This window comes from Phyllostomus discolor, chromosome 7 (assembly GCF_004126475.2).
Source record: "Phyllostomus discolor isolate MPI-MPIP mPhyDis1 chromosome 7, mPhyDis1.pri.v3, whole genome shotgun sequence".
Taxonomy (NCBI): domain Eukaryota; kingdom Metazoa; phylum Chordata; class Mammalia; order Chiroptera; family Phyllostomidae; genus Phyllostomus; species Phyllostomus discolor.
The window spans coordinates 46655627-46797625 of NC_040909.2; the positions used below are offsets into that span (position 1 = coordinate 46655627).

Consider the following 141999-nt stretch of genomic DNA (forward strand, 5'->3'; position numbering starts at 1 on the left):
TCTTTGCCTCCCACAGCTCAGGGTCACACTTTACTGCTGGTGTTAAAGACCTGTCCTGCAAAGCTGTGGCTTGTTTCCCCTTTAAAACAGTCCTTTGTGATATGCTATAGCACCAGAATAGACCCAAAAGTTTTGCTAAGTCATAAAAGACACAAGGAGAGGGAGTTTTAGGGCTACTTCCCCGTTCCGCCAACCCTCACTCCTGGTTTTGCTGGTTCATGTGAAAATGTAAGACTTCTGAAACACTGGAACCAAGAAAATCATTCTCCAGTGCATTTACCACCCACCACCTTCTATACCTTAACCCCTTAAGGCAGCCCTCAGAAACAAGGCTACCTATGTGATCTGGAACAAGGACAGAGGAAACCCCAAGTGAGCAGATTTGAAACCAGACCCATTTGGACTGGGCTTTGAGTTTCGAACTCTTCTGCAAAAATTATAAGGTGGCTTACTATTTGAATAAATTCAAATTCCAAAAAGTATGCATACTCTCACACAGTGGGCAGGAATCATCAAAATTCACTACCAAAATACTGCAAAGAAAATAAAGTCAAGGAAGAATTATAACTGCATGAATATAACTGATTTCTTTTTGGTTTTGCACGAGGCTCTGTCCTAGTTTCTGAGCCAACACAATGACCATGACCCGGGTCCAAAACATTCAAATTTTCAAAGGGGGTACCCAGTCCCTAGCAAGATTTATACTTCACTTGTTAGTGACATCTTTTCCTTCATCTTCATAAGGCCAACTATTCACACAGAACACTTTTAAACTTACACACACACACACACACACACACACACACAACATCCCCAATATACAGGACCAGAGTTCAAACCCAGTGTGCATTCCCATAGTTGAGGCACACTCCTAACAACTCTCTCAGAGCTTCTGTGGGCATCAATCAAACCAGCAAATGGTGTCTTCAATATAAAAGTCTTTGGTGATACATGCCAAGTAAATATAAATGCCTGTGACAGTGTTCCTAATGTCCCCATCTAGACAAACCTTACCTACTGTTAACAATTCCCTGATGTTCTCTATAGTCCCTAGAAATAATTTTTGGCTTGCGATAGGGAAACAGTTCTGAGTCCTACACTACCTAAGGCCTTCTAAAGCTTTCCATCTGTATTCAGGTACCACACTAGTGACTGAATTGGTATAAGAGAGTCAGTAAAATGTATTCAAGTCCTTGGGAAGCTTTGGTCTTTGCAAAACCCTGTCCCTCACAGTGAGAATAATTTTACTTTCAGGAGAAGAGGCATATAAAGGCCAAATTCTGAACAGTTTTCTGCTTGCCTCTATCATAATTCAATAAATATTTACCAAGAAGCCCATCTTTTCCAGAGGTTGGTAAGTATCCTTCTCTGACCTTATATATTTTATAATATAGATGCTGGAAGCCACCTACATTGCTAAAGAAAGCCAGACAGGATAAAAGCCCCCCCGTTAATGTATTCCCTGCATTACCCACTTCAACTCTGCTTCAACTGAGAAGGATAAAGGTAATTTACAAAGGAAAATAGCATAGTTCCCACAAGCCAATAAAATATAGTCAAAATGTCACAGAAAATCTTCATGTGCTGAGAAAGGTTTCCCTAACACATTCACATAGCAGTAACAAGCTAACACTGGTCAGCTGCCTTCAAGGCCCAGGAGAATGATACAGTTCATTCACCTGTCTCCAGCTTGTCAATTCAGGATCAAAAATGGATCATGAAATCTTGCTGACTTCAGGTAGGCCATAGGGCCAGCTAAAGGTGAAATTCAGACAAATGTAGTACACCTCACAATGCACCTCTCATAAATTTAAGAAGTTGGTACCTTTAAAAAACAAAGTCCATGACAGCAAACACACAATTATTAACAACCACACCTAAAACAAAAACAAACACAAACTAAGCAAACAACTACAACAGGAACAGAACCACAGAAATGGAGATCACATGGAGGGTTAGCAACAGGGGAGTGGGAGGAGGAGAGAGGGGGAAATGGTACAGAGAATAAATAGCACAGATGGTAGGTAGAAAATAGATGGGGGAGGGCAAGAATAGTATGGGAAATGTAGAAGCTGAAGAACTTATGACACATGGACATGAACTAAAGGGGGGGATGTGGGTGGGAGAGGGTGTGCAATGCAGAGGGGAATGAAGGGGGAAATGGGACAACTGTAATAGCATAATCAATAAAATTTTAAAAAGACTAAAAAAAACCCCCCCAAAGTTCAGCACCTATATGCAACATACAAACATTTCACTCCAACATGGTGAATTAGCATCGGGCTTAAAATGGTTCAGAGTCATAGGAATCAGACTGTCAGTGCTGTCCAGCCCAGCCCCAGCAGCTTTATGAGGCAAATGGAATCTAAACTTTATGCACTGGAGTGGGGTGGAGTGGGGGGTGTGGGAACCCCTGTGCCAACTTCCCAAATATCCTCTGTTCTATAGTATCTGGGAGTGGTGGCTGGGGGTATATAATTCTTCTGTAATGCAGTTGTGTGATAAACTACATCGCGGTATAAAAATGCAAGAAATATCAAGGAAAACCCTTACTGTTCCAATTTAGAGTCAGCCTCTCTCCAGGAGAAAGCTGGGTTTGAGTAATAATGGCATACACAGGCAAGCTGGTTGGGCCCCAACTCAATCCAGATCAGACTATTCAGGGCTATTTGCTTCGTCTCTCAGGAGCTTTTCACCCTTTACTTGTGAAGGGAGGTGTTCTAAAGTCTATGGTTTCTGGGGAAGTCAAAAGAGAAGCAGTATAACATCCAGAGTGGGGCAAAAGTCGATTTATAGTCTTAAGTACACAAAAGTTTATTTATATTATTATTTATTATTGTATTACTTTCTATATGAACAGTAAACCCACTTTTGCCCCACCCTGTCTGTATTCATTGTTACATGTGAAAATTCCCTCTCATAAAAAAAAAGATCTCATTTTCCTAAGTAAGACAACAACATTAATTAATTTCAGACATTGTTTTGTCCCACTGATCTTCAAGGGAACAAAAAAATGCCCTGGTGCCTTGACTGCTGAGCTCTCAGGAAACTTTATTATTCAAGCTACGTCTCCCCCTCCAAAGTCTATCTGCTTATAATGCTAATTGTTTCCAAGCATCTCTGCTCTTCTTCCATGGGCATAGAATTAATCAAAATTTTTAAAAACTGGGTCTCTGAATAAGTTCAAGCATATCAACTTTTACTTAAATAAAGCTTCTTTCCAGGTATATCTGGTAGCCTAAACAAAGAGCAGATGTTTTAATACATGTTTGGAAGGCTTGAATTAAGGTGGTTCATAAATTAGCCAATGAAGACAGGATTTAGACTATAGAATGTCAGCCAATTGTCCATAAAAGCAGGTGGGGAATAAGGGGACGAAAAGGAAAAACAAATCACAATCAGTTCATATTTGTAATAATGTTAGCCTATACTGGGTTGGCCAAAGTTTTTTGGTTTTCTTTTTCCTGTATGATGGCTCTAGTTGTCTTTAATGTCATTTGAAACAATTTTGTTAGATTGTATTGTGACAGCTGTCATAACAGTGTGCATTTTAAAAAATATATCAAAATTGGTGAATTTTTGTATAACTATTTTAATGTTGAAGATGGAAGAAAATAAGTGACATTTTTGGCATATTATGCTTTATGATTTCAAGAAAGATAAAAATGCAACTGAAACACCACCCTCCCACAAAAAAGATTTGTGCAGTGTATGGAGAAGGTGCTGTGACTGATCAAACGTGTCAAAAGTGGTTTGTGAAGTTTCATATTGGAGATTCTCACTGGACGATGCTCCATGGTTGGGTAGACCAGTTGAAGTTGATAGCAATCAAATTGAGACATTAATTGAGAATAATCAATGTTCTACCATACAGGAGATAGCCAACATATTCAAAATATTCAATTCAATAATGTTACTGGTGAAAATGAAAAAATGTGTCTTTTATTTTACGGAAAAAAATTAAACTTTATGGCCAACCCGATATTTGTATAGCTGTTTAGAATTACCCAGCATACAGTTTTTTTAAAAACACTTTCAAATCCTAAGGAGGAATAATTATATTATAAATTTGCAGATGACTAGCATAATTTAAAAATATATACTCAGCAGAGCAAACCATTCAAAGGAAGCAATCTACGTATACATCTTTCCTTTTTCTTCATGGCTGGAACAGTATAGCAAATGCTATTATTCTGTAATAGCTAGCAGTGCAGTCATTAAGTGAAAATCACCTATAGTTTCATGTCAGCTTGAGCAGGATCAAAAGAAACACCTAAAAGAAAACTCAGTTATTGAATGGGAATCCTCAGACTATAGACCACATTCAATTTAAAGATTTAACTGAAGAAAATTATAAACCTGACTAGGCAAAGAGGTTTACAGAATCCTTAACCACCTCTCAATCTTTACCTAGCCACCTGAGGAAACAGTTACAGAAATTCCATGCTCTGCATAACCCTCCAAAAATTGTTCTTTCTGTTGTGCTTCTACACTATCTGCCTGGAAACAGGGAGAAAGAAGGGAAAGTGGACTTAATCATGGGTCCAAGGAATACCTACTGACTTTGGACAAAGTAAGGACTTAGAGATGAAGCAGACCAACAATTTGAAAGAAAAGTAAACACCAAATAAAAGCCACTGAAGTCTGTCTGAAAACTAATGAAGAGACAGCAATTAAACTGAAATACCAACAATCTTTGTGATACTTCTTAAAACAGGTAGCCCAATCTGGGTCAAGATGGAAAACAATGACAGCAGAGTTCTTAGATCAGGTCAGTTAAAGAACTGGTATAAGTGCTCACACAATGTTTTTGAGAAAACAGTGTTTTTCCCCCTCCAACATCTGCCTTAGTTTTAGTGTTCATGTAACTTAAAAAATGACATCATACAAAAAACCTCACACATGACTGCAAATGCAATTATCAACAGAGGTAGTAAACAAAGGAACTCCTAAGAACAAATTTTAAACTGGATCCAAGTGTGACTGCAAATTCAAAATCCTAGAGCCACATAATCATCCCCAAAAGGAACTGTTTTAATTTTAAAAAGCTCAGAAACACAATGACAATGAAGCGCTGATTTGCCTTAGGCACGGTCCCAAATCAGTGCTGACTTAAAGCTATGTCCTCTCTTTCCAAGAAAGAGAAAGCAGAGAACAAATCTACAACGGGAAGGTACAGAACAAAAAGGAAACAACCAAAAGGGTACTTTCCAGCAGCCCAGATTATTCTTTGTTTAGGTCACACCACTGGAAATGCTTCTTCTTATGTGAGTCTTTTCTTCACAACCTTTGTTTTTTAAAAACTGCAATCTGCTGAATGAGAGACGCCTACATTTCCACTGGCAGAAGAGCCACCTCTGTGCAGTTTTTGCTTCCTCACCGTGGGTCCTCCTTCCCTGAAAGTGCAAAGAGAGCAAGTCCACACCTGCAGGGCCCAGAGCCCCAGCACTATTTCAGCTCCACTAACAGAGCAGGCGAAGGATTTGCTGCATTTGTGCTTCAAAGATACAGCTCACTTTGGTTGTCCTTCTTAGTTGGCAAACTGCTCATAAAAAGCAAACTTGATTCTCTCTATGTGATGGCAAAGTTTGATGGCAGGGCCTAATTTTAAGTCCATGCACTCTTGAACGGTGGGAAGGGTGAGGAGCAGCAGGGCCTGCCCATCAATTTCCTGTTAAAGCACAAAAATACAAATTATCTATGATGTGCATGTGAATGACAGCTCAATCATGATTCACTCTGGCTTTGTCAAAATCAGTGTCCCTGTGCTTTCCTTCATTACTTTTCCCTTTTGAATAAGTAGCACACATTTCCTTTTAGATGTCTCTCATAGTCCTCCATACTAATGAATCTTCAGAATTAATAACCAAGTTTTACCAAGGATAAGAATACATTCTACAGTTTCTGCTCAGTTGAAATTGAGTAAACTGACTAGCCTTGTAAGTGGCAATTAAATGTGCCAAAAAAAAAAAAAAAAAAAACCAAACCCAAAACCCAAAAACATGTGTTTAGAGGACTCTTTCTAAATCTGAAAGTATTAACTATAAACTTCAATGTCCTGATCTGTAGTATTCATAAAAAAGCCCAATTAAGTTCTTTGAAGACGTTCATTTTTTAACCTCCTCAATTATCAAAATAAATTCTATTTCAGTATTTATTTAAGGCCACAGATATCTGTGTTTCAGAAAACCTGCCTTAAAATTGATTGCAACTCCAGAGCCTAACACATTACAGATTTAATTTTTTTGAAATGGGAAAATTGGACCCTGGCTGGCGTAGCTCAGTGGATTGAGCTCGGGCTGCGAACCAAAGTGTCGCAGGTTTGATTCCCAGCCAGGGTACATGCCTGGGTTGCAGGCCATAAGCCCCAGCAACCGCAAATTGATGTTTCTATCTCTCTCTCCCTCCCTCTCTCCCTCTCCCTCCCTCTCTCCCCCCTCCTCCCTCCCTCCCTTCCCTCTCTAAAAATAAATACAATCTTTAAAAAAAAAGAAATAGGCAAATTGTTATTTTGGAAAAGAAGGGGATAATTAATCATGGTATACTTAATTTTAAGCCATTTATATATTTGACGGATAGAAAGAAATTCTTAGGAAAAATGGGAATGCAGTGACAATCTGCTTCAACTACGGCAGAAGTCAGATAACTTTTTCACATAGTAGTACTCCTAAAAACAGAACTAAAATAATTTTTTCTTTTGCATATTAATATTTTTCCTGAGACTTGTACATAAATTGCTATTACACCCACAATCCTTTGCTAAAGAAACATGTTACTAAGAATTAAAGGTCTTGGTGGTTACCTGGTCTAGGAATATTCTCGCTAAGGGAGCACAGTCGGTGGACCTGATGAACCGCACCACGTCTGCGACACTCCACTTCAAGGGGTTACTGTCCAGGTGCAGCCTTTCAGCAACTTCAATCCTTATTTCCTTCATTCCCCACAACAAAATCAAACCAAATGGTGTAAGAGCTATTATATTCTTAAAAAGTCTCTCTATTTAAATTCATATCCCCTCAAAGCAGGATTTAAAGTGCTTTGAGGATGTGATTTTTCCCAGCAAAGATGGCAAGGCTATATACACTAGGTATATGCAGGAAATGTTTGTTTTCTATAATTAGAAATATCAATGGGGAAAATTTTACCTTAAAGGTTCAGCAGAAATCATTTGGACAATATAACAGAAAAAAATAGTTCTTAAATCTCCCATTCGTGCCTTGGTCTATTTCAACTCTCTCTGGTAGGTGCTAAAGTGAATGGGATGATATTTCCAATGAAAGAAGGATTAGCTAAATTATCAGGAGTAATCATTTATTGGTTCTGTTCATAGACTATATTTAAAAAGCAACCCAGCCCTGGCTGGTATAGCTCAGTGGATTGAGCGCGGGCTGCAAACCAGGTATCACAGGTTTGATTCCCAGTCAGGGCACATGCCTAGGTTGCAGGCCATGGCCCCAGCAACTGCACATTGATGTTTCTCTCTCTCTCTCTCTCTTTCTTTCTCTCTCCCTCTCTCTCTCTCTCTTTTCCTCTCTCTCCCCTCTCTCTCAAAATAAATAAATAAAATCTAAAAAAAGGGTATCTAAAAAAAAGGCAACCCAGCTTTAAAACATTAACTCTTATTCTTTAATGTGTAATGTTATATAACATGCAGACAAGTATATGTTAAATATACTAAACAAGATGGCCTACCCAGAATCAAAAGGATACTTTATTTCTATATAAGCATTATATTTCCATAAAACCATACACATTATGAAAAATATTTAAAAGGGAGTTTTCTCTGAACTAAATGACAGGCTACAAAATAAACTAGCAATGAAACATTCTTTTACTTAGGAAAAGCAGCCATTCTGAGACCTTCCTCCTGATAAAGTTATTTCTAAATAATCCCTGAAACACAACTAAATCACTGAATGGAATCATTTAAAAGGAGACTCAAAGTTCAACTGAAGCCTGCATTGAAATAAGTAGAATGCCAACATCATTTATAAATTGTACTTTAGAGGGAAGTTCTAGAGAGAAAAAAAGTGTATTTTAAAAATAGGTACCTTTGGTGAAGGAGGCTTATTTTCATCATCGGAAAACGAAAAAGTGCGCAGCTCTCTTTTTCTCCTTTGTCTGTCTGGAGGCAGTGATGCAGATATCTCACTTTGGGTAGGAGAAGAGGAACATGACTTTTTTTCTGACATCTCTGACTCTTCCTGTAGCTCATCCTGCTGCTCAGAAGTACTGCCCTCACTTAGGGAATCATCATCTCCTTCATCTGGGTCATCCTCATCTTCACCCCCACTTCCCTAGAGGAAAAGGAGACAAGGTTCATTGAAATTCAGGACAAACCAGTTCTGGGGCCATGAAACCATCTTCTATTGGCCAGAGATCTGACTTACAAAGATCTGCATGCATTCTTCCTGTATCTGTATTGTAAAGCAGTGAAATCTGGCTTCTAGACTTTACAGGCACATCAGATCTCATACCTGGGGAGAGCCTGCAGGGGTATTATCAACAGATGCAGAGGGGCGTTTCTTCTTATGAACAAAAACATTTTTCCGCCTCTTTCTCCTCTTACTGGCTTTTTTCAGGGCGCACGCTAAATTACTATGCCCACCAGGTGGCCTCCCGATTCTTTTACTTTTCTTCTTTCCATAATAGTGTGCTAAATGTGAATGACAAAGAAAAATGAAGTAGCTTCATTATTTTTGTGCACTTTAATCCACAAGAGATTCTATTAGCATAGCAGAAAACAGGTATACTGTATTTGATTAAAGTTTAAATTTCATACAGTGGAATAATCTTAACTGTACAGATCTTAAATGTACAGTTTGATTAGTACAATGCATAAACCTGAATAATCCTTTCCCATCAAGACAGAACATCTCCATCAACCTAAAAAGTTGCCAGGTTCCTTTTCTAGTCCCTTTCTCTTTCACCAAAAGCAACCATTATTCTGATTTTCATCACTGTAGGTTAGCTTGACTCATCTCTGCAAACCTTCAGCAGGTACTTTTCAGTGCAAGGCTTCTTTCACTCAGCATGAGGTTTTTGAGTTTCATCTTTGCTGTTGTGTGTTCAAATAGTTCATCCCTTCATATTGATGAAAACCATCCCATTGTATGAATATACCAGTTTATCTATTCTCCTGTTGATGGGTACCTGGGCTGCTTCCAGGTTTTGCCACTAAGTTGTAATGAACATTCTTATTCTTGTACAAGGCTTTCAGTGGGCATATCTTCATTTTCCTCGGATAAATACCTAGAAATGGAATCACTGGATCATATGATAGATGTGTGCCAAACAGTTTTCTAAAAGGGTTGTCTAATTTTGAATATAAAGAATATTTTCTCTAAGACTATAGCCTGTCTTTTCATTTTTATAAATGGTGTTAAGAACAAAAGTTTTTAATTTTGATGTTTAACTTATTAATTTTTCCTTTACGCTGGTGTATTGTGTTCTCTATGAAATCCTTGCCTACCCCAAGCTCTTGAAGATAACCTCCTTGTTTTCTTCTAGAAGTTTTATAGTTTTAGCTTTTATATTGTCTATGAAATAGCTTAAATTCCTTTTCATATCTATGAGGTAGGAGCCAAGAAGTTTTTTTTTTTTTCATTTTTTTTCATGGATACCTAATTGTAACAGTACCATTTGTTGAAAGAACTTTCTTTTCCCATTAAATTTAACCCATGTAGGGGCTCTATTTCTGGGCCCTCTATGCGGTCCCATCACTCTACCTGACTTAGACTTTCATCAATGCCCAACCAACTCTTGATTACTACAGTTTTATGGTAAAACTTGAAGTCAGACAGACTAAGTCCTCCAACTTTATTCTTTTTTTTCAGGATTGTTTTGGTTAGTCTAGATCCTTTGCATTTTCACATAAATTTTAGAATACAGAGATAATTCTAAAATGGAAACATATTCTAAATTACACATTAAAGTATTGTCAACATATGATGTAATTTTTTCCAAAAAAAAAAAAAACAATAATTCTAAAGGATATACAGTGGTACCTCGGTACTCTTTGTTATTTCATTCCCAAACTCATGACGAGTGCTGAAACCAACATGCACTGAATGATGAAGCATTTTCTCTTGGTGGGGGGGGGGGGGTGGTATTGTCTTGACTCACAAGTTCTAGCAAGTGCAATGAGTCCTGAGCAAGCACTAAGTGCTGAAACATGTTTTTCTCATCAAAATGTGATGAGTACAGGGTTTGACAAGTTCTGAAGTCAATGAGTACCGAGGTATGACTATAATTCCATTTAATGTCACTCAAATTACTAATTGGGAAAAATTATAAAGACTCCTAATATCTAGGCTAATTTCAATTATATCATTAAGAAAAATAAATTCAGACAAAAAGTATAATAAAATCCATATATCTTCCAAAGGCTCAAAGTGGTATATTTACATATGCACTCACAAGAATAGCATATTTCACTTACCTAATAATTGCAATTTTTTGGCAAATTGCTAAAGTTAAGCGCTGAATCTGACACAATAGTAAACTAGGACAATTCCTGCCCTTTAGGAATTTACAATCCAATAAATATAAATAGAAACTAGATGGTTAGTTTTCTTTGATTTGTCATGCAAATATGACAAATTGATTAGATTAGAAACCTAAACTTCTAAACTGATTAGAAAGCTCATCATGCTAAATGTGGGGCTTGGATCAGCAGCATCAGTAGTATCTGGGAGTCCATTAGAAATGCAGGCACCTGGGCCCAGATAACCACAGACCTGATGAATCAGAACCTCCATTTAACAAGATCCTCAGGTAATTTGCACGCATGATAAAGTTTAAGAGGCACAGAATTCAAGATCCCTAAAAGCAATTTTCAAATTTAACAGGGTAAAATCCTCCTCTGTATTAATTCTCCCAAGTGACAGCAGGGCTTATATGATTTAAGGAAAGGTAGGAACTGAATTTTGTGTTTGGATAACAGTGCCTTAGAAAGTTCCAAGTTGGAAATTTCATCCTATGACTTGCTTTTTTATTGCAGTTCCACAAGAGAGAAGATAAACAATACGAAGGTACAGGTGTTGTTATGACAATTCAGAGCAAGGTACACAACTACCCCTCTCCTACTATTTACACCTCTCAAACACCTCGCTTCTTTGCTGCTCCTCACAGACACTAAGCACACTTCTGCCTCAGGCCTGTGCTCTTGTTCCCCACTACCTAGAACATTCTCACCTGAAAATCCGTGCAACTGGCTCTGTGGCTTCCTTCAGGGTACTTGTTACCTGTCAGGAAGATGCTGTCCTCACTCTCCTACTTTGCTTGCTCATCTTGCTTCATTTTTATCCACAGTACTTACCTCCTTATATTTGTTCACTTGTTTATTATCTGTCTCCCCCATTAAAATGTAAACTCAACAAGGACAGAAATTTGTTTTCTGTTCCTATATCCCAGTGCCAGAACAATGGTAGTACACAGCAGACACACAATAAATACTTGTAGATTGTATGAATGATTTGCATAACCTAATTCCTGCAATAACTAATTTATATACATGCTATACATAAAAGTTGACAAAATCTGGCACATGGCTGGTTTGGTATGGCTTTCAAGCTAAGAATGGTTTTTAGATTTTTAAATGTGATTTTTTTAAATGTGAAAATAAAACTAAACAAAAATATGCAACAGAGATTATATGACCCACAGCCTAAGGTGTTTATTATTTGGCCCTTCACAGAATAAATTTGTATACCTGTTATGTGATTCTGTGCAAAATAAAAACTTTCCAGAGTATAAGGTATGATGAGCTACTAAAGTTAACAAATTTGAAAAACACGACTCACTATATTTGGTCTTTGTAAGTACAGAGCAGTTCTCAGAACACTTATCCAGAACCATCCGTGGACCGAACAGATTGGGACAGCACTCCAGCTTTATACAGGTTTGCCGGCAGAATTCGGTCACCCGATCTGCTGTTTTCACTATTTCAACAGTAGCCCGGTAACTCTTTCCTTTGTATCTGTCATTAGAAGACATGAGAGACCAACTTTATTGGGCTAGTAATTATCCAGAGAAAAATCAAGTATATTAATATTTGCTTGTGAGAAGACTGTCATTTATGTCATTTGAGAACTCTGAAAATTATATGGAGTTAATGTATTTTGTACTTAAGTCAAATTTATAATCTAAATTTATAAACTATGACAACTAAAACCAGCGTTACTTAAATTAGCAAAATAAGGTTCCAGGTTTCTGTTCCTAAGTGTAAGGTTTTCTTTAATTTTTTTAAAGGTTTTATTTATTTATTTTTTTAGAAAGGGGAAGGGAGGGAGAAAGAGAGGAAAACATCAATGTGTGGTTGCCTCTCTCACACCCCCTACTTGGGGACCTACCCACAACCCAGGCATCTGCCCTAGACTGAGAATTGAACAGGTAATGCTTTGGTTCGAGGGCCAGCACTCAATCTACCGAGCCACACCAGCAAGGACTAAGGTTTTCAAATAATAACTTCTACACTAACTATTAAATGAAAAGTGACTTTCATTAAGTCTTTCTTTACCCCAGGGCAGTGATCCTCAAAGTGTGGTCTGCTGACCAATAACACCTGACAACTGTCACCTGTCCCTCACAAGATCAGGTCAGAAAACAAGAGTAAATGTTTTTGAATTCTCACAGTAATTGGAAAAAGCAATTCTATGTCTCATATCTAATAACAAAAAGAACTTCTCTTAAATTTTATACCTTTTAAATTTTACACTACTTGTAATTCATTTTTACCATATCTTCTAAAAGTATCTGTCCATGACAGAATGGAAACACACAAAAAAACAAACCTTCACCACAAATAATTGAAGAAGCACTGCACAAGGTAACCTAAGTTATGTAATATTATCCAAGGAAGAACTGATTCTGTGACCTGTTAAGGCTGAATATACACAAACGGCAGAGGAGCTTACTCACTTGGCTTTTAGGACTTCCCCACATCCATGCCACACAGAGTCTTTGTCCAGCTGCAGCTCCCGAAGGACACGACTGGGTTTATAAGCTGCATTGATAAGTAGTGTGAGGACCTGTGCTCCATTTTTAAAACAGAAATATGGGTTGGGAAGGAGAAAAACAGACCACTAAACCCTTGCTATCCCCTAGCATGTCATTTGTGATATTAATTCTAGTCAAATTAGTTAATAAATGTTAACAAAATAATAATACTGAAGACATGACAGCTGATTCAAGTTACAAATAAGAGACTAACAGACCCTCTTAAATATTCAAAACCATTATGGTCAGAAACAAATAGACGACATGAATTTAAAATTACTATGGCATATCCTACCAAATTCTTTCCCAGTCATGGTACACTCAGATAATTATATTTGTTTGGGACACTTTGTAGATAGCTGAGCTTTCATGATGTTGGAGTAGTCTGATCCAGAAGCTCCAGCCTCCCCAGACCCTGCCTTGCCACCCTAGGGGCTGAACAAATCAGTAGTCCCCACATCTGTTACCTTCAGTGCAGCACCCTTGCTGGGAAGCTCTGCAAGTCCAGCAGATGCATAGTTTTTGATGGCCCAGATTAATGCCACACAGCCTCTCAGTCATAGACTGAGTATTCTCATATTCCCACTACCTCAGGCAATCCCCCCACCACTGTTCATGTCCATGGGTCATATGTGTAAGTTCTTTGGCTACTCCATTCCCTACATGACCTTTACATCCTCATGGCTATTCTGTAACTACCTATTTCCACTTCTTAATCTCCTTACCTCTTCACCCATTCTCCCATACCACCCTCCCATTTGGCAACCAACAAAATGCTCTGCATATCCATGATTCTGTCTCTGTTCTTGTTTGCTTAGTTTGTTTATTAGATTCAATTGTTGATAGATATATATTTTTGACATTTTATTGTTCATAGTTTTTATCTTTTTTTCTTAAATAAGTCCCTTTAACATTTCTAATAATAATGAATTGGTGATGATGAACTCCTTTAGTTTTTTCTTGTCTGGGAAGCTCTTCATCTGCCCTTTGACTCTAAAAGATAGCTTTGTTGGGAGGAGCAATCTTTGCTGTAGGTCCCTGCTTTTCATGACTTGGAGTATTTCTTGCCAATCCCTTCTAGCCTGCAAAGTTGACAGTCTTATGGGAATTCCGCTGTAGGTAACTAACTGCTTTTCTCTTGATGCTTTTAAGATTCTCTATCTTTAACCTTTGGCATTTTAATTATGATGTGTCTTGGACTGGGCCTCTCTGAATCCATCTTTTTCAGATTCTGTGCTTCCTGGACTTGTATGTCTATTTCCTTCACCAAATTAGAGAAGATTTCTGTCACTATTTTTTCAAATAGGTTTCTGATCTCTTGTTTTCTCTTCTCTTCCTGGCACCCCATGAGGTGAAATGTTGGATCGCTTGAAGCTGTCCCAGAGGTTGCTACACTATCCTTGTTTTTTGGTAATCTTTTTTCTTCTTATTGTTCTGATTAGTTGTTTTTTTGCTTCCTTGCATTCCAAATCATATATTTGATTCTCGGCTTCATCCACTCTACTGCAGTTTCCCTGTAAATTGTTCTGTATTTCAATTAGTGTATCCTTCATTTCTGACTAGATCTGTTTTATGCTGTTGAGGTCCTCACTAAGTTCCCTGAGCATCCTTATAACCAGTGTTTTGAGCTCTGCCTCTTTGAAATTGCTTATCTCCATTTTGTTTAACTCTTTTTCTGGTGTTTTGATCTGTTCTTTCATTTGGGCCATGTTTCTTTGTCTCCTTGTTTTGGCAGCCTCCCAGTGTTTGTTTCTATGTATTAAGTAGAGCTGTTTGACTCCATGTCTTGGCAGTGTTGCCTAATGTAGCAGGTGTCCTGTAGGTTCCCTTAACCTCCCTTATCACCCAAGCCAGGTACTCGAGGTGTGCCCTTCTTGTGAGCTGAATGCCCCCTCCTCTTATAGATGAACCTTGGTTGCTGTTGGCAGAACAATGTGAGGGATTTACCCAGGCCAGTCAGCTGCAAGGATTGGCTGTGACCACTTACCACTAGCTTCCACCCTCCGTGGCGAGCTGGCTGTGCAGGGGCAGGGTGATGGTGCTCCAACATGGTCATAGCTGTCCCCTGCATGTGCAGTCCCTTGGATTTCCCAGGTGGTGAAGGCCAAGGTCAGCCCCACCTGTGTTTTGCCCAGGGCCACCCTTCCTGAGCTATAAAACCATCTGAGATGGCTGCTACTTGTGCTGGGCTTGAGTTTCCCAAGGGAAGCCAAGCTGTGAATTTAGGCTGGCTGCTGCCAGTGCTGGGCCTGGGGCTCACTGAGGCCAGCTCTTAACTTGTTTGAGAGGATTTAGAAAGTTGTGAAGGATGAGCCAAGACTAACCATTCACACGGAAAAGGAGCTTGGGTGGAGCAGAGTCTCTGGGAATCTCCAAGGTGAGTCAAAGAGTGTTAGCTATGTTGATGGAGTCTCAGATACGGCACCAGTTTACCAGCTCTGTGGTGGGAGGGTTTAGCAAATGGGCAATGGCCTCTGTTCACCTTGATGCCAAGCACTTCAGTTTCTCCCTATGTACCACTAGTGCCTTTCAAGCTGCTACCCCAGTGCTGGAGCTCAGAGGGAGTGAGTCTGAGTAAGTCTGTGTGTGGGTTCTTTAAGAGGAGCTCTTGGGCTCCAGAAGTTTCTTCCACCAATGCAATCCCTGCTGGTTTTCGCAGCCAGAAGTTGTGGGCACTAGAATGCTGGGCTGGGGGGCCAGTGTGGGTCTAGGACACCTAGCTCCTGAGATATCCCTCCCAAATTTTTATCCATCACACATGGATGTGGGACCAGCCTGTTCTGAGTTTGTGCCCTCCTAGCAGTCTGGATAAATGTGGTTTCTTTAATTTCATAGTTGTCAGACTTCTATTCAACTCAATGGATGATGGTTCCGAGCTAGTTGTTCTGTATTTTAGTCATAATTTTTTTCATTGCATTCTTATTTTATTGATTATGCTATTACAATTGTCCCATTTTTTCTCCCCTTTATCCCCCTCTGCCCTGCACCATCCCTGTCTCACCAGCATTCCTTCCCCTAGTTCATGTCCATGGGTCATACATATAAGTTCTTTGGCTTCCCCATTTCCTAAACTATTCTTAACCTCCCCCTGTCTATTTTTTGCCTACCAATTAAGCTTCTTATTCCCTATATTTTCCCCCCAATCTCCCCCTCTCCCTCCTTACAGATAACCCTCCATGTGATTTCCATTTCTGTGACTCTGTTCCTATTCTACTTGTTTGCTTAGTTTTTGTTTTTTTAGGTTCAGTTGTAAATAGTTGTGAGTTTGTTGACATTTTGCCGTTCATAGTTTTGATCTTCTTTTTCTTGGATAAGTCCCTTTAACATTTCATATGATAAGGGCTTGGTGATGACGAATTCCTTGAACCTGACCTTATCTGGGAAGCACTTTATCTGCCCTTCCATTCTAAATGATAGCTTTGCTGGATAGAGTCATCTTGTAAGGCAAGGATGTAGGTCCTTGCCTTTCATGACTTGGAATACTTCTTTCCAGGCCCTTCTTGCTTGTAAGGTTTCTTTTGAGAAATCAACCGATAGTCTTATGGGAACTCCTTTGTAGGTAACTATCTCCTTTCTCTTGCTGTTTTTAAGATTCTCTCCTTATGTTTAATCTTGGCTAATGTAATTATGATGTGCCTTGGTGTGTGTCTTCTTGGGTCCAACTTCTTTGCAACTCTGAGCATCCTGGACTTAAATGTCTAGTTGCGTTCACAAGATTAGGGAAGTTTTCCTTCATTATTTGTTCAAGTAAGTTTTCAATTTCTTGGTCTTCCTCTTCTCCTTCTGACCCACATAGCTCCATTGTGGCACTGTATGTGCGGAAGGGTCAAAAAGGGGAAAATGACACTTGCTAGGTTGCCCAGCTCTCGCCCCACTTTCTCTCACTTTCTATAGGCAGACTGAACCCTTTCAGGTGCTGATTCTGGGTGGTGGACTTGTGTACATTCTAGGATCCTATGGGCCTCTCCAACAGATTCTCCTGTGAGACTAGGAGATTCTCCTGCCACTGCAATCCCCACAGGTTTTTACAGCCTACAGTTTTGAGAATATATTACCCCATGCTGGAACCCTGGGTTGCGCAGTTTTTCTAGCTCCCTAGTTGTTCCTCCCAGCTTCTCTGCACACAAATGTGGAACTGCCCAGTCTGCTAGCAGCCTTGCCAGCCCAGATCCACCAGCTGCCACCTTGCTGTGCATCCTCTCCACCCTGGCTTCCCATCTCTGCCCCTCTTATCAGTCTGGATAAATGTTTCTTCTTTAACTACATGGTTGTCAGACTTCTGTACAATTTGATTTTCTGGCAGTTCTGGTGGTGTTTTGTTTTTAATTGGCTGTTATCCTTCTTTTGTTTTTGTGAGGAAGTGAAGCATATCTACCTACACCTGCATCTTGGCTGGAACTCCTCTCTAGTTGTAATTTTGATGTGGTTGTGCAAAGATTCGAGCCACGTCTGCCTATGCTGCCATCTTGACTAGAAGTCTCTCATACACTCTTGCAATTCTCATGTAGTCTCTGACAGAAGACCTTGCTATGCAGACAGAAGTGAGCCTTCTATGTAAAAAACTGCTTAGAAAAAAATGTTCCCTAGGGCCATAAATAATTGTGTCCAGTTTATTGTACATGAAAAAAGTTAATCACTAATAATAAAACCTAGAGTTGTCACATCCATGGCATATAGATAGATCCTTGTATGAATGAGTCTATAAGACTTCTGTAAAATTTCCAAGTTCTTTGCTCTAGGCCAGAACCTTACCTCTCTGAGGACTAGAACACAGTTCCCAGGTCCTACACATTGAGGCAGCTCAGCAATTCGTCCTTTGTTAAGGTATGGCCCTGAGAAGCAACGGTGGTTGAAGTATATCTTTGGACAGCAATATTTTCCATTAATCATAACTGGAAAATGAAGAGAAACAAATATTCAGAATAGAGTCATCTTCCGACCCATTTCCAAAGTTGGACTACTGGGGGGAAAAACAAGCATACTGACCATTATATAAAGTTAGAAATTACATATTTTGAAGCTTAATATGTCACCTGAGAGATCCCTTAAAATATTTACAACTCTATTATGGAGATAATCACTGTGCTGAAATAAGACAACATTCTGAATTACATGTAGGTTAACTCCTACAGGTTAATGTGACACTGTTCCAGAGCCATATACTTCTACTGATAAAGAAAATGGAAGATTTATTTCCAGAACCCATGATGACTCCTGACAAACAACTATTCAATAATCTACTCTGGACTATTTCTAGGGAGTGATGGGTAAATATTATCTAGAATCACAGTTTTTCCTCTTAAAACCACCAAAGTAGTATGATGGCAGTCTTCAGTGATGTGGGTGCCCTTCTATTTCTGGGATTTCTCAGAGGGCTGAAATTACGCATGATCATACCTCTAAGTTCTTCAATTACTGTGGGGTATAACTGGGCCTAGAGACCCCTCTTTTCAACTATTTTTCTATATGAACACTGTACTCCAATATAACGTTTTTAAAATCCCCTCATTGTGGTTAGCAATTCAGCTGCTGAATATAAAAAATTCAAAGACACTAAAACATCTTCATTTTCATATCAAGCAGAGAGAAGCTATTCTGATGGTTACTGTTAACCAATGTTAAGGAATGTTAAGGAAAGGAGATATGTATACACTGCCCACTGTTGACAGGACCCTGAAGTACATAATGTTCACCTAAAATGTAATCTTAGCATGGTGGTCAGCACGTCTACTTCTCCAATTGAACTCTACCACCCAGATCCTGCTTTTCAGGATTAAGGCATCTATGTTCCCTGCAGCTGGAAATGTTGGCAGTTTATAGCTCTCAGCTGTAAGTCTATCCTGGAATTACCCTCACTCAGCCTAGAACTGACCTCAGTAGGAGAGACCCACCCTGCTGAAGATTCCCACCCACCCTTTGTTAGGTGGAGAGGGAGCAGTAGCCTATTTCCAATAACAGCCTCAATCAGGGCAGATTCTGAGTGGTATATCAGTACCAACAATCCCTGTGAGGGTGGAAGAAACTTCTGTTAACAGTGAATTGTGGCTCGACTTCTTCCTTTGCCCACCCCTACTTCCTTCACCTCTCCCAGGAGTTGTTCTCAAAAGAACTCCCCAATAAAACTCCTACATGTAAATAAGAGTCTCAGACTCTTTTTCCAAGGTGACTGGACCTATCACAAAACCCAAACTTGGCTGCAGTCACGTAGAAGATATTAATGTCTTAATCCTATACTTTCAGTAGGCATTAGAATGACCAGTAATACATAAAAAATAAAGAGTTACGCAGCCCTGATTCTCTATGTATAAATGATAAAATGAAAAGGCAGTGGGTAGAAGAAAAAAATGCAGGTTTGGAACCTGAAAAAGATTTGAGTTCCATTTCTGACCCTCTACTCATAAGCTGCATGCTCTCTTCAAATTCTGGTTTCTTTTCTTCTCTAGGCACTTACTAAATACCATCCAAATGCCTAATCTGTGCTAGAATACATACAGCCAAGATGCTAAACATTATATGACCAGCACGGGGGGAGTCAAGAGTAGTTGTGGGGAGAGGCTGCTGGACAAAAGATTTGGGCCTCCAGAAAAAAAATCTTTGTCTCACTTATCAGGTATTAGGACAATCTGTTTTTCCAGTGCTTAATTTTTTTTTTAAATTGTGAAATATATATACAAACTGTGAGTACCATAAAAAGGGTTTAAAGAAGAATATACATCCATGTCTCAATCACCCTGCTTAAGAAACAGCACTGCCTGGAAATCCTCAGTTTCTTTATCTAAACTCAGGGATAATAATACTGACCTCTGGAGTCCTTATACCCAATAAGTGATCAGTAGAGAATAACTACAATTACTAAAAATAGACAGAGATGTCATCCTAAAGATCATTAGTAATAAGTACATCTTAGTCTATGGCCATACTACTCTGAACATGCCCGATCTTGTCTAATAAGTACATTTAGACAATTATAACTCTTTAAAATCACAGTTAAGAGACTCCTCTATGAAACTACATCCTATAAATCAAATGTATTGTTTTATTTTTAGATATTGCCCATTAAAAGAAACTGAAGGCCCTCTTTTCCCAAAAAAGGCATGCACTTATACCTGAGTCAGTGGAGTTTAGCTCCTGATTCTTCATGCCCTCATGGACAGTTCTTGAGGATGGTATCCTGAGTCAAAAACAAAAACAAAAACAAAAACAAAAGCCACACACACACACACACACACACACATGAAACAAAACAGTAAGAATCTGTAAAGTCAGTAAAGCATTAAGAGTTAGTTTCCTTCAAATCTAAGAAGAAAGCAAAAGTAGCAAACTGCAAATTCTGTAACAGAAGGTGCTTTCTTGATTATACTTTTTTTTAAAATAGCAACTGTTTCTTAAAACTATGTACACAGTCTAAGGAGCCAACAGTCCAAAGACATGTGATACTACCTGTTCAAATAAACTTTCATTCATGCAATGAACTGTTATATAATTCCTTCTGGGATTCTTAAAACACAAGTAGACTATTTGTTAATTGTCAAAGAATGGAAACATTTTTAATATAGGGTCTTGTTTTCTTCCATCAGTTTCAAAACTAAAAATAAATTATATTATTAAAAAAGAGAATTACCATATTTGCAGTAGTCAATGAAAAAAGGGTAATTTATCTTTTCAGAATACTTCCAGACTAAAACTTTGGACAACTAAGCCAAGGAAAAACCCAAGGCCAGATTTTTCCCCTACTATCTCATGTCACTACCTCAAATAGAATTCTGTGGCCCTTCTCTCTACCTCTATTGTCAATTTTATTACTCACATAACCACAAAAGCAGCTATAAATTATATAGCATTTTCTATAACCTGAATTGTGTCCCCTCAAAATCCACGTTGAAGTCCTAATCCCCAATGTGACCATATTTGGAGATAGAGCCTTTAAGAGATAAGTGAGGGTTAGGCTCTAATCCAATAGGATTGGTGACCTCATAAGAAGAAGAGAGAAAGGTCTCCTTTTCTCTCCGTCCTTATCCTGTGAGGACACAGTAAGAAGATAGTCTGTAAGTTGGGAGGACAGCCCTGACCAGCAACGAAATCAGGCTGGTACCTTGATCTCAGACTTCCCAGACTACAGAGCTATGAGAAAACAAATCTGTTGTTTAAGCCATCCAGTGTGTGGTGTTTTGTTATGACAGCCTGAGCTAATCATACAAAATTGAAAATCCAATGTTTAAAAACACATGCATACACACAGAAACTCTTGTATTTTTAAGGCAACACTGACCAATTACTTCTTGAAAGCTGTGCAGGAAGACATGCTATGAAGGGTCTCTAGATGGGATACAAGGGCACATCTTTCATGTGCCTTTTTAGTCTTGTCTTCTAGATCATGCTTTTTTCCACTGTAACAAACAATATCCTAATCTACACTTTTAGCTCTACCTTAACAAATTCCAGCATTGAGACTCTGTTTCCTCTTATTCAAATGACTCCTACCTCTAAAAGCAAAAGAAAACTCGAATTGGGGAACATCTTGAGAATGGATTTTATCCTTCTGTATATAATGACATTTTAGGAAATCTATATATTATAAAAAGAGGTATGTAAACTATCAAAATCTCAATTAAAGGATTATGATTCTATCTGAGACAATAACATATGAGGAGATATACTCTTAGTTATTTATTTTTCTAGACATTCTAACTTCCAAATGTCAAATATACTATTACATTACTTACTGTTTTTCAGGCTGAACCACTGCAATTTTCCTCTGTTTGTGTACTGTAAGAAGAAAACAAAAATGTGTATGTCAAGAAAAATTAAAAGACAGAGAAAGAATTATATATGTATTAAAATCACAACATATTTTAAACCTGGTTATATATTTCTAACTGGCAGGTACTATAAACAAGTGCTGATATGTCTGAATATCTAGAATAAAGCACATTTTCTAGGTCTTTACAAAAACCAAAACTAATTAAGGCTCCCTGGGTCAATCAACTCCTATGAATATTTTCTAAGCAGGAATAAATATTCAAAAGAAAAACTGATTTTGACAAGGGTAGTAACACATTCGATAGGAGAAGTAGTCTTTTTTCAACAAATCGGGTTGTGAAAAACGAATATCGACATCAATGAAGTTGGACCTTTATCTTATACCACATACAAAAAGTAACTCAAAGTAGATCAAAGACCTGAACAGAGGCAAAGCTATAAAACTCTCAGAAGAAAACATAGGGGAAAATATTTATGACATTAGATTTGGAAATGATTTCTTGGGTATGATACTAGAAGCACAGGCAACAGAAGAAAAAATAAATTGCAATATGTCAAAATTTAAAACTTTTGTGTATCAAAGGACACTATCCAAAGAGGTAAAAGTAACCCACAGAATAAGAGAAAATATTTGAAAATCATATATCTGATAAGGGATATCTAGAATATGTAACAAAATCTTACAACTCAACAACAAAAATAGCCAATTAAAAAATGGGCAAATGACTTGAACAGACATTTCTCCAAAGAAGATATATATATTAATGGCCAATAAGCACATGAGAAGATGCTCCACATAATTAGTTATTAGGGAAATGCAAATCAAGACTACTGTTAAGATACCACCCCAAACATACCAGGATGACTATTATAAAAAAACAAACAAAAATCCCCAGAAAATAAGTGGTAGGGAAAATGTGAAGAATGTGGAACCCTCATACATTCCTAGTGGGGATGCAAAATGGTGCAGTTGCTTCATAAAACTTCCTGGCAGTGTTAAACACCGAGTTATATACTCAAGTGAAATGAAAACCTAAGTCCACATAAAAACCTTTACAGAAATGTTCATTAGCAGCATTATCCGTAATAGCTAAAGAACAGAAACCATCCAACTGTCTATCTACTAATGTAATGATAAACAAAATGTGGTATAACAATGAAATATTATTCATAAATATAAAAGAGTGAAGCATCGCCCTGGTTGTGTGGCTCAGTGGATTGAGTGCAGGCCTGCAAACCAAAGGGTCGCTGGTTTGATTCCCAGTCAGAGCACATGCCTGGGTTGCAAGCCAAATCCCAGTAGGGGGCACATGAGAGACAACCACACATTCATGTTTCTCTCCCTTTCTCCCTCCCCGCCCCCCACCTCTCTAAAAATAAGTAATCTTTAAAAAAAATTAAAGAAAAAAAATGAAGCATTGATATATACTACAACATGAATAAACTCTGAAAACACTAAGTAAAACAAGCCATTCACAAAAGATCACACAATGTATGATTCCATTTATAGGAACTGTCCAGAACAAGCAAACCTATGCATATGTAAATTAGATTAGTAATAGCCTAGGGCTCCAGAGCAGGAGGTAAAGAGGTATTGCTAAGGAGTATGGGTTTCTTTTAAGACAATGAAATGTTCTCAAATTGACTGTGGTAAGAGTGGCATAACTCTATGAATGTACTAGAAACAACTGAATTGTATACAAGAAGCCCTCATTTAACATCTTCAATAGGTTCTGCAATTTCAAGCAAAATGGCATATTACAAAACCAATTTTACTATAGGCTAATTGATATAAACCAGAGTTAAGTCCCTACGGCATCTCATCAATGTTATAACAAAATGTCACTGAACAAAATGACGTTGTTCAAGGACCTACTGTACTTTAAAAGACCATAATTTTTTATGTTATGTAAATCAGGGATCCCCAACCTCTAGGCTGCAGACTGTTGTTACTGGTCAGGGTATGTTAGGAACCAGGCCGCACAGTAGGAGGTGAGCTTGAATGTAATGCTCTTGAATCATCCTGAAACCATACCCCCACCCCGGTCTGTGGAAAAATTGTCTTCCATGAAACTGGTGCCAAAGAGGTTGGGGAACACTGATGTAAATGATATCTCAATAAAGTTATTTAAAGAGGGAAGGGGAGGTGGAATGTTTAACATCAGGTTACAGAAATACTCTGGCTTCCATCTTGCTCCACCTCTCTTACTCTCTTCCTTGTTGGCTGATGAAAACCAACTGCCATGCTGTCAGCTCCCCCATAAAGAGCCCCGCTTGGCAAGGAACTGAGTGAAGCCTTCAACCAACAGTCAGCAAGGAACTAAGGCCCTCAGTACCATGAGAAAATGTATTCTTGCCAACAATCCTCTACATAAACTTGGGAGATCTTCCCTAGCAGGGCCCTGTGATGACTAGAGCCCTGGCTGACACCTTGATCGCAGCCTTGAGAGAGACGGATCCAGAGGACCCAGCTAAGTTGTACCCAGATTTCTGATCCACAGAAACTGTAAGATAATAAACGTTTGCTGCAATAAATAATTTCCTATGCGGGAAGAGACAACCAGGACCTTGTGTTGTTTCTCTCTGAAATGTCCAGAAGTGGACAGGTACCTCGTGCTCGACGAGGAGTGCTGAGGGGATGGCCGTTGGTTTCGCACCAGCCCAAAGGAAATATGTCCATGGATTCCACACTCACAATACATTCAGGTATGGGCTTCTTAGAACCTGTTTAGATTGAAAAAAAAACTTTTAGACCGTTGAATACCCCTCTTCATAAACTATTCCTTTGACAATCAGTGTTCTGCTATTGCAATAAAAAAGACAAAAAGTCTCTTGAACAAGTTCCTTTCACACAAAACTCATTCTTTTTCATGTGTGACAAACATTTAAAAAAAAAAGTTAACTGTCTTTCACACATAGCTGTATAAAGACCAAGATGGGTAGTGAATATACAGGGTGACCCTTAGTTAGGGAATAGCAAGTAAGCAACTGGAACTACCAGAAGTATCATTCAGATGGTTGACAAGTATCAGTCAACTCCATGAAATAATTGGAAAACAAGGGGAGAAGTGACAGTTCTCCTTAACAAGAACATTAGTTGTGGTACTTGGAGACAAAGCCAGAAAGTAGATCAGTGAATTCAAATCAGTAAGTGACACTGGCAAGTTGCACAGCAAAGGTTAAAAAAATACTGAAAAGTATATATTCAATACTGTACTTGATATATATACCAAATGCCAATTCTACAAGCTGGAAACATAGGTACTGGGTCTATTTGACAGCTGAATAAAAACGAAACCCCAGGCCACATACAGTAATCGAAGCGCTAAATACTCAGCCAATGCTGCCATCCACAAACCTGTCCAAGTGTTGACGATTACTTTCAATATCTTTTATTTTATATACTTTTGGTTCTAATGAATGGGGGTCAACCAAAATATTACCCTTGCAGAAGCTGATTGTTAATGTGCATGCTCATGTATTTCGATCATATCAAAATATACGCTATTTGACTTATACTTTCCCCTTAAAAAAAAGTAAGAGAGTCTGTAATGAAGACTTTTTATTCATATTCGTTTCCTAACATTTGAAAGTCAAGGACAAGAAAAGAAAGTTTTAGCTTGGAATCTTGCATTACAAATTAGAAGTCTTTGAACAAGCCCCCCGCTTTTGGCTGATCGATTAAGTCTAACAAACCACATTATAGGGGTGAACAGAAAAGGCAAAGAGCAGCCATGAGAAGTCTTTCCAGGGATAATGGCACTTACCCTCCAGCTGGAGCCACAGGTAGGAGCCTCGCACTGCAGTAATGGTGGCAACACACACTTCCTCAGGAAGAAGAGGGTTCACCGCCTCAAGCTTCATGTTCTCCTTAAACTCATGCTCAGAAATTGACTAGAAAATAAATTAATCAAATCTAAAACATACCAAGTATTTACTCATTTACTAATCTAGCTACTTTACTACTAATCTAGTAAAGTTACTCTAATCCTAGAGTAACTTTAAGGCTGTGAATTTACTTTTTTCTGTTTCTTAATGAAGCAAAGAAAAAATGTCTGTTCTCTCGGTATTATATGCAGTCTCTGAAGTCAGAATATACCTGCATTACTGCTACCTGTGTGACACTGCTCAAGCTATGCAAGCTCTTCCTGCCTCAGATTCCTCGTATGTCAGATGACGTTGAGAATACCTGTCCCACTGAGTCATTATGAGGTTTCAATAAAATAAGGGACCTAAGGCTCTGGCCCTGAACCAAATGGCTTTTCACCACTGTTAGTTCACTTTCCCTTCCATGAAGGGCCCTATCATATAATAAACCACCTGGTTCCTACTGCTATGTGTATCATAAAAGGCAGTCAGGATAAGTAATGCTTATGAATAAGGAAAAAGGGTCATTTAAAGTATGTTTTAAAAATTTGCAGGTTCTAGATCAATAAAGAACGGAATCTCTGTATTTGTTCTCTCTTCCTTCTGACAATTCACAAAAATTAAAGTGTTTTTTTAAGACATAAACCTACTAGAATAAAGAGAAGAGGAGGCAACAACAACATTTCATAAGCTAAAATTTAGAATAGTGTCTAGACCTAACTTAGCAGATTAAAGAAAGGTAAATCTAAAATGACAGTGAAGAGAGCTAAGAACTGGAAGCACCAGTTACAAGGCAACTACAGGTAGAAGTGAAATAGTTAAAACAAAAAGATTTGTAGAAATTTAGGTCATGCCATCAGCTCCTCCACTCTATACCCCAGGGCAACTGTTCCTTCCCCTATCCTACAGAAGATGAGATTTATTCCCCAGAGTAACACACAAAATCCCCAGGCAGGAAGACAAAGGAACTGCTGAGGGCAGGCATGCAGTGCCCAAAACAGGGGTTTGCATAGGAAATGTGAGAGATCCAGCCCTTGCCTCTACTGTTTAGGCAAGGGACTAAAAGAGATTTCTTGTGGTATCATGATAAATCCAAGAGAAACACACAAAAATATGGATTATGTGACCCCAACAAATGAGCAGTCAGATCCCACCCTACAGGGAAGTTCAAGATTGACAAGCCCCACCAACATACTCAACTTAAGAGCTTTCAATCAGCTTTTTCTTTTAGTCCTCCACTCTTTTTTTTTTAAGATTTTATTTATTCATTTTCAGAGAGAGGGGAAGAGAAGGAGAAAGAAAGGGAGAAAAATATCAATGTGTGGTTGCCTCTCACACACCCCCCTCCTGGGGGCCTGGCCTGCAACCCAGGCATGTGCCTTGACTGGGAATCGAACTGGCAACCTTTTGGTTCGCAGCCTGCGCTCAATCCACTGAGCTACACCAGCCAGGCCTAGTCCTCCATTCTTAAATATAAGCAAACAACCTAGAATTGCCTGACATCTAAATATATGAAAGCTAGGGATCAAAACAGACAAAGCAAGCAATTTGGAAAAAAAAAGATTATGCAAGAAGACAACTTCCCAAAAGGCAGGAATAATTAACATCCTCTAAGTGATTAAAAAAAAACAAACCATACCACATCCTTAAAACAAGAATAATATGCTATTTAAACCAAATATTCAGAACAAAAATAGTTCTGGATATCAAAAATGTGATATTAAAAATTAAAACCTCAAAAGAAGGGCTGAAAGATAAAATTTAGGAAATCATCCAGCAAGCAAAGCAAAAGGACTAAGAAACAGAAAACAGGAGAAGAGAAGTAGAGGCTTCATCCAGAAGCCCAACATAGAAATTTTTTAAAAATTGTAGAAAAAGAGGAGAGAAATGGAAGGATATCAAGGAAGAAATTCAAGAGAACCTGTCAGCACAGAAAGACACAAACTATCCAGAAAGAACATGCTCACTGGAACCCAGCATATGGATGAAGACAGGCCACACTACGGCTCATCACTGTGAAACATGGTGACAGAGATTCTATGACCTTCCAGGAAAGAAGCAAGAGGCAGGTTGTCTACAAAAGATCAAAAATAAGAATGGCTTTCAACTTCTCTGGAAAGTAGAAACAGTAACACTAGAAGGTAGAGAAGTACTGAGTAATGTTTTCAACTCTCAAGTAAAATAACTTCTGACCTAAAATTCCACATTGAGCCAAATAATCATTCAAGTTAGTAGAATGAAGACATTTTTAAACATGCAGAGCCTACAAAAATTCACCTCCCTTGCATTCCATTTCAGGATGCTACTGAGAGATGGGCTCCATCAAAACAAGGCAGTAAACCAAGAAAGAAGGAGGAGGCCATAAAATACACAAAACAGAAAGGGGAGAGTCAATTCCTTGGGTTGCACTGGAAGGCAGTTTTAATTCCCAGAATTAAAACTACACTGCAAGCCTAGAATGCAGAGAAAATGGAGGTTGCTAAGAGGAATCTCTAAGAAAATATTAGAAATGACAGATTTCCAACATCAGAGTGGCCATGGATGTGAGAAAAAGAAAACATGCCTAGAGGACATACGGTACTTTAACCCTTGTACCCTAAAACAACAACAAAACCTTTTGACTAGAAAGAAAATACACAGGTCTAGCTAAACCAAAGACTTCTGGGAAATGCTAAAGGGCAGCTGCATGAGTATTTGGCTGCAAACATGGGACTATGACCCAGGCACAGGGGCAAAGGTTCTTGTGTTCTGCACAATCATCTCACTCAGGGCCCATATCCCAGGTGGATGGAGACAAAGCAACATGTGCTAATGGAGGAACTTTAGACACCTGCAGAAATGTTTGGTTGCTTAAAAATTTTGTGTTCATATTGTTTCAAAGTATCAAAGTTGTCATTCTATTGAAGAATCACAGGGTTTATATGTTAGGTGCAGTTTATATAAGAAAAAGCTCTAGTTGATAATTTATACTCTAAGGAAAAGCCTTACCCAAAAGATTAACAAATAAATGCATATTTATATATCGTAAATTAAAATAGACTCTTTCATCAGAAAGATGATTCCCTGATTCATCTGACTTTCAATTAACCCACTAATTATCTGTCTGATAGAGTCAGATAAGGGAACTTCTGCATATATTATCCATGTCTCTCCCATCTCTCAAATATACTGTTTCATAAAGGAGGGGAATTACAGATTTCCTAATGTGACTACCTTTGTGGAAATAGTTTTGAAGGCTACAAGACGGTGTGGTAAACTAGCAATAAAACAAAGAAAATCAAGCTATGAAAAACAAGGACAAATTTAAAAAGGAAACAATCATAAAATACTGTAGTGCTCAGCTGTGAATAATATCTCTGAATGCACATGATAATGTAAATACTCAATTCAGATTTAACTGAAAATTATAACTCTGATAGAAAGATGAGCTGGTGGTAGGGGTAAGACAGAGGAGAAAGGTAATGTAAAATAGCTAAATGCTTATTTACCATAATGTAGAACCAATAGACATGTTTAAAATTAATGATTCGAAAGACTGCAGCATATTATTTTGAAAATGAGAAATATATCAGAGTAATAGTATGAACAGGTAGTGAGTACTCGTGGGAAGGGAGACTGTGGAAAAGGACAGAACAGAGAACTGCTTTGTTTTATGTTCTAAGCTTTTTACTGCTGTTCGGCTTTGTAAACCATGTGTATGGTTTTATTTTGATAAATTGTTATTATTATATTAATATCAATAATAATATCATTCTTAAATAAGTTTAACAATTTTTCTCCACTTAATATTTTTCATAATACTGAATCATCAAAAATAATTATGAACTAAAATTTTAAATTTACACTTTAGCTAATAAAAAATAAAACTGATGAACTTTAAACACTAATTAAATAAACAAATTAACTTCTGTAGTGAATGGATTTTTCCTTGCACCACTGTATTACAATCAACAAGATGATTATTTGGGTTGAGTGAGAAGACTGACGTCAGAGTAATAATCATAAAAAGCACAGGAAGCAGTCCCACAGCAGTGGCCATGAGGAGTTGGGCTTCTCACCTGAGGGAAGCACCTCTGGGGAGCAGCTTCAGCACCACACTGTTTGAGGTAGTCGGCCCAATCAAAGTCCTGGCCTGAATAGCCTAGGTAGAGACAAAAGAACAATGACTTGGACCACACAAGGCTTCCTGGCTTTACACTCTGCCCAGTGTTCACTCATAGCTTTTAATCTTGCTAATTTGGGACTGATCATTTTAGAGAGGGGGAAAACACAAATCTAAAGCATTGTTAATTTTATAAAATAGAGCACTGTGGTCAAACTACACGACAATACACTTCTTTGGATAAATTTTAAACCTTTTATATTTCAAACTAGGCATTTATTTTGAACAATATTTTATGATTAGTTACTGGCAATTTACAAAAAAATTTAAGACCATTATTACTGGATTTGATTTGTACCAACAAATCTAAACTTATTATCAATTCTATTATGACTTAGGCTCTAAAGGAAAAGAGATACCAATACTATTTAATCAGTAAAGACTTTTTTCTTTCATAAAGCTATTTCCTTAAACATATCTTAGCTCCTACAGATTCAGTATTTTTGACACTGGTTTTCAGATTCATGCCTCACAGAATTTCAATGGTCTTATAACCTGAATCATGAATTCACTTCAGAAAAAAAGTTGAGCTTAACTCTCCACTTAAGTTTACTAAGGTTTCCGGAAGAAGTCTGTGCATCTGTGTGCCAGGAGCTGGACTGGGCCTGCTGTCTCTAAGCTGTTCTCTGCTCTCCAGAGCTTATCATCTCACAAGCACAAGGCAGGCTACTCAAGGCTATGCCATCCTCCAACCAAACCAACCCCTGCTATCACTTATTTTGCCTAACTGAGATTGGTATCCTGTTCCCCCCTGCATTCATCTCAATTCCTCACAGCAAATTACCTGCTATTTTCAATTACATATTCCACTACTTTCTTTCTATTTACAAAGACAGTTGAGTTGCCTTTAACAATACTGAAAGTTCCAATAGCTTTAATAACTGGGTTTTCTTTTCATATAAAGGTAGCAGGCAGGATAAAGAACTTGGGATGTCCCGAGCCTTCCTGCAAAATAGAACTTCTTGTAGATGTGTCCCTCACCCCATCACCACCAGGCAAGGCATTTCCACTCTGTTCACTGATGAAAGAGAACCTAGGAGGCTCTGTTACTGTTTTCCCTCATTTGCTCCTTGAAGGAAATGTGTTATACTCACTTCTGTCTCCCCAGTGACAAGCCCAATGCCTGGTTCATAGCAAACATCCCATAAATGAATGTAGGATGAATCAAAGCTGAATGGAAGGCAAAGGTTCTGGGTTTGTGACTCCTGTTAACACACAGAGCACTTCAGCCACATGTCCTAGCAGTCAACATTGAGAGAGTAAAGCTGTGCTTTATCAAAAGCCTACTTAAAAAGGATAAACAGACTGCCAAAAAATCTGGTTTGTTGACATAAAAATCAGATAAACATCTGACACTTCCAGATACTCCAAGTTATAAAATACTAAAAATTTCATTCAAGCCCTGGCCAGGTGGTTCGGTTGGTTGGAGCGTTGTCCCATACACCAAAAGGTTGTGGGTTTGACCCTGGTCAGGGCACATACCTAGGTTGTAGTTTCAATCCCTTGTCAGGGTGCATATAGGAGGCAACCCATCTCTCTCTTCCCCTTCCTCTCTCTCTCTCTCTAAAATCAATACACATACCTTTGAGTGAGAATTTTAAAAAATTTCATTCAAGGTCAACTAAGTCATATTTATGAGCCTTGATTAAAAGGTCAAAGACTCTATTTTGCAAATTGCAAACACCAGAAAATGAGCTGACACTTTCCTATCTACAGTCTCTCCACATCCTACACTTGACTATACACCTTTTTCTTGAATCTCAAGAGTTTCCCTGTAAGACGAGGCCCAGAAACCCAAAAGTCACCAATAATCTACCTCCAAGCTCTGGCTCTAATGTCTCTACCCCTCTCCTCTGTGACCTCCCAAGAGAATCACGACAGAAGGAGGTATCATGGGATCCCAAGTTGTCATGAACATGCATTTGTCAAGGCAGAGGATGGAACATACTTCGTTAAATGGTTCAACTTAATTTATAACTTTCAAATATGTAAATATGTAAAATCTAGGCCTTCATTTATACTTGTCTTAGGCTCCCAAAATGTTAAGGATAGGCTGGGACATGAAGACAGAGAGGGACAAAAGACAAAGGTAATTCCATCTGACAAATCTCATTTCCAGGGAAAGTTCCTGATAAATAATTAAAAAAAGAATGAATGCATACCAGGAGGGGGGCTAATGTGTAAACCATTCTTCAGACTCCACTGCACAGGGAAAATACCAGGGCTATCGACATGACACACAAAAGATCGCCTTGTATGATTCTCCGGTCGCAAATCATCCATTTCCACCAGAAAGTACTTCTCATCAAAACCTGTACATACAATGTAATTGATAAAATAGATTAATGGTTTTATGTACATGTGTGTACACATACGTCATTTCCTTGGCACAGCTGAACATGTTACAAAAAAAGTTCATAGCTACACTGAGTATTAATACTACTACTACATACTCAATAAATGTTATCTGTGTCAGGCACTGTTTTAATTTAATGCTTTTCATGTATTAATTCAATTTTAATCTTCCTAACATCTAACAAGGCAGGCACCATTATCAACCTGATTATGCAGATAAAGAGACTAAGTTTAAAAAGAGGTTAAATAACTTGCCCCATGTTACACAACCAGAAACAAGCAGGACCTAGATTCAAATCCAAGTATTATGGCCCGAAACAAAATTTAGTTTAGGATTAGTGAGGAGTCAAGTACACACGTATATTAGATTTTCAGATCCTAGCCTAAATTCAAGTGCCAAAGAGGTTTCATGAACCTCTTGCTCCCTCCAATCCCACAGCCCTCCAGTTAGGGCCTTCTGACCCCACTGAAGTTTCAGAATCCCTCCCCTGTTCTAAGAATAATCTTCCAAGGCAAGGGAACTTTAAATCTCAAGAGACTGGATGACTCGGCATCAAAGCAACTATTCTTCTAGTCGTACTTAACTGTTGGTTCTACTTTTAGTAAATGAGTTTTTAACTGAAATCCTCTCCTTTATGCTTCAGTTCTAGTAAATGAGTAACTGCGCCTTGACAACCTGCCCAGTTCTTGTGTTTACTCCTAATAAGAGCCTTACTTCTGTCAGTCTTTCAAAAGAAAAAGTCTGAACCTGAACCCATGGCTGGAGCAATCAAACTGGCAGATCTTGTGACACTAGTCACCTGCTCCCCAAACATCGCCTCAGCTCAAGGAGCCCTGCACCAAGTTGGACACTGATGACCCTGCCCACCTCTATACTTTTCAGGTACCATTGCCTTCCTGCCAGTTAAACCTCCTCTACTACAGCCAGGCCTGCCCCTCGAAAAACATGCCCCTCTACTCTGGTGCTCAGGCTTTGATTGGCTGGGGCAACCAAGTTCAGAAGAAGGAATGGGCCACAAAGAACTAGACAGTACAAATATAAAATGTGTACAGAAGTAATTCTAGTTTCACAACTTAGAAAAAACAACGGTTGAATTAGGAAAGCCTGAAATCAAAATACTGCCAACTTCCTAAAGCAGTCACCCTGGCAGGAATTCTTCCAAAAAAGTTGCCCCCATTTTACCTTAACAACTGTAGCAGGGGAGATCCCAAAAGGAGACCAGGGATCCACAGCTTCCAATTTCATATTTACAGAGAATGAATGCATACCAATCACTTGTTTGTCCTGAAATGCAAACACCAGGAGGGAATAAAAATAGAGTATTCTCACATTAATCTTATACTTATATATAGCTGAATACTACTCCTAATTAAAATAGTAAAACTATCTAGCTTCCGCAAAATCATCTAATCCTATCATTTTCTTCCCTAAAAAAAAATTATTCAGGAATAAAACCACAGGAGGCACTCATACTCTCCACATTTGGAACATAAAGGCTACCTGAAGGAAAAATAAGTTTATTTAATAACAAGTCAAGGCTATGCAGTTAATAGTAGAAAAGAAGTAGTAGGAAGTACAAATTGCCAGTTATAAAACAGTCACAAGTATGTGAAGTAAAGCATAAGGGAATATAGTCAATAATACTGTAATAACTATGTATGGTGCCAGGTGGGTACTAGACTTATCAGGGTGATCACTTTGTAAGTTACATAAATGTCTAACCGCTATGCTGTACACCTGAAATTAAAATAATAGTGTGTCAGCTATAATCTAAATGTTTTTTTAAATTTTTAAATAGCAGAGAAGTCTCATAATGATTTAAGAGAACTTCCACAGATAACCTAGACTACTTTTAGAAGAAAAGGATGACCATTACTCCAGCCTTTAAATCTCTTCCCTCCTTCTTATGCCACGGCGCTCTCACTGGCTCCAGGGGTTATTTGATGCTTTGCACCTCCTTCAAATTGCTTTACTCTACATGTTTTTGCATTTACCTTAAATAAGTAAGATGGTAATGGCTCTTCCTCCTCCTCTTTCACTTTAGCCAAAATCATTTGCCACTCAGCTTCATTTTTCAGATGTCTGATGGCTTCAGTAAAGCAAGACAGGTTATTTTAAATAATGACAGAACTTACACACTTAATAACTATTCTAAAAGCATTCACATAAATAAAAAAGTCAATTTCCATTGAGGAAAAAAAGGGTTCAAGCCCACTTATACAATCTTTACTCAAAGAACTTGCACTTTCACTTCAGTGCCTTGCCTCCGCTGTTCAGAGCCCACATAGTTAAGTATGGTGAAATGCCTATAGTGACAGCAATAAGGACTACTGTAGCCCACAAATAATATAATACAGCATCCAAACTGGGGTACGTAATACCAAATGCAAGTTGATTTAAACAATAACTTCAGTTACATTTCTTAATCCATAATGTGCTTTGAACCCAAGATCTGCCCCACTCCTATACCTATATGAATGCTACCTAAAGAATTTTTCTTTAATATTGGGTAAGAGGTCAGTCTAAGGTGGGGCAGAAGTCTGAGGTATGTGTATTAGTATCTGTGGAAAATTACAAAAGCAATAAAACTACAAGAAAAAGAGGTGGTTAATTTAGTAACTCCATATACTATTTTTTTGTAATATTCCTATCATGGAAGGTAACGAAGGCTTTTGTAATATGCAGAATGATGAATAAATATTAATAAAAGTATAATAATGTAATAGTTTAAATAATGTTATATTACTCTGTACCTAATGGTGGCTGAAGTTCATATCCCTGTTGAGCTGCCCAACCAACATGATGAAGAAATGGATCCAAGTAATACAACCAATGTTCAAAATTGTCAGAACTTTCAAGGCCTTCATAATGTAGCTTCAGCCTTCCCCCAATGTTTTCTACTACAGTAACAATCCAAGCGCTTAAAGAGTCCTGGAATGCTTGACATTCTAGCCTGGAACCTGGAGCAATGAGATCTAAAGGATTCCTCCCATTACGAAGCTGTAAGCAAAAAAGGTGAAATGATTAAATAAGAGAAGCTAACATAAAATTTTTAAAAATCAAGTTTTAAATAACCTCAAACTAGACTTTATATTTTTAGCCATTTAAGGCCAGCGATATTGAATTGTCTAATACCATATAAGATCCTATAGTGTTATTTGTAGGTGATATAAAAATGTTCATCTTTAAAATGCAACAAAACTTTTTTAACAGATCTCTACTTCTAGAACTATGTTATATAGTTTCGTCTAGTAAGGATTTTAAAAATACCATCATTAGTCTCTAATTATAAAAGCAAATATGATCATCAAAGAAAAAAAATCAAAAAACAAAAGTCAAAATCCCCCACAACCCCATTTTCAAGAAAAAACCTCAATACTTTGGCACAAATTCTTTGAGACTGGGTTTTCTGCACACAAGTCTGTGTCTCTCACTCTCACTTTTATTTCCTTTTTAACACTTATTTTTTAAAAGGGAGCACCTTATACTGTTTTTCAATTTGTGCTTGTTAACTTAATACATCATAATCACATAACCATTTCTTAATATTCAAACTTACATTTTTTTATAATAACTGCTCTGTGACACTTACATACTCCTTTTTTTTTTTGGACACATTCTTATGAGCAAACTATATGCCCATACATATACGAACAAATGGAAAAACCCATTGACAGCTAAAGATCAGAATGGCAAAATCAAGGTCAATGTAGTGTAGGATTTTATTAACTCATTTGGTTCATGATTTCACTCATTCATTCAAATTTTGCTGAATGTTTCGTATATGCCAAGCCCTTGCTTAAACATGATGAAATGAATCAGAGTATACAATATAAAGATTAGCTTGAAACATAATGCTCACCAAGTTTTACAGGGGAATGTAAGTCAATCATAGAAGTAAACATACGAGCTAAAACTATTTTTTTTAAAACCTTACAAGAAAACATGAGAGGTAAATCTTCATGACCTTGGGTCAAGCAAATCCTTCTTAGATATGACATCAAAGCATAAGAAGAAAAGAAAAGAAAAGAAAAGAAAAGAAAAGAAAAGAAAAGGAAAGGAAAGGAAAGGAAAGGAAAGGAAAGGAAAGGAAAGGAAAGAAAAACAGATAAACTGGACTATATCAAAATTCAAAAAACTTTTATGCTGCAAATGATATCAAGAAAGTGAAAAGATAATCCAAATAATTGGAGATAATTTCTGGAAATCATCTATCTGATAGGACTTGCAACGAAAATTTATAAGGAATTCTTAAAATGACTAAAGCCAGTTTAAAAAAATACACAAATCACAATTAAGTACATAAGAAAAACCTTCAACATCATTAGTCATTAAGGAAAAGTGATTTCCCTAAATCAAAATAAGATATTACATCACACTCACTAGCATAGCTTTACCAAAAAGAGAATAACAAATGTTGTCAAGGATGTAGAGAAATTGGAACCTTTATATATGCCTCAAAGAATAATACTAGTCTGACAGAAAGTAACAAAATATAGAAATGTTGTAACTAACAAACTGATTTCACAAAAACAAGAACTCTATAATCACTGATGATTTCAAAATCTACATAACTTAAAAGGACTACTGAAAGTAGGGAGGTGATAGGAGTACTATGGACATACTGTCTCCTGAGTGGTGGAATAACGGGAGTCACACATCACCCACTGTGGGAGTTACAGATGCCCATCCTCGAAGTAGACTCAACCCCTACTCAGTTACAGAGTGGAAGCCCTAAAATGCCACATTTTCCAGATGTATAAACTAATCTGGAAAACTAGATTTTTATGTGTTAGCAACTAATTCAGAATACTGACTAGGGGTGTGTAACAATGCATGCAGTCCAGGATGGTTGTGAATGTGGACCAACATAAATTGTAAATTTACTTAAAACAGGCTTTTTTCTGATTATATGTCACAATGTATTTGAAGTGTGGCCCAAAACAACTCTTCTTCTTCCAGTGTGGCACACAGACACCAAAAGGTTGGATACCTCTGCAGTTTAAGCACCGAGCAAGCTAACAGTTTGTAACCTTTCAGGGTTAAGTTCAAACCTCCCAATACCCTTGCCTATGTCTGTAGTAATGCTTATTTGCCTTGGGGTAGTAAACAAGCAACCAATTTTAAGATTCCTCAGACAGAGAATAAATACCACTAAAGATCAGGAGGGTTTTCCACAGATTCTGCAAGCAATAATACTCACGCCCTCTAGCAGCGGAATAGGAGGACTACATGCTCCCGTCAGAGTCTGCCGCAGGAACTCATCCCAGTCAGAAACCTTATCTCTGATGCCTAGATAAGGAATAAAATGAGCGCTTTACTCATAACATCAGCCACAGAACACAGAGAAACTAAACAGAATACAGACAAATTAAACCAGTGAAAATGGTTTACAGGTGTGTAGATCATTTTAATATCTAAGAGTCTGGCAACGGTTTCTTTGAAAGCTTGAGACAAAAGTCCTCCTAGATAGAACTACTTTCTGGTTAGTTTAATAAGAGTTGTATGCAAAACAAGGGGAATAGTTCCAAGTCCCTGTTAATATAATTTATCCAAAAGTTACCTAGTTTATTTTTTATTATGGAGATTTTAAATACAGATAAAAAAAAGAGAAAACACTATAATGAATCCTCTTATACAGAGATTCAACCACTATCACTTCATAGCCAATCTTTTCATTTTTAAAGATTTTATTTATTTTTTTAAGAGAGAGGGAAAGGAAGAGAGAAAGAGAAAGAGAGAAACATGATCAGCTGCCTCTCACATGCTGGGGACCTGGCCCACAACCCAGGCATGTGCTCTGATCTGTAATCAAACCAGTGACCTTTCTGTTCACAGGCCAGTGCTCAACCCACTGACCCACACCAGCCAGAGGAATCTTTCCAACTAGATCTGGAGTAGTTAGCAAATGACAACATGTTCATATACACTTTCATATATGTTCTCCTCCTCCTTTATTCTGTACACATTTTTCTTTTTTCATAAAGTAAGATCTACCAGAAAACACTCTTTGGCTGTATATAGATAGTCCATGTCTCCTTTTACCACTAACTGCAGCTTACCACTATAAAGTATCCTTCTTTGTCTCTTGTTATGTCTTCTGATCTGAAGTCCACCTACATCAGACATCAGACTGAAACTCCTACTTTCTTTTCTATTTGCATTTGTCTATGTATCTTCGTCTATACTTATATGCTTTCAGAATCTGTCCATTTAGGTTTGTTTCCTGTATATGACACAGAATTAAGTTTTGTTTTGTGAGCCAACTTAAATTGTTTTTTACTTTTAATATAAGAGTAAGCCCATTAACATTTATTGATATTATTAATATACGTGGCCTCGATTCTGTCTTATTGTTAAATATTATATAAATTGTTGTGTATTACAGTCCTTCGCAATGTGATCTACTTTGTTTGAACATATACTTTTTCTTTTTTAAAAATCTACCTTCAGTATTTAGAGAAGTTTGTGTTTTATTCTTCTGGCTACCTTTATATAATACTTTAGTTGTCTCTATTTTTGGACTACTTTTTCTTTCTTTGTTCTATAAACAATACTCAAGTTAGCTATAACCTCTTTTTTCTCCTCTTTAGCATCTCACTTCAAGTAATAGGCTTTTACTCCCAGTTAACACTTAAAAGGCAATTAGTTAAACTATTCAGCTGTAAAGCTAATTTTTTAAAAAGGCAATGAGTGAGCTCATACCATGCCTAAGACATGCTCTCCCAACTGTTGTTCCATATTTCTTATAGTTATATTCTATTTATATTGTCAGAACATGTAGCCATTACAAACTATACCATCTCCCTTATGACCATCATTTAGTTCTAAGTTCTAGAGCTAAAATATATTTAATGTTTCATAATAGTTCTTATGCTAATGTTTCTTCAGTCATTTGGTTTTCTGAAGCTCATTCTTTAGTGGATTTCTTAGGAAGGGTTCATGGGAACAATATTCCTTGAATCTTTACATCATAACAGTTTGCATATGGCTTTTATGCCTGAAGTTCAGTTAAGCTAGATGTAAAATCCTTGCTTCATATTTTCTTCCAATGAATTAAAATATATTACCCTACTGTCTTTTGGTATAAAGCATTGTTATCAATTAATCTAAATAACCAAGGGATTACTTTTTGCTTTAAAGTTCAATTTCATTAGAACACCTCTTGATGTCGCCGTTCTTGTCTGATTCTCCCATGTGCACATTGAGCCCTTTCTATAAGTATTTCAAGTCCTATTTTATTTTAGTGAAGTTTTCTTAAATTATAGTTTAAAATATTTTACTGTTTCATTGCTTTGGTTTTCTTCTTCGGGGACTTCTATTTTTTGCCTATCTATATTATTCCCAAGTTCTTTATATTCCTTTCTTCATTTCTTTTTTAATTTTTTCTCTTTCTCATTTTATTTCTCTTCAGATACTATCCATGATTGATTCATTCCTCTGTTCATTTTACCTTAGTCTTCATTTCTAATATTTTTAATTTCTAGTTCTGTGCTAACTTCCACTTTTTCTATTTTAAATCTTCCTTTTCTCCAATCATCTCATTTCTGAATTTTAATAAATTTTACTCATGCTTTTTCCCACTGCTTCTATTGTTACTTTTTTAAAAAACTGCTTATTTTTCATTAACTGTTTATTTTTCATCAACCTTATTTCCATTTTGTTTAAGAACTTACGGAAAAATAGCCTAAGACCACAAAGTGGTTGCCCCTACCCATTAAGCGGCCTGCGCAGTGGGGGCTGCAGACCAATCTTCAGTGTCAGCTGAGCACTCCAGTCTTCAGAAGGAAATTGCTGGACAGGCACAGAGGGCACTTGTGTGCCTTCAGACTAGTCTGCAACCTCAGGTTGCGCAGCAGTGAACTCAGGAGCTGGAGCAGTCCATGCACCCTGAAACGCCTCCTTGGTGAAAGCGTCTTCAACTGCAGCCTGCTCTTCCTTTTCAGTCTCTTCAGAATCTCTGTAGATTTAGAGATCAAGCATGATTCCCAGGGGTGTTCATGGGAGATGGTGCCACACATGCACAGAACTTCCCGGGCCAGCACCCAGTACATCAGACCCACTGAGTGAGCCCCCTCGTTGTTACAAAGGATGGCAATGTTCACACAGCAAGAGGAGAGTCTGTGTTACACAGAGCAGTGCTAGGCAGGTTAATGTAAGGCACCTCTATGAGGAGCTAGTGGTCAGCCCTGGGAATAGTAACTACCAGAAGTCTCAGCTCCAAGAAGGTAGCCTGGATCTGGTTAGTGAGGGTTCCAGAAGTGAAGTGACAGCAACAGCACTGGCTTCAGTGGCAGCAGCAAACTTCAGCACAGCTCACTGGCCAGTATTCTTAGACAATATGACACTGACAACAGTAGTGTTTTCAATGGCAACAGTGGCATGATCTGTGAGCAAAGCTTCTCCCAGGTTCTCTTCAGATCTATGGTATAGATACCATCACTCTTCCTTGTGTAGTACTATTCCTTTTGGAATCAAGATTGGTGCCACCTAAGTGGGTTCCTGCTGCAAGGAATTTGAGGAAAACCTCCTTCATTTGCAGGACATCAAGAACTCTGGACATTGTGAAAGTGTCCCTTTAAGATATGTAGGGACCTACCCTGGCTGGTGTGGCTCAGTGGATTGAGTGCCATCCTGAGAATCAAAGGGTCACTGGTTCGATTCCCAGTCAGGGCATCTGCCTGGGTTGTGGGCCAGGTCCCAGGTGAGAGGCACATGAGAGGCAACCCACAATGATGTTTCTCTCCCTTTCTCCCCCCCCTTCCCTTCTGTCTAAAGATAAATAAATAAATCATCTTTTTAAAAAGATCTTTAAAAAAAGATGTAGGAACTGAAAACAATGCTGCATGGGACTCTCTCTGGGTAGCACGAAAAGGGCTATTACTTTCTTTCAGCTTGTTTTAAATTTTTTTTCTTTAACGATTTTATTTATTTTTTAGAGAGAGGAGAATAGAGAGAGAAACAGAGGAAGAGAAACATTCATTGGTTGCCTCTCAAAGGCCCCCAACCCAGGACCGGCCCACAACCCAGGCAGGTGCCCTGAAGGGGAACCAAATCAGCGAACTTCTGGTTTACAGGACAGCACCCAAACCACTGAGCCTCACCAGTCAGGGTTGATTTTTTTTTTTATCCGACACAGTGTTCATCTCTTTTGTAGTTGCTTCTCTGGAAGAATTTTATTCTACCCTTTTCTTAATAACCTTTTATGAGATTCAGCTGAAATCACTGTCTCTTGTTCAAATTAAAATGAGATGAATTTTCCTATAGTACTCTTAAAATGAGATGCTGGGCCAGATAGTTTCATGCCTCAATCTTCCTTACACTGTATTTTCACAAAATGTTAAAAATATGGTCGAACAGAAGCTCACTGACATCCCAGAATACTAACACCCAGATCCTCATTTCTAAATACCATTCTTCACCAAAAGGAACCAAGATTTCTTGGGGAAAAAATGGATAATTTCAGGGATAAAACTACTTGAAAAATATAGGAACATAAAGGACACATTAGCCAGTTTGAAGAAGTACGCACTGGCCAAATCTAGGACAATCTGAGTATCAAAATAAATAAAATAGCAAAGGATTATAACCCATTAAATAAAATAATCATGAGTCCACACTGACATATGAGATCTGTCCAGAAGGTATCCAGACATGTAGTGTGAACAATAGAGACATTTACTATACAAGATACAAGATACAAGAAACCTTGTACATAGGACAATGACATCTCAGCCCCCTTCAACCTTGGGACCTCACATAGTTCTCCCAATCACCATTAGCTACCCTGTCATATTCTCTTGAATCTCATCAACAGTCTGAAATCTCTTCCTGTTCAAAGGTCATTTTAGTTTTGGGAAAAGCCAGAAGTCACAAGGTGCACCAAATCTGGACTGTGGACGGCTGAGTCACAAGTCACCTGTATGATTTGCTCTTTCACCAGAAAACTCTGCACAAGACATGAACCATGAGCAGGCACATTGTGGTGATGAAGCTGCCAATCACCAGTTGCCCATAGCTGAGGCCTTCTGAATCATCTGAATAGTTTCCACAGAGGAATGTTCAAGCTTCACACAAAATTTGATGGAGATTTGTTGCTCTACTTGCTCAGTCATTTTGAATGCAATGGCCACACAGTACACATGCTCACTCAACAGTATCTACCACCCCCACTGACTAGTACAGTGAAGTGGTTGTCATTGTTCACGCATGCACATTCCAGTCCATTCTCCTTGGCTGCCAGGTTACATTGATGTGGGGCAAACCATTCTTGTTATACAAACAATAACTAGACTTTTTCCAGACAGACCTCATATATATGTAAATACACACATACAGTGTAAATGTATTTACACAGTATGTGTGTAAATGGAAGAAAAGGGAAAGCTCTTTCTATAGTATAAAGCCAATTATAAAATATAGAAAAATTAGGAAAAAACCACTTGGTAATCATTGGAGTAGTAATTGTTTCAGATAAAAATTATCAATGGATGCTAAAATAGTGGGTGAAAAGTTTGAAGAGAAATGAGATATTTATATACTCTCAAAGTATCTTCCCACAAGATACTTATTAGTTTAAAAGGGTACAAGCAATTTTATGGTAGAAAAACCTGCTGTATATCAACTTAATCAAACAATGAAAGTTAGCACCACCAGTTATAGGACGAACCAACAGCATGTATCTCCTGATAAGATATTCTAGAAGGACACAGCATCACTTCTGCATTCTTCCTATGAAAAGTGCATGATCTGAATCTAAGGAAACATCAGACAAACCCAAACTGTGGAACAGTCTAAAAAAAGAACTGACCTATATTCTTCAAAAATCAACACCAAGTAAAACAAAGAAAGGTTAAGTAAACAAAAAGACATGACAACCAAATGCAATGTATAACCCTGGACTGAATCCTGGACCAGGAACAGAAATGGGGCATAATGAGTACTATTGGCTCTATGCATAATGAACATTACTGGGAATATAGGCCTGTACCTTTCAAAAATGTCAGTCATGAAAGACAAAGAAAGCTTGAAGAGCTGCTCCAGATGAAAGAAATCTCATGAGACATGACAACTGAATGCAACACATGATCTAGAATAAAAACATTACTGGTAAAAACTAAATATGGTATATAGATTAAATCATAGTACATATCAAAGTTGATTTCCTGGTTTTGTTATTTTACTATGTTCATGAATGTCCTTGTTTTTAGGAGAACATTTAAGTACTTAGGAGTAAAAGGTATGATATCTACAATGGACTCTAATGGTTCTTTTAAAAAGCATGCACACGCATACAGTTATGTTTGTGGTTTGGAAGAGAAAAGAAAAGAGAGGGAGGGAGGAAGGTACAAAGGGAGAAGGGTAAGGTAAATTTGATAAAATGTCATCATTTAGGAAACAGAGCAAAGTCTCCAAGAATTTTCTATACTATTTTCACAACTTTTCTATAAATCCAACATTACATCAAAATAAGAAGTTGAAAGAAAAACATGTAAGATCTGGTATTTTCTTAAATCTGCACTCTCTGTCCTTTCTCCACCTTTATATGAATGACCCTTCTCTTTCTTTTGTCCTATTGTCTCTGCTTGCTGGATTTGGATTCTACTCCCAGTAGGGCTCTTTTCTGGAAGAAAGCCTCAGTTGATTCATTTTAAAGATCTTAAATCCCAGATCACTTGTAGGAGAAAGAACAATAAAGTAAAAAAAAATATCGATCTGGTCCAATGTACCTAAAGATAACCAGTCCTACAATTCTCAAACTCAGAGTGCCTCCCAGTCTTATAGAATAAGTAAATGATGCTCTAGGGAGTGTCACAAAAACCTGAGGCTTTATGGAACACAGAAAATAATTTTAAAACATAAGAAAATATGCATTATTCCTTGTATTTTCCTTCAAAATGCTAATGCAAAAAAGTGGGAAAAACCTATTTGCTTGGAACCTCAAGATTATGGACAAGATTTCCTATAGCAGCATCATATTACATCATGACAGAAAGTATTTTTTTACCTTCTGGGGCTTCGAGGGTCTTCTTATTCTGTTGACACCACCCAATGGGGTACAGGCCAGCCTTCCTGATGTCACACCAGAAGTCTGCTCTCCGGTCCTCCCCATAGCCATCATAGCGGAGGAGGAGCAACTGCTCACAGGTGGTAATGATGGTGGCAACCCAGTAAGTTTCGGGATCTGTTTTCACAATCACCTCCAGTTTCATCCCAGGAGCAAATCCATTTTGCAAGCGTGTGTCCACCTGAACAGGGAAATGTTATTAACCACCAGACAAGTATCTCAAATAAATATTTCTTTGGCCAATATTCTTTTTTAAGTCTTACAATTCTGAAGTACTACATGCAATAAAATCTTCTCAAGGGAAACCTGAGAAATCCCAATTCTAACTCACAGAAGTGATCCAAACAAAACAGGGAATAGCAATGCTGTTCGGTTCCACCTTAAAAGAACTCAGTATTTTTACCACAGCAGTCTATTATGATCACAGAGAATGTTTTCTATTAAGTATATAAATCACTGTGTTTACCATTTTAACAGCTTTTGACACAGTAAGTTTTCAAGAATGATTTCTAGATCACTCAAAAGAAAATTTATGACTCTAGAAAAGAGAAGGAGCAAAAATAAGCTATAATAATAAAAAATTAGTATAATATATATAGGGAACCCAACCTCCCCGTTTCCCCGACACAGTGTATGTTTACACCTATTGTCTTGAAAAACAATTAGTAATGCCCCTTTCCTCTCTCAAAAATGTCTTAATTTAGATGATAAATTGTGTGGTCACAAAGGTATAAGTTAGCAATTCTGGGACTACTGTGTGTGTGTGTGTGTGTGTATAATAAGAATAAATAAATCAATATACTGTGGATGAAGCGAGACACGTTTCTCACTGTAGGAGAAAGAAGTAAAACTAAGGAAGGGGGAAGAAGAGAATGAACCTGTGGTGCTGAATTGGAATCAAGGTATCAGAATGAGGTGATGACTGCAGATGCAGAGAGACGAATAAATAGAAAGAGGTTTTTTAAATAAGTAATGTGTGTGTACGTACGTATATGTTAACATACAAATATTTCCTACCTCTGTGAATTGACAGAAACTAGAAGTAATAATACTCAGCTGTATCAAGTTTAGTTTCCAAATATTGATTTCTAAACACCGTCCTCCAATAAAAAAGAATAAGGGCTCCATGAAGAAATAACGGACTCATTTCTGGGATGGAGAAAATAGAATAGGAGCCTAGAATATCTGGTGATAACAGAAAGTAGGGAAATGCTCCAAAAATGATGGGGACATTTGGAAAGGACATGGGAACACACTAGAAATATCTCCCAATGGTTCCATGTAGGACAATTTGAGCAATAAAATAAATAATGAGAGTAATGGACTATAACCCATAGATTTACATAGATATCCATATGTTCATACTGTTAAAAATTATTAACAGAGAAGAGGGGACAGATATTCCCTAGAGCAGAAAACCAAATAATAAAAATAGAGAAAAATAATGGAAATAGAAAATCACCTTTAGACAAACACCACAGAAGCACTGCAGGCAAGAATCATGGATCAATGCTAAAATAATTAGGATGACTATGATATTTATATAATCTCAAAGGTTCTCCCTGCAAGATTCATATTAATAGCAAAGGGAAAACAGTAACATTACAATGAAGAAATCTGGCAGAAACCACCCTAAGTAACTGATCAACATTAACACCACCACTCTGAACACATCAATGTCATATGCCTTTGATATCATAACAAGGAAAGCACAAAACCACTTTTAATACATTTTTGTCAAATCTGCATAAACTTGAGTTAACCAGGAAAAAAACCAAACCTAAGTTGAGGTATACTCTATAAAATAACTAAGTACTATGCTCTTCAAAAGTATCAGAACCATGAAAGACAAAGAAAGAATGAGGAACTGCCATACACTGGGGGAGGCGATGGAGACCTGAGCACTAGATGCAATGTGGTCATAACAACCACTGGAAAGTAAGGAGATGCTGGAAAGGGAAGAGCCAGAGTGGAAAAGTCCCACATGCTGTGTAAAAATTCCTCTCCCTTCTAATCACAACCCTATTGTGTTCCTGAAAGGTAATCACTATCCTGAATTATGACACTACAGTTTAATAGTGCAGTATGAATGTTTTTCTGTGTGGGGTTTCTCTTTCCCAACATTGCTTATAAAACTCATAAATACTGCTGCATCACAGTAGTTTATTTTCATTGCTCTAAACTATTCCATTTTTACAAATGTGCCACATTTATCCTTTCTTTTTTAAAAAGATTTGACTTATTTATTTTTAGAGAGGGGGAGGGAGAAAGAGAGGGAGAGAAACATCAATGTATGATTGCCTCTGATACGCCCCGCCTACTAGGGACCTGGCCAGCAACCCAGGCACATGCCCTGACTGGGAATCAGACCAGCAACCCTTTGGTTCACAGGCAACACTCAATCCACTGAGCCACACCAGCCAGGGAACAATTTATCCTTTTGAATGCTACTAAGAGTAGACATTTTGGGTGATTCCCAGTTTTGGAAGACTATAAAGAATACTGCCATGATTATATGAATATTTTTGTATGTCTGTTGGTACACACATAGAGGCAACCGATCTGCCTGGCAATGGCAAATGTAGCCCAGCCCTACTGGAAAGCCCATAGGTACGTGGCAGCACACAGGATGCCAAACCCACGAATCGGTTCTCCTGGGCAAGACCAGGTCTGCATTATACTGAGGCTGCTTTGAGACTTGCTCTTGCTAAAACTCCCCCACCCGGAGTTGAAGCAGCAAAAGCTTACCGCGTATCTTTAAAGTAACTTCCTGAAGTCTGTACTAATTCTCCCAAGGACTGAAGTGTAACTAGACCAATTACTCTTATTGTTCCCTTGCATTTGCAACATTTTTTCCTTGTTAATCTGTAAGAAGTAATCAGTAACATTCTTTCCTTTGCTATCTGTAAAAAATAATTACCTAAAGCAAACCTAAGCATAATGAATGAGAACCTTCTTTGATGAATGCTATTAGAAAGCCAATAAAAGCTTTTCAAGGCAAGGGTCAAGGTCCTCTCCCCCTAAGAAAATGACTGAGATGCTCTCCCCTCGAGAGAGTGGCCGTGCCATCCCTTTTCATCCACAGGACTTCAGTAGTTCGTGTGAATTTGTCTCATCTCATCCACAACGCCACAGACACTGCTGGTCAGAGTATGCATCACATACACACATAGATTTCTATAAGAGAGGGTCAAACTGTTTTTTACAAAGTGGTTGTACCAATTTACTTTCCCAGTAGCAAAAATCCTTTTGCTCCAACATTCTAACCAACATTTTTGTGTTTTCTGTCTCTTTCATTTTAACCATTTTGGAAAGTGTGTAGTATATCTCATTATTAAAATAATTTTCATTTTTCTAATAATAAAGTTGAGAACTTTTATATTTACTAGCTATTTATAGTTCTTCTTTTGGGAAATGCCTAAGTTTCTTGTCAATTTTTTACTGATCTATATTTTGCATTTCAGTTTTTTGTCAGTTACTTGTGTTACAAACATTTTCTCACTTTCTTGGCATTTTTGTTTGAGGGACAGAAGTTCATAATTTTAATTCAGTTTGATTTATCAGTGTTTCTCCTTTAAAAAGCTAGTGCTCTTTCTATATTTTGAAACAAAAGTTTTCCCTATTTCTAGAGGTCATGAAGACATACTATATTATTTCCTAGAAGCCTTTCATATTTAGGACTAATATCCACCTCGAATTAATCTCTGTATATGATATTTGGTAGGGACCAGGCTTCATTCATTTGAAAATGCATATATAATTGACCTACCACGTTTCCTTAACATTATAAATTGCCACCTTTGTTATAAATCAAGTGTCCCTACAAAAGTAGATGTTTCTGATTTGTTTTTCCTTAGAGCAGAACAATACTGCCTTAATTAACTTTGACTTTGATATCTAGTACAGCAAGTCTTCTCATCTTATTCTTTAGCTGTGTCTGGCTATCCTTGCTCCTTATATTCTAAACTTTAGAATCAGCTTGTCAATTTCTACCTAGCTTTTTTTGGAGGGGCAGGAAGTATTTGACTTTGGTTGCAGTAAATCTACAGATCTATTTCAAGAGAACTGACATCTTTACATTAGTGATTCTTCCATTACATAAACGAGGTATATTCATTCCTTCATTTTAACTTATATCAATAATGGCTTGGAGCATCTTTGCAAATTTTTGTTATACTTATTTCTAGCCACTTGACTTTTTAAGTGTTATTATACAATAAATCACATAGTTTTCACTTTTGTTTATTTCTGGTATACAGAAACATAATAGATTTTTTAATGCTACATTGGATCTAATAATCTTGCTGAAATTAACATATCTCCAAATTATTTTATTTATCTGCAAGTAATGACATTTTTTCCTTCCCTTCTAATCCTTATACACTTATTATTTTTCTTACTTAACTATATTGGCTAGAACATCTAGAACAATATTAAACAGAAGTCATGTTAACTAGTATCTTTGCCTTGCTCCTTATTAAAAGGAAAGCATGCATCTTTACTACCATTAATAAAATTTCCTGTACCATTTTTGTAGATATGCTTTATCGAGTTAACTAAATTACCATCTATAGTTTGCTAAAAGTTTTATCATGGTGGGTATGAAATTTTATCAATAATTTTCCTTTATATATTGAGATGATAATGTGTTTTTTCTCCTTTAATCTACTATTGTTATTATGCTGGTTGATTTTCAAATGTTAAACCATCTTGCATTCCTAGAAAAATCAACTTGTCATTAATGTATTATCCTTTCTAAATTCAGCTACATTTGGTTTGCTATTATTCTGTATGCAGGTATCTATGCACCAGTCTTCATCAGTGACACTACTCTGTAATTTTCCTTTCCTAAAATATTCATGTTCAGTTTGATATCAAGGTTATGCTGACCTACGAACAAATTGGTATCCTACAATCAACGATGGATAGAACAACCAGACAGAAAGGAGACAGAGGACTTTTAAACAAGACGGTTAACCAGTGAGAACAGATATTAACAGAACACGCCACTCAACAACAGCAGACTACATAGTCCTCTCAAGTGCACATGGAACATTCTCTAGGACAGACCATAATGTTAGGCCACAAAACAAGTTTCAAATTTGAAAAGACTGAAATTATTCAAAGTATCTTTTCTGATCACAATGGAATAAACTGGAATGCAATAACAGAAGAAAAACTAGGAAATTCACAATTATGTGGAGATTAAACACATTCTTAAACAATACAGCAGCCACTGCCCTTATCCATGAGGGATACGCCCCAAGACCCACAGTGGATGCCTGACCCATGGAGAATACCAAACCCTATATATACACAATGTTTTCTTATATATACATACCTATGTTTAATTTATAAATTAGATGTAGGAAGAGATTAAAAACAGTAACAAAATAAAACAACTATAACAATATACTATAGTAAAAGTTACATGAATGGTGGCACTATTCAGTAAAATAAGGCTTACTTGAACATAAGCACTGCAACACTGTGCCTATCGATCTGCTGGCCAAGACGGCTGCCAGTAACTAACAGGCAGGGATAACACGCAGCTGATAAAAAGATGATTCACGTTCAAGGTGGGACGGAGTGGAATGGCACAGGATGACAAAAAATTTTGTCGAGCTTTGCAAAGCGGCATGGGAGTTAAAACTTAGGAAAAAATAATAATAAAATAAAAATAAATAAAACATGAACTGCTTGTTGCTGGAATTTTTATTTTTATTCTGGACTATAGTTGACTGCAGGTAACTAAAACTGTGGCAAGTGAAACTGCAGATAAGGAAGAACTACTGATGATTCAAGAAGAAATCACAAGGGAAATCAGAAAATAAAGACTAATAACAAAAAATACAACATATCAAAATTTATCAGAGGCAGTGAAAGTGCTAAGAGGGAAATTACAGCTAAATGAACACATTAAAAAAGCAAATCTCAAATGGAAGGAGGACAACATGCAAGAACAGATGGGTAATGTAAACAGAAAGGCAGAAACTCTAAGAAAGAATCAAAAGGAAATGCTAAAAACCAGAGACAGTGTAACAGAACTTAAGACTACCTTTTCTGGGTTCATTAAGAGAATGGGCTCAGCCAAGGAAAGAATCAGTGAGCTAGAAAAAAATGTCTGAAAAGGATAAAACCACATCAAAGAACTGTGAAACAATTACAAGTGTAACATATGTAATGAGAATACTAGGAGACAAGAGAAAGGAATATTAGAAATATTTGAAGTGATAATCACCGAGATTTTCCAAAATCAATGACAGATACCAAACCACAGATCCAAGAAGCCCAAAGTACAAGGAGGAGAAAAACCAAAAATACCTATAACCTACACATATCATATTCAAACTGCAGAAAAATAAAGACAAAAAGAAATATTAAAAGGCAGAGGGAGAAAACACTACCTATAGGAAAGCAAGGATAAAAATCATATCAGACTTCTCTTCGGAAACCATGGTACCAAGAAGAGAGTGGAGTAAAATATTTAAATTACTGAAAGAAAAAAGCCACCAACCAAAAATTTTGCATCTAGCAAAATCAATAAAGACTTTATCAGAGAGATTTTGTTGCCAGGCCTGCCTTGCATAAAATTCTAAAATAAATTATTCAGAAATTATAGGTCAGAAACTCAGATATAATAAAGGGTATTACAAAAGGAATAAATGAAAATAAAATAAAATCTAAGTTTTCTTATTCTTAATCCAATAGACAACAGTTTGTTCAAAATAATAATAGCAATAAAGTATTTGGTGATTACAGCTTATATGTAAGAGAAATGAACAACAGCAATGTTATAAGGAACAGGAGGGGTGACTGGGAATACTCTAAGAGACTGCCACAACCCATGAAGTAGTACAGTGTTATTTGAAAGAGGACTTAGATTAGTTGTAAATGTATATTGCAAACTCAAGGGCAAGCACTAAAAAAGAATAACTGACTCCTGAAAACACAGGTTTGAACTGCAGGGCGTCCACTTATACATAAATTTTTTTTCAATTATAACGAAATACTGTAAATGTATTTTCCTAATGATTTTCTTAATAGCATTTTCTTTTCTCTAGATTACTTTATTACAAGAATACAATATACAATACATACAATGCACAAAATGCATTAAATATATATGTTATCTGTAAAGCTTCTATTCAACAGTAGGCTGTTAGTAGTTAAGTTTTTAGGGAGTCAAAAGTTGTGTGTGGATTTTCAACTGCACAGGGGGTCAGTGCTTCTAATCCCTGCATTGTTCAAAGATCAATGGTATAATGATATGCCAAACATAAAAGGGACAAGTATTGTATGATTCCACTTAGGTTACAGAGGTTACCATATTCTGCCACGTATAATGCACACATTTTTGTCCATATTTTTGAGGGAAAAATATGGGTGCACATTATACATGGGTAGTACCTGAAATACCTTGAATCTGTTCTTGTGTTTTGTAATTATGTCGCATAAAATTTCTTGTACTGTATGTTCAAAAATAAATGGTAGAATTCCCCTATAATACAAAAACAAGTATCTAAATATAGGTAAATAAAAAATTGAATTAAAAAATTAAAAGGAGAGATTTTTTTCCTGAAAGTCTGGGCAAAAAACATGGATGCGCATTATACATGGCAAAATACGGCCATTCATAAAGACAGAGTATAATAGAGGTTACTGGGGGCTAAGGAAAGGAGAAAATGGGGAGTTCCTGTTTAAAGGATACAGGGTTTCTGTTTGAGATGATGCAAAAGTTCTGGCAATGGATAGTGGCAGTGGTTCCATAACACTGAAGAAGTACTTAATGCCACTGAATTGTTAAATGGTAAGTTTTCTGTATATTTTAACACAATAATTATATTTTTAATTTAGTGGTTACTTAAGTGTTTTCAATACACATCTTTAATTAACTGAGGTCTACTTACAAATAATATTATACAACTTCATGTGTTGTATAAACATCTTACAACCATATACTTGAAAATCCTCCCTCCCATCCTTTGCACTATTGTAGTTATATATCAGGGGTGTCAAACTCATTTTCACCAGGAGCCGCATCGGCCTCACAGTTGCCTTCAAAGCGCTGAATGTAATTTTAGGACTGTATAAATATAACTACTCTTTAACAGTTAAGTGAGTACTTGGTGTTGCCACCAGGTAGAAACAAAAGCCAGGCTGGATAAAACAAGGTGGAGGGCCAGATTAGGCCATGGGCCTTGTGTTTGCCACCTGTATTATATATGCTATAGACACATAATATAGTGCTACCATTTTTGTTTTAAACAGTTATCTTTTAGACATGTTAAGAATAAGAAATAATACTTATATCTAACTTACATTTATGCCATTTCTACTGTCCTTTCTTTGTGTAGATCAAAGTGTCTGCCTTATATCAAATTCCTTCTGCCTTAAAAACTTTCTTCAGTATTTTTTTACAAGTAATGAATTCTCTTAATTTTTGTTTTCCTGAAAAAGTCATTATTTCTCCTTTACTTTTAGAATAAGTTTCTGCTGGGTACAGAACTCTGGATTGACAGGTTTATTTCTTTAACACTTTGAAGATCTTACTCCATTGCCCTGGCTGGTGTGGCTCAGTGGATTGAGTGCCTATGAACCAAAGGATCACTGATTCAATTCCCAGTCAGGGCACATGCCTGGGTAGTGGGCCAGGTCCCCAGTAGGGGTGCATGAGAGGCAACCATACACTAATGTTTCTCTCCTTCTCTTTCTCCTTCCCTTTCCCTTTCTCTAAAAATAAATAAATAAAATCTTTAAAAAAGTAAAAATAAAGATCTTACTCCATTGCCTTCTGGTTTGAACAGTTTCTCGAAAAAAATTTCTATAATTTTTACATTCGTTCCTCTTTATGTAATGTATCTTTTTTCTCTGGTTACTCTCAAGATGTTTTTTTCTCTCTGGTTTTTAACAGTTTGAAAATGATGTGCCTGGATGGGTTTTGTTTGTTGTCTATTATTTATCCTGTTTTGTATTCCCTGAGCTTCTTTAGTCTGTGATGTGAAATCTGTCTTTCCTTTGGAAAATTGTCTGTCATTATCTCTTCAAATACCCCTTCCTCACTTTCTCCTTCAGAAATTCCAATTATACATACATTAGACCTTTTTATATTGTCCACAGATGTTTGGTGTTCTGGTCTTGTTTTTCCCCACTCCCTAATCTTCTTTCTCTTTGTTTTCACTCTGGGCATTTCTATAGATTTATCTTCAAGTATGCTGATTCTTTCCACATCTGTGTCAAGTCTACTGATAGTCCTATCAAAGACATTCATCATTTCCTTTACCCTGTTTTTCATTTCTATGATTTCCATTACATTCTTTCTAATAGTTTCCATCACTGTGATAATCCCTTTTTGTTCATGCATGTTGTCCACCTATTCTGCTAGATCCTTTAACATACTGATCACAGTTATTTAAAATTCTCTGATAGTTCTAACATATGGATCATATAAGTCTGGTTTTGTTGATTACTTTGTCTCTTGACAGTGTGCCGTTTTTCCCTCGCTTCTTTATGTGTCCAATAATTTCCGGCTGAAAGCCAGACATTCTGTGTAAAGCAGTCAAGATTGAGGCAATAAGTATTTATACCTGGGAATGGGCATGCTTCTTCTCATGCCTGAAGTCTGAGGGAGAAGGTTAAGTCAATCTAGTTAGGAGTGGAGCTGGGTTTGGGTTTTGTTGTTGCTCTGATTATTCACAGCGCACCACCTGCTTCCAATTCCACCAGCATTTTCTATTATTTAAGGTGGAGGCTTATTTGCCAGAGGGTTTTTCCCCCTCGATATTTGCTGTTCCACCTCAGATTTAAGTCTTCTCTATGTGACTTTATCTCACAGACTGTTTCTCTCCCTACTCTTTCCTTTCCTCTCCCCCACAAATAAATCTTTGCTGACCAGCATTTTCTAACTAGTAGTTAGGGACAGGCACAAGAGGGGACTTTGAGATTAAGCTTCAACCTTAGTCAGGTTTTGTGTCTCTGGGTCCTGGGGGTGTGAACTTCTCAGACATTCTGTCCTTTTCATTCCTCCTGTTCTAGCTCCAGGCTACAAAGGATCTTCACCTATAACCTGGGGTTAATAGGATTTGCATCCCTTCCCCCAGCAGCCTGAAGCTTTTGGTCTAGAAGACCCAGGTAAATCTTAGTGTTTTGCACATATCAGGTGCTATTCTGTTCACCGGACAAGTACCTTGAGGAAAGCTTTTTACCTAACACCCTTCCTCCTTGCAAACGTGGTTAACCTCTAATTCCTTCTTAAACCCTGTTTTCGTTCCCAAACTGGGTCCTATAAAACTCTCTTTCACATCCACCTCCATTATTCTGGACGTCAGAGCTGTGTCTGCTTTGTCTGTGATCTGTTAGCCAAAGGCATCCCTTCTCAGCATCTACCTACGTCCATGCTTGATTTTCAGTATATTTGGCAGCCCTTCACCAAATACTGATTCAGGTTTACATGTATTTCCTAAATTTGACAGTGAGAAAGTATGTATGCATTTATTTTTCTTTTTGCTTTGTCATTCAAAGAGGAGAAGGTAGAATCTGTCTTTTAAAGTGACTTTTTTTAGACAAGAATTTTGATCAGGGAATTTACCCTTCATTTGCATTTTAGTATAAATAAATAAGTTGATGCAAATACATATAAGATTAGTAACATTAAAAACAAGAATTCAAAGATATTATAAAATCATTAATAAACTTTCTATGTTAAAACAATATTAAAAATAATTACAGATTAGCCAATGTGATACAAAATAAAATCCTTACCTAAAATATATAATTCTCACTTAAACTTAAGAGAGACAAAATGAACTAATAATCAAAAGGACAATTACTATAACTGAGTTTTTTCTTTTTTAATATATTTTATTGATTATGCTATTACAGTTGTCCCATTTCCCCCCGTTCACTCCCCTCCACACTGCAAACTGTCTCCCACCCACATTTTCCCACTTTAGTTCATGTCCATAGGTCATACATATAAGTTCTTTTGCTTCTACATTTCCTATAATATTCTTACCCTCCCCGTTTATTTTCTACCTAACTTTTTAAAAATATATTTTATTGATTATGTTATTACAGTTGTCCCATTTCCCCCTTCACTCCCCCTCCACCCTGTACACCCTCTCCCACCCACATCCCCCACTTTAGCCATGTCCATGTATCATACTTATAAGTTCTTTAGCTTCTCCATTTCCCATACTATTCTTAACCTCCCCCTGTCTATTTTCTGCCTACCATCTATGCTACTTACTCTCTGTACCTTCCCCCCTCTCTCCTCCTCCCACTCCCCTGTTGCTAACCCTCCATGTGATCTCCCTTCCTGTGGTTCTGTTCCTGTTCTAGTTGTTTGCTTAATTTCTTTTGGTTTTGTTTTAGGTGTGGTTGTTAATAATTGTGAGTTTGCTGTCCTTTTTCTATACATGTTTTTTTTTATCTTCTTTTCTTAGATAAGTCCCTTTAACATTTCATACAATAAGAGCTTGGTGATGATGAACTCCTTTAACTTGACCTTATCTGAGAAGCACTTTATCTGTCCTTCCATTCTAAATGAAAGCTTTGCTGGATAGAGTAGTCTGGGATATAGGTCCTTGTCTTTCATGACTTGGAATACTTCTTTCCAGCCCCTTCTTGCCTGTAAGGTCTCTTTTGAGAAATCAGCTGACAGCCTGATGGGAACTCCTTTGTAGGTTACTGTCCCATTACCTCTTGCTGCTTCTAGGATTCTCTCCTTCATTTTTACCTTGGGTAATGTAATAATGATGTGCCTTGGTGTGTTTCTTCTTGGGTCCAACTTCTTTGGGACTCTCTGAGCTTCCTGGATTTCCTGGAAGTCTATTTCCTTTGCCAGAATGGGGAAGTTCTCCTTTATTATTTGTTCAAGTATGTGTTCAATCTGTTGCTTTTCCTCTTCCCCTTCTGGTACCCCTATAATTCGGATGGTGGAACATTTAAAGATGTCCTGGAGGTTCCTAAGCTTCTCCTCCCTTTTTTGAATTCTTATTTCTCCATTCTTTCCTGTTTGGTTGTTTTTTTTTTCTTTCTTCTGGTCCACTCTACTGTTTTGAGTCCGAGTTTCCTTCCCTTCACTATTGGTTCTCCGTGCATTTTCCTTCATTTCTTTTATGGTAACCTGCATTTTTTCATGTAATTTGCACCCAAAATCAACCAATTCTGTGAGCTTCCTGATCACCAGTGTTTTGAACTATGCATCTGATAGGTTGGCTATCTCTCGATCGCTTAAAATGATGAGTCCTGGGGCACTGATCTGTTCTTCTGTTTGAGACATGCCTCTCTCTTTTTTTTGGTCTGGTCGTTCCTGTTATGGTGAGGGGCGGAGCCTTAGGTGTTCACCAGAGCTGGGCACCCCAGTTGCTAGATTGTGACGTTGTCTGTGGGGGTGGGTGTGGGGGCGGAGGTGGGAGGGAACAATGGCGGTAGCTCCATTCTCCGTGGGACCTCAGTCCGTTCTCTGGGATCCTGGGTTATGCGCTGTGCCCTGGTCCACAATCGCTGCCTCACTGGGTCCGCCAGCTGCCACTTGCGTACTCAGGGTCCACCTGCTGCTATCTTGCATGCGCCAGATGCCCTATGCGCTCCCAGTTGCCTTATGAGCCCAACTCTCTCTGCTCTCCTCGCCTCAACCCGAACCCAGCAGCTCCTCTTCGCCCTTCCTACCGGTCTGGATGAAGGGGTCTGCTTCAACTTCTTGGCTGTCCAACTTCCATTCAGATAAATTCTCTGTCAGTTCTGGGTGTTATTCTGCCTCTAAATTGTTGTTGTTCTAATCTTGGTTGTGCGTGGAGGTATGGTGTGTCCACCTATGCCTCCATCTTGCCGGAAGTCCGAGTATAACTGAGTTTTTATATGAGAACAAACTGAAAAGTGCAACACTTTTTAGTTTATAAAGACACCTACAAGAATACAGTCCAGCATCACAAAACAGACAATTCTGAGTATCTTTGCAAATCCTAGGACAGAGAAACTACAGGCTGTTGAATATTGCTATAGACTGAATTGCTTTCCCCCCAAATTTGTATGTTCAAATCCTTGCTCCCAATGTATCTATATTTAGAGATAGAACCTTTATGAAGGTAGTAAAGATTAAATGAGGCCTTAAGAATGGAGCTGTGATCCAATGGGATTCGTGCTGTTATAAGAAGAGACACCATTGAGAGCTTGCTCTCTCACTTCCCACCATGTGAGGACACAATGGAAAGGTGCTCTCTGTGACCCAGGAAGAGTCCTCACCAGAAACAGACCATGCTGGCACCCTAATCTCAGACTTGCAATCTGCAGAACTATAAGAAAATAAACTTCTGTTGTTTAACCCACCCAATCTGTTATTTTGTTATGGCCTCCTGAACAGACTAAGACAAACGAAATAAGAGTTTTAGAATGAATAGTTTTATGTCTTTTAAGAAAGAGTGAAGGATGAACAGGTTTAAAAAACTAGGTCTAAATATAAATTATTAATAAGATTTGGAATATTTTCTTACATTGTAAAGGCATTACATAAGCAAATATGTTGTCCATTGGCAAAGAAAGCATTAAACTGGGCTGTTAAGGCATGAAACCATGCTGCACAGGCCACAAATGTGACTCACTGTACGCCACTATTTACACTTCTGCTCAATATGACAGGAAGCAAACAATGTTACTGGGATTACTTTCAATGAGCAAACCAATAGTCATAAAGTAATATGCAAGAAAATAAACCATTTTCTCCAATTTATAAGAAGGTTTTCTGACAAAAATAAAGGAATATTCATGACCAGTCCAAAAGACAATCCTGCATTAAGGGGGAGAAAACACACAAAACCAAAAATAATTTTAAGAGTATGTCAAGCTTTCTTAATGAGGGTAGCAGGGGAAGGAAAAGGAAAAGGCACTCAAGTTCAAGTGCCCCAACTTAAAATAACTCCAAACTCTCTAATGATGGCACAGTAAGTCAAAGGAAACAGATACAAACAGTAAAGCAATACAGTTACTGCTCACATGTTTAAAAGATCCATAGGGCACTGCTGTGGACCCTGTCTCTTCCAGATAATCTTCCCAGCTTAATTCCACTTCTTCCACACCAGATCCAGCATCTGGAATTAAAAACAAAATAAAATGAAACAAGACATGTGAACCCCAGTAAGAGAAAACTCAAAGTGCAAATACATAAACTTAGTAATAAACCTAAGTTACAATTTACTTCATAACAAGTTAATTGGTTTTATGGTAGGTTCCCTTAGAGCAATGATTGTCAATGAACCTCAACAGCATAGAAGTGTGACAGGCTATCTCTCCTGCTGGGATCCATCTGGGATTCACCCAAATGGATCACATAAACCTAGCGAGTGTGAGAGTGTAACTATTACAACCACTTTGGATTGTATTTGGATTGCCAAATATTTGAGATACTGAATAGGCAGGCATTTCAAACTTGAATTTTCAATCTGATTTCTTCCTTAGTATTCTCCAGCTAAGTAAAACATACCACTAGTCAATATCTTGGCTCAATTTAAAAGAACATGAGTGTATCCTTATTTTAATCCCTTTCTTTCACATCTTACATCCAAACCACCAGAAAACTCTGTGGGTACCACCTTTGAAATATATTCCAAATCTAATCACTTCCCACCATTCCTATTACTCTTTCTAGTCCAAGGCCTAACCATGACATCATTCACCTTTTAAGTCATATTTATGATAAAATCTAAAATCTCTGAGCAACTGCAAAGGCCCTCTTGCTACCTAGCCTGCCACATCATTCCTAACCAGCCTCTTGTTTGCTCACTGCACTCAAGTGACACCGAGTTTATTCTCATTTTTCTCTAATCATGTTCTTTCCTCAAAGCCGCCACATTTGCTATTTCCTCAGCTCAAAGACTGATTTTTCCATGTCATTCACATCTTCATTACATTTAAGGCTCTACTCAACTGTCACCTCTTCAAAAAGGCCTTCCTTCCATCAGTACCCACAGCAAAACCCCCCAGGCTCTGCTTTCTTGTCTTCAAGGTATTCATTCCTATGTGACAGTATACCATGTCTTTTTATCTTCCCATTAGATAATAAACTCTATATAGACAGAATCTTTGTTTTGGTCATTCCTACATCTCTGACGCAGCAGAGACTCAATAAATTTTTGTTGCGTAAGCCAAGATTCAAACATTCCATAATCCAATAATCGCAATTCACATAAGCTCCTTCAGAGCAGAGTTGTTCACTGATGCATCCCCTATTGCCCAAAACAATGCCTGGCACTAGCAAGCTTGCAACAAACATTTGCTGAATGAATACATTCTAGGAGAGCCTGTGCTTCACACAAACACAAGAAGGCAAATACAAGAAGCTCACCACAGCACAGTTGGTAACAGCAGCAGACAGAAGCAATCAGCAGGAGAAGAGATAAACTATGGCAATCCTACAATGGAGTACTACTTTATAGCAGTTAAAATGAATGAATTAATACTGACATAGATAAATCTCAAAAAATAAAAAACCACATCAAGTAAAAATGGCAGAATGAAAGGCACAAGATACAATTTAGGCTTCAAAACAGAACTTGGCAGTATAATGTTTATAAATACATGCATATTAGAGTATAAAAACACGAAGGATGAGAAGAAGATACATCAATTAAAACAGTGCTACCTTTGGGTATATAGAAGAGAAAACAGGATTAGAAGAGAAGTACAAAAGAGGCATAAACTGTGTTGTGTTTTACTTCTTTTTAAAAATGGAAACACACATGAAAACATGTTTGAAATCATTAGGGAAATGCAAATCGAAACCACAATGAGACACTACCTCACACACACAGGATGACTATAATCAAAAAAGTAGAAAATAAATGTTAGCAAGGATCTGAGAAACTGGAATGTTTGGGCACTGCTGGTCGGGGAATGTAAAATGGTATAGCCACAGGGGAACACTATATGGTAGTTTCTCAAACAATTAAAAATATAATTACCATATGACCCACCAATTCCACTTTTGGATATACACCCAAAAGAACTGAAAGCAGAGGCTCAAACAGATTGTCTGTACATGGATGCTCATAGCCGCAATATTCACAACAGCCAAAAGCTGGAAGCAATCCAGGTGTCCACTGACAGGTGAATAAATTAAACAAAATATGATACATCCAACCAATGGAGTATTATCAGACTTAAAAAAAAGGAAGGAAATTCTGGCACATAATACATGAATGAACCTGGAAAACATAATGATAAGTGAAATAAGCCACCTGCAAAAAGACAAATGATTCCACTTATATGAGGTAGTTAGAGTAGTCAAATTCATAGAGACAGAAAGAAGAATGGTGGTTTCCAAGAGCTATGGGGAGAGAAGAATGGGGAGGTAGTACTATCTTACAGGTTTAGATCTTCAGTTTGAGAAAATGAAAAATGTTCTAGGGATGGACTATGGTAATGCTTGCACAATAATATGAATACACTTAACACCACTGAATAGTACACTTTTTAAGAAAACGGTTAAAATGATAAACTGTGTATAATGGATATTGGGATTTTACCATAATAAAGAATGGAAACAAATAGTAGACAACATTAACACTTATTAATTCTTCATGGTAGCTATGTGGGTGTTCTTATATTGTTTCCCATTCACTTTTATATACTTGAAATTCTTCATAAGAAATATAACAAGCCAACAAAGATGACATTGGGAACATCCTGGAAGTATGGGCCAGTAGGAAGTCAATTCCCTGAATATAACAGGGCTGGACATTCACGGTCCTTAGCAAGGACCCTAGTCCCTGAAACAGCATGCTAATTTAAAAAATAGACAATAATAAAAATAATGAACTAAGGAACTAAACTCTCTCATATATTAAAAACTACTAAAAATCTGAGAACAAGATTAATAATCTGATAGAAAAATGAGCAAAATACAGGAAAAGAGAATTTGTCAAAAAGAAACAAAAAGGTCCTTATACATATGGAAAGATATGCAAATTTACTCATTTTAAGAGAAATGAAAATTAAAACTACACTGAAATATCACATTGGAAAAAGTTCCAAAGTCTGACAACAATATCTATGATGAGGCCTTAGTTAAGCAGGTAAAGTATAATGACATGACCCTAGTGAAAGAAAACTTGGCAACATCTAGCAAAATGATATATGTATTTACCTTTTGATCCAGCAATCCCACTTCTAGGAATCTATTCCAAAGATATGCTGGCAAAAATACAAAAAGACATATGTACAATGCTATTCATTGCAGCACTACTAATACCAAGACTGGAAACAACCCAATGTCCATTAACAAGGAACTGACTAAATAATCCATGGCTTATACATCTAGTACTACACAGTTGTAAAAAGGAATGAGAACAATTTCTATATACTGATGTGGGATAATCTCCAGTATATAAATAAGTGAAACTGCAAACTACAAAGCAGTTTTTATTGTATCTCTACTTTTGTATAAAGTGAGAGAGGTATGAAAATAAATATATACATATACTCATATATTTGTTTATATTTTTAAATGAACAGGAGAAAAAAGAATAAAACTAGTATATGGAGAAGTATAAAAAGCATGAATATTATCAGGTTGAAAGTGGGAATGTTGTTACAAAATTTTCACTTAATAACTATTTAGATACTTTGTACAATTTAGAAACATTTAAATAAAAAAATTTCTAATAACTGAAAATGATCTGGAACAAATATGCCTAACTGTTGGTGGGAAAGAAAAAGAGAAAGAGGAAGAGGAAGAGGAAGAGAAAGGAAAGGAAAGGAAAGGAAAGGGGATTCCTGTTAAGTCATATTAAAATACAATATTGTGACTACAAACCCCAGTAGAATATATTTAAAGACAAAAGCTATTAAAAATGTTAAACTACACTGTTAACTTATTGATCTTTGGAATGTTGTTATTTTGAAAAAACTATAGAAATGGTATAAGGTAAAAACAAATAAGTAGTGATTTTAAAATTATTATGAAACAACACATTTCCAAAAGAAGAGACACAAACATAAAATCAAATGATAAAAACCCTGTAATTTTAAAGTAAAATTGTAAATATCAGATGAAGCCATCTGATTTTCCTCTCTTCAAAAGATGTATATTTTCTAGCTACCTAAGGGATAAGGCCTAGAAGAAATGACAACCTAGTATCAATGAACAACCTAGCACTAGACTGTGGTCTCTCCATATCATATTCACTTTTTAAAAAAGAAGAAAAAGAAGCTCTTTAGAAAAATGGCATATTGTAAATTTAGGTACCTGGGAATCTTACTATGCCATAAAACTAGGACTAGAACTATCAAAGATATATCACATCACATCAAAAGAACACAGGAACCAATGTGATAGAAATATATATATATTTCATCAATTAATAACATCTATAACAAGAAAAATAAACTTGCTAAATGGCAGAGTGAGTACTTCAGGGAAACCATCTCCCAGAAGAGCAGCAAAAACACTGACTAAACAATGAAAATCAACCATTTCAAAGTCCTGAAATTAACTGAAGTCACAGAACAAGCTGAAAAGCATCTCTCCAAGATAAGCTACTAATCTAGAGTTAGAACAGTGAAGTTGTAGCATTTTAGGTTAGGGGTATTCCCATCCTTCATCTGTCCTCACCTCAAAATGTACATTTCTGAACCAAAAATGTTAACAATCAAAGGAAACAACCATGAACAAGCCCCACAGCAGAATAGGGAAGACAGAAGAAAAAAAAGTCCACTGAAACTAAAGACAGAGCAAAAAAAAATACCCAATATAAACAGAAACAAAAAATTGAAAAAAAAAATGAAAAGAGCCTTGCGAAGCTGTGGGACAACAAAAGACCTAACATTAGTGTTATCAGAATTCCAGAAGAAGAGAAAAAGGAGAGAGCTGAAAAAGTATTTGAAGAAATAATGGTTGAAAATTTTCCAAATCTGGCAAGAAGCTAAGAAAATCCCAAACAAGATAAACCAAAAGGAAACTGTGCAAATATACACTGCAGTCAAACTTCTGACTAAAGACAACAAAACTAAAGACAACAAAAATATCTTGAAAGCATGAAGAGAAACAATACTTATCTTAAGTGAGGGAGGGGAGAGGGGATTCCAATGAAAGCAGATTTCTCATCAGAAACCATGGAGCCCACACAGTACAATATTTTTCAAGACACGAAAGAAAAGAACTTTTTCTATATCCATCAAAAATATCCTTTAATAATAAATGGGGAAATCAAGACACTGTTGAGATAAAGGGAAACTAAGAAATCTTATCACCAGTAGACCTGCTCTTAAAAAAAAAAAAAAAAAAAAAAAAACAGCTAAAGAAAATTCTATAAACAGAAATGAAATGTCAAAAGAAGGGAATCTTGAATCTTGGAAAATCAGGAAGGTATAAAGGACAATGAAAAGAGTAAAAATATTTTAAAATATATTTTCCTTTTCTTCCTGAGTTTTCTAAATTATGTTTAAAAGTTGAAATGAAAATTTTAATATCTGATATGGTTCTCTAAATATTTCCAATAGGGGAAATATTTATGACCATTTTATCATAAATAAGAGATGGTAAAGACATAAAAGTAGGTAAAGTTTCCACACCAATAAAAGGATGATACCAGCAGACTGTGATAACTTATATACATATAATGTTAATACCTAGAGCAACCACTTAAAAGCTATACAAAGAGACACACAAAAACACTACAGACAAATCTAAAACAGATTCTAAAAAAATGTTCAAGTAGCCCAGAGGATGTTGTGGGGTGGAGAACAAGAAACAGAGAAAACAAATGGACAAAAATAGCAGATAAAAAACATGTATAGTAAAATGACAGCAAACTCACAGTTATTAACAGCCACACCTAAAACAAAAACAAAATCAAAACAAACTAAGCAATCAACTAGAACAGGAACAGAACCACAGAAATGGAGATCATATGGAAGGTTAGCAACAGGGGAGTGGGAGGAGGAGAGAGGGGGGAAGGTACAGAGAGTAAGTAGCATAGATGGTAGGTAGAAAATAGAAAGGGTGAGGGTAAGAATATATGGGAAATGTAGAAGCTAAAGAACTTATGACACACGGACATGAACTAAAGGGGGGAAATGTGGGAGGGAAAGGGTGTGCAGGGTGGAGGGGAGTGAAGGGGGGAAATGGGACAACTGTAATAACATAATCAATAAAATATATTTAAAAAAATAGCAGACTTGAGCCCTAACGTTATAATTACATTAACTGTAAAAGGTGTAAGTACACCAATTATAAGACTGAAATTTTTAAAAAATGGCTATATGCTATTATAAGAAACTTACTTCATGTATGATATAGGCAGGTTGAAAGTACAGAAATGAAAAAGATATACCCTGTAAACATTAATCAAAAGAAAACAGGAATAGGCAAATCTACAGAGACAGAAAGTAGATTAATGGTGATTGGATAAGGCTGAATGGAGCAAGAAATAACTGCTAATGGTTTCTTTTGGGGGTAATGAAATGTTTTAGAAATAGTAGTGATGGTCACACAACTGTATGAATATGCTGAAAACCACTGAGTTGTACATTCTATAAGGATGAATTTTATGGTATATGAATTATATCTTTTTAAAAAGAGAAATATCTCAATAAAGTTTTTAAAAATCTCAAGTTTAAAAAAAGCATTATTAATTAAAAAGCAGACAAACAATAAAATAAACAACCCAAAGACATGAAGACACTATACTGAAGAGGATACAGGATGGCAAATAAAGACATGTTCAACACCACTAGCCAATAGGAAAATGCAAACTAAAACCAGGATAAGCTATCATTATTACATGCCTATCATAATGACTTAAATAAAAAAGTTACAATACCAAATGGCAGTGAGGATGCGAAGAAACCAGATCTCTCACATATTGCTGTTGAGAATGTAAAATGGTACAACCACTCTGAAAAGTAGTGTGGCAGTTTTTTTACTAAACATATGATCCAACAATTGTGCTCATAGATATTTAACTCAGGAAAATGAAATTTTATATATACTATTGCTCACAGAAACTATATTTGTAATAGCCAAAAACTATTACAACCAAAATGTACAATAGATGAATAGTTAACCAAACTGTAGTATTATCTATGGAATACTACTCAGCAATAAAAGGGAACAAAGTATTGATATATGCAAGATTTTGGATGGATACCAAGGGCATTATTTTAAATGAAAAAAGTCAACCTCAAAAGGCACATGCTATGTGGTTCCATGAATGTACCATTCCCAAAATGCCAAAATCATAAATACAAAGAACAGATTAATGGTTGCCTGGGGTTAGGGAAGGCTAAAGGAAAAAGGAGAGGTGTGAGTATGAATGGATAGAACAGAGGAGCTCTTTGTGGTGATAGAATAGTTCTGTATCTTGACTGAAGTGGTGTCACAAGAATCTACACACGTGATAAAATGATTCAGAACTACATACACTTTATACATATGATTTGCCTGGCTTTTGCACTATACTTAAATGAGCGGTAACTAATGGCAGAAATTGGTGAAGGGTACATGGAACCTACCTTTGCAACTTTACATGAGTATACACTTATTTCAAAATAATTCAAAAGTAACTAACAAAATTAAAATTTTGTTCTTAAAAAAGAAATCTGGCCCTGGCTGGTGTGGCTCAGTGGATTGAACACCAGCCTGCGAACCAAAGGGTCACCAGTTTGATTCCCAGTCAGGGGACATGCCTGGGTTGCAGGCCAGGTCCCTAGTAGGAGGCACGCAAGAGGCAAGCACACATTGATGTTTCCCTCCCTCTGTTTCTCCTTCCCTTCCCCTCTCTCTAAAAATAAATAAAATCTTTTAAAAAATAAGTCTGTTCATAAAATTATTTACTCTTGCAGCAAACATTATGAGCACCCCCTATTTCCAGGTTCTCTGCCAGGTACAGGGAAATACAATTTATATCTTCAATGAGCTTTTCTGTTCAGTGTTAGGAAGATAGGCAGACAATGTAACACAGAAAAGTAATGTAATTCTGCACTCTGAAGAATTAAGTTCTGTTCACCAAAACCAATACCTGCATCAAGCTGCTGCTCCCCGTTCATTTCCACAGCACACAGACTATCTCCTCCCAAAAGAACAGGCCTTACAATTCTGCTATGATCTGAAGATTACTTGCAGGTCTCAAGCAACCATCAATGGGCATCCAAGGATCCAAATGAAAGTGCTAAAAAATAAAAAAATAAAAAGAACACATGAATAGCCTGAAGCCCAAGTGTGTTTACTCATTCATAAGACAGGGCACTCCAGTGGATGGAGAAGATAGATAAAACAAAAATGCATTGGGAGAATAGATGAGATTAGAGAAAAACTTGACTCCTCTTCTAATATTTAAGGCTCTGTGTGTGTGGAGAGAGAGCTCTATCAAGATCTTGATACCTAAAAATCACAAGAAATTAATGTATAAATGAATCATTACCCTTTAAACTTAAATTATAATATGGGTTGGACAAAAAGTCCATTTAGTTTTTTCTGTAAAATAAAAGACACATTTTTCATTTTCCCAATAATTTTATTAATTTGGATATTTTCAGTATGTCAGCTATCTCCTGCTATTGGCTCCTAGTGTGCTGCTAAACATCTTTGTTTACATGACAATTTCATGTAAACAATTCTCATTTACATGAGAATTACATCAACAAGTAATCAGTTCTCATGAAAAGGCTTGAAACACTAAGAAAAATTTTAATATACCTGTTGAAAAGGTATAAGGTACCTGAAGTACAACAGCTTCAGGTGAATAAGAGGGATACCCAGGTTCTAGTTCAAGCTCTATTAATCACTATCAATCTTATACAGACCATATTATGTCAATTTTTAATCTGTGAAATGGGCATAAGATCTTTTCCAAATTCAAAATTACATTTCATAATGAACATACAGAACATCTTAATTATTAAAGTAATGAATATCCCATTTGAGACAACTGCTAGTTAACTCACAATCATATCATATGACATAAGCCCTGAAACCCACACTTTCAGACACTGGCAGTAAGATTTAAAGCCTCTAAATATGCTCTCTTCTGTTTACTTTTCTACCTGAACTCATATCATTTAAACTTTACCACTCCACCTATTAATTCATATATTTAGCAAACACCAGCTCATGACCACTCACTGTTCTACAGGATAATAAGGATAAAGTGATACATGGTTCCTGCTTTCATAAAGCTTGTTTTCAACAGGGGGTAAACAGATTAAACCAACTATTTAAAATAATTATTTGAAGTACTATGAAGAAAAAGCAGTGGGTGCTGAGATAAAACATAATGGCCTACTTGACATAAACTAAGAGGCCACTGACAGCGTCCCTAAACAAAATGGTGTTGAAGCTGAAATTAAATGGGAAATAGCAGTTAGGCAAAAGGGGGAAAAGGGACAGAACACTCCAGGCATAGGGAACAGGACATACTACGTTGGCCAAGAAGTCCAGATTTTTTTCCCATAAAACAAGACACACGTTTTCCATTTTTACCAATAACTTTATTGATCTGAATATTTTGAGTATGTCAGCTATCTCCCCCTATTGGCTTCTATGGGTAGAGGCCAGGGGTGCTGCTAAACTTCTTCCAATGCATGAGAGAGCCCCACAACAAAGAATTATTCGGCCAAAATGTCAATAGTACCAAGAAACTTCACAAACCACTTTTGACACATTCACTCTATCACAGCACCTCCTTTATACACTGCACAAATCTTTTCTTGCGTTTCAGTTGCCTTTTTTACCTTTCTTGAAATAATAAAGTACAATATGCCAAAAATGTTGCATATTCTCTTCCATCTTCAATATTAAAATGGCTGCATAAAAATTCACCAATTTTGAAGTTTTTTTAAATGCTCGCTGATATGACACCTGTCACAATACAATTTAACAAAATGTTTATGAATGAAGTTAAAGACAACTAATAAGCACTACTATAGCCATCATACAGAAAAAACATAACGGACTTTTTAGCCAACCCAATGGAAAGGCTCCAGGGTAGGAAGGCACTAAGAGGAGGCCTCTGTCGCTGGAGCATAGGAACCAAAGGGTAAGTGACACAATAAAACTAAACAGTAAAAGACGGAACAACAGCAGCTAACATTCACTCAGGATATACTATATATGCTCAGCACTGTCCTAGACATTTAAACATACTAACCCATTTAATACTCCCAACAACTCCATGGTGAGCATTGTCATGAGGCAACAGACACAGGCCCGGTCCTTGACCTACTCAGGGTCCCAAAGGTAGCAAGTAACAGCAGTGGGTTTCAAACACAACAGAATGTCTATATTCCATGTCCTCAAACACTACAGAATACTGCCTCCTAACAGAAGTTACTGAGAGTTTTTTAAGCAGGGAAAGTAAGTAAATGATCAAATGTTTGTTTGTTTTTTAAGAAATCATAACAGAGTGACAGCAAAGACAATATAAAACTATAAAATTTCAACATGGCAACAGACACCACAAATAAAATTCAAAGATAAGAGAGCAGACTTTGCAAGTTTTCTAAAAGAAAACTTTTTTGTAACTATGTATGGTGACAGGTGTCAACTAGACTTATTGAAGTGATTGTTGGCAAATATCAAATCATTATGTTGTACCTGAAACTAATGTGTTACATGGCAATTAAACTTTAATAAAAATGAATAAAAAAGAGATTACTGAAAATATTAGCAAAATATAAAATAATGGGTTGATTTCCACACAAACAAGCTCATGTAATTCAACAAGGAAAGAAAAATGGGCAAAATATATAATTAACCCACATTTAAAAAATCAGAGATAATATTTATAAAAATGTGTTCAATCTTACTGGTATTAAGGAAAATAAGAATTTTTAATTACATATTATTTTTTCAACTTTCAAGTTGGTAAAAATTTTAAACAAAAAGTATCTGGGTTTGGCAAAAACAGTAAATGGGAGAACTTGGGAAATAGATTGGTAACACCTCTTTGGAAAGGAATTTAATGATTAATAACCTATAAGATTTAAAAGACAAACTCTTAGAGCAATAATTCTACTATTAAGAATCTGTCATACAAAACACATGTGTGGAAGGCTTCATAACCAATGATATTTGCCACAGAATTATCTATAACAGTGGAGAAGTAGAGACAACTTACACGTCCACCAAGTGAGAATGAAATGGCTGCACACATTATGATATACTACACTAGGAAACATCCTACAATCATGAGAAGAACTTAGGTAGATCCATAAAAACACATGGGAATGTTGTCTATATTGCTGAGTGAAAAAAATGCAAGTGAAGAACAACATTATTTACATTAACTTTAAAAGTCCTGTATTCAGCCCTGGACAGTGTGGCTCCATTAATTGGAGCATTGTTCAGTAAACCACAAGGTTGCAGGTTCAACTCCTGGTCAGGGCACATTACCTAGGTTGTCGGTTTGGTCGCTGGTAGGGGCACGTACGAGATGTAACCAATCAATGCTTCTCTCTCACATCAATGTTTCTTTGCCTCTCTCACTCTCTTCCCCTCTCTTTAGAATAAATTAGCATGTCTCAGGGGAGGATTAAAAAAATAAAAGTCCTGTGTTCATTCTCAGACTTTCGATCCACTTGGTGGCATAGGTAAACATGGTATTTCCATTCTTCCACAACCACATCAAAATGACAACTAACTACAGAACAACCATCACTCAGAACCACTTGAAATCTGGCTGAATGGAAGTCCTACCAACTAGGGGATTAAAGAAGAAACTACATCATGACTGGTAGGAGGGGCAGAGATGAATAACTGCCTAGTCCTACACCTACAAGGGCTGGATTAAATCAAGAAGGATACCTTCGCTGTAGAGGTCCGCCCAAGGAGTGAAGGTTCTCAGACCCACATCAGGCCTCCAAGCTCAGGGTTCCAGCACCAGGAACAGAAGTCCCCATAACTTCTGAATGTAAAAACAAGTGGGAATTGAGGCTGAGTGACACAATAGACTTATGGAGTCCAAGCCAGTTCCTCTTAAAGGCCCAATATAGACTTACTCGGACTCACTTCTTCTGAGGTCTAGCACTGGAGAAGCACCTTGAAAAAAACAGGCAGAAAGGGAGGAACTGAATTGTTGCCTGGCATCAGGGCAAGAGCTAGGAGAGCAGCCTTCTCCCAGACAAAGGTGCTGGCAAAGGCCAGTGTTCCTTTGATGAGCCTTTCCCCAACAGAGCCAGAAGATGGGTGCCATATCTTAGTCTTCATCAACCTGGCTCACACTGTTTGCCTCACCCTGCTGATTCCCTGAGTCCCTATACCACCCAACTTGGTGAAGGAATAGACATACAAGTTCAGGAAGCACAGAGAGTCCCAAACAAGATGGACCCAAAAGGCCCACACCAAGACACGTCATAAGTAAAATGCCAAAGTTAATGTTAACAAGTGAAATGTTAAAGGGTTTTCTTTAAGAAGAAAAAAGATTTAAAATATGAATAAAATGATGATAAATACATATCTATCAACAACTGAATATAAAAAACAAAACAAACTAGCAAGCAGAACAGAAAGACTTACAGATACAGAGAGCATTTTGATGATTGCCAAATGGGAGAAGTGCTGGGGATAGGTGATAAAGGTGAAGGGATTAATAATTACAAATTGGCTGTTACAGAATAGCCACGGGGATATAAAGTACGGACTGGGGAGCAGGGTCAATAATATTCTAATAACTATGTATGGTGTCAGATGGGTATGAGATTTACTGGGGTGATCACTTAGAAAGTTATATAATGTCTAATCACTGGGGTATCCACCTGAAATTAATGTACTATTGTATCAATGTTGACTGTAATTGAAAAATTTAAAATGATTAAAAATGTAAGTTCTGTGTTCATTGTTTACTTGGCTATGTGTCTTTCAACAAAGACTTATTTGTTCCAATGGCATCATTTGTAAAAGGGGGATAATGGTACTATACCTACCTTACAAGACTGAAGAGCATTTAGCATAGAGCTGGCTACACAGTAAACACCGAGTTAAGTTAACATTAACTATTCAAGTTCCTATGGCACTAACTTAATTATCATCTCTACATATACTCTTGACACTTCATCATGGGTTTGATTTAACAAAGTCAGTGCTAAATAAGTATCTGTAGGTTCACTATGTTTTGAAGATGTTATCCAAAACGTATAATCTCTTCATATATGCCAGCATATTTTGTGCAGAAAACCATATAATACAAAATAAAAATAACTTAAAAATAATAATAAAGTAAGCTTCAAAGATAAAAAGACATGAGTTGGGAGAAATGCAAGTCTTATGTAGCTGAAAAGCTAACATTGTGATTTTTTAAAAAATATTTTATTGATTATGCTATTACAGTTGTCCCATTTTTTTCCTCTCCTTTATTCCCCTCTGCCCTGCACCCCTTCTCCCACCTGCATTCCCCCACCTTAGTTCATGTCCATGGGCCATATGTATAAAGTTTCTTTGGCTTCTCCATTTCCTATACTATTATTAACCTCCCCCTGTCTATTTTGTACCTACCATTTATGCTTCTTATTCCCTGTACCTTTTGCCCATTCTCCCCCTCCCCCTCCTTGATGATAACCCTCTATGTGATCTCCATTCTGTGATTCTGTTCCTGTCCTACTTGTTTGCTTAGTTTGTTTTTGGTTTGGTTTTGTTTTTTTAGTTTCAGTTGTTGATAGTTATGAGTTTGTTGTCACTGTACTATTCATATTTTTGAACACCTTCTTTTTCTTAGATAGGTCCTTTTAGCATTTCATATAATAAGGGCTTGGTGACCTTATCTGGGAAGCACTTATCTACCTTCCATTCTACATTATAGCTTTGCTGGATAGAGTAATCTTGAATATAGGTCCTTGCCTTTCATGATTTGGAATACTTCTTTTTAGCCCCTTCTTGCCTGTAAGATTTCCTTTGAGAAATGAGCTGATAGTCTCATGGAACTCCTTTGTAGGTAACTGTCCCCTTTTCTTTTGTTGCTTTTAAGATTCTCTCCTTATTTTTAATCTTGGCTAATGTAATTATGATGTGTCTTGGTGTGTGCTTCCTTGGGTCCAACTTCTTTGGGACTCTCTGAGCTTCCTGGGTTTCCTGGAAGTCTATTTCCTTTGCCAGATTGGGGAAGTTCTCCTTCATAATGTTTTCAAATAAGTTTTCCATTTCTTGCTCTTCGTCTTCTTCTGACACCCCTATGATTTGGATGTTGGAACATTTCAAGTTGTCCCAGAGGTTCCTAAGCCTCTGATTTTCTGAAGTCTTGTTTCTTCACTCTGTTCTGGTTGAACATTTATTTCTTCCTTCTGTTCTAAATCATTGGTTTCAGTCCCAGTATCCTTCCCTTCAATGTTGGTTCCCTGTGTATTTTTCTTTATTTCACTTTGCATAGCCTTCATTTTTTCTTCTATTTTGAGACCATATTCAACCATTTCTGTGAGCATCCTGATTATCAATGTTTTGAACTCTCCATCTAATAGGTTGGCTATCTCTTCATCACTTAGTTCGATTTTTGGACCTTTGATCTGATTTGGGCCATAGTTTTTTGTCTCTGAATACCTGTTACATAGTAAGGGGCAGAGACTTGGTTATTCACCAGGGTAGGGCAACCCACATCACTCCATTGTGGAACTGTATGTGGGGGAGGGGTCCAAGAAGGAACAATGGCCCTTGCTTGGCTGTGAGCCAGCTCTCAGTCACTCCCCCCTCTACCCACAAGCAAATTGGGCCTTTCTGGTGCTGATTCCCGAATGGGTGGGTTTGTGTGCATTCTAGGACCTTGTGGATCTCTCCAACAAACTCTCCTATGAGGCTGGGAGCTTCTCCTACCACCTCAACTCCCACAGGTTTTTACAGTCAGAGGTTTTGAGGCTTTATTTCCCTGCGCTGGAAACCCTGGGTTGTACAATCTGTCTGGTTCCTCATTTATTCCCATGCAAATGTGGGACTGCCTGGTTCACCCACCACCACCTTGTCCTCTGGGTCTTCCAGCTGCTACCTTGCCCCATGTCCTCTTCATGCTCGCTGCCCATCACTACCCCTCCTATCAGTCTGAATGAATGTTTCTCCTTTAACTGCTTGGTTGTCGGACTTCCATACAGTTTGATTTTCTGGCAGTTCTGGTTATTTTTGTTTTTAAATTTCTTGTTGTCTTTCTTTTGGTTTACAAAGAGGCAAAGTATATCTATCTATGCCTCCATCTTGGCCAAAAGTCCCGATTATTCTTTTTCAATCTTACATCATTTAGATTTTAACCAATGAACAATCTGCTCCCATGATAATAGGATCATGGAAAATAAAGTCATGAAGCCTTCTGCTGTAGAACATCTGTTAGATCTATCTTTATTGCTAGTCTGCTGTCTTCTTATTTAGTCACACTCCACCCAAAAAACCCTGTAAGATAGATAGCCAGCTGAGAATATGGAAATTTTATTCACCTTCATTTATTTCCTCTTTCTTACTTCCTATTCATATTGAATTGTTTTACTATCTTTATCATTGATTTTGGTATTATAATTCCTCTTGTGGTGATCAGAATACATTGAGTTATTTTAAATAAGTGTTCATGAATCGATTTAGACCTTGCCTGTGTTATTTAGAATATCTCAGTAAATTAAACAGGTGCCTAGACATTTACAGGGATTTCAAATAAGACATGAGGCCAGAATAAGCCATACTAAAATTTAAAACCCTTCTAAGAAATATAAATAAAAATTTAAAAAGCTAAGCACACAAAACAAACTTTGCTATCACACACACACACACAGAAAAATAAAACTCAGGCAGAATAAAATCTAACTGAATTCATTCTTCATTTTTAGTGATACATCTAAAAAAACCACCATGGAATAATTAGCTTTTAACAAATCTTTTAAAAGATCTAAAAGTCATCTGAACAACAAATAGCTACATGATGCTTTTCTCTTCCACCTTGTTTTTAGTCTACACATGCAATCCACACTCTAAACCTATACTACTTGGCTTCATGTTAATGAACTCTGCTTCCAAGGCTAAAATGAGACAAGTAAAAATATTATGCAAAAAGCTACAATATTGCAAGAGAGACTTCTGTAGGATGTATTCCTCAGTCAGAAGATTTGACACATCCAATATAAATAACTTTTAAAGCACTTAGGAAGGACAGGAACTCAGGGTGGCTCTAAAGTATATGAAGGTCTGTCCAGAAAAAGTCCAATCATTGTTAATATAATGAAAATGGTTTGCACAACATCAGTGGAACCTGGCAGCCAAAGAGAGCGGACCAGAATATGCATGTGTGAACAATGATGACCTCACTATCTAGTCAGTGGGGGCCATAGATGCCATTGAGTGAGCATGTGTACTGTGTGGCCATCGCCTTCAAAATGACTGAGTACAGCAACAAATCTGCATCAAATTTGCATTAAGCTTGAATATTCCCCCATGAAAACTATACAGATGATTCAGAAGGCAGCAGCTATGGGCTACTGGGACTGGCAGCTTCATCATGACAATGCACCTGCTCATGCATCACATCTCACGCGAAGTTTTTTTTGGCAAAACATCAAATCACCCAGGCAAACCAGCCCCCTTACAGCCCAGATTTGGTACCTTGTGACTTCTGACATTTCCCGAAACTAAAATCACCTTTGAAAGGGAAGAAATTTCAGACCATTGATGAGATTCAGGAAAATACAACAGGGGAGCTGATGGCAATTGGGAGAACTGTGTGAGGTCTCAATCCTACTTTGAAGGGGATTGAGGTGTCATTGTCCTATGTGCAATGTTTCTTGTATCTTTTTCAATAAATGCCTCTATTTTTCATACTGCATGGATGGTTACTTTCTGGACAGACCTCATATATATCCAGTATGTTGGTGGTTGCAACAAAATTCTTTAATTCAATAAACATTTACCTTATAGTTAAAAGAAAAATTCCCACTGAAATCTTAGAATTTGCATTCCTACCCCTCTATTCAACAGATGAAAGTCCAATAATTTCAAGTGTGCTGTTAAATTTGGTAAATGCAAATATTCAGCAAATCAGATGGTCTATTTTTGGCAAATTTGCAAAGTTAACCCTGCCCTGACAGGAGATGCCAATGGTAGAGCTACTATATTTCCTGTTCCCAATAGGTGTAGATTTCTGGTGGCTTTTCACTCTCCACAAGTCAATCATCACTCCTTGATCTTGTACATGCTCTATTTGACAGACAATCAAAATTAAATATTGTGTTTCATCTGTAAAATGCCAAATAACTATTAGCAGTAGAAATCTGTTGTTTCATTAGTTATTTGTTGCTGTTGTTTTCAACCTACTGCTACATATTTAACTAGGGAGATGAAGAATAAATCTCATTAGGCCAATCAATCTTAGGCACCGATTGACAAATCTTAGCCATTCATATCATCTAAATCAGCAATTTTCAACCTTTTTCATCTCGTGGCACACATAAACTAATTACTAAAAACTGAGGCACACCAAAAAATACATTTTTTGCCCATCTGATAAAAAAATGATATAATTTTGATTTATTCACACCAGACAATTATTTTGCTGTCTTCCTTCCTTCCTTCCTTCCTTCCTTTCTTTTGACAATTATAAGGGAAAATAGGTCAGCGGCCTGACTAAATAGTCAGGTATTATGTGTTTTAAAAATTCTTATGGCACACTGGTTGAAAACTGCTGATCTAAATTAATTCTGACCCTTGACCCTAACTTAATTAACTTTTTCATGGTTGTATAATCCAACACAGGGCATATCTAACTCAGTTCAACAAATCAGCACTAATGAATTTATAAAGCCAATAAAGCTTAAATGAAACCCAAAACTCAAGAATACCCTAATTTTTTAAAGGCATTCAACATCATTAATTATCAGAGAAATGTAAATCAAAACCACAATGAGGTATCAGCTTACGTGTTAGAATGGCTATTATCAAAAAAGACAGAAATAACAAATGTTATCAAGGATGTGGAAAAAACGGATTGTTGTACACTATTGGTGGGAATGTAAATTGGTGCAGCCACTAGGAAATTCAGTACAGAGGGTCCTCAAAAATTAAAAATAAAACTACTATATAAGCATTCCATTTCTCGGTGTTTGTCCAAAGGAAATGAAAACACTAATTCAAAAAGATATCTACACCCTCATGTTCACTGTAGCATTATTTACAATACCTAAGACATGAAAGCAACTTAAGTGTCCATCGATGGATAAATGGATAAAGAAAATGTGGTGTACACACACACAATGGAATATTAATCTCACTCATAAAAGGAAATCCTGTTATTTTTGACAACATGGATGGATCTTGAAGCTATTATGCTAAGTGAATGAAATAAGTCAGAGTAAGACAAAGGCCACATGATCTCACTTATATGTGTAATCTAAAAAAAAAGGAAAAGAAAAACAAAACAAAACAAAACAAAAAACCCAAACTCATAGATACAGAGGACAGATCAGTGGTTGCCAGAGGCAGGGATGAGGGATGGTGAAATGGGTGTAGGGGTCAGAACGTACATGTCCTGAGATGTAATGTACAGCATGGTTAACCATAATTAACAATACTGTACTGTACATTTAAAAGTTACTAAGAGAATAAATCTTAGAAGTTGTCATCATAAGAAAAGAATTTATAACTATGTGTGGTGACAGGTGTTAAATAAACTTACTGTGGTAACCGTTTTGCAATATGAACATTTGTCAAATCATTATGTTGTACAACTTGAACTAATACAATGTTAGATAACAATTACATCTCAATTTTAAAAAGCCAAACTATGAGGAAATATTTTAAAAGTGTTATTTTGTATTAAAAATGAGAAATTTCTAAGTAAAACATGGCACAAGCATACAATATAAATATTACATGGACATTAAAACTTGAGAAATGTTTTTCTTCACAATCAAAATCCCACAAAGTATTTTATTCATTTTGATGAGCTCATGTTAAAATGCATCTAAAAGAGAAAATGTACAATCCAGCTACATTTTGTACAAGATGGTATGAACCTAGTTCCTTCTATCAAAATATGAAAATAGTAGGTATTAATACAGGAAAAGACAAATATATTGATAAAGTAGAACAAGGCTGAGAAACATCCATTTATATGAGAATATAGTTTGTAATAAAATGGCATCACATATCAGTTGCGAAAGGATGAATACACAAGATAGTGTGTAAGAACTAGCTATCCATTCTGGGAGGAAAAAATTAGATTCTTGCTGCCACATTTAAAAAACAGTCCAAGTGATTTAAAAGAGAAAAACATGAAAAACAAGACCGCAAACAAAAGAAAACATAACAGAAATAGTAGTTATAAGCATACCCTTGGGATAGCATAGACTTCCTTAAGCAAGGAAGTCATAAAATAGATACATTTTGACTACATAAACATTTAAAACTTCTGATTGGCAAACAACTTAAAAAACCAAGCTACAGACTAAAAGAAAATATTTCCAGGATATCTAACAAACAAAGGACCAATAACCATCATCACAGAAAGCACCTATAAATCTATAAAGAAACAAATACCTAACGTAATAGGGAAAAAAGGGTATGGACAGGAATTTTACAGAAGAAAGGTAAATGATCAATAATTATATGATAATATGTTCAATGTAAATAACTACAAAGAGTTATTTTTCAATCAGATTGGGGAAAATAAAAAATCAGTAACATCCAATTTGGGAGAAGATATGGAGAAATGGATGCTGTCATTACCTGTTGAAGAGCACAAATGGATACAGCCCTTTTAGAGAGAAATTTTATTCCATCACAAGATTTTACATGCATTGTCTACAACCCAGTAGTTCCATTCCCACTATCTGTTTCAGAAAATTAGCCAAAGAAAATAAAGAAATAAGTAACATAACAAAATTGTTCTCACTTTCAGGGCATACACAGAGAAAAAAACCAGTGTATATGAAGTCCAAGAGCCTAAATGTATGCTTGAACAGTGTCTGTACTAGGGAAAAATTGAAAACCTCTATATCAAGCAATAAATTAGGGCACATTTATAAGAGAGTTAAAAAGAATAAAATAGTTTAACAAATGAGTACAGAGTTTATATTGGACATGATGAATAGGTTTGTGTACAAATAGTTTGTGTGTGTGTATATGCATAAAATATACTCAAACATATGCAAAACTACATATTTCAAATACACATATATTTGTGCAGATACATTTAAAACAGTCTGGGTGAATAGGTCCAATCACTACCAGTGGTTAGTCTAGGAAAGGGAGACTCAGGGAAAAAGAAAGTTTTGCTTTATCTGCATTGGAAAAACATTCTATGATGACAATGTATATATATGTACTTCTATGATTTAAATTTTCATTTTAAGAAAAATAAAAGGCATTCATTGACACGAAAAGTTATTTATGTTTTCTCAACAAATATTTAGCAGAAACCTACTATGTGTCAGGCCCCACCAAAATATCAGAGATATGTATCAGTGAACAAAACTGGCCAAAATCTCCACCCTCATGAAGCTTACATTTTAGTGGGAAGGAGAAAAAGCATAGTACTTCTTCTAAATGTGGTCATGATAGACCTGGGCAAGGGTGATGGCATGGGTTGAAACTTAAACAAGATGGGGCAGGGAGGCTTCACTGAGCAGGTAACATTTTAACAAAGACTTGAAAGAGATGTGCAATGAAAAAGCATGCCAGGCAGAGGGAAAAGCTAGCACAAAGGCCTTAAAGTGAGAGCATGTGAGCTGCGTTCTAAGAATAACAAGGAGGCCAGGGTAGGAAAGGCTATGTAAGCAAGTAAAGGATTTAGAGTAGTAGTAGATGAAGCAAGAAGAAATACCATCCTCACACTGTGTGCCATGTTCTGACTCCCTTTTGTGAGCGTCCCACACCACAGCCCTTAATGAGCTGTGATACAGGAGCAGGCAACCCTATTCCTTTAGGGGTGATAAAACATAAAGGCAATGTGGGTAGGAATGTAAAATGGTGCAATTATTTTGGAAAACAATCTGGCAGTTCCTCAAAATGTTTAACATAGAGTTACCATATGACCTGCAATTCCACTCTTTGTTATGTACCAAAGAGAAATGAAAACATATGTCCACACGAAAACCAGTATATGAATGCTCATAGCAGCATTAGTCTTAATAGCCAAAAGGTAGAAATAACCCCAATACCCATCAATCGATTAATGGGTAAATAAAACGTGATGTATCTAAGACAATGGAGTATTATTCAGCCATAAAAAGAAATGAAGTACTGATACACACTGCAACTTACATAACCTTAAAAATATTGTGCTAAGTGAAAGAAGTCAAATACAAAAGGTCACATATTGTATGTTTCTTAGTATGTGAATGTGTAGAACAGGCAAATCTATAGAGAGACACAGGTAGATTAGAGTAACTGCCAATAGCGAGTGGAGGGGGTGACTACCAATGTATTAATAGGGTTTCTTTTGGGAGTGTTTAAACACTCTAAAATTAGACTGTCATGCTAAATGTAGGACGCTGAATAAGAACCACTGAATTTTGTGATATATGAAATATATCTTGATAAAGCTGCAATAAAATAAAGGTACTCTTAAAAGGTACTTCATTAAAAGCATGGATGGAACTGGAGAGCATTATGCTAAGTGAAATAAGCCAGGCGGTGAAAGACAAATACCATATGATCTCACCTGTAAGTGGAACCTAAGCAACAAAACGAGCAAGCAAGCAAAATATAACCAGAGACATGGAAATAAAGAACAAACTGACAGTAACCACAGGGGAGGTGGGAGGGGATAATGGGGGGCGGGGGAAGAAGAAGGGTTTTCAGGAACATCTATAAAGGACACATGGACAAAACCAAACAGGGGTAGGATCAAGGGTGGGAAGTGGGGATGGCTAGGAAAATGGAGACAACTGTACTTGAACAAGAATTTTAAAAACTTAAAAAAAAAAAGCAGACTGCTCTTGAAGAGAATGAAAAATCAACTGAAGCTGAATAATGAGTTGAAATTTGTAAACAGTAGAGGTCCCCAGAAGAGAACTCAGCTCTTCTATTTTGTGCCTTTGTCTTCATCAGTTGGCCAAATGTTTCTCCAAAGAGTGAAAAACAACACTCACATGCTGGGGAATAGGAAAAATGAGATCATGGACTAAACTAACCATAAAAGTAAGAACTGGTTTAAATTCCCTAGTCTACCACATACTAGCTGAGTTTCCTCATCTATTAAATAGAAAATTTACATATACTGAAGAATTTTTGTGAAGATTAAATGATAATTTACATAAAATACAGCACCATACAAAACAACAGATACCTAATCAATCACATACATTAGAATATTAAAGCCCTGGCCAGTGCAGCTCAGTGGATTGAGTGTCGGCCTACAAACCAAAGGGTCTCCGGTTCAATTCCCAGTCAGGGCACATGCCTGGGTTGCAGGCCAGGTCCCCAGGAGGGTGTGCATGAGAAACAACCACACACTGATGTTTCTCTCCCTCTCTTCCTCCCTTCCCCTCTCTAAAAATAAATAAAATCTTTTAAAAAAAGAATATTAGAAATATGTCTCAAGTCTCATGTTTCCACATAACCATGTCTTCTCAGCTAAGGAAGTTAGTTTAGAGGTCATGAATTTTAGAGGCTACTGAACCTACATTACAACTCTCAAAAATACAGGAAGTTTAAAAAAATTTTAAGGGGTTAACTTAGTCCCCTAAAGGGGATAAAATCAAGGTGTATGAATCCTCAACACCATATCAAAAGTAACTGGGCAATCCTGGTAAGAAAGCATGTGGCTTCAGGAGCCAGAATCCTAGGTTTGAGCCCCAGGGGCATGACCTGCTTCCTGTGCAGCTTTGGACAAGTCATATAACCAGCATGACTCAGTGTCCTCATCTGTAAAATGGAGATTGTTAACAACTGTACCTATCTCATAAAGTTACTCTGATTGTTCAATCAACTAATGCATGTAAAAGTTTACAGCACAGTAAACCCTCAAAGAATAGTCTTAATTATTCTAATGAGCCTCTTACTAGAATAAGGATTATTATTGCAAAGATGATTCCTAAGCCCATAAGCAGTTGAAATACTCTTGATTTGTCTTACCAAATATCCTTTTAACCCTTCCTAGAATGTCATACAATACACATTTTTAAAGATTAAAGTACATTTCTTAATTCTTTGATGGAATGGAATGACATGAGTTCACATAACAATCAAAAGGCTACAAAGAATCAGTGTGATAAACAACTATCATCAAAAACAAAAAAAAATCTGAGCATCTGAGGAAAGCATTTAAACAAAGCCTTTGCATCAAAGGAGAAGTTTCTGACTCACCCCAGGGGTGGAGAGAAGAGAGTGGAGGGCAAGCCATAGTGATTAATGTGTCCAGACCCCTGGGATGCTGCCTCTTGTCCACTCATTCACAAACTTTAACTCTCTCTCTTCCTTCTCTAAGCCTTCAGCAAAGGGAGTTATTTTCAGGGAGGATGCTGTGGGGTTTTGCTGCTTTGTTGTATTACATTAAGTACACAGATAATTTTAAAAGCTTTATGTCAGACTTTAAAAACTCCTGAGTGGTTATAATCATATATGCTATACAATAATTCACTGGCATTTTTAAAAGAATTTAAGACCCTAAAGTAAGCAGATTATTAGTTGGAAATGCAGAAGACCTCTGGATAGGCTACTACCCCTCAAAAATCACTACATGCACCTATTCGGCATGCTCAGATAAAAACCAGTCCCTCAGGAATGCCTCCCAACTCCAGTGCAGTGCTGCTGCCCCTGGGCCATTGCTGAGGAGACAGCGTGACGGCGACAGTCTACTGCAAACACCAGACCATCGGGTCACGTCCACAACCTAAGAAATATGCTGAACGTCTAAAAACAATGATGTGAGGAACAAGTATAAGCTATTTAGAAAAAACAACTCTTCACTAGGTTTTAAATAAGAGCTTCCAGAAAAGAAGTAAACCTCTGGTTATTACTAGAGACATGCTGCAACACATGTTAAATCTGTAAATAATTCAGAGCAAAAGTTAAATAGATATAAGAAAAAAAGCCTAAATTATGCTAATTAGGAATCTAATTAAACTCATATGCAAGCTGTAAAACCAAAACCATAATTGGCAGAAGACAAAGTACTTAACCTGTTAGTCTACAGCTCAGCAGGGTGCCTGGCAGCCTTTTGTTTGATCAATATTAGAACTTAGTTGCAGCTTGTTTTTGTAGATGTCAGTACCCACATTTACTAATCTACAAAGTAAACATCCTCTGAAAACCAAAAGTGCCTATCTTAAATGTACATAAATTTTTGGTTAAATCTCTACACTTTTTAAACAAAAAAACTCAATACCTCCTCCCCTTTTCTAATCTTTCCATAGAAACTGTTTTTTTCTTACCATTAATTATTTAAGTAAATTTAAATACAATACTACAAAGGTTATCAGCTTTCTAAGATCAGCACTTGCCAATCCCACTTTCTAGCATGTAATACAAAGTCATCTACATAGTTTTCAATCCTTAATAATACTGACTATGCTACACTAATTTTCATGTTTTATTTTAAAAGTCATTTTTACAAAATATAAATCATCCTTCAGTCTTGGACAAAACTGTAATTGAAATAGAGACCTGTGCTTGAAGTCATCAAAACAAGTTGACAAGAATTCAAAGCTTTGTTATTTGCAAATGAACCAAAAAAAGGCTTGAGGCAAGTAGTTGATTATTAATGTCTCAGAGGGAAAAAATGTCCAGCACCATCTATGAAAATTGTTCTGCCTTCTGTCCCAAAGGCTAGTTGTTTTTTAGGATACACGTGGGGGGCTTAGAGAAAACAAGGTTATTTTAACTGTATTTAAGCCGTTCAAAAAAATAAATAAATGAGCCAGTTGGTCAAAACACAGCCACTCACTCAGGAAAAACCTCATCATAAAGATAACTCAAAGCACAAACTCTACATCAATATGTTTTTCCTCAGTATCTTCTCAAAGGATGTGAGACTATACTGTATTATCCCCTAGTAAAGTATGAAAGAGAACTTGGTTCAGTTGTTTAAATTCACATTAAATTCCTCCAAAATGACAATGTGAAGATTATCACAAGCCTCACCACACAAAGTTTGGAACCCCAGGGCCTACAGTCAGAGGGACAGCATACCTACATGGTCCTTGCTGACCTATAAACCCAAACCCAACGCCTGAAGAGGCTTAATGTCAAACCCAGCTATGAAAAAGTCATAAGCTTACTTCAGATTCCTCTCAAAGGAACCCTTTTAAGAAAAAAATCAATAAGCTATTTAAACACCCAGTACTACTCTTAACTGAATCTTTAACAAAATGTCAGACAAATTCAGACTGCCAGTTAAGACTTCAAAGAGCCACCTTAATGAAAAAGTCTTCTCCAGAAAAAAGGGGAGGAAAGTGTTCCCAGCTTTAACAAATACTGTGATGAGATCTTTTACATCATATAATTCTGGCCTTGGGAATTCAGACATTAGTACACTTTGTAAAGCAAGTAAATAAACCCAATAAATAAACATTACTATTGTGGGTTGTCCGGCCAACTTTGCAATTTTGGGGTGATATTGATGGAGTAGGATAAGTATGAAGAGAATTAAAATAATTTTTCCACTTTACTCAAATGATGAGTGATGAAGTTCAAAATATAAACATTTTTCTTTTTGCTTATTTTCCTCCTAAATACTTAAATAACTTATACTCACATCACTGTCTCATTTTCAAACATGTGTTTAGTGCCATCAAGAACTATAACTAGCCCTGAAGTTTTACATACCTGAAGTCAACTGCCTGGATGGTGTTTAAAAAACCTGTCTTTGTTTCACTGAATAACCGAGATCGATGAATCCAAAAGTTAGAAGGAACTTTAACACTTCACATCTAGTCCAATGATCCTCATAGTTTTTTGGTTATACACCATCCTCATGCCCCAACATTTCCACAAGTAACATCGCTCCATTAACCTATGGTGCTTCTCTAACAAGTTCTTCCCCACCATTCCTGTGGAGGAAGCTATCCATTTTGCATTCAAACACCATCAACGATACAGTGACAGAAAACTCCCATGAATACCTTCCTGGACAATCTATCCTACTTCTAAGCAGCTCTACCTCAAAGTCTGTCCTTAAACCTCCCCAAGTCAGGATGGCTTCTGTGCATCCAGCTGCCCACTCAGAACAGTCTGTGCCTTCACTCACCCAAGAGCCTTTTATACAGCTGAGACAGGTCCTGAGTTTCCTTGCCATGCTAGTCTTCCTCAGAAATGCATTTAAATGTACCCGTATTTCAGCAGAACACAGAAAAATACATTAAAACCTTTTGATTTAACTTCACACTGTCTACTACTTATGGGACCAGGCAAACTTATTTCAAAGCTAACTTTGCTCAGTTAATTAGACTTTGACTCTAAGATCTTGGTAATCAGACTTGATGGAACAAAGAACTGTTCCTTTTCCAATATGTATCTTTAAATTTTACCAATCACAAACCTAAACAGATATTTTTTCCAAAGAAAACATACAAAGAGCCAACTGATGCTCAACATGAAAAGGTGCTTAACATTACTAATCATCGGGGAAATGCAAATCAATACCACAATGAGATATACCTTACAAATGTTAGGATGATTAATTTCAAAAATACGAGACATAACAAGTGCTGGTGAAGATGTGGAGAAAGGGAACCATTTAGCACTGTTGGTGGGAATGCAGACTGGTGCAGCCACTGTGGAAAATAGTATGGAGGAGTCTCAAAAAAATAAAAAGAGAACTATCACATGATCCAGCAATTCCACTTCTGAACCACTTTTTTAAAAAAAATCACTACCTTGAAAGGTATCTATAACACCTCCAAGTTAATTACAGCATTATTCACAATAGCCAAGACATAAAAACAACCTCAGTACACATCAAGGGATGAAAAAATAAAGAAAACATTGTGTGTGTATGTCTGTGTGTGTATGTATTATGTGAGCCATTTTCATAGCCATTTAATTGATCATAGTTTTGATCATCTTTTTCTTAGATAAGTCCCTTTAACATTTCATATACTAAGGGCTTGGTGATGATGAACTCCTTTAACTTGAACTTATCTGAGAAGCACTTTATCTGCCCTTCCATTCTAAATGAAAGCTTTGCTGGATAGAGCAATCTTGGCTGTAGGTCCCTGCTTTTCATGAGGAAGAAAGATACCACATATATGTTTAAAAGGTTTTTCTGTATGCTATACACTTGCACAGTTGCCAAAACGTTATCAATGTAAAATGGAAATCATTTAACCCCCAAATATTTGTCCACTGGAGTCCTCAGCAATTTATAATGATCTTATCCACTCTATCCCAAAGCTGTTTACTAAAAACCAGCACCAGTGCTAAATAAGACAAATTCCTCAAAATGCCTTCTGACCATAAGCAGTTCCTGCTGTTTAAAACAAGGTTCTTGACCTGGAGTCTCAGGGTTCCTGAAGAGAACTCTGAGATCTGTGAATTTGATGAAAGTTTTTACATTTGTTTTTGCTAACCTCAAATTGAAATGTAAGACTTCCTTCAAATGTGAGTGTAGGCAATAAATCACAACAACATAAGCAATAACTCTGTCACCAAAGAACACATATTTTCATATCACATTACAGATGATACCACATATATGTAATTGATTCCTTTTTTAACCTTATATATTGTATTTATTTAAAACTATTATTAATCTGAAAAGAGGTCCACCAGCTTCACTAGTTTACCAAAAGGGTACCTATAGACCAAAAAGCTTAAGAACTCCTGGTTTTGAACAATAAAGTTGATAATCTGCTGAGAATTTGAGAGACTACAGGGAAAAAAAGTTTGGCTTTCAAATACATGAGCGACTTACACATTCAACAAATATTTACTTGGTTCCTATACTGTGCTTTCCTATGTAGCAGCTACAAAGATAAAACATTACTCTTTTCTCAAACTAGTAGGAAAGGAGACAAAAGCAAGTAACAAGATATTAGATTGCCTTAAGTATAAGAGGAGAGGGACAAAAGAAACCTTTGAACTCAAACAATGAATAAGTCTCTCTTTCTCACCAAACAAGGCACATATAGGTAAAGGGAGAATAGGAAAACTAGTCTAGCTTAGTTGCTCCTACACCCTGGCATGCAGAGTACAGCCAGCCCATACTGGCCTAGCCCAGAGGGGCACAAAGGGAGACAGATACCAAGAATGAGCAGCTGGGCAGTGACTGGACACTGCTGCCCAGCCAGGGAAAAGTACTAGTTCCTGGGTCCTGATTTAACCCTTTGTTGAGGTGGGAAGCCCTTTCCACTCCAGAGATGCTTTGGGAAAAGAAATTACACAGGAAATTTTCTTCACATAATGTAGATGGGAAAATGCACAAGAGGACAAGTAGAGCCATGTTCCAAAGTAAGATGACATTCACTAAATTAGTACAACCAAAAATATGGTGTGTCTGTGTAATGACATTTTATTTATAGCATAGTATTTTACAGTAGCAATCTGAGAAAGTGACAAATGAGCCTATCTATATCTAGAACCTAACTTATAAAACAAGATGTTTAAGTAAGGTAATTTGCTCAGAGCTTTCCCAAGCAACACCAGGTAAAAGATAAAACCACCCCAGGGAAAGACCACAAACCTTATAAACATCTATTTTATATCTTTAGAACTATCTTGCAATATTTACCAACACAACTGGAAACCCACAAGTTCACAATGTTTTCTTGACCATTCTTCCAATTTACCTCCAGCCACTAGTGAGCACATCCTTTGTTTCTGGCACTACCCTAGGGATGGCTGAGTGTGATGCAGAGCTCAGTCTCACCCTAAAGGGTTTTGGAACAGAGACAATGCGGGAATTTTGAAAAGCAAGGCAGAGAAGGGAACATTAACTGTGGGTCAAGATAGCTGCCAAGAGCTTCACCAAAAACAAACCATAAACTTCATCCTGAAGGATGGACAGAACTCTGACAAGGTAGAGGAAAGAGTGAAAGACATTCCATGAAGGGCAAGCAGCAAGCAAAAGGCAACCAGGCTGGCATCAGCTGTGTGTGTGTATGCGCTGGGAATGCTTGCATGTAAGGTGACAGGACAGACCAGTCTGCTCATGTACAAGGTAACAAGGCCACATGGAAAACTATGTATAACATGCAAAAGTTACATACTCCACAAAAAAAACAACAAACAAGAAGGATTTGAGAACATTTTAAAATTTGTCAGCTGACATACACAGTTATAGGATAATCAGAACTACAGGCAAACCAGCAAGAAGGTGCTGGACTAGCCCAGGGACGAAAGGCTGAAGGCTCAGTTGAAAGGCAGAGAAGCAGCCATCAGAATGGTGAGGAAAGACGGAACCTAAGAGACAGTGCAAAGCAGGAAGTAACAGAAAAATCAGAAAATGACTCCAAATTCTATCAAAGTGCAGAAGAACTGAGTTTTGGGATTGGAGGATGTGTGGAAGACAGGTGCATTCTACTGTGACTTACATAGATTCTGGGGTTAAGAGTGGGCTGCGCAGATGAAGAGTCCCAGAAGCATCTGAAAACCAAGGTGCTGTCAGACAGCATGTAAGACAGACTGAGCTGGAGCTTCAGAAGCTAACCGGCACAGTGCAGGCAGCTAACATACCAGAAAAACCCAAGGAGAAATGAACAAAGAGTGAAGAAAAGGAGGTAAGAAAAAAGGGAGGAGGGAACTAACACTTTCTGCCAGTCAGTACAAGAGTCGCTTTTTACACATTAAATAGAGAGGAAATCTAGAGGTAGGAAGCCAAGAGCAGTTTTTTCAGGTCTTTAATCTATATTAGTTTATTTTCAATAAAAGGACAGAAAATAAAATGTTGAATCTATGATGATCTCCCTCTGCCTTTTATCAGAAACATTCTTACAAATTACTGTTGCAAAAAAGTACATTTTGTTTTAGAATACAATGAGGACTCCTAAAAAATCATCTGAAGAATTTTTTATTACTTATACCTTGAAGTAACAGAAGAATCTAGAATTAACAAATGACAAGTTACTCATATAAATTAAAAATTATTTAAAACTGCATCAATTTCATCACATTCTAGGAAATGATTATAACTAAGTATATTACTATGTTTACTTTTTTCTTTTACCAAAATGCTCTCATAATAATCAGTTAATTAGTAGCTTTAACTACCTCTAGGAGGAACATGGCTAATTTATGAAGATTTTTTTTTCAGGTCTTGAGGTCAGGTAGGAAGAGAAGTGACACTTGGAAGCTCTTTATGTCAGGCACTCTGACAATGAATAACCATCCATCCCACCACATTTTAAAGATTTTATTTATTTGTATTTTTAGAGAGAGGAGAAGGGAAGGAGAAAGAGGGAGAGAAACACCAATGTGCGAGAGAAACATCAATGGGTATCAACTGGTGCCTCTCACATGCCCCAAACTGGTGACCTGGCCCACAACCCAGGTATGTACCCTGAAGGGGAATCGAACTGGCAACCTTTTGGTTCGTAGGCCCATGCTCAATCCACTGAGCCACACCAGCCAGGGCTGAAATATTCCCATTTTAAAGGTCAGGAAACAAGGGTTGAAGGAGTTACTTAACTTGCTCAAGGTTACACAACTAGTAAGTGACAAGCCAAATCCAAACTATAAGTTCTTCCTGCATCATATCAAGGCCGCAATTCAGAAACAAAATCTTTACATGTAAAGCTTTTCCAAAAATGTATTTCTTCATCTTCTATTATTTTCTCTTAGACATTTTACTGTACATTCTAAAGCCCCAATTCAGGAAATAAAACAAGGCAGACCACTTGGTAGAAAGTTTTTAAAACCACCGGCTAACTGGCTAACAATAACTAAGGAATACGTCTGAGAGCTGTCACTGGTAACAGAAATTCCTTTGCAAAAAGCTCTGGGGAACAACAGCACATCTAGTCTACCTTATAATTTTATAGCTATTTTTATAACGCTCTTTATCCCCACATTGCAGAATCAGATGTCTTAATCTCTAAGACACAAGAGTGTCCTAGGCTCTCTCAGGATGGGACTTTTGAGAAGAGACAGACCCCTAATGAGAGTTGATGGAGTAAGTGAATGAGGACACAGCTAGCACAAATTTCAATACAGTGGAGAAAAATCAGGAAGCTGGAGGACCCCTAAAATGAAAGCATAAAGCAACTTCACCTCAACAACTCATTTAAAAAGCCAAAATTACCTCTGAATCATATAAAAATAACAGACCTCCACATACTTACTTCCTATAAATATTTGCATATGTGATGAATTTGTAATGGAATCTCACTGTGTTTTAATTTCTATTTCCTCAATTAATGCCACAAGAATGGCTATAACAAGAGACAGAATAACAAGTTTTGGCAAAATGTGGACAAATTGACCTGAAACTAATAAAATGATACTGAATGTCAACTATAATTGAAAAATTAAAAAAAAAAGAAACTGTGGACAAACTAAAAGCCTCATATATCACTGGTGGGAAAGTAAAAGGGTACAACCACTTTAGAAAACAGTTGGGCAGTTTTTTCAGAGTTAAATATAAAGTTACCATATGACCCCGCAATTATACTCCTAGGTATGTGCAGGCAAGAGAAATGAAAATATTACACACAAACATGTGTACATGACCATAACAGCATCAGGGAGACTAGGGGGTGGAAGGATTGAACAAAGAATAAAGGATGCATGGACAGCAGTGCAGTGATAAGGGGACTAAAAGGTAATGTAAAAAAATACAATAAAAACATAACAGAATTATTTATAACAGCTAAAACATGGAAACAACCCAAATGTCCAGCAAATAATGAATGAATAAAATATGATATATCCATACAGTAGAATATTATCTAGCAATAAAAAGAAACACTGATACATGCTACAACATGGATAAACCTAAGAAACTTTATACTAAGTTAAAGAAGCAAATCACAAAAAATCACATATATCCTTTACACAAAATGTCCAGAATAGGCAATGTAGAGGGACAGAAAAATGGATTCGTGGCTGCCTCAGCCTAAGGAGGCAGAGGAATGGGGAATAACTGCTAATAGCTACAAAATTTCTTTTTGCAGTAATAAAAATGTTCTCTACAATTAGGATGATAATTGTACAATTCTGTAAATATACTAGAAACCACTGAATTTTATACTTTGAGTAGGTGAACTTTATGATTTGTAAATCATATCTAAATAAAGCTCTTTAAAAAATAAAAAGATAAAAGTAAGCCTATAATTGCATGTCTTCCCATGTTCTGCCTCAAATGGTAAGGTATTCACTGGGGAAGACTTATTTCACCAAAAACAATATAATTGTTTTTTATCCTTTTACTTAGACTGCTGTCTTTTTGCCACCCTACTGTGGCACCCTAAGGCACAACAACTTGGAACAAAAGGAAGAAATAAACATCCAACCGGAACACAATGAAGAAACAAGAATTCAAAAAAATGAAGAGAGACTTCTGAACCTCTTAGACAACTTGAAACACTCCAAGAACAGCAAGAAATGGAAAACGTATTTGAACAAATAATGAAGGAAAACTTCCCCAATCTGGGAGGGGGGGAGGGGAGGGGAGGGGAGGGAAGGGAAGGGAAGGGAAGGGAAGGGAAGGGAAGGGAAGGGAAGGGAAGGGAAGAGAAGAGAAAAGAATGGGCTTTCTAACAGAGTCATTAATAAATTAAAGGACAAAGGGAAAAAAGTATTAAAACTTTAAGTTTACACTCCTAAGGCAGAAGCAATTTGTTTAGTACCCGACACCAAGCCCCACCCCCACCCTCACCTTTGCCCACCCCAGCTCTAGCAACCTTAGAATCACAAAATCACAGCCCTGATCATCACAATGCCAGCCTCAGGCCACAGACATGTCAATCTAGCTAAGGTCAGGATGAGGATATATCTGACTATTAAAACGATGTCCAACTTTCCCAAAGTGGTTGTGTAACAGGGTGCAGCCAGAGACCCCTTAAAAGAGGGAGTTGTAATGGGGTCCAGAACTCGGGGTGTCCAGAAAATATTAAAAATACAGGATGTCGAGGGTTCCAGCCAAGATGGAGGCATAGGTAGAAACCCTTCGCTTCCTCGCACAACCAAAAGGAAGATAACAATCAATCTAAAATCAATAAACAACCAGAAGTCCCAGAAAATCAAACTGCATGGAACTCCAACAACCATGGAATTAAAGAAACAGTCAAACAGAACAACCAGACGGGTAATGCTGTAGACCGGAGAACCCGCAGGAAGGCGGTGGACCTCCGGCACCGGGCTGGCTGAGAAACCCTGGCCAGGCAGCAACCATGGGGGCGGGGCTGGCTGCGGTGAAGCGACAGGGTGACTTAAGGGGAAACTGACACTCAAGAGTGCACTGTGGATGCCCCGCAGCAGGAACTCCCAGTCTCACACAAGAGTTCGAAAATTCATTAAAAAGTGCGGCTAGAGCCCAGCAGATGAGCTACATTGTTCCCTCTCTGGCCCCTCCCCCACAAGCAGCGCCCAAGCACAGTAAGGAGGGCTGCCCAGCCCTGGTGAATACCTAAGGCCCCACCCCCTTACAACTTACAACTTAACAGGGACCCCGAACAAAGATAGAGGGCCAAAATGAAAGAACAGAACAAAACTTCAGAAAGAGAGCTAAACAATGAGGAGATAGTCAACCTATCTGTGGAGAATTTAAAGAGCCAGTAATCAAAATGCTCATAGAACTGATTGAGCTTGGTCACAAAATGAAAGAACAAATGAAAGATACCTAAAATGAAATAAAGCAAAATATTTCCAGCCCTGGCTGGCGTAGCTCAGTGGATCGAGCGCGGGCTGGGAACCAAAGTGTCCCAGGTTTGATTCCCAGCCAGGGTACATTCCTGGGTTGCAGGCCATAACCCCTAGCAACCGCACATTGATGTTTCTCTCTCTCTATCTCCCTCCCTTCCCTCTCTAAAAAATAAATAAATAAAATATATAAAAAAATATATTTCCAACAGTGACAGGAAGGAAACCAGGACTCAAATCAACAACTTGGAACAAAAGGAAGAAATAAACATCCAACCGGAACACAATGAAGAAACAAGAATTCAAAAAATGAAGAGAGACTTCTGAACCTCTTAGACAACTTGAAACACTCCAAGAACAGCAAGAAATGGAAAACTTATTTGAACAAATAATAAAGGAAAACTTCCCCAATCTGGCAAAGGAAATAGACTTCCAGGAAGTCCAGAAAGCCCAGAGAGTCCCAAAGAAGTTGGACCCAAAGAGGAACACACCAAGGCACATCATCATTAAGTTAACCAAGATTAAAGACAAAGAAAGAATCTTAAAACCAGTAAGAGAAAAGGAGACAGTTACCTACAAAGGAGTGCCCTTGGACTGTCAGCTGATTTCTTAAAAGGAACCTTGCAGGCAAGAAGGGGCTGAAAAAAAGTATTCCAAGTCATGAAAGGCAAGGACCTACATTCAAGATTACTCTATCCAGCAAAACTATCATTTAGATGGAAGATCAAATAAAGTGCTTCTCAGATAAGGTCAAGTTAAAGGAGTTCATCATCACCAAGCCCTTATTATATGAAATGTTAAAGGGACTTATCTAAGAAAAAGAAGATAAAAATATGGACAGTGAAATGACAACAAACTCACAACTATCAACAATGAACCTAAAAAAAATAAAAACAATGAAAACAAAAACTAAGCAAACTAGAACAGGAATAGAATCAGAGAAATGGACATCATATGGAGGGTTCTCCATGGGGAGGGGGGAGGGAGGAATAGCGGGGAAAGGTAGAAGAAGCAGCATAACTGGTAGGCATCAAATAGATAGGGAGAGGTCAAAAATGGTATAGGAAACAGAGAACTCAAAAAACTTATATATACAACCCATGCACATGAACTAAGGAGGGTAATGCTGGAGGAGTGGAAGGGGGATAAAGGGGGGGAAATTGGGAAAACTATAATAGCATAATCAATAAAATATACTTTAAAAGAAATATATATACATATATATACATATACATATATGTGTGTGTGTGTATATATATACATATATATATATATATGTATATATATAGGATGTCCTCACCCCAAGTCTGAATGGGAGGGGAGGGATGGGACACATGGAGCAGGGCCATTGAGAGCTGTTTTGCATAGCAACAGCTTTGCAACTATGCCCAGACATGATCATTTAACATATCTATAACTTTTAACTGGTTTCATGGATATGTTAAATAGCTGTGGCCATGCTTTGAGCCAGGGAGATGGGAGTGACTTCGACCCACAACGTAACTGGAGGCAACTCCCCCTGGTTACAGTGCACCATGTACTCTCTCATGTCCCTTCAACTCAGTCCTACACTTAACAAAGAAAACCTTCCTCAAATAACAGAATGACAGGACTGCAACATGAGTTGCAGCAACTTAGAGAAATTCCAGCACTCATGCTGAGAAAACCATGAAATAAAGCATCCCATGTCTCTTTCCTTCTGCAGTTTACATTTTCACTTTTCAAAAAATATTAGCAATCTTCCAAAGTAATAACATTACAAAATGATCGTGACTTCCTATAAACATCTATATACATCTTGGGCTATTTCTAAACCCCTTTCCTTCTCTCCTTAAAAAAAAAATGCATTTCAATGCACAATAAGTAGTAATAAACTTCTGCTTCTTTATTTAATACAAATTGGATATCTATGAATATTCAGAAAATTAAAGGCTACAAGAACTAGGAGAGAAAAAGTTATGCAGAGCAATGTGAGGTTGCCAAGAACTTCCTTTATTTTCACCTGCTAGCATCTGCTTCTATCCTCAAACAAAGGAAACCCACACCTCCCTCCGCCATGCTCTGGATTCACCCCTTTCACCTACTCAATAACAAAGGGCCTTCAGGTATTCTTCCTGTACTGCACCCCATCAAAGCAACATAAAAACATGCTCTAATGCTGCCAATCTCAACAAAAAAGAAAACTCCTGACCCACTTATGCCCTCCAAGAACTTACCCATTTCTCTGCTCTCCCTTCACAGTAGGAAGTCGTATCTCAGACACTGATCTACATATGCCATTTTCCCACTTGCTCCCCAATATGGCTACAGTTTATCCCCAAACACTGACATTGCCCTTGTCCAGGTCACCAATGACATTACAATCACCAAATCCAATGGTTCTCTCTCAGATCTTCCAGGCCCTCCAGCTCCAAAGCATTTTCTCCTCTCAGCTACTGTGACACTATTCTCCCAGTGTTTCTTCTTCCCCTCAACCAATCCATCTTTCTGGTCTCCTTTGCTGGCTCCTCTAAGAATAACACAAACTCTTAATCTTGGAATTCCTCAGAATTGAGCGCTAAATTCTCTCCTTTTTTTCCTATCTGTATATTCCACATTCTCTTTCTAGTTGATGTCTTAATTCATGGCTATTTAATACATCAATTTTCTGAGGCTTCCTCCCTGAGATCGATACATTACGTCCAACTACTCATTTGGAATCTCCACTTTAATGTTGCACAGGCCACCAAAACTGACTCTAATTTACTTCAAACCCAACTATCCCCAGGCTTCCCCATCTCAGTACTACACAACCAACCAAGCCAAAAACTTAGAACCATCACTGATAGCTCCCCCTCACCTTCACCCCGTTCATTAGCAAATTCTGTTCAGTCTGCTGACACCATATATCTTCAAATCAACTCCTCTCCATTTTCAGTGCCATCATCCTAATCTAATCCACCTGGACCATCTCAGTGGCCTCCAAACTGCTTCCCCTTTTATGCTTGGAAATCCATTCTCCATACAGCAGATAAATATCTTTTTAAAAGGCAAAGCAGACCCTGTCATAATTCTATATAAAGCCTTTCCATAGCTTCCTAAATAATAAACACCAAACTCCTTACCATGACCTACAAGGTCCTACAAGACCACCACTCCTTCTTCCTTCCATGCACACTCCCTCTATAGCAGGGCCGTCGAACTCATTTTCACCAGGGGCCACATCAGCCTCGCAGTTGCCTTCAAAGGGCCAAAATAATTCTAGGCCTGTATAAATGTAACTACTACTTAATTGTTAAGGAATCGAAACTATATTTGCCCTTTGAAGGCAACTATGCAGCTGATGTGCCACCCCCCGCCCCCCGGTGAAAACGAGTTTGACACCCCTGGTCTACAGGTTCCCATTTCGCCACAGACTATCTCCTGCTGCAGGGCCTTTGCAAGTACTGTTGCCTGGCCTGAAATGCTCTTAACACAGCTGTTTCTCACCCTTCACATCTTAGTCTAAATCACCAGCACATAAAGACTTTTTTCTATTCACCCTAGAGCATGTCTCCATCTTATTCTCTAACATATCACTCAGTGTACCTGCCAAATACTTATCACAAATACTAGGTTTTACTTATTTCTGTACTGGTTCATTACCTCCCTACTTTACCACAATATAAGCTTCTGTCTTCTTTAGGATGTATATTATAGGCATTGTCAATAAATATTTGTAGAATGAATGGCAGAAAGATGAAACACAAATGGAGAAATGAAAAAGAGAAGGGAGAAAAGAAAATACTTCCAATCTGATTCTAGGTTTCCACCAGAGTTTTGTAATACAGATTTTTCCACACAGTAAGTGAAAGTAGAGGTTCCCTGATGGCTAAGTTGAGCCTAACAGTAATATTCTATATATAACTTAACCTATTTGTAAAAATATGGCTTTAGCAGCAAGCTGTTCATTTTACTCTCAGTGGCTTTCTAGTGAAAGATCAAATTTAGTTATTGCTTCTCTACTACTAGTCTTGGGAGTTCCTAGTACACACCTAAATTTACCAAAGTAAATTAGGAGAAAAATCTGCTTAAAAGCATAATGCCTGGAGGAGGAAAATATAAAATACAAGTGTTTTATGCCTTAATTCATCAGAAAATGCCTCTAAAATAGCAAAATGGTAATGCTGGGTGATTGGCAAGTAAGGATACACTATATTATTATTTCTTCATTTGAGTAGGTTTAAAGTTTCCAATAATAAAGAGTTAAATAAATAAAAGTAAATGACTCTAAGATGTTAAAAGCAAATAAGTATCTCTGAGTCACAGATATTTTCCTGGCACACGTGTACTCTGCTGCCATTTGGAGATTTCATTTAAATGAGTTGATAATTTGTGAAGGTGTTTTAATAAGCCCTCAGCTCCCTAGAGCATGGGAGGGCTCAGGAAAACAGGACTGTCCTCCCACCTGCTCTATGTCACAGCCTTGCAGCCTCAGCACCTTTCCATGATCATCTCCAATAACCACAGCTCAAAAACAGTGCAACTTCAGGAGAGGAATAAAGTCACTGAAAAGGGAAAAGAAGTGGAAACCAACAGAAGAAAATACATGTTTTTTTTGCTTAAATTCAAACAGAACATTTTTCTCCTACAATTTTGATGAGGTGATATTTCTCTTCACAGTGGCACTTCAAATTCAAAAAGGGACTTACACAAGACAAAGTCCAAATACACCAGAGGGCAGCATCCCTGCCCAATACAAACCCTCCTTTCATGGAGTCCTTCTTTCTAGCATTAAATAAAACGGTATGGCTTTCAGTGGTGAAAACACAAATATTAAGCCTTCAAATATTAGGTGGCATGAAGAACAGAAGAATCTAAGTTGCTCTGGCAGTTGTTACCTTTTTTGCTATAGAAATACTTTTTGCTATAGGAAAACAAAAATAACAGTAGCTTAGTTTAGTTTGTTTGGCTTGAACAAAATAATTTTTTCAAAGCTATTAGGAAATTAAGGAATTGCAGCTAGGTTCAATTTTTAAAAACTAATTATATCCCTACAAGTGAACCCATAAACATAATAAGATGAATCCAAACCAGCACATGAAAATCCATTTATTTATGTTTACCAGTAGCACACGACATCCTTAAATAAAGCCTTAATTACAGAAATCAGAAACTATCTGATGAATTAAATAAGCTGGTAATTGAACATAAACTGCTTAATTCATCAAAAACATGATATATTGATACAAAACTGTATTACAAGGCCACTGTAATCAAAACAGCCTGGTATTGGCATAAAAACAGGCAGACAGACCAATGGAACGGAACAGCGAGCCCAGAAATAAACCCAAGTCTCTACAGTCAATTAATTTTCAACAAAGGGGGCAGCAGCATAAAATGGAGTAACAATAGCCTCTTCAACAAATGGTGTTGGGAGAGCTGGACAGCTACATGCAAAAAAAATGAAGCTTGAGCACCAACTTACACCACACACAAAAATAAATTCAAGGTGGATAAAAGATTTAAATGTAAGTCATGACACCATAAAAATCCTAGAGGAAAACCTAAGCAGGAAAATCTCAGATATTTCATGCAGCAATATTTTCATTGATCTGTCCCCTACAGCAAGGGACATAAAGGAAAGAATAAACAAATGGGATATCATCAAAATAAAATAAAAAGAGAACCAACCATATAGGAAAACATATTTGCCAATGAGACCTCAGACAAGGGTTTAATCTCCAAAATATATAAAGAACTCACAAAACTCCACTCTAAGAAGACAAGCAACCCAAATAAAAAATGGGCAAAGGACTTGAACAGACACTTCTCCAAGAAGGACATACAGAAGGTCCAGAGACACATATAAAGATGCTCAGTATCACTAGCCATCAGAGAGATGCAAATTAAAACCACAATGAAATACCACCTTACACCAGTCAGAATGGCCATCAAAAACAAATCAACAAACAAGTGTTGGAGAGGATGCAGAGAAAAGGGAACCCTAGTGCACTGTTGGTGGGAATGCAGACTGGTGCAGCAGCCACTGTGGAAAATAGAATGGAATTTCCTTAGAAAACTAAAACTGGATCTGCCTTTTGACCCTGCAATTCCACTACTAGGACTATATCTTAAGAACCCTGAAGCACCAAATCCAAAAGAAGTATTGCACCCCAATGTTCATAGCAGCACAATTTACAGTAGCCAAGTGTTGGAAGCAACCTAGGTGCCCATCAGTAAATGAATGGATCACAAAACTATGGTACATTTACACAATGGAATTCTATGCAGCAGAAAGAAAGAAGGAGCTCCTACCCTTTGCAACAGCATGGGTGGAACTGGAAAGCATTATGCTAAGCGAAATAAGCCAGAAGGTAAAAGACAAATACCGTATGATCTCACCTTTAACAGGAACCTAAACAACAAAACAAACAAACAAGCAAAATATAACCAAAGACACTGAAATTGAGAATAGGCTGACAGTGACCAGAGGGGAGAGGGGAGGGAATTTCAGGGGAAAAGAGTGAAGGGTTTGCAGGAATAATTATAAAGGACACATGGACAATAACGGGGTGGGGGGCATGGGGGGTGGAAACACAGGAGGGAAGAGGGGAGAGCTAGAGTGGTGGGGGGTGGGGGGAAAAGGCAGAAAAGTGTACTTGAAAAACAATTAAAAATATATTACTGTGAATATTTTTAACAATAAAATCCCTTAGAATTTTGGGTTTTGAGGAGAAAATAGGATGTGAGTTTTATTTAAAAGAATAAATTACAGTAGAATTCTAAATCTGCAAATGTAATCACTGCAAAAATTTCATTTTGTCTTTCTTTTTGGGGGGTGCAGGTGGAGGAGGTAGTTTCTTGGTTTATCAATGATAGACTTCACATCCAAGAAACAGACTGTCAACCTAAATCCTTGGACCTAGGGAGGTGGGAAAAAGATCAAGGGGAATATCCTACCAATTCCTAACATTTTTACTAGTTTTTCCCACTACATCTTGAGAGATTAAAAATGTTGCCACCCCTAATAAAAATAAGCTTACTAGTGCCAGATTCACGTCATAAATATTGATAAACCCTGAACGTGAATATAGTTAGAGAGAAAGTATATTTAGACATTGGTACCCTTGTTTACAAAGTGAGAAGAAGGGGAAAGGGAGGAAAGGAGCACAAGATCCTGGCAGTGCATCTTGGGGGAATGGGGAGCAAGGCATGATTTGTGTAGCAAAGGGAAGTAGCCCATAGAGGTGCCACAAACACAAGCCTGTCACATCTTAGACCTGCAAATGACACCAGGGCTCTGAGCAATGACTTGTAATCAGGTTAGGGGAGACCAGTATGATTCTTTAGGTGACAGAGAGATCTAATCTGGGGCACAATTGGGCCTAAACACAGATTTACTGAAGTCACGGAAATAAGCACTTAATCACACAAAGAGATCATGGCCACAGTGAAGATATGTTTCCTGTCTTGTTCCATTTCTAGAGCTGAGTTCAGTTTTGTGGTTCAACACATGGATGTGACTAGGCTTTCTAATATTTCACTGGAAATCTAAGATCTTACCCCGTGCTATTCATTTGGCATTACACCCTAAACTACTCACTTCAGTTTGTCCTACATCTAAGTTTATCTCCACACATGAACTGAATAAATACCACCTGTGCTGGATAGTTTATGTCGGTATTTGTCCCACACCTACCCTTCTACACTCTCCTTAACTCTTCAGACCTGAAATCTACATCCCCAAACACCCCTTGTCAGTTGTTTTCTCATTAGACTCTGGCAGCAGCACTGGCAGGAGTACAAGCTCCTCTATCATGGCAGTGAACTCCAGCAGCAACAGTGAAAAATGGGGGTTGGGGCTCTGGGTAATACCACTTTCCCTCTTACCTACTCCAGCCTTTCCTTTTTATCCAATTCCTGGAATTATATCCCCGTTTGCCTAAAGCACCTGGAGTAGTTCCTGATGAGACACCGACTGGTGAAGAGCCCACCAAATTCAGGATTTCTGTAATTCACAGACCAGGATAGGAAGCTATGCTATAAAATATTTATTCATCCATTAATTCATTTTTTGTTTGTTTTCACTGAGCACCTACTACAGGTCAGACCCTGTTCGAGGTGCTGGTGATTTAACAGTAAATAGCACAGACAAAGTCCCCATCCTCAAGGAATGTAAGTCCCAGTGGAAAAGAGAGACAATATACAAGACTGATAAGTAAAATACCTGGCATGAGATAATAAATGCTAAGTAGAAAAAAAAAATTAAGCAGGGGCAGGGTTATTAAATGTTGGAGGAGGGTTCAAATTTTAGACACACAGGTCACTGAGGTGATTTTTGGGAAAAGACCCCAAGGAAGTGAAGGAGCTAGTCATGCATATATCTACAGGAAGAGCCTTTCAGGCAGAGAGAACAACATATGCAAAGGCCCTAAGGAGGGAGGCACGTCAGCATGTTATAGGAGTCCTAAGTGGCCGGAGCAGGTAAGGGAGGAAGGCTGAGAGGTGGGGAGGCTAGGCCATAGGAGCCTTATGGGATACTTATGGGAGCCTTCTGAACAGAAGAACAACATCATCTAACTTATCTGTTAACAAGATTCCTCTGTGTCAGGGACAGACTGGTAAGGGCAGCGTAGCAGAGGGGATATCGGTAAGAAGACCACTACAATAATCTAAATGACATTGGATGATAGTTTGGACCAAAGTATGACAGTGAGGATGCCAAGCAAATTCCAGTATTTATTTTGAACCCCTAACTAATCCTTAAAAAGTCAGGGACTGGTCACTGAACATTCGTGGAATTCACATTAATAGAAATTTCTATAGAACTCCTACCAGGTGAAAATATGATGGCTTTAGCCAAATAAAATAAATTAACATTCTGCAATATTCAGCATAGGCAAAACTAATGTATAACATGCCAGGATTATAATTTTTCATATTTTTATAAAAACATTAAACAGTATAGAAATATAAAAGTACCTATAAATTCAGTTTTTATTTAATTGATCAAATTAGAGATAGAGTATTACCTTAATTAACTCTATTTCTAAGAGGAAAATCATGTAAATTTCCTAGATAGTAATTAGAAATCTTAGAACTAGAAAGAATATAGAAGTCCCATTACCTTCATTTTTCAACTAATAAAACCCAGAAATAAAGCTGTCCCCGCTTCATGCATTTTAACAGTTGATGGAAGTATTTCTAAAATATAGTTTTAGTTCCTCAAGACCAAGAGTCTTTATTTTTTTTAGTCCTCACCTGAGGGTATGTTCACCAATTCCAGAGAGAGAGAGACAGACAGAGAGACTGCGATGTGAGAGAAACATCAATCGGCTTGCTTCCTGAATGTGTCCTAAGCAGGGCTCAAACTGTCGAACCATGACCTATATATGTGCCCTAACCCGGGATAGAGCCTGCAATGCTACGGTGCATGGAACAATGCTCTAACCAACTGAGCAACCTGGCCAGGGCAAGACCGAAAGTCTTAAAACACAGTTTAAATTTTCCTTTTGAAAGAACCCTTTTGTCCAGCCCAGATGTAATGCTGAGCTTTGCTCTACTCATCTCCCTGCCAGCTCATGGTTCCTGATTAACAGAAGGTTGGAAAATACTATAGTTAAGAATCATACTAAATGAAAGGTAAACTGGGTAAGAACCAAAGAGGGATAAAAAAACATCAATTTTGGCATAGGAGCTCTATAACAACTATTGTCAGCACCTGGAAACCCTGGAAATACCATTCAAGGTATTAGGCTGTGTTCTGAAGAGCTAAGACTGTCACCCTAATGGATGGCTACAAAAGTGATGTGTGTGCAGTCCTTTAGCTCAAGGAGTTCTATCCCCAAATGCAATTTATCACTTTTGAGGAAGTGTAAAGTTTAAAACTAACTAAAGAGAAATAACTTTCTGACCATTAACACTATATAGATCATTACATTAAAAAGCAAATTGCAAGGTAATATTTACATTGCAAACTACAAATTAAAAATATAAACAGGGAAGTAATAAACTGTAATAAAACAGTACTTCTTTTCTTCTAAACCCTTCTACATCACCAAAATTCTCCAGTAGGCTAACCTGAACTCAATTTTCTCGCTCTTTTCCCACCACTCCACCAAAACTACCTTATTTAAAAAAAATTAATAATAAAAAAGTTTAAGGTTAATCTGTATGAAAAGGGGAAGATTCACAAAAACAAAGAACCATAAATTGAAATAGCAAATGACCCACATATAATAAGCATTCAGCATAATAACCTCCCTTGGTAATTAAAGAGCAAAAAGGGGAGCTGAAGAGATAATACGAAGTAAAAAGTTGGGGCCCATTTAGTATATACTGCATTTCTTGCCAGGTTGCAAGCTCATGGCCACAAGTTAACAGCTTCCCGTCCATCCTCATATTCTCACTGCTGCTCACTCCAGTTCCAGGGATCCCTGTGGGCCTGCCTACAGTTCCAGATACAACAGCCCAGAGATCTGTAGTTGGTTCTCTGCTTCCTTTGCTACTCTCATAGAAGAAGAATTGGCAGGAACCTCACCAAAATAGCTTTAGAAGGAAGCACCATTAAAAATAAAGTCTTGGCCCTGGCTGGTGTGGCTCAGTGGACTGAGCGCAGGTCTGCAAACCAAACGGTCACTGGTTCGATTCCCAGTCATGGCACATGCCTAGGTTGCGGGCTGGGTCGCCAGTGGGAGGCACACAAGAGGCAGCCACACACTGATGTTTTTCTCTCTTTCTCCTTCCCTTCCCCTCTCTCTAAAAATAAATAAAATCTAAAAAAAAAATTAAAAACTTGCTTTTTGACTTACAGTGTGATACAATTTCTTTGCTACAAGTCCAGTTCGACAAGTTGCATCCTTTTTTCTGCTTTTGTGGGTCAAAACTCCTCACTAGAACACAAAAAACAGAAAGACAACTACTGCAGAGCAAACACACTTGACTCAGGAAAGCCCAGTAGAGGACCCAGTGTGCATACCCTTTGAGCAAGGAACAAGTTATGGGTTAGGAATATACCTACACACACACACACACACACACACACACAAGAATATACTACCATAAATCACTACACATTTTTTAATTACTTTTAAAGATTTTATATGTTTGTTTATTTTAGAGAGGGGGGGAAGGAGGGAGAGTGAGAGAAAGAAAAAGACAGGTTGCCTCTTTCACACCCCCAACTGGGGACCTGGCCTACAACCCAGGCATATGTCCTGACTGGGAATTGAACTGGCAAATTTTCAGTCCACAGGCTGGCATTCAATCCACTGAGCCACACCAGCCAGGGTAATCATTACACACTTTTTGAGGAAAGCATTTTACAAGCAATGGCAGTACACAAAGGAGATACTGATAGAGGTAGGACTACATCCTATGAGAAGTGTTCTGAAGTTCTTACAATAAAGGCTAATAACTAAGAACTTGGACTACTAAGATATATAACACCACAGGGTTCAACTACAGAATTCCTCAAGATTCCAATTCAGTGTCTTCAGAAATAGTGCACTGAAACCAGAGTATCACATTAAAAATACCTTACCAAGCAGCTCAGATAAAAAATCAACTACTTTTTAAAATTTAGCGGTATTCCTGCCAATGAATGAAAAAATACAGAACATTTTCCAGAAATTGATATGATTTGTTAGCCAATTCATGCTGCTGCAAGTTTCTCAAAGCCAAAATACTAAATAAAAGTAAATACACATTATCTAAATATATAACAAGTGGCATGCACTCAGGCCTTGGACTTGAAAGGTGTGGTCACACCTCAGGACTCTACAGACATCTTCACACACTTCAGTATGCCAAGACTTGGTTGGGGACTCTGCCTCTGCCACCTCTTCTGTGACATGGGACAGGGGAGAAGGGTGGGGATGGGGTAGAAGGCTTCTGCATGACTTCACCTCCAACTCCTCTTCTCTACTACACCCAGTTCCTTTCTCTTCTGCATTTATGGGGCAGGAAGTGGTTGTAGAATTATGTACCTTTACAAATACATCAACTTAAAAAAAAAAAGCCCACTTCAAGTATTAGAAAGCTCATCTTAATCCAAGCAAACTCAGTCCATCATACTGTTTGTAGCATAAAAAATAAAAAATCTGAAAAAAACAACTGGAAATAACCCAGATCACATACAGAGAACCAGGAACCAAATGAACAAATTTTGGGTACACACACACACACACACACCCCGTATTAGACAACCATTAAAAGAATGAGGCAGATCTATCTGTACTTGGATATATGCAAGATATTTTTAATGAAAAGGACAATACCAATTAATTTTTTTTAGAGTGGGTGAGGATCCCTGGCCAGTGTGGCTCAGTTGACTGGAGCATCATTCCATAAACTAAAAAGTAACAGGTTCGATTCCTGGTCAAAGCACATGGCTGTATTATGGGTTCAGTCCTGGGACGGGGATGCATGCAGAAGGCAACTGATTGATGTTTCTCTCCCACATGGATGTTCCTCTCTCTTTCCCTTCCTCTCTCTCTAAAATCAATGAGCATGTCCTCAGGCAAGGATTAAAAAAAAGTCAGTAGAGAAATACTGTCTATGTTTATATACAAATAGAATTTTTCTGGAAAAATACAAAAGAAACTAGGAATAACAATGGTCTACAGAAACTAGGAATAACAATGGTCTACTGAAGGTCTCAGTAAAGGAGTACACTCTTCTTCATTATTCAAAAAATATTTTACTATGTACATGTATTGCTGTTTAAAAAAAATTTTTAAAAGAACACTAAATCTGTGGTTATGATAAAATAAAGCAATAGAATAAAAAGTGAAGCCTATTAAAAGTAATCTCAGCCCTGGCTGGCGTAGCTCAGTGGATTGAGCACGGGCTGGGAACCAAAGTGTCCCAGGTTCGATTCCCAGCCAGGGTACATGCCTGGGTTGCAGGCCATAACCCCCAGCAACCGCACATTGATGTTTCTCTCTCTCTATCTCCCTCCCTTCCCTCTCTAAAAATAAATTAATTAATTAAAAAAAAAAAAGTAATCTCATCTTTCTTAACTATCTCTAAATTCTTTGAAGTCGGTGAAACACGCATGGGTGGATGGGTGGGATATGGAGAGGGTCATTCCACCCTTTTTCAAAAACACAGTAACTGTCCTTCTTGCTACAATGCTGAAAGTTACTCTTGCTTCTCAAACCAAGATGCAAAAATCCCTTAAATGTTTGCTCTGTTGTAAGCAAAGTTTAAAAGACCTGAACACAGGTGTAGCTCAGTGGGTTGAGCATCATCCTGCAAACCAAAAGGCTGCTGGTTAGATTCCTAGTCAGGACACATGCCTGGCTGATGGCCAGGTACCTGGTTGGGGGAAGGCAATAGGCAACCAAACGATGGTTCTATCCTTCTCTTTCTCCCTCCCTCCTCCTCCTCTCTCTGAAAATAAATAAATAAATAAATAAATAAAATCCTTTTAAAAAAGATCTAAATATATTAAGTCCTCAACTAAAGTTCAATTACATATCATGTTAATGCTACACGCTAATCATATTTTGAATAAAGTTTTATATATCTTTTTCTTTTTAAACTAACAAAGAACTTTAGAATTACTGAATAGCCCAAATTTCCTAAGCTCTCTGCAGCTAAAAATCAGTTCAATAAAAAACTAGAGGGTTTCCTCACCCCTCAGCTCCAAAATTTATAAAACACCTGCAGTTCCAAGCAGGAGTGGCTCAGAATGGGGCGGGGATGGAGACTGTAGGCAAAGCCTAAGCCTATCCAACCCTCTTCTACCCCTGTAGATGCCTCCCCTGGTCTCAGGAACCTCCAGGTCCTCATCGAGGTACCACCATAGTAACAGCACTGGTTCACTAATGGTGGGTCCACTGGATTTCTTTCTGAAGCTCACCCTGGGGTTCATGCACCTACGAATAACAGGCTATCATCAGTCCCACCAGGGCAAAGGAAGTGAAGTTGACCCACTCCCAGCCCACACAGAACCAGACTGCTGACTGCCTCTTTCTAACTACTACTGTGAAAAGTAAAGCAAATGAATATGCCCTTCAACTTGTTTTTTACTAATGGAAATGTATTTGTCAGAGATCTAAAGGTATGCAGTTATCTTTGAAAAAGTGATATTATAAATTAATATGATAAAGAAAATGAATTTGAGGAAAGGAATTTTGCTAACCTAAAATATTAATCAAAAGACATTCCATGCAGCAAAATATGACAAAATACTGATTTCTAATAAAAATTTCTGAACATTCAGAACTAAACTATAACTCTGTACAAAAACCTCTGGAGTTGGAAAAAATATTTCTCATGTCACTTACAAGGGACATGAGGGTTGTTTATTCATACTTCCATTTAACATATGTGTATTTGCCATGCTCAGTCTTCAGTACCAGGGATGCCACTTCTGATTAAAGGACACATCCAGTTCCTGTCTTCACGGAGTTTACAACAGTAAGCACAAGGAATAATACATTCCTGAACCGTCATTTTCACACAAGGATCAATAAGGAAAAGCATCCTTGGAGAAGATTTTAATCTTCTCCAAGGCTTCAAAGTATTTTATAATAAATTAAAATTTGAAAATTAAAATATTAAAATGACCTAAAAGTAAGATAATTTCATACAGTGATAAGTGCCATGAAGAAAACCAAACAGTAATGAGGAAGGAGTGCCTGGGGAGTGGAGGTGAGGCTATGTAGGGAAGGCTTCATCATTGAGCTGAAGCCTCTATGATGAAAGGAAGTAGGTATAATAAATTAGTGAACTTGGACAGAAAAAATGTATGGCTGGACTGTGGAAAAGGGGCAGAAAAGTACAGTGGGCAGGGAACAAATCACAAAGGGCATTACAGGCTATATAAAGAGTTGGATTTTATTCTAATTACTATAGAAAGCCACTAGTAGGCTTTAAGCCTGGGAGGAGCAAGATAGGATCTGATTAAACATAACAGTTTCTCATTTAGAACACATTTTCAAGTGGAAATAATGTTATACATGGTGGTGCTACAGTACTGCTTCTGTGCCTTCATTTATGTACCGTCTGCTCTCTACAAAGTTATGTGCAAAGTACTGATGAGAAGTAAAACAGGATTTCTGACCTTGAGCTCACAGGCTGGTAGAGATGAGCAACACTGAACAAATCATTACAATTATAATATTTATAAGAGTGGAATATGTAGAATGCTATGAGTACCCAGGGCAAAGGGTAGTTAATCCAGCCTGGGGGAGTCCAGGAAGGAAGACTTCACAGAAGACCTAAGTCTTACAGGACAGGCAAGGATTCCCTTAGTATACTATTTTATGTGTAATACTCACACCACTGGTGGGGCACAAGAAAATTTAGAAGCTACCAAAGACTATTTTAAAGTGTTTCTGTAATTAAGGTGGAATGGGGAAAAAAGAAGAGTTAACATATAAAACTTCCAACTGCAAATTCACAAGTACTACTTAAACAAGGCTCATTAAAAACTTCAATTAGCTGGTTTTTACCAGCTAATGCAATAGTGAAATGCAATAGTCTACATGTCACTTTAATAAACTGGTCCATCTTACAGATAGAGCATAGACTGACAGGTGTCACAGGGCAGGGGTACTGCAGGGCTGGATGAAAAAGGTAAAGAGATTAAGGAAAAAAAACTCACAAATTTGTCCTTCCACTTTTTTTATTTCTAAGAGTCTCTATCATCTTGAATATTATAAAAAGAAGTAAAGATAAATTCTAAAATTAGCTTCTTATGCCTGCAATAAACCTTTCCAGAAGGAAAACAAACAAAAAAGTTGGTCTGTGACTCTATTCATGTGTGTTACCCATTGTGAGCTGGGGTTAGAACCTCAAACACAGCAAAACTTCAAAACATATCAAACTATCAAAACTTCAAACAGAGATTTTTAAAATATTCCTCATAAAAAAATTAAATATTACCAACACTCTCTACCAGATTCAAAAATTATTAAAATTTTCCTTATTTGCTTTATCTTTCTATACATGTGCATACATATATACAGTGGTGGGCAAAAGTAGGTTTAACAGTGTTAATACAAATAAATAATACAATAAATAAATAATGTAATAGACTTTCACTTATGACTGTAAAACTTTTTGCCCACCCCCATACATACTTTATAAGCCATTTGAAAGTGTTGAAGACATCATGATACTTCACCTTAAAACTCTTCAACTTGCATCCCCCAAGAGCATTCTCCTATATAATCACAACGCCATTATCATGATGTAGTCCCATTTGTTTATTTTTGCTTTTTCTTTTGGTATCAGAGTCAAAATATTCATTGTCTAAACTGATTAAATTTATTATTACTTGTATTTCATTATTTTTCCTTTGTATTGAATTTATTGAGGTGACAATAATTAACAGAATTATACAGGTTTCAGGTGCACAAATCTACAACACATCCTCAGTACAGCATATTATGTGCTCACCACAGCAAGTCAAGTCTCTGTCCACCACCATCTATCCTCCCTATACTCTCCCCTACTTCCCTCCACCCCCCAACTCCAACAATCACCATACTGTTGTCCATGTCATGAGTTTTTTCTTTTTCTTTTTTTGCGGGGGAGGGGCATTCTTTCTTTTTATTCAGGTTTTTTTTTTTTTATTTTAAATGTTGTTCAAGTAGTTTTCTGCCTTTTACCCCAGCCCACCCCCCAGCGCTCCCCACCTCCCTCTTGTTTCCATCCCCCCCTTGTTTTTGTCCATGTGTCCTTTTTCCTTGTTCCTGTAAACCCTTCTTTTTTGAGCAAAAGCTCAACCCCTCCACCCTCCTCACCCAGCCAGGTCTCACAGCTGTCAGCCTGCTATCAATCTGTCCCTAATTTGTCAGTTTATTTTGTTCATTAGATTCCACATATGCCTGAGATCATATGGCACTTGTCTTTCTCTGACTGGCTTATTTCACTTAGTGTAATACTGCCCAGGTTCATCCATGCTGTTGCAAAGAGAAAGAGCTTGTTCTTTTTTTACAGCCGAGTAGTATTCCATCGTGTAATCATTATTTTTATTTTTTAAATGTAATAATATTTTATAAAATTTAGGTTAAAAAGTCAAATTTTTAAAAGTTAATTTTAAAAATATTAAAATAATTGTAATCAAATACGGCAAAAAGCATGAACGTGGTACATGCCAGATCAATACTTTGGGAGCACTGAATGAGTGGAAGGACACTCTAGGCGGTCATGCCCACAGGAAAGGACGTACAGAAGGGCGTGACCTGGCCATGGCTGGAGTGACAGCGTGTGCTATAGGGAGATCAGCTGTACAGCGACTGGGGAGGAGCTCTTCCAGCATTGTCTGTGTCTTCCTGAGAAGTCTGGACTTTATCCTGCTGGTAGTGGGATTTTTTCATGTGACAAAATCAAGTTTGTTTAGAAAAATCTATCTGGTCCCAGTGTGCTCGGCGGACTAAAGAGGAAAGATGGAGAACAGCAGGAGGCAATTGGACAAGGTTTCTATTTTTTCACACCAAAATATACATAATATTTTAGTTATATTATGTGTTACATACACCTGCTTTACTAGTAAATGAACAATATAAAATGTTCATGATATAGAAATGCAGCATTAAAGAAAAAGTCAACAGAAACACATCAATTTTGAAAGGAACCCTTTAGCACTTTTGAAACATTTAATAGAGCTGGTTCTTTTTAATACCTAGTTTCACTTTCCAAAGTGGCTTTCCTTGCTTTGGCAAGATTCATTGCTGGCACTGCTGGCACTGATTTTATGTTTATCAGTCACAGTAAAAATAAAAATTTCTGAAGAGAACCAATGGAAAAGAGGTGGGGTGCAGAACAGATACCAGTTTTCAAACATGCAGAATGCCCTTAGGGCACTCCAGACAGCAACTCCAGGGAGTTCCATTTACAGAGCTCAGTGGGGAAGCTATATAGCCCGAGGTGGCCTACCTGGTGGAATGGGTCCTTCACACCCCTTCCATCAGGAGAACTCTAGTTTTATTTATTTTGGGCTTACTAGAAAGATTTCATTTGAACAAAGAGTTGCACAGCTTTAAAAAATATTTGAAAGCCAAGGAGTCAGAACTGCACGGACTTTGAGTTCCACAGGGAAGTTGCCAGGGGACAAAACAAACACCATCACTGAGGAGGAATGTAAAGAAAGAGACCCAGGGAGACAGGCCTCCCACAGGAACTGCAGCTTTAGGGCAGAATGAGGGATTCTGTTTGGGCCAGTGGGACACCCAAACTGGAGAGGTCCAGACCGCAGAGAAGATAGATATCTGAAGCTCAGCAGAAAGGTACAGGAAAGCAGTAGAGCCAGGTGAAGTCTAATGTAGACGAATGCAGACAAAGAGATGTAAAGAGACAAACAAGGGAGGATTTGAAAAGGTCACTGAAAGCAAAAAGAAAGGGTCTGCCTCAAGACAGGACCCTGTGGAGCCATTGAGGGCCACTTCAAGAGACCAGAAATGGGGGGTGATCTGTATCCAGGAGCAGAGAGGGCACAGGCTGGACTGGTCAGAGGTGGTGTTCTACAGAGCAGAAGCCTCAGAAATGCAAGAGGGCCAGAGTAAAGAGTATTGGCCAGGAAACAAATAAAAGATTAGACAATTAATCCAGGCCCAAAGGGGCTGAAACTCTGAGAGAAAAAAGAGGTTGCAAGGAGGTCAAAGATGAGCCAGAAAGAGTAGGGAAGCCCCTCCAGGATGCTGTGGAAAATGTAGCATGAAAACCTAAGATTTTACTGGTAGAGCTGTTCTGGAAAGAGCTCTTTTCACCTAAAGTTATTAGGAAGCCAAAAATCAGGATAAAGGTCAATGGGGGGAGGGTGGTCTTTGGGAGGGCTAGACCCTGGGTCTAGCTGTAAGAGTCACAGAGCCATCCTCAAGCACTCACTGCAGAGAAATGAGACCCACTCAAAAAGGGAAGGCCAAAAGAGTCCACCCAGCCCTGTTTCCCTTGTCACCACCACCACCACAAGGGTCTAGCAACAGAGTCATTTAAAGCTTCTCTCAGTTCGCCTAGGAGCCACTATGTGTCCTTCAGGAAAACCAGGTGCAGAAGCCTAGGGGTAGATCTAAGTTTATTTCCCAACTTGTATACATTGTTACTTATATTAACAATAAAAACTATGTATATTTTAAATGCAAATACAACTCATGACTGAGGACTACAAAAACAACTTTAAAAGAAAAACAAAACAAAAACAATAAATATAATGATGTTAAGAGGTCAAGAGGTTCAGGTATCATAAATGACATAACAAGAACAAAACACCCAAAGTTTTTCAAATTTCTAGCTTTAGTTACTAGCCCACATACTTCTGCCCATTTTGCTCAATAATAAAAATGAATACTAGCCAAAAAGAAACCATATTACTGGAAAGAACACCTACCTATTATTTATTTTTAGAGGAAATGGTATCTCTTTTAACAATTTACTTAGAAACTCCAACTTATATTTTACAGATTAACAAACTGTCTCTGATAAGTAAACTAGATTTTTCAAATATTTAACTGTCAGTTCAAAAATATAATAATATGTAATTAGAATAGACTGTTGTAAAAGGTGCTCACTAATACCCTGGGGACAGTATCTTGCCTAACAAATATACTTTCAGAAAAACATATTAACTCTAGGAAACAACTAACCGCTCTGATTTTCTTAAGAACTAAGTAGGAATTTAAGGCGCGCACGCGCGCGCACACACACACACACACACACACAAAATCAGGCTTCACCACCCTGTCACTTCCTTAAGGGTTTCACAATAGTCAAAAGTACCCTTGTCAAGTAGAAGTGGGGTGGGGTGATCAAGAGGTGCTTTAAGGTGTCTGCCTCCCCCTGGTAACATACAGTATTCAGCAAACTCACTCTATGGTTACAATGCTAATACAGGTATTAGAAATTAAAGAGAAAAAAAAGAAAATAATAACGGAAAAAACTTATACCTCGCTAGCCATTCTCAAAATAATTATTTGCTCTACTCGTTATCCTTAATTTTGTCAACCTGCTTTCTCTCATCTATGACTGGACATCTATATTTCACAGAGCTAAATAATATAATAAATCTAAAATATAAAGCATTAATTATACATTTGTCATTATTCGTGGGCTATTGAGCCTCTTCAAATACTAGTTTTCTATTAATACAGAAATGACAGTGCAATAAGGAAAAGCCTCTACTAACTGAAGCAGCTGGGGAATGAGTCATTTAATCATCTCTGTTAGATAGCTGAAGGCTTATTTACAACTCTGAACAAACTTTTTTGGTTAACTGTTCTGGATAGAATGCTTTGACTCAGGCCAACACTGTAACCATCAGTGATCAATTACATAGTAAGATAGATAGTATGCTAAGACTCACAAGGCTCTCTACCCCTATCCAAAATGAGATCTTAAGACTGTTGCAACCTTTGCTCTTATATTTTCCCTGTCCTCCACACTGTTGTCATATTCTGCTTCCATGTCTCTCCTTTTGTTCCAATGACTGTGTCAGAACCACATCTAAGGAAAGGGTACCTGGTCCTCATCTACTGGATACCTACAGAGCTCTTCCAAGGGTACAGGGCTCTGCGACCCTCATTTTACCAGCTATAGAAATTTTTTTAATGAATTTCCTCAAAAAGAAATTTTGACACACATGCTACAATACGGATGACCAGTGAAGACATTATGCTAAGGGAAATAAGCCACTCACAAAAAGGACAAATACTGTATGATTCCACTTGCATGAGGTAGCCAGAGGGTCAAATTCATAGTTAGAAGGTAGAGCAGTAGTTGCTAGGGGCTCAGGGAGAGAAAAACAGAGAATTAGGTCGGCCAAAAAGTCCGTATGTTTTTTTCCATAAAATAAAAGATACATTCTTCATTTTCACCAATAACTTTTTTGATTTGGATATTTTGAGTATGTCAGCTATCTCCTACTATTGGCTCCTAATCAGTAGAGGCCAGGAGTGCTGCTAAACATCTTCCAATGCATAACACAGGCCCACAGCAAAGAATTGTTTGGCCATAATGTCAATAGCACCAAGAAATTTCACAAACCACTTCTGATACATTCCATCAGTCACAGCATCTCCACACACTGCACAAATCTTTTTTTACGTTTCAGTTGTGTTTTTACCTTTCTTGAAATAATAAAACATAATACACTGAAAATGTTGCATATTTTCTTCAATCTTCATTATTAAAGTGGCTGCACAAAAATTCACCAATTTTGATTTTTTAAAAATGCATGCTGATATGACACCTGTCACAATACAATCTAACAAAATTGTTTTTGAATGAAGTTAAAGACAACTAAACACTACTATAACAATCATACAGGAAAAACTAAATGAACTTTTTGGCTAGCCCAGTATTATCAACAGGTATGAATTTCAGTTTGGGAAGATGAAAAAAGTTTTACAAATAGTGGTGAGAATTGCATAACACTGTGAATGTACTAATGCCACTGAATTGTATGCTTTATAATTGTAAATTTCATGTTACGTATATTTTACCACAATTTATAAAACTTAAACATTTTTTAAGTAATGAAAATTTACTTCCTCATTATTTACTTTTCTTGACAGGTGATAATGTTAAGTACATCTGTGTTATCATCTAATCACTCCCAGGTTACTTTATAATGACATGAGTAAAAGTGAGCCAAAACGGTTTCTTATTACTATGATTCCGAATTGCCATATACTATTTTTAGCCAAAAAACTTATTTTTTTATAAAAACTGATCCATAAAAAAGAACACTAGGAAAATCTCAGAGACAAGAAATGACCCTAATCTAGGTAGCAAGTTAATGTGAAAAGCAAAATCAGTGGCCTTCCCATTTAGCACATATGACATTGAGCAGCCATCTCACACACTTTTTAAAAAACTACTCAGGCCCTGGCTGGTGTGGCTTAGTGGACTGAGTATCAGCCCGAGAACTGAGAGGTCTCTGGTTCAATTTCCAGTCAGGGCACATGCCTGGATTGTGGACCAGGTCCCCAGATGGGGGCATGCAAGAAGCAACCAGCAGATGTTTCCTCTCCCTCTCTTTCTCTGTCCCTCCCCTTTCTCTAAAAAATAAGTAAGTTGAATACTTACAAAAACAAAAACAAAACTGTTTCGCACACTGGCTGGAGTAACTCAGTGGATTGAGGGCCAGCCTACAAACCAAAGGGTCGCCAGTTGGATTCCTAGTCAGGTTGTGGGCCCAGTCCCCAGTTGGGGGTGCACAAGAGACAACCATATACTGATGTCTCTCTCCCTCTCTTTCTCCCTCCCTTCACCTCTCTCTGAAAATAAATAAAATCTTTAAAATAAAAAATAAAATAAACTGTTCAGAGTAAAAACAATAACTTGAAATTCAAATCAAAGTACTTTTTAATAAACACTTTGTTTTTTAAATTTATTTTTAATCAAGTACAGATGGCATACAATCTTATATTGGTTATACAGTTTCAGGTGTACAATATAATGATTCATCATTTTTATACCTTGCAATGTGATCACCCCACTAATTCTATTCATCATGTCACCTCATAAACTTGTCACAATATTGTTGACTGTTGATTAACACTTGAAGTTGAATCTCATCAGGAAAACTCTTGAGGCATTTTAATGACTGCTAAATTTCTCAGCCCATCTCATGTTGTCATTCCATATGACTGTCCTGCAAGTGACAACAAACCACCTTCCATCTCACAAATACGACTTTCTCCAAATGTCCAGATCCAACTTCCCCAGACCAAGCAGGTACTTTCAAGTGCCCTTTCTGCCCCAAATCAGTCTAGTAGTCAACCTTTCTCTAGATTAAGTGAAAACTTCAAAAGGAGCCTACATGCAGCACTGTCAGAAATGCCACCTTATAGTCTCTCCCTGAATAGCCCAATTCTTGGATCTGAAGTTACTCAACTGTCAAACCACAAAATTCAAGAGGGACTTAGTATCATGGGGCACAATATATAGACTACATCTTTTGTTTTTAAATTATGTCCTTGAGTGATCATCTAAAGATAAAGAAAGCTGAATAAGGTTATAAACAACATCTTGAATAAAGAAACTAAAAAATAATTATATATACATCTTCAGGTGCCTCTGATACAGGCAAAGGTTTACAAACTTGTTAAACCTTCTGCAGTGATATCGTAATTTTTCTATTAATAATGTCATTGTTTTTATCCTTTCTCCTCCTTTTGTAAAATTTAAAAATGAGATTGTAACAACCCAACCATATCCTTTCTATTTTAAATCGTTTTCCAATGAGGCTAGTACCACTTAAAGAAGGGATACAGTCATATCAAAATCCCACTCCTCAAAGCCTAATGGTTCAAAATCTCCCAGGTAACCAAAATCCCCAGAGATTGTCATCCAATTTAACAACTATGTATAAGGAGAAATATTTTTTTTTCAATTACAAAACATCGCAGTTAGATAACAAAATGCTATTTACTAAAGGAAAAATGTCCTGCCATAACGAAGAGGTACCATTTACTGATTACATGTTCTTTTATTCTCACTTATCCTGAAATATTGGCTAATTGCCAAATAACTCCAAAAATAAAGTTTCAGGACATTATAAGATAGAAAAGTTTTAATATAAAAACATTTAGCATTCAAATTACCTGCCTACATAATGGTCTTCTGCTCTTTTAGATTTTTATCCCTTTATTTAATGTGAACATATCATGAAGTCATCATTAAAAGGCCAATTAAGTTTGGACAGTTCACCTTTTCCACAGACTTTCGAGTCCAACAGCCTCTGCTTCTACACCAGCACTCTATCACTAAGCCTAGTCTAGATACCACTGTGAAAGCAGAAGTACCTTACAGAAGCAAGAAGATTATGGATAGGCAAAGTATAGAGTTTACAAGGAAACAAGTATCAAAAGAGAAAATTATCTTCTTAAAAAAGAACTTTATTATTTTTCAATTAGAGTTTACATTCAATATTCTTTTGTATTAGTTTCAGATATACATTATAGTGGTTAGTCACATACTTTACATGTTCCCTCATATATCCAGTACCCACCTGGCACCACACATAATTATTACAATACTACTGACTATATTCCCTATGAGAAAGTTCTCTATTATATGTATTTTCTGTTTCTCACTATACATCTTTTTAGTTGCATTCTTAAAATTTTAATGTTTTAAATTAAATATCTGATCATGCAAAAACTAAGAAATCTAAAAAGAGCCTCCAAAAAAAAAAGTGGACCAATAAATAATCAATTACTCTCTTGGCTAATGATGCTATGAATGTTGGGGCAGAGTGACCAAATCCAGCTTAGCTGTTAGTCAGTTGGCTAGCTAACTTAGTCACAGGAAAACAGATTTATTTCACAAAAGAAAATCTTTGAACTTTGTGGACTATACCCCATACATCCTACCACAGGCTTTACACTGTTCCCAACTTCTATTACGTAGGTGTCCTCACAGTAAAAAACACACTTAAAACCTCTAACTCCTCTGCTTTAGAAACAGAAACAAGAGAAGATACAGGAATATATTAAATGGAATTTAGGAAGGAGAAACAAATTGCTAAGTACTTACTTTAGTGGGGAATATTTTAAAAAACCAACTTGCTAGCGGTCTAATACAAAAAGGTATCTTTATCATGTTCAAATTTTTTTAAATCACACCTGACATAATTTTTAGTTACCTTTTGTTTTTGTTTTCATTGCTAGAGTTTCAATAATTTGATAGACCAAATACCCTGCATATATAAATCAATGTTAATTGTCGCCATTAAAATGTTAAAAACTTTATACCCACATTCTTTAAGTCAATGAACTTTAAAAAAGTCAATTTTCATTGAATTTTCTCAGCAAATTTCCGACTTGAAGGAACTGATTCATCTGACACCTTAGGCTGACCTTCTGAGAAAGTTCATGATTCAAACTTACTGTCTGCAAGTATACCTGCATTCTAAATGTGGGAAGTAATACACTAACACTGGGCCTGAAACACCAAGAACTCCTAAGAACCACAGATCCAAACCTAGAAAGTAATGCTTCAGCTATAAAGTGACCTTCTGGCTAAGAAGTCTCCAAGAGTCGAATTTTTAGTTATTGTAGATAATAAAAACCACAAGAACTGTTATTAAAGCATTTCAGTTCATGGTGAAATAACCGTAACTCCAGCTTTACACTTGTATCATCCTTCAGCTTGATTATTAATATTGCTCCTTTTACTCCCAAAGGGTCCTGTTTGAAGTACAACTCATCAGTGGTGGTCACCTTGGGGAGGCAGGAAGGGTTTACTGAATGGGAGGATATGTAACAGGAGCCCTTTGGGAGGCTGAAAACATTTTACCCCTTGATCTAAGCGTGGTTATCAGGTACACACATATGTGGAAAGTCAGTGCACTGTACTCTTACAGATCTTATTTTAACTCAGATCTCAATGTAAAAAAAATAGATAATGTTAAAAACACTGAAATACATTTTTAAATGTCTTTGTTCAGGTAATAAATACCATAAAATCATCCTAGATATAGCTACCAAGGTGTGTTTTCCAAATGTATTTTTAAAAGATGCATATTGTAAGCACTTTTATGTAGAACATTTTAAAATACAGACTGAATTTTAATCTTTAATTTTAAAAGTCATCGAGTTTTAGAACTGAAAACACACAGAAATATAATCTATTCACCCTCTAATTTTGCAAATAAGGAAATCTATATCTACAAAGGGTAATAGGCTACCCAAGATAAGGCAGCTAGTCAATGACAACGGCAGTAAGAGAACTGTTTCCTGATCTTGGGCCACTCCCGTTTCCACCAGGCCGTTACTTTTCTGACACTGTAAACAAATCGGAACTATGAATCTACCTGTGGCCTAGAGGATTTAACACATCTCTCGAAACACAGCCAACAGGCCCCAAAGTACACACAGTCGCACTCATCTTCCTCCTCTCAAGACAGTTAGCAAATGAAAAATTACATTTTCAGACATTTTTCTTCCAATGCAATAAAGAAAGACACCATAAAAAAACTGTTCAAGAATATAATGAAGAGATTGACACCTTACTTCTTTTCAAATCTTTTTGATGGTTACTTGGTCCCCAAACTACATCACGACTAAGTAGGGCACAGGAAACATGGCTTAAGGCCATTCATCAGCACTGCTCTGAGTGCCCCCCAATAACCCCCACTAAATAAAAACCATCTGTGACAGGAGTGTCCTACTCCAACCCCAACACCTTACAAAACCTGTAAGTGACCTGTGCTTCACGGCTTAGTTTTAGATCCCAGTGAACAGTTAACATCTTGTGAGAAACTTAACATACATCTTTTCCGCGGGAATTTATTTCTGTTCTCAGAAGGCGTCTCTGCTCCTCACAGAGCAGGCCTTGCTTCTTGGGACACTGTGCTCGCTTTTCCACTGCCTCCTTTTCAGTCTCTAAAAGGAGACTTCGAGAACAGAAATCGAAATGGTCACGGACTCCAGAGTGGTAGGTCGGGACCCAGGGTACGGCGAGCCTACTGCCCGCTAGAGCACCTCCCGGGGAGGCCAGCTCAGTCCACCACGCCAGCCCGAAGCAACCGGTAGTGGCAGCCTCTAGACGCTCCGCCACCGTTCAGAGGCCACCTCGGCCCTCCGAAGTTCGGACCAGCGCGCCCCCGGCCTCTGCTGCGGGTTCGCGCCCGGGCCCCAGAGCGAGCCCAGGGGGCGGGTCCGCGGGGGCTCGAAGGGCGGGAGTGCGGGACAAGCAGGGAGGGGCTTGTGGTGGGCCCAGCGCACCGGGAACTTGGGCGCTCGTCGGTGCCGATGCCGGGCTACTTTCCTTTCAAACCCCAGGGTTGCCGCGCATCCGAGGTGTCCACCCGCAGCTGCCAGCCACCGCCGCAGCTCCCAGCCGCAGCAAGGAACCCAGGCGCGCTCCTGTAGCCCGGCCCGCCGGAGCGCGGGGGCGCGCAAGGCCGTGCGCGGGCGCCGCTCTCCCCCACCGACCGCCCCCGCTCCCTGTGTGCCGCGGCCACCCGTTGGCGCCTCAGCCCGCGCGCCCTTTGGCTCACGGCGGTTTCCTTGGCAAAGTTGCGCTGCTGCGTCGAGGGGGGTTACAGCGCAGTCCTCCGCCCCAGCGCCACAGACGCCCCTTCAGGCCGCCGCGCGGGAAGGCCCAGCCGGCAGCCCCGCTTTTTTACCTGCCGGGAGTTTTCGCGCGCGCGCTCCTCAATCGCTCTCTTTTCCCCTCGAGCTCGTTTTCTTTCTTTCCTTCTTCTCGTTCCCCAGCACAGGCGCTTTTTCCGCTCACGCTGCCCCCGCTCACCGGCTCGCGCCCTCCTTCCTGCTGGGCTCGGCGGAGCGGGGCGGCCGGCAGCTCTCCCCGCCCCCCTCCACCCGCGCTCCGGCGGAGGCGGCGGCAGCGGCGCTCCGCGCTCCGACTCATTCCAATATGGCACGGGTGCAGGGCGCATGCGCCCGCACCCCCCCCCCCCATCCGCGCTCCTCCCGGCTACCCGCGCCCCTCGCGCAGCGCGCGCGTGGCGCCCCCCAGCCCGGCCTCTCCGAAGGCGCCCGTTAGTCTTTTCGCCCAACAGGGGCCTCGTGGGATGCGGAGGCCTCCGCGGACTGATGTGCTGGGTGTCCAGCGCCACCGGCCAACCCGTCCCCTGTGTCACCAGCCCACAACTTACGGTGGACACCCCCAAGGCCGTGGCGCAGAGCTCGCGGCAACGCCTCCGGTCCCCGACAGCGCTGCGGCCCCACAGCGGACCAGGCTTGACGAGGAGACGCTACCCCAGGGATCCAGCGCCCACCCTGACCCTGCTCAAATCCACGAGGGAAGGTCTCCCACGTCTCACCTCGGGTTTGTGGACCAAGCTTAGAAAACCTAGTGGCGTCCCCGGGTGGGTCCTGGCGTCTGGGCTGGGACGAAGCTCGCCGCTGTCGTTCGCACGTGACCGCCTCCGGCAAGATGGTATTAGAAAAGGAACGGACGGAGCGGAGTGGCAGCCAGTTCCCAGATGGGCGCCTGTCGCCCCTGGAGAGGGCTGCGTCCTCCCAGCTTAGCCCACGTCGGGTGTCTGCGCGTATCCTTTGAGACCTGAAAAGGCACCCAAGAGCCCGGGTCCGCGAAGTCAGACTCCGGTCCTTAAGCTCACTCGAAGTCTCCAGGCTTCCGCGGGAGACGCTCTGTAAATCCGCGAAGGGCACAAGACAGGCTGAATTTGAGCAGCCGGGGGTCAGGACAGAAGCTCGTAGGTGACTGCAAACCGGCTCCAAAACTGGAGGTGCCCGCGGGCGGTAGTTCCCAGAGTTCACCAATGCACCAGCGAGTGCAGGTGCTGTTGGGACATTCCTATCCCCACCTGCTCTAGAAAGGTCTCTCCAGAAAGGAGCCCCCCCCCCCTTGCTGCGGGAACCCAAGAGTGCCCGGACTCCCGGGGCCCAGTTGGGAGTTTGGGGGAGGTCTTGAAAAGGGTGCTGATCGCTCCTGTCTTTCAGGAAGGAGGAGGTGCCCACCTCAAGGGGGAGGTCTGGGATGCCAGACGCGGGCTCAGGCCACTTCCCAATGACCTCACTACCGCGCTGGGAAATACTACCCCACTTTACAAACTTGCCCCGAGTCCAGATTTTTTTATTTTACTTTACCACCACTGGAAAGACGATATGATAACCAGAGAGAAAGAAAATTGTAAAAAGAATAAAGTATCCATAATACTATTACAGAATGCAACTTTTTACTAATAAAACCTCCCGTCTGTATACATGTGTTTACACTGTTGCAACCACACATACTCATTTGTGTTTGCTCTTCTCACAGTTTTCTTTTGTTTATATGATTCACTTTTAAGATGTGCAGATATCCGCATCCATTCACTCAGCCTCCTAATAAGGTATATCTGGGTTCTTTACTGTTGTTTGCTGACATATGCTTTAATTCTGCACTTGGGACAAATTCCTGGAAGCCGAATAATCCAGATGAAATGCTAAAAAACGGCAGAGTGATCTTGCTCCTCAGTGCCAAAGAGCTTTCCCAAAAAGTTACCTAAGTCATTCTGCCGCCTCCTAGGAACAAGTGTAAGGAACTTAATATACATTTGTAAGCATTGGTTGACATTTCATTTTTTCTTATAATTTAGTAGTGTCCATTGGTAGTTACTCAGCAGTTCTTAGATGACTTTTAAAATGAATTTTTCCACACATTTACTATCTGTATTCCCCTTTCTGTGAATGATCTGTTCATGGTCATTCATCTGTTGGGTATTTGACTAAGGATTGACTAAGGATTTTTAATATTATAGATATTATTCCTGTATCATCAATGGTGCAAATATTCCCGAGCCCATTGTTCAGTTTTATTTTAATGTTCAATCTGCCATTCTAGTCCTTTGTGATTTTGTATTGATTCAGTGCTGATAAAGTGAGCTTTCTTCCACCCATCCGATAGTTTATTTTTCTGCTAGTTTTCTATAATTTCATTTTACATGTAATTTTTTAATAAATATCCATCCCAAGTTTATTTTGCTGTGTGGAGTAAAATATGGATTTCACTCACCACCACCCCCGCCAGCATCACCAATTTTTATTGCTTATGTAGACATCATTTACTAAATAATTCTTCCCTTATCCTATCTCTAGTAAAATCTTTTATGCTAGGTTTTTGATGTTGCTTGATCTATTTGTGAAGTCTCCATTTCCTTTCATAAACCTTAGTTTCAGCAGATACCATATGAATCTAAATATTGGTTCTTTAAATAGGATCAGACATGTCTAGATTCCCCTTCATGAAGTCTTCTTTTATTCAGAATATTACGTGTTATTCACACTGGTTATGTGTCCATACACATTCTAGGTAATCAGAGGTTAAGAGTGCGGGCTTTGGAGATGAGACTATCCATGTTCAACAGTTACCAGCCCTGTGATCTTAGCAAGTTACTGATCCCCTCTATAGGCCTTAGGGTCTCAGTCTATAAAAATGAGGATAAGAATGATACCTGCCTCACAAGCTCAATACCTAGCACATAGTAAATGTCAGCTATTGTTACAGATACTTTTATCTAAAAAAAGTGAGATTTTTACATGGAGTTGCATTAAGTTGCTGAATTAATTTAACAAATCAAATATTCTATAGTATTTCATTTCCCCAACTAAGACATGTGCTATCTTTCAATTTATTCACATAGTTTAAAATTCAGGCAGAAGCCAGTTCTCTTGTTGAACCCAGCCTCTCTCCACTGTTCACCTTTATGATGTTTGAGGAATAGGAAGAGCAGAGAACCACAGGGAACTGTTGAAAACTACCCTTTAAGAATCTGCCTTGTGCTAGGCTTGGTGTGGGTGCACATGCATGGAATCTCCTTTAGCCTTTACAACATCCCTCAGGGTAAGTTACGGCATTCCCTGCAGACAAAGCAAGCTGGAAGCTTCCAGGTTCATTCTTAATCTACCTAAGGCATTTAGCTTGTTTCTACCCAGTCTCCAGCCTTGGGAAAGGTACAGCCTCCCATCCCCACCCCCATTTCCATCCTTGAGTGCCACAAGCTCAGGGCCATGGCCCATTCATTCCTAGAGAGCTCTCTCTGCTTCCACAGCATTCTTTTCCCCATTCGTGGAAGAAAAAATTAATTAATGGGGCCAATGTTTTCTTTTTTTTTCTTTAAAAGAAAGATTTTATTTATTCATTTTAGAGGGAGGGAGAAAGAGAGGGAGAGAAACATCAATATGCAAGAGATACATCAATTGGTTGCCTGTCCCATGCCCCCAGCTGGGGACCTGGCCCACAACCCAGGCATGTGTCCTGACAAGGAATCAAACTGGTGATCTTCGGTTGCACAGGCCGGTGCTCAATCCATTGAGCCACACCAGCTAGAGCTCTCAATTTTATGTGATTGTGCCATGCACTTCTCTTAAAATTTTTTGCATCTTCAACAACTTCTCTAACAAGAGCTCACAGGCACCAAACAGGTGACCAAGGACACAGAACTCAGCAGTGCCGGGAGGAAACGGGTCTGGGGTTTTCTTTGGGGTGGTGAACTGTTCTAAAATCAGATATGGTAATGGTGGCACAACTTCATGATACACTAAAAACCACAGAATTGCACACTTTAAAAGGGTGAATTTTATAATATGTGATTAGTATCTCAATTTAGAGATTATATGAGAAAAGAAAGCACTACAGGGACTGATGCGAGAACAGAAACTGGCAGCCCCTGGTCAAAGGTGGCCCATGTGGTGTTCCGCTTGACCGACACAATGAGGTGTTTTACAATCATTTTTAAAAGTATAATTTGCATACAATAAATGCACCCCTTTTCTAGGTGTGCAGCTCTGAGTGCTGACAGGGGCGACCACCACCACAGCCACTGCACAGTGTGCTCCCTCGGCCCAGAGATCCCCTGCCAGCAACATCCTCACCCACAGGCAAATGTTGATCTGACCTTTATCTTTGTATTCATTTTGCCTGTGTTTTGAAAATTCATCATAGAGTAATACTCTTTTGTGTCTATTTTTGAAATTCATCTACATTGTTACATGTACCTGAAGATTATTCCTTTTTTTCTTCAATGTTCACCCATTTGGGGTTTTTTTAAAGATTTTATTTATGTATGTATTTTTAGAGAGAGGGGAAGGGAGGGAGAATGAGAGAAACACCAATGTGTGGCTGCCCACCTCTGCACGCCCCCAACTGGGGGTCCAGTCCACAACCCAGGCATGCTCCTCAACCAGGAACTGAACCAGTGACCCCCTGGATTGCAGGCTGGTGCTCAATCCACTGAGCCACACCAGCCAGGGCTAATGTTCAACCATTTCTTTATTTTAGGTTAAATAACATTATTTTGCTCATACAAAATATCCAAGGAATGGCAATTCACCAGCTCTTTAGTCTACTGATATTCAAAATATTGTACCCATGTTAGTGCAGTTTTGATCATATGCCCTCCCATATGTTTATGTCTAAATCATATTATTTTATATATACACATCACTCTAGTAAAAATTGCATGCATTATAAAAGTAGACAAAATATAGAAATTTTAAAAGAAAGCAGTAAAGATGAGATAAACTATTTTAAGTAAATTTTATTTATCTATTAAAGAAGTATGATCATGTGGCCCCTCACAAATATTATATTAATGATTATTGTTAAATAATATTAAAGTAAGCTACAATATTAAAATATTAATAATATAGCCCTGGCTGGCATAGCTCAGTGGATTGTAAACACGGGCTGGGAACCAAAGTGTCCCAGGTTCGATTCCCAGCTAGGGTACATTCCTGGGTTGCAGGTCATAACCCCCAGCAACCGCACATTGATGTTTCTCTCTCTCTCTCTCCCTCTCTCTCTCTCTCTCTCTCTCTCCCCCCCTCCCTAAAATAAATAAATAAAATGTTTTTAAAAATATATTAATAATATTAAAGAGATATGATTTTAAATGCTTCTTTTTATCTACTGAACTATAACTGAAATACAACAAATTACATGTTTAAACTATACAGTTTGATTAGTTTTGACATATAATATACTCCTGAAACCATCACTACAATAAAGAGAACAGAAATTTTCAATCACCCCCAAAGTTTTCTTCCTGTCTCTTTGCATCCCATCCCTTTCTTCTGCCACCACCACCAGGGAGCTGTTTGTCACTACAAGATAGTTTGCATTTTCTAGAATTTTATATACATGGAACTATATTGTAAGTTCTCTTTTGGCCTGTTTTTTTCTCATGTAGCATAATGATTTTGAGATCCCTCCATGTTGCTACATGTAGCAGTAGCTCACTTCTTTTCCTTGCTGAGTAGTATCTCATTGTATGATGCATGGCAGCTGTGTGACCATTCCTTTGCTGATGGTCATCGGGCTGTCATTCCCACTCTGGAGCTGTGGTTCTCACTCTGGAGCTGTGGTGAGTAATGCTGCTGTGAGCATTCTTGTACAAGTCTTTCTGCAGACATGCATTTTCTTCCTCTTAGTTAATAGTGCACACAATATGTTAAATAGTAAACATAATATTTTAATAATATACTTAATAATATATATTAAAATATAGAATAAAATATAATGGGAAATACGTAATATGTCAATGAAATATTAGATGTATGTGTAGTACAAAATTGTAATGTATAAATGAAAATATAATAAAAAGTAATTAATATAACAGGTATTAAATATGCATGAATACATAAATGTCCCATCAATAGTCATAAACATTAAAAAGTATATATACACATACAATTACATACATATGTAACTATATGAACACACACATTTTTATTTAATGTGTATGCTTTCAATGGGGCATTTGTCCCTAGTCCATATGGGTCTCTATACACCTGCTCTGGTCACCACATTGAAAAGAAATGATCACTGAGGCTTCACCCCAGAGAGACCAAGTCCAAGACTGGGTTGGGACCTGAGGTTGACTGGGGTGAGGGACTACCATCTGGAACCAGGACACCCATTTTTGCTCTGCTGGCCAAGGACTCCTGTCTATAAGTATTTGCAAGCCAGGAGCCAGGAGGGAGTGGACCAGCAGGGCCAGCTCAGGCAATGAAACATTCTCAAAGTTCAACATGTCCTTTCTGGAGGGTCAGAGGTGGAAGGTTCATAAAGAGGGCTGGCCATTAGGCCCTTCAAAGAAAATTTGCATGGACAAGCTCAAAGGAACTATGACCATGGACCCTTCCAATTTCTCCCACAAACCACCTGCTGGGTTAGGCAAGCCACAGCCTGCATCCTTCTGATGCTCAGGGTCCTCTCTTCACACCTGATGGTTTGCCATAATGGGAGACCACAGTCCCTGCCTATCCCATGCTCTCGTCCCTCTCCCTGCCTCTCTCCCCACTGCCATTTTTTCCTTTTTATTAAGGAGTAGCTTACATACAGTAACTGTTAGGATATTGGTGTGAGTACAAAATATTGACAAGGACATTTAATATGTTGTTTGACGTCTGTTGTAGCAACAGGGCAGCTTAATCTTTCTGATAAACAATAGCCTTGTATATGCCTGGCGGGGCCAACCAGCCGAATGCATAGTGCCACCTCTTGGCCCCCAACATGGTCCCTGCATGTCAGCACTGCGTGGATTCGGGAGAAAAGAGGTTTCTGCCTAGTACAGACAAAATCAGGCAAATGCCAATAGATCTTGCTTTCCCCAGTAGCTTTGTACAAAATGAAATGTGCTTAACCGAATCCTAATTTCTCATTACGTACACATAAATGATAAAAGTGGGGGCTTAACCGAATCCTAATTTTCTCCTTAGACCTCCAATTTCCATTCTCCACTGTCTTCATCCAGTCATTCTGTCCAGTCTGGAGTACAAATCCTGAGATAGCCACTTAACTTCCTAATATCAATTACTTTATCCTTAAAACTCAACTAGTAGCATGTGGGCTGTTAAAAACAGAGCACCACCCTCAAAGATGTCTAGAGGTTCTTTTTGCTCTAAGATTTGGGATTGAGCTATGAACACACTTGTGAATGTTTTTTAAACATTTTTTTAATCCTCACCTGATGAAATGCTTATTGATTTTAAAGAGAGGGCAAGGGAAGGAGGAGAGGGAGAGAAGAAACATCAATCATGCCCCTGTACATGCCTCTTGTACATGCCCCTGACTGGGAACTGAACTGCAACCTAGGCATGTGCCCTGACTGGGAATGGAACCTGCAAACTTTTGTTTGCTGGATGATGCTCCAACCTACTGAGCCACACCATCCAGGACACTTGTGAATATTTTAGATAAGGAGCTTCTAGCATTTTCCAAGCAGCAGATCCAGATCCAATCACTCATTCATTTTCCTCTCTCTGATGCTGCTGTGTGCATGCCAGGTACTGAGGCCTCAACCGACCAGAATGTGACATGACCCCCACCCAAAGGTGTTTCCAGCTGAATAAAGTTCTCCCTTGGGTTGGGTTGATGAGAGGGGGACACAGAAAGGGCCTCTCTTCAAGGAAAGAGGCCTGGTTCCTCCCTAAGCTGGGAGGGGGAACCTGAGTTATAGCCCAGCTGTGCTTATACTGTGGGGCAGACTCCTTCTCTCCCAGGGCCTTGCTCTTCCTCTCTGTGCAGTGGGGGCTCTCAGAGAGGTTCCACAGACCTTCTAGAGACTTTTTGCTGGTCCCGTGATAGATCCAGCATGGTAGCCAGAGAGCAACTGCTAGGGACAAGCAGCCTTGGCAAGTCGGGGCAAGGCTCTCTGTAGATAGGCAAGTGTCTTGAGCTGCCATCCCTGGCAGGACTGCAGCACCCAGAGTAGTTGGAGCACTCCAGTGTGAGTTTTCTTCTCCCCTGTTGGCTCCTTGAGGGTGTGGCCCACATCAGCCTCTTAGCAGGACTTTGCGTTCCTGGAGGATGCTGGCCCCCTCAGCAGCCAGGCCCACCTCCAGGTGGCCCAATGGGTGGACTTTGTGAGGCAACCGGGGTTCTGGAGCAGAGGGACCTCCGGAATGAGGAACAACTGGAATTCACAAACATTGCTAGTGACAGTTTCTCATACAGTTAAACACACTTACTGTGTGATCCAGGCTCTCCACTATTGGGTATTTGCCCGGGAGATATAAATACATGTCTACACACACAGACTTGCTCAAGAATATGCATAGCAGCTTTATTCATAATAGCCCAAAACTGGAAACAACCCAAATACCCATCAACAGAAGCACAGATAAACAGAGAGAAGTGTATCCATGCAATGAATTACTATTTACTGGGTGATAAAAAGGAATGAGCAAATGTTAAACACAACAACATCGATAAATCTAAAAGATGTTTTGCTGATCAAAAGAAGCTCAGATAAAAAAAAAGGATACTACAGTTCTAGGAAACTCATCTTTGACGATAAGAGATCAGAATCAGGGTCAACTACCTGGGTTAGGAGATAGTGACTGGAAGGGACACAAGGGAATTTTCCAGCATGAGGAACCTTGCTCAGGGCCATGATTACACGGGTACACATCTGTGTGAAAGTCGTCAACTTGTACAGTCATGATTAGTGCTTTGGCTGAATGTAAGTTATTCCTCAATAGGAAAATAAGCTTTCAGGGTGAGGTCCAGAATGAGGAGTCCCATGGGATGGTGCAGCTGGCAGTGGCCTGTGCTTGCACACTAGCTCTCCCCTTATCCAACCCATCCTGCAGAACCCTGGTTTGGAATTGGGCCTCCTGGTTCTGGTATCAGTGATGACTGAATGTCTATCCCACTGTCTGCTAAATGAGGTCATAGAAACGTAAGCAGCAGCTTACAGCATGGTGACTTTGGAGACTTTACCACCAGTGTGCCGGCAGAGCACAACCTGATGGGCCATGTCACGCCCCTGAGTGAGCTGGACCTCCTGTCACCACTGAACCCTGAGCTGTTCTGAGGCCCCAGGCTAGGACGGGGCTAGAGGGTCAGCTGTAGCTAACATTGCTGGAAGGAGGGGCTCAGCCCAGTCCTCTCCAGGGGCAGCTCTGGTGCAGGAGGGTAAAGGTCTGACCTTAGTAGACCTTAACAATTGTATCTAAGATAGACTAACTTGCCTCTGTTTTTTCCGTCCCTGTATTCTTCCCAAGCTCAGCTTGTCCCCCCCTCCCTCCATCCAAGCACCAGACCTTCCTCAGACTCCCCCCTACCTGTTACATCCTGAGCCCTGGTCTGCAGCAGAAACAACCCCAAGGGATCCACACCCACACCTCTCCTACACGTGACAGTCTACATGTGGAAACCATACAACACACATGCACACACATGTCCCAGGAGGGCCCACAACAACAGGTCTGGACTTACAGATGTACACAGTTGCCCACAGGCATGGGTATATAGCTAACCAGTGCCATGATGTCACCATTATTGAGACCTACTAAATGCTGGCAATTTCTGACAGTGATTGCTTGTGGTCCATTTCATGCCTGTGCCCACACTGCACTAGATGGTTGTCCACGTGCGCACTCATTCAAGTTCTAACCACAACCCCGTGTGCTATATAGGCAGTGCTCTGATGATGAAACAGAAGCTCAGAGAAAAGTTAACTCACCAGGGATCCAGCCACCCAGACATCTTTAACACACCTGCCAGAGCACGGCAGCAGCCAGGAAGCCCCAGTCCTGTACCCTGCCCTTGCACCACCCCTGCCCTGCACTTTTCTCCCTACCTGCCCTCTCCCAGGGAGGGGCCTTCTTTGGTCAAAGGGAAAAGAGCCCAGGCCCTCCCAAAGTGAGCTTTTCTGAAAGTCATTTCTATCATCAGCTGGCTTTTCCCTCCGTTTTCTTCTGAAATCTTTGAGGCTACTGGACTGGAAAACCCCAATCGCTCTTTGCGTGAGAGGGTAGGGAAGGAGAACAGGCGGGCATCAGGGAGCGGCCAGGAAAAACATTCTGAGACAGCGCTCAGGACAGCCCCCAAATTGTGACACTCAAGCTTCTCCCAGCACCTGGCCTGGTGGATGCTAGAATCCACACTGAGCTCCTGGGACCTGGGCCTGACCTTCCAGCTGCCAAAGTGCCCACCTGCCCAGCACCTCTCAACCTCCTATCCAGATTCCCCTTCATCTACTTTCTGGAGACAGACAGTAAAGCCAGAGAGAGACTGGCATTTGCTTATTCGAGTCAGAGATCCAGGAAAATTCAACCTTTTTCTAAGAGAGTCACTTCAGGGCAGTTCTACCTTAATTAGCTTTAGCCCAACCAGGGACAGGGACAGCCACACCTTCAGCCAACCCTGGACGTCAGGGAGGAACCTGGGGCCAGGGGATAGTCCAGGTCCAACTGGGAGGGGAGGACTTGGCAGGTGGCTGACCCTATCTCCTGCTTCTCCTGGGCTTGGGGAAGGAGCTGAGGCCAGGAGCTGGCAGACTCTGCTTCAAAAGGGCCTCACCAGACAGTTCCTGCCCCAGTCCACACAAAGGCCTTTGGGATGGGACCAGATGCCTCCCAACTCTGTAATCTGGACACAAGCTGCGGGGTTGGGCAGATGTCAGGCCCTTGATTGATCTTCCCAGCTCTGCCCCTGCCCTTCCATGTGACCCAAGTAGGAGAGGTGTCTCTTTGATTTATTTCTTTTTTTAAGAAATAAAAATTTCTTATTATTTATAGAGAGAGGGGAAGGGTGGGAGAAGGAGGTAGAGAGAAATGTTGTGAGACAGAAACATCAATTGGCCACCTGTCATACATGCCCTGACCAGGCACTGGACCCCTAACCCAGGTATGTGCCCTGACTAGGAATAGAACCAGTGACTTTTCACTTTATGTGACTATGCCCAACCAACCGAGCCACATTGGTCAGGGCATCCTTGGTTTCTCAATTCAGTCAAGAGAGCAGTGAGATCCTCAGGATGCACTGGTGTGTGTGTGTGTGGTGTGTGTGTGTGCATGCACACGGAGTGGGGGGGATTAAAAATGGAGGAAGACCAGACTTCCATCCCCGAGGAGAGCACTGACAATAGGAAGACCAGCCGGGGCCCAACTCTCAGCAGTTTGGGGCAAGACATTTAGATTAGGCTGAGGAGATGGAGAGAAGGATGGATCCCAGAGTGGGGTGGTGTGAAGGGGGCCAGGTCTCAGCCAGTGGGTGAGGGTTGGAAATTTGTAGGGTAGGCTAAAGAATTTTGAAAGGCTTGGAGAAGGGAGGGAAACAGAAAGGAAGGGAGAAAATAATTGAGTGTGCAGAGGCCTGGAGGTGGGAACATGGGCAAGTGCCAGGCAGTTCCTGTGGGCCGGAGTGCAGAGGGTGAGTCTGGAAGGGGGCTTGGGGGCTTCAGCATGCATGGCCTCGATGCCAGGAATGGCGACAATGCTGACGATGCCGGGACCCTAGGGCTCACTTCTGCTGCCATATTCCCACAGCAGCAGCATGAGGGAGGGACTGCCAGCCCCATTTACAGCCGAGAACACTCTGACAGGCCGTCCAGTGGGCAGGCAGTGGGCCCTGTCTTCAGTCCTGGTACCCCTCTCACAGCTGCTGGCTGCATTCTAATCTGTAGAGGCAAAAAAAACCTATGTTTTAGAAATCTTTTATTTACTGAGTTTGAGAGAGAGAGAGAGAAACATCAATTTGTTGTTCCATTTATTTATGATCCATTGGTCGATTCTTACTAGTGCCCTGACCATAGATCAAACCTGCAACCTTGGCGTGTCAGGACGATGTTCTAACCAACTGAGCCACCTGGCCAGGGCCGACAACAAACAATTTTAGGGAGCGAATGATAAGTTCAGGTGTGCATTCCAGAAAAATGTATATCTCTGTGGCAAGAGACACCATAAACAAAGTTACAATACAAGTGAAAGACTAGAAAAAATATTTGCCACACATATAACAAGGATTAAAATGCAGATACATGGAGTGCTACAAATCAATACAAGAAGATAAAAACAATGGGGAAAATGTGACAAAGTATTAAACAGACTTTCATAGAAGAAAAAATAAAATGATCACTGAATAATAAAAGATGAATCAACAAGATGAAAAGGCAACCTATGAAATGGAGGAGAAAATATTTGCAAGCTATCTGATAAGGGGGTTAATATCCAGAATATTTAAGGAAGTCTGTAACCATAGCCAAAAAGCAAACGATTGCAAATAAAAACATAGACAGAAGACTTCCACAGACATTATCCAAAGAAAGACAACAATGGCCAACAAGTATGTGAAAAGATGCTCAACATTCTATCAGAGGGAAATGCAGATCAAACCACACAACGAGGTTCACCTTATACTGTCCCCCGCTGCTTACCCGCTCTAGCCGCACGTCTCTGGAGGAAACACATGGGAGGGTTCTGCCCCTAGCGGCCACTAGCGACCAGGCCTCTCCGCTCCGTTCCTGGACCTCAAAGGAGCCAGATTGGCCCCCTTACCTTCTCCATTGCCTGGTACACGGGAAACAAGCCCATTCACAGGGGCTGGAACTGATGATGGCCCAGTAATGGCCCCAGGAATCTTAATCTCTGAGACTTTTGAGCCCTGAGGGCCCCAGGTTGGGGGGACCAGATGTGAGCCCCAACCTGAGGTTTTGGGTGGTCCTACAGTCTCAGGGTCTGAGTCCCCTGAGAGGGAGGCTTGACTACACCCAGGGTGAAGGCACTCGTAGACGATGGTCAACACAGACACTACAGAAGCAGGGAGACCCTTAGCTGCAGAGTGGGATGAATCTCCCACATGCTCACCCTCAGGCTTCCCTCTCAGGGCCTCTGTCATCAGGCTGTGATCAGCGACCATGGGTGGGGGGAGCACCACAGAGCTGAGAGCTTTGTCTAGGACTTGATGCAAAAGGTACTTTTCCTCTGGACACCCCCATCTCTAGCCCAGGAAAAGGAGATGGGTGCGGGGGCGGCGGGGGGCACTAGGGAGGAGGGGAAACTGAGGGAAAGTCCCAGCTCTCTAGGGAGGGCCCCACACCTGTCCCTCAAGGGAGGCACACACGTGTACCCAGTCAGATAAAACAAATCTTTCCTTGTCTTCACTGAGCTGTGGGCTGAGGGCCAGCAAGGGGTTGAGGAGCCCCGCAGCCACTCCATGCTGCTGTCAGGCCCAGAGCCCTTCTTCCCTTCATTTTGAGAGTCCGAAACTGTAAAGAGACATGATTCTGGGACAGGCCTGAGGATTCAGCATGAATAAAGTGGGCCTGCCTGGCCCTGGGGCTGGCTGGCACCCATGGGGGGCGGGGGTGTCCAGTGACAGCACAAGCCTCTGGAGAGAACTTTGCACACCTGATGCCCGGGAGGAGCCCTGTGCCATCCCCACTCCGAGGGAGACCCCACGGCTCTGGGGAAGGGCCTGTCCCAGGAAGCCTCTGGGTTCTGACAAGGACCTCAGAGCTCCAGGACCACCCCACATACGCATGCACTTCTGCTCCCAATTAGCACTAATTGGATTGTGCAGCAAAAGCAGTCTGGTCTGCAGGGTCCCAGGGAGGCAGCCCCCATCAGGAGCCAGGTGAGCCAGGCTCTGGAGGATGGGCCCTGGGGTCCCCATTCCTCTGAGGGGGGATCAAGTGACAGGGCCACATCTGCCAGGGACCCAGTGGTCCCTCTGGAAGATAGGAGCTGCTTCAGGGCCAGGGCACAAGCTGGGGATGAGGAACCTGGCAAACACACTCCCTGCTTAGCCTAGTATTTGAGGCCTTCCTACCAGCTCCTCACTCCAACCTGGCCTCTCCTATTTTCTCTGCTCCCAGTCTTCATTCTCTGTGTCATTCATTCATTCATTCATTCATATCCATGGACCCTCTCCGATGGTCAGGCCTGGGGACCACAGAGCCATCTGTGTATCTGGTCAGTAGGACTTTGGAGGCCTGCTGAGGAGCTAGGACCTCATCCAAGAGACACTGGAGGGTCAAAGGCAGACCTGTGACAAGTTGGGTCTGAGGTTCCTAGTGCTTAACTCCTCCACTTGAGCAGCAGCCCTCTCCTCTTCCACCCACCCCCACCCAGACCCGGGCCCAGGTTGGCATAGACCATTTGGGGCAAATCCTTGTGCTGGGTCCATTTCATTCTAGGTGGGAGGAGGAGGCTAGGCTGGCAGTGTGGTAGGCTTGTGAGTGGAAGGATCAGCCCCAAATCCTCCTCTGTACGGCTTGAGTTGGCATCCTCTGGGTGAGACTGTGGTCCCTCCATCCTTCTGACTGGATGCAGGGGATGTGCCAGGCTATGCCAAGACCCACGATCAGGTCTGAGTGTGGGCACAGAGCTGCCAGGAAGGCCTAGGATGGGGCGGGGGGCAGGAGGAGTGGGCTCAGGTCCGAGCTGCTGTGGGTTGGGGATAGTGGGAACTGGTCCTCAGCAAGTGGCTGGTTCTGGAACATCCGTGCCTGAGCAACCTGGGCCCCAGGCCTCCAAGTGAGAGACTGCAGCCCGCCAGCCCACTTTACACTACACCACACAGCTCAGGCCCTCAGCCCTGGGGCAGGTGGTGGAAGATGCAGGTGTTCAGCTGTGCTCCCCACTCCAGCCCCCAGAACATCCCCATGGGGAGAGGAGGCTTGGCTCTGCTCCCCTCCCTTCCCTACCTTAGAGACCAAGCAGTTCTGGGCAATTTTTTGTTGCCGTGACAACCACACACTTTCTTCTCCACTTAGCAGATTGAATTTGAGTTGCAGATTAAATCCTGGTAGTTGTCTGTTTAGAGAGCATGTGGCCGCTTGAAGAGACTTATGCATCTTCCATTTCCCAAATTCCTCTGATGCCCACTCCTTGTTTCTTGATGGCTGAGGCAGGCAAGATGTGCCCTGCCTCACTTGCTGTGCCCAGGGGTGGTCCTGGCCAATGGCAGAGCCCCCTTGGGGGTCTGTTCTCTTGCTTGCAGGAATGCTTGCAGGCTGACACTTGGTGTGTGGCCTCTGCGGTGAGCAGAACGTGGACGGTCCTCAGAGGCCCCATACAATGCGCAGGCCTCTTTGGTGTGAGGCACAGGGGTTTCTGGCAAGAGCTCTGGATTCAGGAGGCTTTCTCTGCCCCTTCAGGGGTATGAGCTGTAGGGAGTGAGCAGGCCTTCAGGAACCACCTTAACCTCCACATTCCCCAGAATTGACCTCAGCCAACTCTGACCAGCAGGCAGAGAGGGCGGAGCTCAGCCCCAGATGAAGGAGACCTGCAATGCTGGTACATAGTGGCCCTGTCTGGGGTGGGGTAGGGGGCTGCTGGGCCCTGGAAGGCATGTGTCAGCCTGGAAGTTGTGTGGGGGCTAGTTTAGCATGTTTAGGGGGAGGTAGCCATGGGGTTATGAGAGAAAAGTGCAGACCCGCATGCAGGGCAGACTTGTGGCCCCGCCTATTCTTGGATCTGCCCAGAATAAGGACAGAAATGGGCATGGGGGCTCCACAGGGAGGATCCCTCAGAATGGGCATAGCAACCTACCTGTGTGCTTTGCTATCAGGGCCAGAGGCCTCTGCATCTAGTACAATTTGCTGCAGGTGTTAAACCTGCAGGGTGGTGCTGTGTACATGGCTGCCCACCCCCCCCCCGCCTGCGCCCCACCAGGGCTACAGCATGCTTGGGCTGGGGCCTGGTCCCTGACCACGGCTGCATCTCCGGGGCTAAGCTTCACATCTCCACCCTGATCTTATTGCCTTTACAACATTGGGGAAAGTTCCTGAACCTCTCTGAGCCTCAGTATTTTCACTCTGGGAAAGGGAGGAGAGCCAATGGATGGACCGGTGAGAGTTGGCAGGAGGGTGAGGGGCTCCCGGGCTCTTGTGTTTTCTCCAGGAAAACACAGAGGCAACCATACCTGTTGGGGTCAGTCACATTGAAGAGAGTTTTATGGTGTTTAGTTGGAGTTCTATGATTTTATATGGAAGAGAAGAGGAGAGGAGAGGAGAGAGAGAGGAGAGGGAGAGGAGAGGCGAGGAGAGGAGAGGAAGAAGAGAAGAGAAGAGAGGAGAGAAGAGAAGAGAAGGAGGGAATGAGTAGCTTGAGATTGTAACAGAAATAGGATCTACTTTGCTTGGCAGACAATGTTTATACATTTTTAAACATGTAAAGACTGATAACAATTCACCCCAAACCATGACATTGAAAAGCTGGGGAAAGAAGTGTGTGGAGAAGTGGCTATTATAATTCATTTTCCCATAGTAGGAGGTCAATATTCTAAAGGGGGGAGGGGATCAAAAGGTAGCAATATAAGCAAATTATTTAGAAATATGAATGGAAAAGGAAGAAGAAATGGCCAAAATAATGGATAGTCATGGGCCAAGGAGGGGAAGCAGAACCTGCAGCTTTTGGATTATCAGCCTTGTTGCATTGTTCAGCTTCAAAAACTATGTGCATGTATTATTTCAATCAAAATAAAAATTGAGACTAAAAAGGGGTAGGGTTTAGAGAGAGAGAGCAGGCTGAGGTTTGAGGTGGAGTAAATTGCCCAGGGCCTTGGAGTAGGCTGGCTGATCAGATTCTGCAGGAGGAGGGCTGGGGCACCCATGACTTTGCTGCCACTTCTTTGAATAGACACACACTCTCAAGGCCCAGCCTGCTGCACCCTTCTGTCTGTGGCTGAGGAGGTGCTGAAGCTGGAGTGTCAGATCCTTGTTGCTGGCTTGTGCTTACCAGGGACATCAAGGGCCACTGCTCCTTGGTGTCCAGGGCTCTCCTGGCTGCTGCTGTGGGAAAGATCGCCAGCTGAATGACCAAGGGACTGATTGCCAGGATGTCACAGTTAAGGCTGACCACTGCCTTGGGGCCTGGCCTTGTGCAATGCCCCTTTCAAGATGAGAAGCCCAAGTATAAGGGGTTCAGCCACTGGCCAGCATGTCCTGAGTCCTGGGCTCTAGGCTGGCTGGTCATTAAGAACAGTGTGACTGGGGCAGGCTTTCTACCCTGAGCTCCCTTAGTGGCAAGGTTGGGGCTGAGGCAGTGACTTATTCTGACAAGCAGGTGAATTCTTAGGGTTCGACCGCAGACAAAATGGAGAAATAGATCCTGTAGTCAGAGGTCTGTGTAATGATATTCACTACATTGTAAACTACATAGCTTACTATGTAGCAACTAACTAGAGACCATCTTAAATGGCACACCACGCAGTCAAAAAAGAGCACTGTAGAGAGCAGTATAAGCAGGGCAAGAGGTTTGCCCTACACGCAAAGTGAGAGGAGACCATGGGCAGGATGAGTTTCCATAAATGTCTGCAGGGCACTACCTGCCCCAGGATAATTCATAATTTAACATTTATAACTTAAAGACAAACATAAAATATATAATACTATCAGGAGACAAGGGCATTTGTTATAAGGAAAAACAAAACATGGAGGTATTTCAGGCTCTGTGATGGCTTCTGCTCTACCTCCCCAGCCTGAATGCACAGCCTCGACTGGCTCCCCCACTCCGAGGCCCCTAGGAACTGCGGAACTGTGCCTTATCCTTGGCCCCCACCGTGGCCCCTGGGCAACAGTGCACAGGGATTAGAACCTTTTGTAGATGGAGAAGGATAAAGCCACCCTCAGGATTTCAGGAAGAGAAAAGCTAGGGCTGGAATTAGAATGTGATTTTCAGGCTTTCCAGCTCTGCCGATTATTTGGATCAACAGCTGGCCCCTGGGCCAAAAAGTGATCTCCCCAGCTACGAAGGCTACCTCGTGGTAGAGGTGGGGGAGCGACCCACAGAGGCTGATGGAGGGAGGCCTGGGAGCAGGCTGTGTGGATCCGAAGCAGGCACACCCAGCTTGCAACTCTTTGAGGAGATGGAGGAGGAGGAAGAAAAAGAGAAAGAGGAAGGCCTGATGGATGGACCCCCAACACTCAGATATGACCCAGCCACCAAACGTCAACAGCCAACACCTTGCCCAAGAATTGGCATCAGGCCCAGACATGGCTGGTGTCTCCCTTCGGTCTGGGAGTCCTACCCGTTGGCAGAGCACACTCCCCTTTTTAGCAAACTCCACCATAACTGCTGTACCTCCAGGCTCCCAAGTTCTGACCTTTCGAGTCCTCCCAGCTGCTTCTGAAAGGAGAAAGCCTCGATCTGAACCTGGCATCCCTCGTCCCAGCCCAGTGAAGGAAAAACAAAAAGCAGAGTTTGTAGAGGTTAAGTCTGAGGGGCTGACTGCAGGGACATGACTGTTTGTCGTTTTTTTGTAGGGCGAGGAGGAGGAACACAAGTGTCCCGACCAGCGGTGATGAGTAGGTTCAAGGTGGAGATGCTGGCAAATTGGTGAGCGAGGCTGTGCAGGGGTGCAGGAGGCTCCTGTGGATCGCTATGGCCCGTGGCCACCCACCTGCATGGCAGGCCCAGCGCAGACCTTCTGTTTTCTTTAGACAAAGCCACATTCTCCTCTATCAGCAGGGGCCATTTTTCTTTCCTTTAAGCTAGGGCTGCAGAGAAACCTAATGTAAGGCTTCGCAATTCCTGAAATTGCTGAAAATAATTTAATGAGCTTCTGAAGCATTCCCTCTTGTTCTGGGATCCGCTTAGGCTGCTTGTGGCCCTCCCCAGAGCTGTGGTTTTGCTTCTCCAGGGCTGGGCCCTGGAGCTTACCAAGTTCAGGGGCCCTCAGGCCCCTCCTGCACTGTCTCCCTGACCAAGTCTGGGCCCTTTTAAGCTCCCCGGGCAAGCCAGCTGAAAAGGTGCTTTCATCTCCTCTTCACCTGCAGCCGTGCCTTAAAGGAAAGGGAAAAGGTTTCTACAGAAGGAAGAAAAGACTCAACCAGCTTCTGTGGACTGCAGTTAGGTGGGGAGGAGGGAGCAGGCAGGGGCAAAGCAAATGTTCCTCTCTAACTCCAGCAGATTTATAATTCTACCCAAGAGCAAACACTGGGCTGGCTTGGGGCACTCCCTGCTCAATGCTTCACCTACACCTCCTGATTTATTCCTTGCCACAACCTATGAGGCAAGTGATCTTATTCCCATTTTTAGATGAGCAAACTGAGTGTCAAAGGGATTAACTACTTTGCTCAAAGTCACACAACATGAAGTGGGTCTGTCTTCTGCCTCCAAGCCCCTTCTGGAACCACTGTAACCTGCCTTTCTAATTCTCCAGGGAGAAGACAGACACGGCTGTTGGAAGAAGGGACAGGAGTATGACGACAGAGCCGCCTGGGAGGTCAGTAACACAGACAGCCCAGTGTGACAGGTGGGGTGAGAGTTGCAGGCAAACAGCAGGGGCGCCCGGACTCCTGGGAGCACCCTGGGAACCAGTCCGGGGAAAGAAGCTGAGAAGGGATGAGGACCTGTGTTTGCCAATGCCACCTGTTCTATATTAAGTGCTTTCCGTGGATGACAGGGCCAAAGGAAAAGTGGTTAAATCACAAGTATCTGTAATGCCCTCGCTTCTCTCCTTTGCTAGCTCAGCCATAAGCAGCTCTTTGAGTTGGGTCAATGGGGGGGCGGGGAACAGGGGAGAGCAGAGCCCCGGATGGGGGTGGAGGTGGGGTGGAGAGTGTGAGGGGAGGACTGATGGAAGGGTGGGGAGCAAGAGAGATTGGGCGGGGAGGCGATAACCAGGATGTTAGGGAGCGTTGCTTTGGGTTGCGTCTCCAAGGCATCCAGAGACAAATTTGCCTGTCCTACCCCTGCACTCCTTGCAGCATCCCTGGACCACGCAAGGTGGGCTAGAGACAGATCTCCGGCCCCTGGTTACAAAGTGAGGAAGTGATCCAAGGCCCCAGTCAGCTGCTCCCCCGCTCCTTGGTGGCGTCACCTGTAGTCAAGGACACCAACAGGTGGGTGCTGTGTAGTACAGAGGACGTTTTCTTTGTGATGCAACATAATTTTTTTGGCCAGATTTATTTCTCCCAGATATATATTCTTGCTAATGGTAATGCCTATTTAAAACAATTATCTTAAATTCTTTAAAAAGGAATGAAGTTTGAGGCAGAAGAGGAACTGTCAGAGAAAATGAGTTATGGAAGGTCAGGGAAGGGGTCTAAAAGCCAAATCCTGTAATTTCAAACTTATTTTTAATAATGAAAAGAACCCTTCTTTCAAGCAAAGTCTTCAACTAACCACCAGATTTCAAAACATGACAACGGTGCTGCTGCAGTTGGAGTGGGGGCAGGGCCGCTGCCTCTCTGGTGCACAGTGTTAATGCCTGAGTCCAGCCTCCTTTTGAATCAGGGAGGAAGGAGCCCAGAGTAGGGGTGGGGGGTCAGGAATCAGGCCGACCTAGGGGCGACTCATTAGACCACTTTCTTCCTAGCTGGGTGGCCTAGGGCAAATCAAGCCATTTCTCCGTGCCTCAGTTTCCTCACCTGTAACATGTAGACAGTAGAAGGGGCTGCTGTGAAGACTTAACAACTAACATGTGCCGAGTGTGTCATTACACAGTACCTGGCACGTGCTCAGTGCTCCACGACTGGTGCAGTGAGGGGGACTTGCTCCAGGTCACCCAGTGAGTCAGAGAGGGGCAGCCAGGCTGGGGCATAACCAACGCATGTGCGCAGCACCACTGGCCGTTTAGAAAACGAAGCCCTGCTCATGTGCTTCAGAAGGCAGGTGGGGGGCTGGGGCACAGGTGGGTTTCCCAGCGACCGTGCAGATGAAAGGGACGCCACAAGCAGGGCACCTCTGGGGTCCTTCCACCCAGAGCCTGGCTCTTGGCCCTGTGTTCACAGGTTTGCTGCAAGCATGCCGAGAAAGGGAGCACGAGTCGCCACTGTGCCTGGGCGTCATGCCATCAGCCCCACTGGGGAGCCTGGGCTCCACAGGATTTCACTCACAGTTACAAAAGAAAAAGTGCAAGTACCTCTGTCCCTTCCACTGCCCCCCAGTCCGACATCTGCACACCTGCAAGAACACTGTCTTGTCATTGGAGAGATGCCACTTAGGGATCTCACAAGCCACATGTGTTACTGTCCCAGGGGGAACAAAAGGGAAAGCTGTTTTATCAACATTCCCTAGCTTGGTTGGGATCACCTGTGGAGGGAAACACGGTTGTCCTCATGGCTACCCTGCTGTGCTCTCCTGTTCTCTCTGGTTCCCCTGCAGGCCCGACGGGGTTGCTGCGCTCCAAGGCTAGACTTAATCAGCACTGGGGTTTTCCACACGCACCCACTGAAAGGACTGAGGATCCTCTGTCACCCAGCTCCCTCTCAGACTTCTCATCCTCTCCCTGGGTACAGTGGTGCAAACTGGAAGGCCTGCTAACAGAGGGCCTCTGGGACCCCCTTATGCCATTGGCCCTGGCATATCATCATCCTTGGCGGTTCAGCAGAGTGAGGAGCAGGTGAGCTGGGAACAAAATCAAGGCTGCCCACAGCGACTCTGCCTTCATTTCCGAAGTCCCCCTTCTCTCTCATCGGCGTGGCTGCGTGGGAGCCACACACCATTAGTTCCACATAATTGAAAACTGTGTCAGGATCTCCCAGACACAAACCAGAAACATGCCGCACAGTTGTCACCTCCACTGTGACTAATGCAGTTGTGTCTTAATAGTCATTGCTTACTCACTGGGCCCCATTCCAACAACTCAACTGGTGGACAGGGTGGTGCAGATGAGACTAAAGGACCAAGACTTGCCACTTGGGGGTCCCTTTCCATGAGCACTGTGAACTGAGGTGGCTTCTGCCGACTGCATGTGTCAAGCCAGGGCAACACTGTGGCAGCCAGAGTCAACAGGGCCATAACTTTGGACACAATTATTGGAGGGAGAGAGGAAAGGACGCATATAAATGGGGTCTCAAAGATTCTTTCGTAAGTCAGCAGTTATCTTATGGGCCCTCCTGCAGCTCAGCTAGGCTGAAGGGCCCATCCTGGATGCACCGGGTACCCTGCCCAGACCCTACCCAGAGAGAGCTGGTTGAACCAGTAGGCTCGCCCAACCCACAGACAGACCATCCCCTGGCTCACTTATGACCTGTGACCCACTGTCGTGCTCTGTAAAAATGACCAGGGCCAGTTTTCCTTTAGGGGGCCTCCCACTCGGAACAGAGCTTAAAGCTGAGAGGAGGGACTGGGGGCTAAATATAAAGGTGGCGAAGAAAGAACATCTCATCAACAGAAAAGGCTGGGCCTCTGCGCTGAGAGCAGCACTGGGTTCCGAGAACTCTTCTTCTCACTGCCCCACCCCCTTTTCCAAGCTCCCAGGGCCCTTTGCTCATTCAGCCTCACAGGTGCAGCATCCAGAGCCCTTCAACTCTTCAGGAACCTACAGGAATGACTAAGATGGAAATAAAATTTACTGGCTGCAAAATACACACAAAGCTTCAAAACCGATGTTTAAATGTCTGCAGAACATAGCATTGTGCCAACGAGCCAACCACAACTCTTGTGCATTTAAACACCCACTATGTCAATGTGTAACACGGTGTACTGTAATAGGCTCGACACAGCGGGTGGCTCCAGGAGTGAGGTGAAGGAACCTGCGGAGGCTGGACGGAGCTCTGGCACACTTACTCTGCTGAGGACCTGTTTTATGAAGGGAAAGACTCAACCTCCTCCATCTCACCTCTACCACTTCCGATTTAAGCCACACTGCCCAGGAAGGATGAAGAAATTACAGGTGAAAAATCGGCTGCACTTTGGGATGGGGCACCCAGCAACTTCTGCTAACTCTTCTGGAGGATAACAAAGAAGTTTTATAAGACTTCCTTCACTAGGTCCCTAAAGGAGGCTGAACCACATTAAGAAGCCCATTTTTCCATTTCAGTTTGACATACCTAGCAGTTCTGGTTAAAATGAATGACACTAAATAATGAGACATTATACTACAGTAATTGGGGTCAGATTGATGATTCAAATCAATGAGTCTTCCTTCCCAATTCTTCAATAAACATCTTTTCTGCTACTCTTAAAAGTTAATTAGCAAATGAAATATTTACAAGCATTAAGGACTAATTCTCCCAGCTACAGTTAGTAATAGTGAAACAA

The 141999-nt window shown here is 39.5% G+C and overlaps 1 protein-coding gene and 1 pseudogene across 6 annotated transcripts; both read right to left on the reverse strand.

Annotated features, from left to right (window-relative positions):
• Positions 1 to 5012: 5012 nt before the first annotated feature.
• SFMBT1 (Scm like with four mbt domains 1) lies at positions 5013 to 119700 on the reverse strand. Of its 6 annotated transcripts, none has more exons than XM_036030889.1 (22): positions 118935 to 119050; positions 66225 to 66374; positions 61352 to 61398; positions 58204 to 58298; positions 44152 to 44392; positions 37348 to 37436; positions 34898 to 35144; positions 34139 to 34233; positions 33325 to 33428; positions 31951 to 32099; positions 29685 to 29767; positions 25527 to 25653; positions 24370 to 24483; positions 21723 to 21765; positions 20106 to 20170; positions 17752 to 17891; positions 12922 to 13031; positions 11805 to 11980; positions 8478 to 8656; positions 8052 to 8297; positions 6803 to 6931; positions 5013 to 5671 (listed from the first exon to the last, which is right to left on the reverse strand). In XM_036030889.1, exons 5-22 carry the CDS (start codon positions 44354 to 44356, stop codon positions 5531 to 5533), a joined length of 2442 nt encoding a protein of 813 aa, XP_035886782.1. In that variant the 5' UTR covers positions 44357 to 44392; positions 58204 to 58298; positions 61352 to 61398; positions 66225 to 66374; positions 118935 to 119050; the 3' UTR covers positions 5013 to 5530. The 6 variants fall into 6 exon arrangements, with proteins under 6 accessions (XP_035886782.1, XP_035886781.1, XP_035886780.1 ...); XM_036030888.1 differs by having other exon boundaries at positions 66213 to 66374; XM_036030887.1 differs by lacking the exons at positions 61352 to 61398; positions 118935 to 119050 and adding an exon at positions 119595 to 119700 and having other exon boundaries at positions 66213 to 66374.
• On the reverse strand, positions 39832 to 40756 carry LOC114501660 (annotated as a pseudogene).
• Positions 119701 to 141999: the final 22299 nt, after the last annotated feature.

Excerpts from the sequence above, each read along its gene's own strand:
- SFMBT1 (XM_036030887.1), bottom strand. The coding sequence starts at position 66,252 with ATGAACGGGGAGCAGCAGCTTGATGCAGGTATTGGTTTTG. Across the intron at positions 35,145-37,347 it reads CTATTCCGCTGCTAGAGGGC|CTTCGTAATGGGAGGAATCC; the intron begins GTGAGTATTATT and ends TTTTGCTTACAG. Across the intron at positions 13,032-17,751 it reads GTGTTCTAGTCCTCAGAGAG|GTCCTCACACTACTTATCAA; the intron begins GTAAGGTTCTGG and ends AATGGAGCACAG.